We start from the raw sequence: 118,545 nt of genomic DNA, 5'->3' as shown, positions 1-118,545 counted from the left end.
GGCCATCACACAGTGCCTTTTGTGCTCCACCCTAGAAATGGCTGCATTCCCATGGCAAGGAAAGCGATCTCTTTGCAGTGTGTATCATTGGAAAAGCGCTTTGAAGGCCGAAAGGTGCCCTGTCAATTAGCCACGCAGTAAGCTGCCTCGCTGGATCATCAACGAAAAGTCTGTTAACAGTCTAGCAGGGAGATTGCTGGCCAGAGAAGAAAAAGACAGCTCAATTTGAAGAATCTTTATTCCACACTGAATGATAAAATAGCTCTTTTACACACATTTTCATTCTTGAAGACACATTGTTTACATTCGGCAAAGTTTAAAAGCAACAACATCAAAGTGCATCTACAGGTGAGAGTACAGACCAAAGTGCTAAAAACGAAGGTTGCCCGCTGTGCTGAGACAGTGGCCGGGCTAACGGAAAGATGAGATGTTCTCAGCTCTCTCCCAACCTTTCCCCTTTTCCACTGCACCCAGGCTTGCAGCTGGGGAAAGGAAATCCGGGTCCTACTGGACACGCGCTCTGAGTGGGATTCCCTTCTCACCCTCTTTGCAAGTGCCCGCCCTCTAACCCCATGGGCTCAAACTTCTACCTGCTGGAGAATACATTTTGGAGAACACAGATCCTCCTGCGGACCTAACCCTGTACTCTGTGCTCTGTTGGTTCTCCAAAATCTTTGACAGGAACGCAGACTGGATCAGACCCAAGGTCCATCTTCCCAGTACCCTAACTCCAACAGTGACCAGCACCAGATGCTTCAGAGACCCTGCGATAGGCCAATGTGGGGTGACCTGTCCACAGGGCTGTTTCTTCCTGAACCCCATTACTCAGAGGCTGGTTTAGACCCTGAAGCATTCTGCAGAGCATCAAAGGGAAGTCTCCCCTGGCCACAGTGGGAGAACCGCCTGCCATTCATCCCTTAAACTGTTGACTGCCAGTTCAGTTCATTTCCCCCTTCCCCTCCTCCCCAAACCATGTGCTTTCTTTTTTTAGTTTTTTTGGGATCAGTTTCAGGACACGAGGAAGGGACATTTGGTTTTCCGAACACTGGCACATCTCCACTAATGACGAGAAGATACATAAATTTATATAGTTAAAAAAATAGCTTCAAAGTTGAACTTCTACGTTTTGGGGGCACATGGACACACAAACTGTGTTTTCAATCATTTACAGTGCTTGGTATTTTTTTCCCACAGAAGCACTGTGAAGAATTAAGTGCTTTAGAGAAATGATTACATAATATATATATTTTTGGGGAGCATGCCTTCTGATTATCTCAAAGCCGGGAGAACCATTTGCTGAAAGAAATGCCAGCCTGTCTGAACATGGCTACACCATCCTCTCCTCTCCACTTGCCCAGCTGGACTTGGAGCCACCGCCTCCCATGCTGCCACTGGTTTCTGGATCAGAAAGTTCTGACCTATTGTTGTCCATGGGCTTTGATTTCCTCTGACCCATGGGTCTCAGCTTCTGTTAGAGGTGGTAAAAATGCATTAGACCCAAACCCCTTTCAACAGCCTCATCAGACAATAAACTGACAGGAGGCAACCTAGAGATGGGTCTCAACCAAAAACCCAGTATCGAACACATGCTGGCGCTAGGGAAGTTTGGATCTAGATTTGAACTTCCTGGATGTTAACATCACAATGGGCCATACCCAACTGCTCCCAAACCTTTGGGGAAGTCCAGCTCTAGGGCCTGTGCCCATCTCTGATCTGAGCCAACAGGCCAAGACATCCCAATCCCCAGCAGCTGGGTGGAGAGAACCAGCTCTGGAATGACTTGCAATGGGAACGGAATCAAAGGATTGTATGGCACACGCATGCGGGGGCAGGTCCCAAGTGACTAATGGTTGGCTTGGGGGATGGAAAAGCCCTCCTCCAAATGGTGCACCCAACCGCAGGCACCGGCAGCCCTTTCCCCACTGCGCCACCTCTCTATATTACCCAAGGGGCAGGGCTGCGGTTTGTACCTGTTCTGAAGGCCATTTCCCCGGCTGAGGGGCCAGCCCCACAGTCAGAACTCCCATGGGCACCATGAGAGACTCCAGTATGCCACGCCTTCAGGCTTCCCAGCTCGCTTGAAGCAAAGGCTCCTTTGATTCATGATGCCAGGAGCATTGCTCTGATTCTGGCCGAAGGCTGGCTGGGCTAGAGGGCAGACAGCTCCTGTTGTGCTCAGGCTTTCATTAAAGCCCTGGCCCCCACAGGCGCCGACCCATGGTGGGGACGGCTTCAACATGCTAAACCTCAGGAGAGCCCGGCTGCTCTAGCCTTCCGGGAACCTGCCTAGAGGAGCCAGAGCAGTTCGCAGGACTCTCAGCACGAACCCAGCTCTGAGTTCAGTGGGAGCTGCGGGGCTCAGACCTCTCAGGGTTTGGCCCATGTCAATTAGAGCCGGAGAAAGGCCTGATCCAGAGTTGGTGTACCGTGGACGTGGTGGAACGTAATTGACGGCCATGGGGCTGCTCGAGGGAACACCTGCCCTGGGTTTGGGCCCATCCCTCGCCACTAATGTGGAATATCTCCCAAACTCTATTCTCCAGTTCCCAGAGGGGCAGGCAGCTGTGTCAACACCCGTCCAGCATCATGGCCGAAACCATGCTGCCTTCTCACCACAGTCGCCTGGGCCAGGGCCCCTCCCTCATTCCTTCCCCCCCCACCCCCGAGCACACGGAGTTGGCTTTATTTCAGAAGCCGGCCTTGCTAGGACTCTCCCTCCCCGGTCCCCCACTAGCATTTCCACCCAAGGCTACATATGATTGTACGGCAGCAGCAGCAAGCCTAGGCCCCGATCCTGCCCCCTGGCATGGTTCTGAATTTGGCCCAGGAATCTTTACCCCCCTGCCTGGTGGACTCACAACTGGACTGGGCAGAGCACCAGATGGGGTCAGAAGCCTGCCCCTTTCTAACACTCCACGCAACCCACCCCACCGACTTCATGCAGTTTAAACCAGAACAGAATTTGTCCCACTCCCTTTAAGGCCACTCCCCCTCCACCATCCCACTCTCTAGCCAACCCTCTGGGAATTCCCTCTTTAGAGCGTTGCCTGGTGTGTACCAACCCACACAAGCCAGGACACACTGAGGGAAGGTGAGCACAGTACTGAGAGGTGACCATCTAGTGACCTGCCACTTTAGATGATCCCAGCATCATCCAAGGCAGTTCCAATAAGGGAACCAAAGTTTAGAGGCTTGGCCAACGCACGGGGGGAAAGCCTCCAAAGGAAACCTCCAAAGCAGAGGGCACTTGTCTGCTTTGGGTTTTGTCACATGCCTAGAATTCAGCCAGGTTAACTAAAGAGTTCACCCAGATTTCTTTTTCAATCGCTCAAGGGCTAGGGCTGGCCAGGGTCCGGCCGGCTAGGACAATTAATAGGCCTGCTGGACAATTAATAGGCCTGGTTTATAAGCCCAGCAACAACAGCAGAGCCTGCTCCAGCCCCAGTCCTGTCCTGGATTCAGACTCTTGCCTCCAACCCTTCTTTGACTACCCCTCCTGACTGCGCCTCTAGCTTATCCTTTGGCTTCTGACTCCTGGCTCTAACCCCTGGCTCAGCCTCAGGCCTTGCCCCGGCTGAGTTCAGTTCTAATCAGTAGGCCAGTCTCTTGTGCCAACCATTAGGCAAGACTGCCCACGACTCAGTCAGTGAGAGGGGTTCTGGTGCTCCGGGAGCCTGGGTTACGGTTTTGGGTGGAACCTGTCTGCAAGTAAGTGCATTCATAAGGACCTGGCCACCATGTCAGTTTGCGCAAACAGGACCTTCGGGAGCTGTGACGCGAGAAGAGGCCCCACAATCAGTGGCAAACCAAACCCACCACAAAGCTTTCACCAGAGCCTCCCCTCCGGCTTGGAAACCAGACTGATGTTCCTGCGAGCCGATCCAGCAGCAGGGGCTTGATTCTTCATCACTCAGGTCAAGGTGAGTCTTACCATTGTCTTCAATGGCAGCTGTATCAGGCCCTCGATTCCTGGAACTGGTCTGGCCACAAATAACTTATCTTGGTGCTTCAGCCCAAAGAAACCAGCTGCACGTTTGTTTTGAACCTCAAAATCAGTCTGGGTTTTGGCTGATGGTTCAGGCTGATTATGCTCATCTCTAAAATGCCCTGCAACTAGATAGGAGGGAACCTAACAGGAATGAATAAAGCTATGATTTGGTCACGGAGATCATGGACGTCACAGAACCCGTGACTTCCAGCGACCTCCGTGACTTCAACCCGTGATGGTTGGGAGCTGCAGGGTCCCCCGCTGCCCACGGGGGCAGGGAGCTGCTGGCAATGCCTCTGGCATTCCCCGGAGCTCCAAGCTGCCACAGGCGGCAGGGTACCCCGCAGCTCCCAGCCTCCGCAGGCAACCCCCACAGCTCCCTGCCGCCGCGGGCCCCTTGAGCTGCGGGCAGCGGGGGTACCCTACAGCTCCTGGCTTACATGGCAGGTGGGGGCACCCCACAGCTCCCGGTCCCCACGGACAGCGGGGACACCCCCGGTGCTGCAGGCAGCAGGGGTACCCCGCAGGCCCCAGCTGCTGCCTCAGGCAGATCCTAGCCCCTGCACAGCTTCCCCGCTGCAGGTGGTGTGGGGACCTGCCGATCCCTATTTTGTCACAGATATTTTTAGTAAAAGTCACGGACGGGTCACAGTGTCCGTAAATTTTTCCTTTTTACCCATGACCTGTCTCTGACTTTCACTAAAAATATGTGACAAAATCTTAGCCTTAGGAATGAATAATAAACAAAATACCCCCCAGGTCTTCAAGTGAATGGCGAATACCTGCATGACATAGAGAAACACAAGGAAATACAGCTACAAGATCTTTGGGACAGAGGCCATCGTTTTGCTATTTGTACAGCACCATGCACCATGAATCTGGTTCCATGACTAGGGCTCCAGCTCTCCCAATTTCATGGGCAGGCAGGTTAGAAGTTTAAGATAAAAAAAAAGTTTTTTATAAAACTGATCAAATCTGACACCAATAAACCATTTTATGATTTTTTTTTACCTAGTTAAATTGGGACATTAGTAGCATTAAAATAGTCGATTAAAAACCAGTTCTTGCCTCTATTACTGATGCCAACCAAGATCATTACAAGCGAGGAAGGTACATTTGCTTTTTACCTTTTGCCCTGTTTTTCACTCAGTTGAAAACCAGGTTGGTCTGTTTCAATCAGTTCCACTCACTGGTTCTCTCACCCCCAGGCACAGTGCTGCCGGCTTTGGGTTGCAAATGCCATGGAAGGGGGGCAGGGACGCTCACATCCCAACAAAAACCTGTTTGCAGTGGGATTTATAAAAATAATCCATGTCACACAAACATGGCTATTGATGGGAAAGTTTGGATCCAAATCAACCTGATATGGGGCCCTGGAGGAGGCTGGTTGGTTGTAGCTGCCGACTCACCCTGTCAGCAGGTGTTAGGACACTGCATAACGCTGCTGAACTTCTGCTGACTTATGGGAGCAGATGTGGCTCCTTAACATCAACCTAGAGCTGGTAATGGCTCTCTGGGCAGGGACGGTCTCCCCCCGTCCCAGGGTTTGTACCATGCCTACCGCAGTGGGGTCCTGGGCCACGTCCAGAACTCCTAGGCACTACGTGAATACAAATCATAAATAAAACAACAGCAGCAGGGAACAGGACCTGGGGAACTAAGATACGGTGGCCTGGCAGGGAATCCCTACGGAGAACATTAGGCTGAAGTTTATGTCGCGCTATTGTTTATGAGCTGACACACAACTCAAGCAGGGGGCAAGCATGGACACAGTGCAGAGTCCATGGGGTCTGCGGAGGAGAGAGCCAGGGCCCACACCATTTATTATGACTACAAAAGGTTCCCCCGGTCTCCTGCTGGTAATAGCTCACCTTAAGTGAAAAGAAAAGGAGTACTTGTGGCACCTTAGAGACTAACCAATTTATTTGAGCATGAGCTTTCGTGAGCTACAGCTCACTTCATCAGATGTTTACCGTGGAAACTGCAGCAGACTTTATATACACACAGAGAATATGAAACAATACCTCCTCCCACCCCACTGTCCTGCTGGTAATAGCTTATCTAAAATGATCAACAGGTGGGCCATTTCCAGCACAAATCCAGGTTTTCTCACCCTCCACCCCCCCACACAAATTCACTCTCCTGCTGGTGCTAGCCCATCCAAAGTGACAACTCTTTACATAATCAAGTCGGGCTATTTCCTGCATAGATCAAGGTTTTCTCACATCCCCCCCACCCCCATACACACACAAACTCACTCTCCTGCTGGTAATAGCTCATCTAAACTGACCACTCTCCAAGTTTAAATCCAAGTTAAACCAGAACATCTGGGGGGGGGGGGGGTAGGAAAAAACAAGAGGAAACAGGCTACCTTGCATAATGACTTAGCCACTCCCAGTCTCTATTTAAGCCTAAATTAATAGTATCCAATTTGCAGATGAATTCCAATTCAGCAGTTTCTCGCTGGAGTCTGGATTTGAAGTTTTTTTGTTTTAAGATAGCGACCTTCATGTCTGTGATTGCATGACCAGAGAGATTGAAGTGTTCTCCGACTGGTTTATGAATGTTATAATTCTTGACATCTGATTTGTGTCCATTTATTCTTTTACGTAGAGACTGTCCAGTTTGACCAATGTACATGGCAGAGGGGCATTGCTGGCACATGATGGCATATATCACATTGGTGGATGTGCAGGTGAACGAGCCTCTGATAGTGTGGCTGATGTTATTAGGCCCTGTGATGGTGTCCCCTGAATAGATATGTGGGCACAATTGGCAACGGGCTTTGTTGCAAGGATAAGTTCCTGGGTTAGTGGTTCTGTTGTGTGGTATGTGGTTGTTGGTGAGTATTTGCTTCAGGTTGCGGGGCTGTCTGTAGGCAAGGACTGGCCTGTCTCACAATGGCCACATAAACACCACCCTATATCGGAAACCTACTGACCGCTATTCCTACCTGCATGCCTCCAGCTTTCACCCTGACCCCACACCACACGATCCATCGTCTACAGCCAAGCTCTGCGATACAACCGCATTTGCTCCAACCCCTCAGACAGAGACAAACACCTACAAGATCTCTATCAAGCTTTCTTACAACTACAATACCCACCTGCAGAAGTAAAGAAACAGATTGATAGAGCCAGAAGAGTTCCCAGAAGTTACCTACTACAGGACAGGCCTAACAAAGAAAATAACAGAACGCCACTAGCGGTCACCTTCAGCCCCCAACTAAAACCCCTCCAACGCATTATTAAGGATCTACAACCTATCCTAAAGGATGACCCAACACTCTCACAAGTCTTGGGAGACAGGCCAGTCCTTGCCTACAGACAGCCCCGCAACCTGAAGCAAATACTCACCAACAACCACATACCACAGGCTTAAATAGAGACTGGGAGTGGCTAAGTCATTATGCAAGGTAGCCTGTTTCCTCTTGTTTTTTCCTACCCCCCCCCCCCCCCAGATGTTCTGGTTTAACTTGGATTTAAACTTGGAGAGTGGTCAGTTTAGATGAGCTATTACCAGCAGGAGAGTGAGTTTGTGTGTGTATGGGGGTGGGGGGGATGTGAGAAAACCTTGATCTATGCAGGAAATAGCCCAACTTGATTATGTAAAGAGTTGTCACTTTGGATGGGCTAGCTGATGAAGTGAGCTGTGGCTCACGAAAGCTCATGCTCAAATAAATTGGTTAGTCTCTAAGGTGCCACAAGTACTCCTTTTCTTTTCACCAGCAGGAGAGTGAATTTGTGTGGGGTGGTGGAGGGTGAGAAAACCTGGATTTGTGCTGGAAATGGCCCACCTGTTGATCATTTTAGATAAGCTATTACCAGCAGGACAGTGGGGTGGGAGGAGGTATTGTTTCATATTCTCTGTGTGTATATAAAGTCTGCTGCAATTTCCACGGTAAACATCTGATGAAGTGAGCTGTAGCTCACGAAAGCTCATGCTCAAATAAATTGGTTAGTCTCTAAGGTGCCACAAGTACTCCTTTTCTTTTTGCGAATACAGACTAACACGGCTGTTCCTCTGTCACCTTAAGTGATCACTCTCGTTACAGTGTGTATGGTAATACCCATTGTTTCATGTTCTCTATGTATATAAATCTCCCCACTGTATTTTCCACTGAATGCATCCGATGAAGTGAGCTGTAGCTCACGAAAGCTCATGCTCAAATAAATTGGTTAGTCTCTAAGGTGCCACAAGTCCTCCTTTTCTTTGTGCGAATACAGACCAACACGGCTGCTACTCTGAAACACACCATTTATATATCCCTTTAAATCCTCCCCTGCTGGAGTGGAAACCCAGCCCCAACAGGAGGGGATAGTGGAGGAGAACAGGATGTGAGACTGACTGCAACAGGGGGGCTTGCCCCTCGGAACTGGAGGGCATGGGGCCAGCCAAGCCTGATTACCCTGTGCTGCGCTAAGCCCCTGATGGAGGATTCCCCTACAAAGGGCAGCAGAAAGCTGCAGAAGGGGGATGCTCAGGGATCAGAGATGGCTAGGAGTGAGCAGGCTCTAGCAGAGTCCTGGCTGCTAGGACTGAGACTCCAGCCAGGTAGACTCCAGCCTGGGTGTGGCCAGCCAAAGCCAGAAATGCCCCTGGAAGGAGGGAAAGAAACCTTTGTTTTGTGTGGACTCATGGCTGGACTTTGTTTTGGGATTTTGAGTTCTATTTGGTGTTGGTATTTCTGACTACAAAAAACCTAGGTGTCATTATATTTGAGCAGTGGGGAAACTGAGGCAGGCTTCCAGTAGCACGACTGTCAGACATCAGGGGCGCTCTGGGGGCGGCTGGCTCTGTTATGCTGACTATAAATGCAAAGTGAAACAGACCGAACCTGCTTCATTGTTCAAACTGAATGAAACGCAAAAGGCAAACAGACAGAACAGACGGTGAAAAGCTCATGAGGTTTGCACGACTGCACTATTGCAGGGGTGGGGGGTGTCAGTAACACGGGCAGGGAATGGGTTAAGTATCGAGTTTTTAACTTTAACTGTGCCCCTTGATGCTGCATTTCCATCCAACAGCCTCCTTTGTCGCCAAAAGGGGGACACTGGGGGGACAGTGAGCAGCAAAATTCAGTATGTGATTAAACCTTTGCATTGACAACGTAGCCTATCCGGTTACAGCTTTATTTCCTTCTTGTTAAACATGCTGGACAAAAGGAGGATCTGATTGGCCAAAAGTGTGGGGCTGATTGACCAGGCATCATAACCACTCACGGCTGGGCGTGTCTCTCGGCAGGTACATTGCCAGAGTGAAAGGGAAAGGTCGGGCAGCAGGACCCCGGGGGTGGGGGAGCAGTTTCCAAGTGACAACCCACCTTCTCTCGTGCTCAGCGCAAGTGGATGGGCACTCCACAGCTTTTCACTGCTACCCTCTCTCGCTGGCATTCCCTGGACATGGATCTGGGCCCGCACAGCTTGGGAGCGATGGATTCAGGGCAAAATCACCACTTAAGAAAAGCAGCTGCTGGCATGCACAGCGTTAGCTGGTATAGTGAGCCCGCAGCCTCTCCAGTTCTCTGGTTTCATGCCACCAGTGGATACGCCAGTAGGCTCTGATGAATGCTACGGACTACAGGCCAAAACCTGTTGCCACTTCGGTGGGGTTACAGCTGCTCAAATCCTGTCTAAATTTAGCCCTCTGTACCTCAGGGCCAGGAGACAGCCCTCCTCAGCCAGCCAAGAGAACTCATCGGATTGTCATAACAGAGCCAAACATTTTGGAGTAAAAGAACCTTAAAAACGAAGGTTGGCTCATGTTGCCACCTCCTCTCCTTCTCCCACTCCACAGAGCTCATTCCCATTGGCCCCAAACAATATGGCTCTCAGGCTAAACCTAAACGTACAGTTTCATAATCACTAACCAACCAACCATAATTAAAAAGAGAATGCCGCTTAACTTTGGCAAATGGCCTTAAAAACAAAACAAACAAACAAACAAACAAAAACCACCACCAAACTTCATGCATAACCTCAGAAAAAAACAGCCACCATAGCCTGATCAATGGGGCGGAGGTGGGTCTGACATAGCTCTGGGGTGAACAGTAGCTATAAATTACTCTCTCTAAGACAAAAACAAGTCTTTAGATTTTTTTAGCAAGCAAGGACCAAGATCTATGGGAAGCCAAAACAAAAAAATGACAGAGCTAGTGGCCACAGTAAAGGTACCCCGGATATGAGAAATAGAAGAAAGTCACCCCAGAATCTTACAGGTCTACTGTCCATAAAGTGCTACTTTATATGTAAATACAGTGTATATGTCAATTGATACTCTATAGTCAGATCTCCCAGCTTTGGAAGGAAATTTCAAACTATCTTTGGATGGAAGAAAGGCAAATGCACCACCCGATACAGACGACATCTGCCAGGGATGGAAAGGGCTGCTCTTTTCCTAAGGGTCTCTATTTTGACTGGGTCTTCTGCTGCGCCCAGGGCTCCTGCATGTTCAAATGAAGAGCATAATGGGAGCTCGTCTGCAAGAGCTTCGTTAGGAGGAGGAGATGGAGAAAGAGACCGGCTGGCTCTGGTCACAGGCTACATGCTTTAACCAGATCAAATCCAGACTGTGGGGCTTGAGCCAAGCTCATTGGAGTCCCTGGGAGTCCTTCCTCTGACTCTGCTGGGCTTTGGATCAGGCCCATGGCTGGCACAGATGAAAGGTCCTGCCTATCCGATGGGTGTTTGCCAGCGCAACGTGAAGTGAGTTTGCTGAGCCTCGGCCAGCTCCCAGACGACATGTGGCCATCTCACACTGCAATCTGAGTGGAGGTCTTAGCAGAGAGACTATGCAAAGAGCTGACCCAAACCTTAGCCCCGAGGTGGGTCCCTCTGGCAGCAGGGTTGTGGCACATTGCCCCCTGGCACTTTGCCATGACTGCTGCCCACATGGTACCCAACGTGGGCCCAGGATTCCATACTGTGGGTCTGACAATCCAGCATTTAATTCTCTACCAAAAACCAAAATGAAAATAATAATAATAAAAAAATAAGTCCCACACTCAGCAAAATCTCCTCCGTCTCCCAGCAATGTCGTAATGTGTCGCAGGAAGACAGGATCCCAACAGAGCAATGCCTCACTCATTAAATTCGGGCCTGTGACCTCTGACTGCCATCCAGTGATCGCGCTTGGGAACACTCCTGCCCGGCACTTCTCCACAACAGTGGCTTGGAAGTGCCTAGAGTAACTGATCAAGCTGATCTCCAGCTCAGCGGCTGGGGTTGGAATAGATTTTAGGGCCAGATGGTGCCATTAGCTCCTCTGGTCTGACCTCCTGTATAACACAGACCAGAGGATTCCACCCAGTTACCCCTGTATTAGCCAGGCATAAGTTATTGGGCTCACCAACTCTCTTCCGGAAAGCCATCTACACTTGATTTGAAGACCTCAAGAGATCATAGAATCATAGAATCACAGAATATCAGGGTTGGAAGGGACCTCAGGAGGACATCTAGTCCAACCCCCTGCTCAAAAGCAGGACCAATCCCCAATTAAATCATCCCAGCCAGGGCTTTGTCAAGCCTGACCTTAAAAACTTCTAAGGAAGGAGATTCCACCACCTCCCTAGGCAACGCATTCCAGTGTTTCACCACCCTCCTAGTGAAAAAGTTTTTCCTAATATCCAACCTAAACCTCCCCCACTGCAACTTGAGACCATTACTCCTTGTCCTGTCCTCTTCTACCACTGAGAATAGTCTAGAACCATCCTCTCTGGAACCACCTCTCAGGTAGTTGAAAGCAGCTATCAAATCCCCCCTCATTCTTCTCTTCTGCAGACTAAATGACTAGATGAAGAATCCACTGCTTTCCTTGGCCATCTGTTCCAATGGCTGACCCCCCTCACTGTTAAAAACGTGTGCCTTGTTGCTAATTTGATTTGTCTGGTTTTATTTCCAGCCACTGTTCGTGTTATGCCTTTCTCGGCTAGACTGAAGAGCCCTTTAGCACATGATGTGTTTTTTGCTTTCATTCCCGCCCCCCTATTTGCAGGCTCTTGTACATTAAGGCTTCTGTGCAATGGAAGATTATTCCCCAAACTCCTTTACTCATCAAGGGAAAAAAATATCAATGCTTTTCTATTGTCTTACATAATTAGGGAGCCCTGCCGGTCTAACACCAGCCTTTGTACAATTCAAAGCCGTGCCTGAGTTTGATGTTACATAGCACTACACAAAGCAGAAGACACAGAGCTAGCGACTGGCAGCAGAACTGGGAACGTCAAGAAGCTGTTTAACCCCTTTGCAGAGCTGGTTGGTTTTGGGGGGGGGGGGGGGGGAGGCTTTTGAGGGAGGACTATGGTGGAGGTTGGGGGGGGTTTCTGGCAGTTAGTAGGGGGCAGCTCAAGGTTGTAACCTACTAATTGTAATGATAATTTGAAGCTATATAGCACTTTTCATCTGGAGATCTCAAAGCGTCATTATCCCCCCATTTATGAATGGGGAAACTGAGGTATAGTTTCTTGTATGGCAGTGAACTGTGGGCACTGAGGAAAGCTGAAGATAGGCAGATTGGCGAGTCTCATCAGCTGCTCCATATCAAATCGACAAGATCAGCAAGGAGGACGTTCATAGCTGAACCCAGCAACTGCCTCCATCAGCACTGGGTCAGGTTCGGAGGCTTTCTTGGTACAGCCATACTATTAGGAGGGAAGACCAATGAACTACGAAACCAAGAAAGGTTGCTACTTGGCTGGTGGCCACATGGAGGACCCCAAAAGCTTCAATGGCACAATAAGATTGCCAGCGATGGACACAGACTGAATATCCGCCCAGACCACCTTAAGGACCTAGCCAGAGATCGATCCAGATGGTGCTTGGATCTGCACAGGAATGACCTTCCTTTGGGATCCGCCTTGATGATGAAACTGAAGCTCAGAACAGGTCCGTGATTTGTCCAAGGTCCACAGCAGAGCAGGGGCCTAGAACCACTGCCACGGGATTCCCGGTCCTGCGTGCCCACCACGGGGCCACATTGCCTCCTCGAGCAAATCCCAGCCCCCCTGCGCTACCTGTACCTGGAGCCCTTCCTGGATCCCCGCACCGCACAGTGTGGAGACCCGAGGTTAGCACACAGCATGCGTCTTGCTGAAGAAAAGGTCTCTCCCTCTTTGGAGAATGTCGTGGCGGGTTTGCTTGCAGCCCTAGCAGGTCTCGGCCTCCCAGCTGTTGAGCTCTATAAACAGGCACGGATCAAAATAGGAGACGAAATCTCTGACCAAGTAGCTACGCATTTCGGTGCGATCCGTGGGGTGCTGACTGTTCTCTCTGCAGCCAGGCGCTGAGCCCGTGAGTATGAGTGAGCCACCTGCCTCAGCCTATTGTGCGGCTCTCCTGGGGACACTCCCCCAAGGCAGGAGGTGGGGTGCAGAGCCCAGGAGGGGAGGAATGATAGGGCTGAGTTCAGATGCTCACTCGAGCACCCGTTCCATTCTGGAATAGACCAGACTGCAGGAAGAGCAGCCGCACAGCCTGAATGGCCAATCCTTTCCATGAGAAATATGAAACAGACACAGAGCAGGGCCCAAACCGCCCCTGGGGCTCAGATAGGAGCTCCTCAAAAGTGCAGACGGTTTGGATTGGGTGTCCTTGTTCAGTCTAGACATGGGTGCTTGTGTTGGCCCACGCCAGAGTTCAGGTGTGTTTGCATGTGGCATTTTGGTCAGGCCCCGCTCCACACGAAAGCAACCCACAGGGTCCCTCGCACCACTGACACCTCATTAGGCACTGGCAGGCCCCCCAATTTCCAGAGCCGTCCGTTCCCACTGCAGCCAGACTCTGAACGCACCTGCACTCACTGGGACGCTCTCTCCATGGCCTCCTCACCTTCAGCAGGGATCTGAGATTTACCTTCTCTCCTGACTTGCCACCTCTCATGAACTGCCCCGGAAGGAACTGACCAGTTCATCCTCTTAAAGAAGGTGGAAACCTGACTGTTCCTCTAAGCCCATGGCAGATCTGACAACATGCAATAGCTGATCTTCTTGCTAATGAGATCTCAGAAGCTACATGTGTTTCCATGAGAGCATCCCGGGTTTCAGCGTTACTCTGAAAATCCAGCCTGCTTCCCCCAGAGAAAAGAGTGCATCTACCCCACCCATTAGCAAAAAGCTACCCGTTTCCCCCAGCTTTCCCCACAATAGCCCTCCTGTGGCTGGAGATTTACTGCTCAGTTTTTATTTAATCATCAAAGGGGTAGCCGTGTTAGTCTGTATGGAGACACACACTCCTCCAGGGTACGTGGGGAGGAGCGCTCTGGCAAGAATCCAGGAAGGAGAGAAACCTGCAGGCTTCCCGGTGCTGCCTTCAGTCCCCCCCATCCCCTGCAGTGTCTGGGGGGAAGGGAGAAGAGAGGAAGGGCACCTGCAAATCCCAGTTTCATTGTTACAGTTTAGGGCAAATTGACAAGGGTCTGTGTATTGTACAAGTCTGCCTGCCCCAGTCGTTTAGCGATTGGCCTTCTTGCTTCATTGCTCCCGTTCCTCAGCCTCCCTGTATTTCCCAGTCTCAAAGGGTGCTTTCAGCAGGTATGTTTTTTAGGGCTGGATTGCCAAAAAACAAAAAAAGAGTGTGTTTGTGTATATATGGGGGGAGGCGGGGAACCCTACCAAATTCACGGTCCACTTAGGTCAATTTCACTGTCATAGGATTGTAAACATCATAAAGGTCCCGATTTCAGTTCTTTAAATCTGACACGTCACGGTGTCGAACCTGTAGGGTTCCGACCCAAAAGGGAGCAGCGAGGATGGTGGTGGTGGGTTTGCAAAGTTCCTGTCCGGGGGCCCCGGTATTGCCACCCGTATTTCTGCGCTGCTGCTGGCAGCGGCACTGCCCTCAGGACCGGGCAGCCGGGGAGCGCCAGAAGGCAGCGCCCCTGCCAGCTGCAGCGCAGAAGTACGGGTGGCCTGGTGTGGTATTGGGCGGCTGCTGGCCCCAGCAGCCACCGCTCCCCAGCCACCCAGCTCTGAAGGCAGGGCAGAGGGAAGGGTGGCCATACCGCAACCCTCAAACAGCCTTGCAACACCCCGCTTCCCCCACCCCCGGCCACCTCCGTTTGGGTCAGGACCCCCAGTTTGAGAAATGCTGGTCTCCTCTGTGAAATAGTGGAGGGTAAAAGTACACAAAAGAAAGACCAGATTTCACGGTCCGTGATGCATTTGTCACACACACACACACTCGGAGTGTATGTGCCCTCATGTACTCGGTCCCACCTGGCGGTCTGAGCACTTTGCTACACAAGTTTGGCTAGGACTCAGACCCGCAGCGTTAGGCCATGTCTACACTAGCGAGCTGACGGTGGCAGGGCTGTACCGATGCAGCTGTGCCGTTCTCAGATGGCTCGTGCAGCTGCTCCTTCCCAACGGGAGAGAGCTCTCTCCTGGACATAATAAACCCACCTCCACGAGCGGCGGTAACTATGTCGGCGGGAGAAGCTCTCCCACTGACAGCCCTGGCTATACTGGTGCGTCTGTCAGTGTCACTTCTGTCGCTCAGCGGTGTTTGTGTCACACCCCTGAGCGACATGAGTTATACTGATAGAAGTGGTAGGTTAGACGTGACCTTAGCTATTAACCTCGCCTACCCACTGTCAGGGAGTTGCTTTAAATCAGTGGATTGCACTGTACTCCCCAACCTTCCATTGCTCAAGTTGCAGGTGTAGGGTGTGGAGGAGACTCAGTGCTGGGTGGAGCTCTTTTTAGCCAAGTCCGAGATGGCCAGTCTAGACAGCTGCACAGGCTTGGCTGACTCAGCACTGAGACACCTGCTCTTCACCTTGGGAACTGGATGTGAATTTCAAATTCCCAGAAGCCAGAGACTTGATCGTAAGAACGGCCATGCTGGGTCAGACCCAGGGCGGGTGCAACCACTAGGCGAACTAGGCGGTTGCCTAGGGCGCCAAGTGGTTGGGGGCGGCCAAAAGCACGCTCCGGGGAGGCGGTGGAGCGGAGGTGAGCTGGGGCAGAGGGGCGCGGGGAGGGCCGCCTGCAGCAAGTAACGGGGGATGGGGGGGGGAGTGGCACACAGGGGAACTGCTCCCCACCCCAGCTCACCCCTGCTCCACCTCCTCCCCTGAGCACCGCCCCACTCTGCTTCTCTCCCTCCCTTCCTTTGTCTGTTTTAAACCTGTTGCCTATTAATTTCATTTGGGGACCCCTAGTTTTTGTGTTGTGAGGCGTAAATAACACTTCCTTATTTACTTTCTCCACACCATTCATGATTTTATAGACCTCTGTCATATCCCCCCTTAGTCGTCTCTATTCTAAGATGAAAAGTCCCAGTCTTATTAACCTTTTTTCATATGGAAGCTGTTCCATACCTCTAATCACTTTTGTTGCCCTTCTCTGTACCTTTTCCAATTCCAATAGATCTTTTCTGAGATGGGGCGACCACATCTACAGGAACTGAAAACCACGCTCCTTGCAGGTTCCCCCTGCTTCTCCACCTTTCATCCCAACTCTGTCCTCTCCATTGAGGGAGCAGGGTGGACCACATGTTTAGGGAGAAAAACACAACAAGCTGGAGTAGCAGGAGACAACCGGTCTTGTATGTCTCCTGCCTTCCTGTAAGTGAAGCCTTGATGTAAGAAGCTGGGCCTTGCTATCTGTGAAATAGGCCCCACCCCTGTAAATAAGACCCCGCCCCTCATTACAAATAGTCCGTGAGGAACCGCAGGAATCCCAGACGAACACAAATCCTCCCTTGGAATATGCAGCCAGAAGGGACCCCCTGCAGCAGGATTGCTGACAGCTTAGGAATAATGTTGCACCACGTGGCTTGTGTCATGAGTGTCTGGACCTCCATTCCTGGCCCTGCAAAGCCAAAGAGGCAAGGAAGGTGCCTGCCCCACAATCAAGGGTTGTTGTTTAGCATCATAGACAGAGCAGGTCTCCCCTGCCCTCACTGGGCGTCTTTCCCACATTCCTCAGAGTCTGTGGCACCAGCCAGCAGGCTGGGGGCAAAGTGCCCCATCTTCTCCCATCACAGGAGGGGAGGATTTTGCAGCTGGGGCTTGGTACAGTGGCTGCTCTGGGAAATGATGGTGGGTGAAAAGCCCTGACTGACCATAAACAACTAGTAGCAGGAATCAAGAGCGTTCACACAAAGGGGTCTGGCTGGCCTGGAACCCAATCCAATAACTAGACCCCTGCGCACTGCAGGTGGCGAGGGCAGCGCCCAGTTATTCTTCCCTAGCGGCGTGTCTAACCCCGAGCGCCCAGAGTCGGTCTGGAGAGTCACAGCCCCCAACGCTCCTCTTCCCTTGTTGCTCAATCCAGCAACTATGTACCACTCTCCACCCCCCGCCACTCCCACACGTGGGCTTGTCTACCCAGGGAAGCTCGGGTGTGAATTCGGTCAGTTTGCATCAGCCCACAAGTTCTGGGTTGGACAGTGAAAGTTCCACTGTACACAAGTCAAGGGTTCCCTGGCCCTTTCAAGCTGCACACGTATCCTGTGGAGCAACGGGCCCGAGATCTGAACTTTCCCAGAAAAGTCCCTTCAGCCACAAGGGAATTTATAGTCAATGGGGCTTTGACCTGAGGAAAGACTGCAGGATAGAGGCTCAGACACGCAAGTGCAAGTTGATGGGGAAGTACACTTCCGGGACAAGAAATAGCCAACACTAAAGACATAGAGCTGATTCACTAGTGGCTGATAATCGCACCGTACACAGAACAGTTCCACATTACCCATCACTGTCTCAGCGTGCAGGAGTCTGCAAATCACTTCTGCACGGCAGGGGCACGGTAGCTGCCGCACGGACGTGTCATTACGCCTGCTTAGTGCCAGGAGGCACAACTGCCAAGGAACGGGACAGGCGAGGAGCCCCTTGACTGTCTCGCCATTGAGTCAGCAGAGGGGCGAGCAACAGGGTATTTGAAATGGGGAAAAACTAATCAGTGAATAGAAAAGGAGCACTTGTGGCACCTTAGAGACTAACCAATTTATTTGAGCATAAGCTTTTGTGAGCTACAGCTCACTTCATCGGATGCTCACGAAAACTTATGCTCAAATAAATTGGTTAGTCTCTAAGGTGCCACAAGTCCTCCTTTTCTTTTTGCGAATACAGACTAACACGGCTGTTACTCTGAAGCTAATCAGTGAATGTGACCATTGACTTTACCAACCCTGCCAGTGAAGACCAGGCACATCCCAGGACTTCTCTACACCCTATGTAGTTAGCATGCCCTTAAACACACGGATTGCCATGTTAGCCCACAACGCTGCTCTGTTTAGCCCAATACCCTGCTTCTGACATTGATTAAACCTACACTTAACACGTCCGAGGAGGCGGGGACTTCCCAGCCCTTGGCCTCCCCCAAACACCCCTGCCCGCTTGTGCAATACCACCCTAGGGCAGGGGGGAAGTGGATTTCTTACAGACCCCAGCAGGGGAGTCAGCTTATTTCCCAGCGTAGCCATTTGTTTGTGAAGATCCCCAGGGTGGAGCCATCCAAAGTGCTCAGCGCTGCAGAGTGCCTGGTGAAGGGCATGCCATGATGTGTTTAGCAAATGATCCTGCAAACCATGGGAAAAAGAGAGAGATGAAGAAAAATGCCTTCCCAGGCGAGGAAGTGACTACGGTTAAACCTGGAGTTGCTTTGCCCCTCTGAGAATCAGGCCACTGACGCAGCTGCCTAAGGCCGTGAGTAAAACTAAGTTTGTGTATAAGTCTTTGTGAGATCAGGGTCTAACTCTGGATTTAGTAGCCTAGACCTTAGGTATCCGATTTTTGGCCTAAATGTTCAGAGCCAAGGAACAACTTGTCAGTGCTGACGGGAAATTCTCTTGTTTTCCCTGCCCTTGCAAATTCAGTTCAGCAGGTCACATAAAACTGCAATGGGATCTCTTTGCAGGTTTGCGGCACTCAGCTTTGGGGTTCCAAACTAGGCCCCCGTCTAACAATGGAAAGGCAGAATCATGTCCTGCCATGTCCCATTCTCTGACTCTTTCTCTGCCTCTGCAGCAGTGAGTCCCTCAGGCTAACTACACAAGCCGTAAGAAAAAGTGGCCTCTCTTTGAAGTATTTGTCCCATGCAACTCAGCAGATGATCAGTAATGATCCTTAGCTACTGGCTAGAGTGCTTTTCAACTTCAAAGCACTGCAGACATTACTGTAACTGATCAGAAGTTATATAAACAGTGTGGCTTACATTTCATTTTCTATGCCCAAAAGACTGGTTCGTTTGGGGGTGCGTGCGTGTGCACATGTAGTTTTTGATTAAAGGATTTCCACAGAACACGAAGGCACAAGTCCGAAGAAGGACTTGAGCCCATGACCCGTTCGTTTTCTAGGTGGGGGAAGATGGCACAGCGAAGTAACAAATTCAAACTACAATGCACGGCCATGATTCACAAAAGCCAAGTGAGGGGTGGAAGGGATGTGTGTCACACACAGACGAACCACACGCCACTGCACCGGGATCCACAAGCAGAAAATACGATAAAAAAAAGCCTGACTTTTCAAAACCAGTAAATAACATTTTCAAAGAATTTTCGGCTCCCCTCCTCCCCCCACTCCATCCAAACCAGGAAAGAAATTTGCCACAGAACATACCTAACTCTCCCGATGTCAGATGGGCAGGCTTCCCATGTGCTGTTGGAAACAGCTTGAATAGTATTGGAGACAGAAAAATTGAGCTAGCAGCAGGAATCTTCAGTCTTCAGACGTGACTCTCAGACAGGATAGTCTTTAAGCATAGTGTATAAACATGCTGAGTATATAATTTTTCTTTCAAGTCTTCTTTGTTTTGTTTACAGAAATAAATACTTACTTTGCTTCTTTTAAGGTCATTCCCTAGTCTCTGCACAAGGTCAGAAGGTGACATCTCAGTTTACAGGACTTGTAGCCACTAGTCTGACTTGTGTTAAAAGGTAGCAAAATGTGGCTTTTCGGAGGCTGTGTTGTTCTCCTTTCCCCTGTATTGTAGCTTCTCTCGTTTTGCTGGTTGTGGCATCCTTTCCTCCCCTCTGCCTGTGGATTTGCTTAAAAGTCCTCGCTCATTTCCCCATATTCCTTCCCATGCAGAGAGGGCAGTGACAGAACTATAGACTTCAACAATATGGCCAATTGTTATTTTTCAAGAGGTCCAAGGTGACTACAAATCCTAGCATGCAAAGGTTCCAACTGGATGCCGCTAAGAGGCAGGATGGCACACTGCATGCTGGGACTGGTAATCTCCTCTTGTTGCCTCTCTGGCTCCATTTTATGCACATTAAGTGCAGCTCCCCTACTCCTGGAAAGCTACCATCAGCTTGCGAAGTTTGGGTGTCCCTGATCTAGAGTTGTGTGCTACAAAAGCAAACCCTAACTAACCCACCCTGCTTTCAGAGGAGACAAATTAAATCCAGCAGTGGGCTCGAGCCCCCTAACGGCTGGATCTGGATTTCAAACACCTTTAGTTAATGGGCGCTTCGACTGGGGAGTTCGGTTCAGCCCGTTATGAAGGGAGAGCCTGTTTGCAAAATTCAGAGCCGGATGTGGTTTTGGATTTCGAAAGCCTGCCCCTGAAGTGCAGGGGGTTTGTGTTGGAGTTACCAGGGGCAAGGTGGGTTGGATTAACTGCTAGATTCCTCCCTCCCCACACAATTTTCTTCAGATTTGGGAACTTCTGAGATTGGCGCTCTCATGGCACATCAGTGTGTAGGAGGCTGTCCTGGATCCCACCCACTGCAAGAGGGCCAGCTTGTCCTGCTGGCTCAGAAGGCCTCCGACCATCTCTTCATTCCTACGAAGGGGAACCAGAGAAGGTGCCACGCCTATTGGTCGCTTGACAAAGGGCGGATGGAGGAGGAAGGTGTTTGGAACCGCCACCGCCCCCCCGTCATCCTGAGAGAGACCCAACTTCGGCCAAGTCCCACACCGGGTGGCTGATGGCTTCTTGATCCCAGCAGCCCAGAGTGGACGATGAGCGCCACCTCCACCATCCCGGTCAGCTAGTTTCTCTGCCTCCGGAAGGCAGGACAGGGGAAGAGCACTGTGGGCACGGCATGGTGCTTTCACCACTGGCTAGCACACCGTCTCTCTGTGGGGCAAGGAAGCAGGCTTCTCGATCACGGCTCAAGCGTTGATTGCAGTTGGGGGGGGGGGGGGGGCTGTTGCATCACCCCGGTGATGGCAGCGCTCCTATAGGCATCACCCTGTGGCATGGAAACCTGCTGGCTGCTTCTCTCTGGAAGTGGAGGGTAAAGAGACATAGACCCTCAAGAAGCCATTTCCTTTGGAGGGAGCGAGTTCTCCTGTCTGGTAATAAGATCAACTTTTGCAAAAAGAACAGGTTTGGTACAAACAGTGCCCATGTGTAATGAATACATCAAGGGCTGCCATCGCTGATCAAGGCAGGGGCTTTGTCGCCGACAGAACTGTAGATCTTTGGAGATCGGAATTTCAGCCAATGGATCTTACTTAAAGCTGGTTGGGGAGAGAGGTGCCATGGCAGAAGTCTGTCTGTATTCCGAGCAGCAACGTTGACTCTTCTCCTAGGCGCTAGCCCATCTCTGTGCCAACAGCGGGCAATTTACCCCAGAACGAGCTGCCTTGCGGAAGATGGACGCCTCGCCCTGGGAACGAGCCAGGGAATGCTTGTGAGTGCTTGTGAGGACACGTGATTCCCCTGATGAGACGGTTTATTGCCTTTGCAGGAAGGGAATTTGGCTTCCTTACTGGGTGAAGAGGAGACGAGGCTGGACTGGTGTCCTTGGCGGAGGCGTTCGCTCCATGTCGCCGGCTAGCTTCCCAAGGCGCCCCAAGGGTCACGAGCAAGAGGAGCTTTGTACTTTGTGGCTGCGGTGGCTGTGCTGTTGTGGCCGCTGGCTTGAGGGAGGCACTTACCCACGTTGGGTAAATTGAAAGAAAAGAGTGTAAAATGTACAGTAATGCTGGGCCGTGGGTCGCCCGGCGGCACTGCCCCGCCCCCCTAAAATGGAGCTCGGATGGGAGTTGGGATTCAGTCGAGCCACACATCAAGAAAGGCTGTGCAGGGAGCTCCGACTTCCCCAGCGCTGTTTACCGGTCCCGACGGCGCGACCCTCAACGTAGGGCCGGCGCGGGGCCTGGCTCTACCTCAGTCTTAGACTCATCCACTCAGGTGGCAAGGAGGGGGAAGCTGTGCTTGGCTGGGTCACGTGCCACGTCACTGAGATCCCCAGCTCCCGCTAAACGAAAGCGAGGCTCAAAGAAAGAAATGTCCCCAACACAAAGCTCCTTGGCAACAGGGTGTCCGGCCTAGTTCCTCAGGCAGAAAGAGAGCAGCCGAGCCCTCTCTGGCAGGTCGAGAAGCTACCTTTGTAGCACCGTCACGTCCGCGATATGTTACATACCCTGCCCCACCGAGGGAACGGGTCACTTCCAGTCACCAAGGCCTGCACGAGTTGTGTGCGTTGGCTGGCTCTTCTGTGGCTCCGGGTTTCAAACAAAGGGCGGACGGTGGGTTTGGTTTCACTGTCTCTGTTGCTCAGGTGGACAGAGAAGGACACACGTCGTCGTTCCCTGCAGGGCTAACAGCCTCCTTCCACCTTAATGTGTAAAATCTTTGAGAAGCCGGGTCTTTTCCTCAGGGCCTGGAAGAGAAGGGCGGGGAGGGTTAAATGCATGGACAGCAGAGCGTATGCATGCATTTGGCTAATACTAACGCAGAGCCAATTAATTGTATGGTGCTGTTCACCTGTAGCTCTCAAAGCACTACAAAGGAAGGGGAAATTCAGAGCAGGGGTAACTCCACTCACACCAATGCAGCTGACACCAGCTCAGAATTTGGCCCCATGGACTTTACTATGTAAGAAATATATTTTCAAGGGAAAGAGAATTAACTTAGACCCAATTTTCCCTCTGCAGCATGAAGGAACCTCATCCTTCCCCCAACCTCTTCCATTGCACTGGGCTCCAGGCCCTGGGTGGCACTGATAAGGACTGGACCCAAGTTGTAGGATCTCCGTTGACTTCCCCAGAGGAATGTTCAGTGTGACCGTTTGGAATTGTTACTCTTTGGTATTTGCCTCTGCAGCTCATTAGCACTAGGATGTAAATATTCAGATTCCCCAAGGAGAAACAGAGAATGAAAAAAAGAACCTAGAGAGAAAAAGAGAAAAAGAAAACTCCCCCGAGAACACAGTGCGGGAGCCCACCTCTTTCACGGCAGGGTATGAATAATTCCCCTTGATTTACACAGCTGAACTAGACCCCTGCGGTACCAGAGCTGAAAGGCAAAACACCTGCACATCCAAATAAATCCTACCAGGGGAAGATCCTACCAAGCACTGGTGGCTTGCACAGGAGTGACCCTCAAGCCCTGCACTGCAATCAAATCATCTTCCCAAAGATCAGCCAGAGCCGGGGGCTGAAAGGTGGAAGGAAATCCTGGTTTGCCCTCCTCACCAGCCCTTGCGTTGGATCTCATCTCGGGGCAAGCACAAAGCCCGGGACGAAGCCCAGCCCAGCAGAACATTACCTGCCCCATACATGCAATAAGCCATGTGCACCCCCAAGAACTGGCCCACAGGGACTCGCTTCTATGTTCTGCACGCTCAGATCCACAAGCACAGCTCCCTTGCACAAACAAATGCAGAGGAAAGAATGGGGCCCGTCTATTACACATTTCTTAACCGTGTTGCTAATAAGGCCTTAGATCACTGCTGCTAAAATCACTCTGGAAGTAAACAGCGCTTCCCCTTATGCTCCTAAGGCAGAGCAAAGGGGGTGAAAATGCCTCCTGAGTATCACCCTGTGCAGGAGTCTGCCCAACTGGCATACAGCTGTCAGAAGGGCTCTCTGCTGGCCGTGTGCCCAGGCCCTGGTGTGCTGTGGCCAGCGAGTTGGGGCCATTCTGTGCTTTCCACTGCTGGGCGGGGGCCTTGGGAATTGGAGCAGCCCTCAGGCCTTGGTCAATGTCCTCAGTCTATTGACTTGGCGGAGCACAGGAATCTGTGCTCAGAGCCACCCAGGGACCAGCCTGGCTCCCTTTACCTGGAGTTTGTTCACCATCTCCTCAAACATCTTCCGGGCTTCGGGGCTGTTCGGCTCCTTGAAGTAGTCCACAATGCCCACCTGCACCACAATGGACTTAAGGTTCCTGCAGACACCTGGGGCAACAGAGAGACAGCCAGGGTGTGTGACGTGTGGGGAGCAGTGCCCGGGTGCCACACGGATCCCAGGGAGCAGGCTGTGATGGTCAGTATGGCCACAGGGACTTCTGGAGCACCGGCCCTATTCACAGTCAGTGGTACTCGTGCTCTGTCACAAGGGGGACCGAGTCTTTTAAGAAGGAATGGCCCAGCCCATCTGTGCCTCATTAATAGCCTCTGGATGGGGCCCGATAGGGGGCTGCTGGCTCTATAAAGAGCCAGAGAGGAATGGGAAGAAGCTGTGGCAGGGTGATGCCGCAGGCGAGTTGGGGACTTTTCAAGTCCAGGGAGGGCTGGGAGTGGCTTGGCAAAAGCAGGGAAGTTGAAGCAGGAAGGTTGGGATCCTCTCCCGAGAGAATCCCAGAGCAAAACACTCCAGGTGGGAAGGCTGGGGACGGGTTGAGGGGAGACGAGGCTCCCTTTCTGGGAGAAGCCCCAGCACTGAGTATTGTTGTGAATTATATATAAAGATATTAGACCCAGGAGGGGAATGTTTTAAAGATTCTGCACGGGTGGAGTTTATGTAAGAAGTTCTGGAGAGGGTAAACTGAGGCAGGGCACCTGCTGAGCAACTGTGGGCCATGAGGGGGTGGTCACGGTGTTACCTGCCTCAGGAGCGTTTGAAAACCCCACACTTGAGACAGAAAAGGCCCTCTATTGACCTGTCCTGTTCCCCTAGGTATTTATCCCAGGCCTGATCCTGCCCGTTAGAAGGTTTTCTCCTGTTGTCCACTCCAGTTTGTAATGACTCCAAAAATGGTGCACCCACCATGTCCCCAGCAGACTTTTATGCCTTTCATCGTTGGGAAGCGTTTCTGGATATTTCACCTACAATTTCATCCCAGGACGCCTGGCGAAACCGCCTCAACCATACTCCCCACCCTGCTGAGCTGGCCAAGGCTGGAAGTGATACACCCCACCTGCTTAACACTGCTGCGGATCTGTAGCAATGAAGATCTCCAGTCCTCATGCATGTGCAGAGGACCAGATTGTGACCTCCGTTACACCAGGGTAAATCTGGTGTCACTCCATGGACATCAGTAGAATGACTTCAGATTTCTACTGGTGTAAACGGAAGCAGAATCTGGCCCGCAGCCTAGGACACCAGCAAGGGGCTGCGACTGTCCACAGTGACTATTTAAACAGGATGTGTTGTGTTGTTTTGCCCGTTAGCTGCTCCGATGACAGTCCTGCAAGGGGGGCTGTGGTTGGGAGTTAAAACAAGGCTCCGCGGTGCCGGCAGTCGCTACTCACTGTTGAAGTGCAGCAGGGCTTTGGGGGTGACAGGCGTGGAGGTCAGCACCAGCATCTCCAGGCCCTTCAGGCCCTCCCGACACACCTCTGCCGCCACCTCCTGGTTAATTTCCGTGACGTGGTCAAGTTCCAGCACCTGCAGCCGCATGCAATTCCGGGCTGGCGAGATGAAGAACACAGGGTCAGCTGGGTCAGCGTTCCCGGGAGTCGCAGCACTCAGCGGGGAGAAGCAGCCTGGGGCGGGGTCTGGCCTGAAGCTGCCTGCACATTTTGTGGTTGGGAACACGAAGGATCTGATGGGAAGGGAGGCGGGGCCTGTGTGTTGGCACATGGGGACGAGAGGCGGGACTTGTGTGGAGAGGAGGCGGGACCTATGTAACACTCTCTCTTAAGACTCGGTCCACATGTCTGAGACTCGCCCCGCCCCCAAGCTAAATGCCGCGAGTGGAAATTTTGTGGTGCCCAGGGGAATATCAGAGAACTCCCCCAATATGGACACATCTCCCGACATACATATCAGCGTTCCCAGCACAGGGCCGCACCCAGCGGAACACGTCCTGCGCCCATATCCCGTTCTACCTCCACTTCGCAGCATGAGTGAGTCGATTTGCATTTACCTAAAGAAGCCAGTCCCTGAATTCCACAGCCCGCGCCACCAACACCCAGCGCTCTTAAATGCGGCCAGCATCGGCCGATCATCTGAAGGCAGCGGTTGCTGAAACGTGTCGGCTGCTGGCTGCAGAGGAAAGGGGAGGAAATAAGGAATTGATAAATTATCCCAGTTACTGTAATGTCACTGAAACACAGTCCTCCGGCACTGGGAAGAGAACTCATGACCTTCTGCTTCAAAATTCAGGCTGCTACCTTTAAAGCTAAGGAAGTAATACTGGTCACAGTCTGTAGCAATAGGTCTTATACCCTGTGTGTGTTTGTCACACTAGAAGGCAATACACGCTCACAGGGTCTGGTGTTCCTTCCAGCAGAGGTCCTGGGTACTTCAGTGACCCATTTCTAAAGGTCTTGTCCACCTGCCCAGCCACTGAAAGAAGTCATTTCCACATGTCTTGATCTGGGTGTGCCCAGCGGCGTATTAACGCCTAGGCTGACAAGGCCTAGGCCTAGGGCGGCAAATTTGCAGGGGCAGCAAATTTATAATAGCAGCCAGAGCCTGCTTCCCCTGGTGCCGGTTCGTCCCCTCCGCCCCCAGCCCCGCCCCAACTCCACCCCTTCCCCGCCCCCTCCCTGCCCCTATTGGTCCCGTTCCCCCAAATCCCCGCCCCAGCCCCGCCTCCTCTCCTGAGCGTGCTGTGTTTCCCCCCTTTCCCGCGTCCTTCGCGAAGCTGTTTCGTGCACAAGGACTGTCAGGGAGCAGGAAGAAGCAGGACCCGGCGGCGCGCTCAGGGGAGGAGGCAGAGTCGGAGCAGAGGTGAGCTGGGGGGGTGGGGGGACAATTATTTCTGGGCCTAGGGGTGGCAAAATCATTAATCTGCCACTGGGTGTGCCATAAGTCAGGTAGAGTTAGAGTACGTAATGGTATTGCCTAACATCTACTATGGCAAAAGAAAGGGAAGATTCTCAGCTGCACGGAAGAGAGGAGGTGAATAACCTGACCTAATTTCTACCTCCCCTGAACTGTGCTGTTATCTAAGTCATGCACCTATTAGCACTTCAAGATTTTTTTCTGTACTCTGCAGAGTGGGGAGACCTCCAGAATCTTAATGCCAGAAGATCACAGACTTTAAAAGTGAGAGAAATTACAGTCATCTATTAAACAGTGAGACTCAACACCCTTCTCTAAACACACGAGCCCATCGGGGCTGCTATTACATAAGCGGCGAAGAGCTCTGGCAGCGGTCTGATGTTCAGGATTGGCCGTGCCCTTCATCGCGGATGCATCAGGGTCCTTTGCAACATTTGCATCACTGTTAGATGCAGCTGCAGATTCCTAAGATGCTTTAGCCTTTATATCTAGAGACGGGGCTGAGCTCCCCATCCCAACATCCTCCGAGTTCGGGTCCGGGATTTTGGTTCAGCCCAGAGGGCCCAGCGACGACATTTGGATCTGGAACCCAACTTCTTCCAAGTCCAGGGGTAGAGTGGGGACGGGAAGAGGTGGGGGGTGGGGCCTTGGGGGAAGGGGTGGAGTGGGGGCGAGGCCTGGGGTTGAGCGGGCGTTGAGCGCTCCTGGGGAAAATTAGAAGCCGGCTTGGGGATCCACGGAAAATTTTAAATCAAAATGGGGGGTCCTCAGGTTGCTAACGTTTGAGAACCACCGAGCGGGTGATTCGGGGGCTCCTCTTACCAAGGGTGCAGTGGTGCCACCTGCAGTGAGATGATGTCCCTGCAGCCTGCTCCCAGTGCCCAGATGACTTCATGCCCCACAGGGTCTGTGCAACTCCTGGAACAAGACAGAGAGCCTGCTTTAACCCTCCCCAGCAGGGACGCAGCCCAAGAGGTTCTTTGAAATCCTACAGCGCCAAAGGGTGGAATTGCCTAACGTAGTGTCGGCTAATCTCCGTAGCCCTTGCATCAGGGAGGGGTTTGTGTCTAGAAATCCAGGCCTGGAGAACAGCAGAGGGTTATTATTAATGCTCCATATTCTTTCTGGAAAAAAACAACAACCATCACCTCTTATTCTTCAGGCCATTTGCAGGAACCAAGTTCTTATCTTTTAATGGGAGAAGATGGGGAGGGGAGGGGGGACCATCAGGGTGACCAAAGTAAGTTCCACCTTACATTTAGCCTGTGCACGTGTGATACCACCAGAAGGAAAGAAAAGGAATTTAGCCCTGGCTTGAGTATTTCAGAGACTGAGAGCCCACGTCGAGGCATTGAGCCAGGAGCCAGTAGGAGTTGGGCATCTCACTCCCGTTTGTCTCTCCCTCCGAGTCGTACTTCCAAGTCGTACTAACTGTCACAGGTCTAGCCAAGCGCCCCTTCGTGGCTGCTCACTCACCAGACTGCAGCCGCTGGATTATGTGTGTTTTAAGCCTCCAGGATCTGAACAGAGTCCAGTCAATGGCCCGGGCTTGGGGTCCCTAGGTGTACACTCTGTGTCCAGATCCTCTCTCCACCATCTGCTCCTGGGAGTTTAGACCTCTCTGTCCCCTTGCCCAGCCCCTAGAACCAGTGTTAACTTCTCAGACCCGCCCCCACCCAAGCTTAAACACCCCCTCAGCCAAAAGTCCAGGGGTGTGTGCCATGCAATGTGCAGGCACAAGATCCCCAAAACACTCTTGCTCTTTACTTAAGCTTGAGAAATATGGAGCGAATCCAGGTCACGGAGAACACAACACACGTCCTGCCTGCAGCGCCCCCTCTCTAGCTCACCCGTCCCTTGGGAGCCCATGGGGGACTGTCTCTATTCAGGAAGGCAGAGTTCCCCTGACTCATCAGGCTGCTCAGAAACTCCCCTCAGCTTGAGCTGGTGAAAATGGCCAGAGACGAAGACCCTGAATAGATCAGTTCCTTTCCAACTGCCTGCGTCTCTCTCTGAGACAGTCTTCCCCCTGCGACTCCTTTTACAATTGCCTGCTTTTGCCACCTTCACTTTGTCCTGCGTAGGGAGATTCCACTGCCCAACCCCCCCGCCTGCCGATCAACTTGCCTGAAATGGTCTCTCAACTCAGGCATCCTCTTTAGCATAACTGCTGTGTGCTCAGAGTACCGACAACTCTCCATTGTCAGCCCTGTACCACTGCCCACTGGCATTTCAGCCCAATATGGAGGTAAAAAGGCAACAGAGAAGATAATTAGCTCCCACATTCCAAACGAAGTTGGCAGTTTGGTAAAGATGCATAGAGAGTTCATAATCTCACACAGAATTAATAAATTATACAGAGTCCCCAAATCCCCATGCAATCCTTGGCTCTCTGAGCCTACCAGCAAGGGTGTTAATTAGCCCTAATGGGTTGGGTCTCTCTAGAGCGTACTCTAGGGTGACCACTCTCACGTTCCTGGAATACTGGACGTTCTGGCACTTGCGGGAACAGTGGGGACCTGCCCCTGCCTGCATGACCTGACCCCCGCCAGTGTGACCTCCTATGCAGCATGTGTGTGAGGTCATACCGGAGCAGATGAAGCAGTGTGCTATTCAAAACGGTGCCCTCCGGTCCAATACTGGTCAAAACTACGTCCGACAGGGGATAAACGTCTCTGAAAAAGGACTGTCCAGAGTGAAGCCGGACCATTAACCCAGACCAAATTCAAACCAGCAGCCTCCCATCGTGTTACCAACCCCCTGTGCCACCCAGTCCCACAGAGCAATGGAAACCCCTGAGGATCGAGTCCATCCTTCTAATTTTGAATGACCCAGTTCTAAACTTCAAGCGAACCTAAAAATAAGCCAATTGTGTTATCTTGAGCGCTCGTATGTCTCCCACAAAGCCGCCTGCTAAGATTCCCTTACGAGTTCGGCTCGTCCTTAATTAAAACATATGAGTCATGGTGACAGGTGAACACGCTGCCAAGCGCCTCAAGTGCACATGAATATTCGGGGCTGCTGGAGCCATTAAAAGTGAGGAAGGATGCAGCAGCAGATAAATTAAGCGACAGACCGTCATCTCGCATCCCACTCTCATTCATTTGTGGGCCCAGGCTCTGAATCAGGGTCTAACGCGTTTTGCACAATGGGAGCGGTGCCGGAAGAGGATCCAGAGGAAATGCAGCCAGCGCTGCCATCCCAGCGGGTTGGATGTAACATGTCTCCCTCGACAGCTGCATGTTAATGCTGGAAATACTTGTAAGCTTTTTGGAGCGAGAGCCGCCGCTTGCTACGTGTATGTGCAGCGCCGAGCACAATGGGGCCCCCATTTCAGTGGGGCCCTCTAGGTGCTACCCTAATACACAGAGATTATAATGGTACTAGAGGGCAATGGGGAGACTAGATAGCTCAGGGATTGGTAATGGGTTACACAGCCTTTCATTCCGAGCCCCAGGAGTTTGTATGTTGTGACCGAGGGGCAGCGTGGTTTGGTGGTGAGGCTGAAAACCCAGGTGTTCTTGGCTCTGGTTGCAGGTGGCAGTGAGATAGCGAATGGTAAGGGGGGATTACCCCACACAACACACATGGCCATCTCCACCACAGGCGGGTCTTCTCTTTCCTGATCCAGAGAGATGCCGTCACCTAGACCAGACGAGGAAGAAACAAGATGACATCACCATCTCCATGGCTACATCCTGAGCTGGGAACCCAAGGTTCCTGCTTCACGCGGTGTCAATTTCCTTTCTCATCTTACTCTTACTTTTTGTCCTCTCTTTGCCTTCTGTCTCATCAGAGCCCAGCTAAGCCAGCCGGGGAAGATCTAACCTCACAATAATTTGCTGCGACCAGCGTGGCAGACAAAAAGCTACCCCTAAGCAGCCGGGTCCTGGTGAAGAAAGCACCCTACAGACTGGGCAGACCAAAGGAAAGGAACCTGCCAGGCATATGCCAAAGCCAGAGTCCAGGACCGTGTGCTCTGTGCTGATCTTAGCCTGCCAGCAACGGAACTGCAACCCAGAGAAAGAAGCTGCCTTTTCCTCTCTTCCGTTTTCACATACATTTGACTTAAGAGGAGACAGCATCAGATGCCAGCAACAGAGCCTGAGAGCTGCAGCTCAGAACCAACTTCCTTTGCCCCCCAAACAGGGGAGCTGATGCCCTTCGAGCGATTGTCAAATTAGGAGGATTTTTCTCTTTAAAAGATTCTGCCCAAGTATCGGGAGAGGAAGGAAGGACAGGCCTGCAGGTCAGCCTGGCGCTCAGAACTCCTGCCTCTGTCCCGGACTTCCTGCGTGAACCTTGGGCAAATCACTTACTCTCTGTGTGGAACGTCAATACCCGACATCGCAGGGGTGTTGTGAAGAGAAATCCATTAACGGTTGTGGCGTGCTGTGGTACTGTATTAATGGGGCCATGTAAGTACCACACATAGAAAGAAGCAAGTTTATTACAATGGAAATTAACTGTTGAATGCTTTGACTGTCTTAAAATTCTCCCCTTATTTTCCTGTGGGTTCAATAGGTGTTTAAACTAATTCCTTGTTTCTTCGGAACAAGCCAACCCCAAGCCCTGGCCACTGGACCCCGAGCCCAATTCCTTTTAATGCTGGGGAAGAAAAAGGTAACACCAAAGGCCCTGGTTTTCCAGGGATGGTCTCTGATTTCAGTAAGAGCCGCAGATTTCTGATCATCAGGGCCATGTAGGGTCAATTTAGAAGCATCCTTAACTCACCCCCAATTGATCCTCCCCACACGCCCCATCCCCCAGCCAGGGTGGGAAGCAAAGAATGCAGCCTGCTTGTGAAGAGCAGTGAATAGCTCCTCTCAAAGGCAATCTCCTGGGCTGACTCCAACCTGCTTCAGTGTCGTTTATCGTGGTGGCCCCAACGCAGGGACAATCCCGCAGTGCCCCGGCAGGTAAATAGAGCCTCGCTCCCGACTGCTCCCCTGGTGACCCTGCCAAAGAGGAAGGCCTCTGCCAGCTTGCCCAGAAAGCTCCTGCTCGTAGTTTGTCACTTCTCCAGCCTTGCCCTCGGCGGGTAGAGCCAGGAACCAGCATTAATACGGGCTGTGCTGGGCCTTGTGCGGCCGTGCCAGGAGGGGAGAGCAGCAGAGGGGCTGGCTGGTGAGAGCACTGGGGGCTTCTCCCTGGGATCCTGACTGGGGCAGCGGTGACGGCTCATCTATCCTGTGTGTGCTGCCCCATGTCCCGCCAGCTCAGTGCAGCTTGTGCCTCGCCTTGGCCTCCTCCCCCCACAAGCCGCTCCACCCTTCCTCCCCTGCCCCATCCCCATGCAACCTCCTCCTCTAGATCCCGTGGCCGGGGCAGGGCACTGGGTGGGCTCCATGCCCTCGTATCAGAGCAGACTCCTCCCCATCTGTAAGAACGCCCCTTCCTGAGACTGGCCCGCCGGGCAGGTAGTGACATCTCCTGCGGCTAGAGCCTTGCCCTGCCCTTTGCAGGCTGATCCTCCCTGGCGAGGTTTGTGCCCGTCGAGAGGACAGGAGCCTGCAGCTGTTTTGTCAATTTGTCTGCTAAGCGCTAAGCGTCTTCACGAACAAGGTCAGCTCCCAGACTGCTGCGCTGGGCATCACAACATGGGGAATAGATGGCCAGCCCTCTGTGGAGAAAGAGGTGGTTAGGGACTATTTAGAAAAGCTGGACGTGCACAAGTCCATGGGGCCGGACGAGTTGCATCCAAGAGTGCTAAAGGAACTGGCGGCTGTGATTGCAGAGCCATTGGCCATTATCTTTGAAAACTCATGGCGAATGGGGGAAGTCCCGGATGACTGGAAAAAGGCTAATGTAGTGCCAATCTTTAAAAAAGGGAAGAAGGAGGATCCTGGGAACTACAGGCCAGTGAGCCTCACTTCAGTCCCCGGAAAAATCATGGAGCAGGTCCTCAAAGAATCAATCCTGAAGCACTTACATGAGAGGAAAGTGATCAGGAACAGTCAGCATGGATTCACCAAGGGAAGGTCATGCCTGACTAATCTAATCGCCTTCTATGATGAGATTACTGGTTCTGTGGATGAAGGGAAAGCAGTGGATGTATTGTATCTTGACTTTAGCAAAGCTTTTGACACGGTCTCCCACAGTATTCTTGTCAGCAAGTTAAAGAAGTATGGGCTGGATGAATGCACTATAAGGTGGGTAGAAAGTTGGCTAGATTGTCGGGCTCAACGGGTAGTGATCAATGGATCCAAGTCTAGTTGGCAGCCGGTGTCAAGTGGAGTGCCCCAGGGGTCGGTCCTGGGGCCGGTTTTGTTCAATATCTTCATAAATGATCTGGAGGATGGTGTGGATTGCACTCTCAGCAAATTTGCGGATGATACTAAACTGGGAGGAGTGGTAGATATGCTGGAGGGCAGGGATAGGATACAGAGGGACCTAGACAAATTGGAGGATTGGGCCAAAAGAAATCTGATGAGGTTCAATAAGGATAAGTGCAGGGTCCTGCACTTAGGACGGAAGAACCCAATGCACAGCTACAGACTAGGGACCAAATGGCTCGGCAGCAGTTCTGCGGAAAAGGACCTAGGGGTGACAGTGGACGAGAAGCTGGATATGAGTCAGCAGTGTGCCCTTGTTGCCAAGAAGGCCAATGGCATTTTGGGATGTATAAGTAGGGGCATAGCGAGCAGATCGAGGGACGTGATCGTCCCCCTCTATTCGACATTGGTGAGGCCTCATCTGGAGTACTGTGTCCAGTTTTGGGCCCCACGCTACAAGAAGGATGTGGATAAATTGGAGAGAGTCCAGCGAAGGGCAACAAAAATGATTAGGGGTCTGGAACACATGACTTATGAGGAGAGGCTGAGGGAACTGGGATTGTTTAGTCTGCAGAAGAGAAGAATGAGGGGGGATTTGATAGCTGCTTTCAACTACCTGAGAGGTGGTTCCAGAGAGGATGGTTCTAGACTATTCTCAGTGGTGGAAGAGGACAGAACAAGGAATAATGGTCTCAAGTTGCAGTGGGGGAGGTTTAGGTTGGATATTAGGAAAAACTTTTTCACTAGGAGGGTGGTGAAACACTGGAATGCGTTGCCTAGGGAGGTGGTGGAATCTCCTTCCTTAGAAGTTTTTAAGGTCAGGCTTGACAAAGCCCTGGCTGGGATGATTTAATTGGGGATTGGTCCTGCTTTGAGCAGGGTGTTGGACTAGATGACCTCCTGAGGTCCCTTCCAACCCTGATATTCTATGATTCTATGATTCTAAGCAACCGTATGGCACTAGGGAAGCCAACAACCTACATCGTCATCCTCTAGCTCCCCTGGGGCTGGCCCTGTAAGAAATACTGGTGCTACACAGACCCCCCAGGCAGCTGTGGGCGCTAACCTCACCATGCCCGTTGGTAGGATTTGGAGCGCCTCTGTCCCCGTCCGCTCTCTGCACACTGCCAGTGAACACACTGCACCCAGGAAGCGCGGGTCTATGTGAACACGTGCTATAGGACCACAGAGAGGTTGGGCTGGAAGGGACCTTGAGAAGTCGCTGCGGCAGGACAAGGTAAGCCTAGGCCATATCGCTGACAGGGGTTTGTTCTTAAAAAGCCTCCAGTGATGGGGAGTCCACAACCTCCCGCGGAAGCCTGTTCCAGAGCTGAACTCCCCTTAGAGTCAGGAAGTTTTCCCCTCATAGCCAACCTAAATCTCCCTGGCTGCAGATTAAGCCCATTGCATCTTGTCCTACCTTCAGTGGACATGGAGAACAACTGATCCCCATCCACACCACCGGCGCTCCCAGCCGCAGCAGGCCCTGCAAGGTCCTCTGTCAGCTCCGAGGCCAGGGGACTGGCTAGCGTAATGACAACAGACCCCGGTCGTCGTCGGCGGGATCAAACCTGGGACCTCTGAAGCTTAGTGTATGAGCCTCTACTCCATGAGCTCAAAGCCACACGGCTCTTAGCTAAGGCTGTAGCAGACTCATTAATCTCTCAATGGTCTAGGTGCCCCTAGAGGGGGAACAGAGCGACACACCAAACAGGCCTGGGTGACCCTGTGTCCACCCTCCCAGGGCTCTCCCTGGGTCAGGGACAATGCACGCATGGGTGGGGCTCTGCACACTGTGGATAAAGAGGCCAGGAAGCCTCGGTCTGTCGGTCGGGCACTAGACAGCATGCCCACAGCAGGAAGGACCTAGAATGCCATCCCTGTCTCTCAGACTGACCGGGCCCAGACATCTCCGATACTACCAAACCCTCAGCTCACAACCCCCCAGGAGAGTCTTTTCAGAGGCTCGTTGTCTGCTGCACCAGGAAGCATCTGGCACTTGAGAGAGGAACAAGGTTCGGAGGGCAACTAACAGATGGCCTGGCTTGGAGAGGTGGGGCTGCATAGGGGCGAGTGCCGGCTAATCCAGGGCACTAGAGCCTCCTGCCATTGACCAGCACAGGGCAGGGTAGTTTGCATCCCCAGATGTTTCGGGCTGGGTCTGTGTATCAGGGCCGGGGCCCAGTCCGACCCAGTCACCCAGGAGAAGGTCCCACAGACCGGCCCTTGTTCTGGGGATTCTGGAGGCCTCTGGGGTCCCGGTCGGATTCCACGTGGTGTGGGCTGGCTCAGCTGTTCCCAGCTCCTGGCTACCTCCACCCCCGTCTGCATAAGAGCAGCAGGACAGACACCAAGCAGGAGCCTGAGGACTAAGCCCCCAAGTCCCAAGCAACGGCCCTTCCCATGCACACGCTCTGAGCGGCAGGCAGCCCGCCTGCCTCCCTCCAGCGTGTGCCCCACGGCGAGGTCCAGTGGGCCCAGGACTCGTGCACGTACCGATAGGTGACGGCTTGAAGCGCCCGGCAGTAGCAGCTGGCCAGCCAGAGGGAGCGGTCCGTCAGGATGTTGGGGCAGTGGGAAATCCGCAGGATGAGCAAGTTACCGCCCGTGGCCTTCAGCAAGGACTCCAGCCCGGCTTCGAGGCAGCCCCTGAGGAGATGGAACCAGCGGGGAAGGGGGAGAGAGAGCTCAGCGGCGCTCACTGTTACCCCTGCTCTCAAAGCTGGGCTAGACCCGGAGTCCTGGGACGAGGCCCAGCGTGGGAAACGTAGACCTGGAAGCCCAAGGCCAGGCCAGAGAGCAGCTGCTGGGAGGAAAGGTGTAGCCCCTTTCCTTGGGATGTTTCACCCGGGACTGAGCAAAAGCCACAGGGAGCAGCCCTGCCCTGGCCGGGGGCATGGACGAGGGTCCAGATCCTCAAAGGTATTCTGGTGCTGAACTCCCAGGGATTTCAATGGAAATTAGCTGCCGAAGTACCTTTGAGGAGCCGGGCCTAGACAACATAGCTCGCTCCCACCTGTGAGTGCAGCCATGCTGTGACGAAGGCCACCTCCTCATCCTCAGCCTTGCTCGTCACGTTTGGTTCGGGTGGAGGGGGCCCAGGCCAGGCAACAGTACGTGGGTGCTCCCTCTCCCCCTCCCTTGCCCTGTCTGCCTGACCCAGACTCGCGGAATACCAAGGGCAGATCCAGACCCCATAGGAAGGGTCTCAAGCTCCCTGGATTAGTTTGGGTGACCGATTTGCTCCTTCTTCCTTCCCCTGCCTCATTGCAGGCTGTTTCTCCTCCATCCTCGCCTTTCCCGCTCCTCTTCTCCCATCCCAAGACGTCCTGGAAGCAGGACACTAACACCCTCACCCCAGCTGGAGACAAACACTGCCAAGGTCTCATTGACCTCCGCTACACGGATCTAAGACTGGCCTTTAAAGCACCTTCATCAAACCTGTCCCTCAGTCCTGCCTCCACCATCCCAGCCCGTCCCCGGCCAGCTCTGTGCCCTTCAAGTCCTGCTTTGTCCAGACAAATATTACAGCAAACATCCCGAGCTCCTGCCAGCGGGAGTTTCAGTCCTGCCCGGTGATGGAATATTAACGGGGGGGACCCTAGTATTTTTGATGAGTAGGGACTGTGTTTCTGATAGTGATAGCCAAAGCACTAAGGGAGGGGTTCTCAACCGCGGGTCGGGGCCACCCTGCCTGTTCTGTACCAGTCGGGGGTCCCATGGTGGTACTGGGATGGGAATGGGGGCTCTGGTATGGAAGAGGCTGAGATCCACCAGCACTAAGCAATCCCAAGGGACAGGAACCAAAGCACTGATAACCGGGCACTCTTCAGGGCAGGGGCCCTTGTAGCCAGGAAGCTATTAACGTTCTCCCAGTGGAGCGTTAAATGGAAAAGCCAGAGCTACAGAGATAGCAGAGACATGGTTATTAAAAGGTCAGCGGTGCCGCCCCGGGCTGGCAGACGAGATCCTTATGGAAACGGATGGATCGGCTTTGGAGGTGGAAAGGGAAGTGTCTCGCGGGGGCTCACCGGGTGCTTTTCATGTACTCCTCCTTGCTCTCCTTTTTCCCTCTCAGCCGCGGCTTGAGGTTCTGCAGCGTGAGGGAGTGCGTCTGGGTGCACCATTGTGACAGCATGCCCAGGAACTGCAGGGGGAAGCCAGACCCCCCCACCTCAGTTAGAAGGAGACACGCGCCGGGACAGGAGAACCTGCAACCAGGAGAGACAGCGGTGGCCTCTCCCCCTGCCCCAGGGTGGGGATGGTGGGACCAGAGCACCACACATGTGCCCTCATGCCCAGGGTATGTCTACGCTGCAAGCAAACACCAGGTCACCCGTGGGGCAGCCCAGCGTGCCGGTTGCAAGGCTAAAAATATCAGCGTAGACATTCCCGGTCGGGCTGGAGCCCGGGCTCTGACACCCGGCGAGGGGGGAGATTCAGCCTGAGCCAGAACGTCTACACTGCTGTTTTGAACCCCGCAGCCCGAGGTCAGTTGACCCAGGCTCTGAGACTCGGTGCCGTGGGTTTTTCTTTGCAGCGTGGACGTACCCATAGAGGGAGAGGCGCACATACACGCAGCTGCCATCACAGACCTCGGAGACAGGCCCAGAGGACAACACACACACACACGTACATCTACACGCCAACCCAAGGCTTTTTTTGGTAAAAGAAAACGTTTCAGCTACTGAAAAAACCTGGTTTTCATTTATCAAAAAATGTCCATCCCGATTTCAACAGAAAACCTGGGCTCGGAAACAAAGGGCGGGGCTACGTCAGCTTCTAAGAAATGGACCCCACGTTGCTGCCCTCTCTGAGGTTTTCATAGGCCCGGCTCTGCCCCGGGGCGTTCCCTGTGGGGCCTGGCTGGAGCCCCACAGCTGGCTGGCCCTTTACCTTCGACGACACCCTGGCGTTCTCCAGCAGCACCCGGGTCCACACGGCAGGGTGGCGCGCCACGAACTTCCAGTCCTTGCAGACCTCAGCAGCCTTCAGCAGGGTCTTGGTGTCGAGGTAGGTGAAGATGCAGAAGAGAGCAGCTCGCATCTTGAGGATCTCCGGGCTGATCACCTCGTTGGAGCGGGACGGGCTGCCTCTCTCGGGCCGGACAGCCTTCCCGCCGCCCCCCTCGGACCTGGCTGTGTGACACACACCATCAGCGGGGGCATTGTGCGGGGAGAGGGGGACAATGCTGGGGGTGGGAGTGGAATTTGTGGGTAAAGTTTTCCCACGCTTTTAGCAGCTCCTGGTGCCTCAGCGTGCATTCAAAATAATAACCCTTCACCCTCCTCTAGCACCTTCCCTCCGGGGATCCTGGAACATTTTATAAACAACAACAGATGCCCCGGGAGTTTGGTCTGTATTGTTATTCCCATTTGAACAAGGGGGAAACTGAGGCACAGAGCGGTGCAGTGACTTGCCGAAGGTCAAAGAGAACAACGGAACCCAGGAGTCCTGAATCCCAGTCTGTCCCCTCCCCACCATGAATGGAATCAAGGAGTCCTGAGTCCCAGCCCCACCCCCTTCCCAGGAATAGAACCCAGGAGTCCTGAACCTCAGCAACCTCCAACCTCCCCACAAATGGAACCAGGAGTCCTGAATCCCAGTCAGGTCCCCACTCCCCCAGGAAAGGAACCCAGGAGTCCTGAATCCCTGTTGGCCCTCTCCTGCCCAAGGAATGGAACCAGGAGGCCACCTCCGTCCCCCCATGAAAGCAGCAGGGTATGCCAGCTGGTCCCTGCACTGCCCCACCAATGGGCCTCAACCTCAGCCAGGCCCACCCTGGGTTGCTGCGGCAGCCAACCAGCGTGCCAGTGGGGGGCAAATGTGCAGGCGGTTCTTGCAGAGCAGACCCCTCCCCTCGCAACTCATCTCACTCAAGCCGCGAGCAAACTGGGCTGGGGTTCAGATCTGGGGTGCGGCCGTGAAATGCTCCCTCTCCTTTTAACGATGCCCCTGGCCCGTCCTCGTCCTCCCTGGCAGAGCAGGCCTGGCTAGTGTGGGTACTGCACCAAGCACATCTCCCACTGACGGGAGACCCCAGGCCATTTCATAGGCACAAGGGAGCAGAATAAAGGGCCAAATCCAGACCTGGTGGAATCAATTGCAACTCCAGTGGCCTAAATGGGATGGGAGTGACAACTGTTTACATGAGCTCTGAATCTGGCCTTGTGGCTCAGCAATAGCTCTGATGGCCTGGACCCCCCTCAATCGTTCCCAACACACTTTGGAGGTGCAAGAAAAAACATTCCTGATGCCCCGACTTGCAGTGTTTTAGATGCTCCATCGCCAGGGTGACCGAGTTCAACTCTCTGGCAGAATGGTGTTCAAAAAGCCAGGGCTCTGATTTACAATGCTAACACCTCACATTCACCGAGAGAGCCTCTCTCCTCTGGGAGAATCCTGCCCACGCTCTCTAGATCACTTCACTCAGCCCCGGCATGCAGCCAGCTCTGGGGCGGAACACAGCAGCTGCTTAGCAGCATGCCACTACAGTCAGGGACATCCAGTGTTAGGCAGGAGGTCAGACTAGATGATGGGGACGGACCGTTCTGGCCTGTGAAGATGTGAAGAAGAGCATTGTATCTTGCTGAAGCTGCAGGGGGAACTGAAGGAGGCAGAATGTAATTATGGGGATTTGCGTTGTTTTTATGGAAAGCACCATGGGACCTTTCACAACTACAAAGGGTTAGGAACATTGGCGTTGCTGGCCTGGATCCAGCCCAGGGTCCATCTAGATCACTATCTCCAACAGTCACCAGCTCCAGCTGCTTCAGAGGAAGGCGTAAGAACCCCACACAGCAGGTATGGGATAATTTGCCCCAAGAAAGGTCTTGTCCTGGTCTCTAATAGCCAGAGATTGGTTCAAGCCCTGAAGCAGGAGGTCTAATATCTCTTCCAGTGTTTTTATCGTTCGTTATGCAAGGTCTGGACATTCCCAATAGCCATATCCCTCTTTGCAACTTGCTAAATTCTCGACTCTCTATCAATCAATGGGGTGACCTCAGCCAGAGACCACGTGCAGCCCAATCTCCCTTCTCTAGGGCAGGGATCATATTATAGACTTTTATCCTGTCTTCTCCTATTCGTCTCCTTTCTCAGGTAACAGTCCCATATTTTTCCAGGCCCTTGATCACCCTTCTCTGACCCCCTCTACCCCCAATTCTGCAATATCGGGTGTGAGATGGGGTGCCCAGCCCTGCACCCAGTCTCCAGATGAGGCTGCCCCATTGATTTGGAGAAAGGCATTCGAATATTTTCCATGATATTCTCCACCCCACTCCTGCTTCATGCTATTGCCTTGGTTGTGATTTTTGGCTGCAGTGGCACGTTGAGGAGAGGTTTTCACTGAGCTGCCCACAATGGTGCCCAAGCCCCTTACAAGAGCGGGTACAGTCCATTGCGTAACTTAATGTGCATTACTTTGGAGCTCGGTTTTCCATCTCCCCCAGACGCCGGTACCTCCCCAACCTTCCCCAGGCTGGAAGTGCAGGGTTCAGCGGGAAGAGCGCCCCCTACTGAACTGCCACTGCCAGGGTTTCCTAGCCAAGTGTGGGTCAGGGTCGCCCCTATGTCCGGGCAGTGGGGTTCCCCTCACCACCGGGATGGAGACTCACCCGTCAGCTTGCAGCTGTTCAGGGGCCTTGCCAGGTTCGCCTCCGGTGGGATGCGGCGGTCTTGCTCCCACACCTCAGCCTCCGACTCGGTTGTCCTGGAGCCCACGTCCGAGATGTCCCCCTCCTCTCCCTCGGTGCTGTCACGGTAGGGCCGGCGGTGCCAGTTCTGGATGGCCTGCCTGCGGAGCCCCGAGCTGCGGGCCACCACGGGCCGCTCGAAGCCGCCGTCCACGCCCCGGCTCTGCCCGCTGTGGTAGGGGTGCCCGTCGGCATTCTCCTCCGGCTGGTACAGCTCGGCGCCGTCGCTCTCGTAGCAGCCTGAGCTCTGGGAGACGGCCTTCACCCGGCTGGAGGCCCTGCGGGGATACGCAGCCATGAGGCGGATGGTCTTTCCTACCTGGGAGGCAGCAGGGAACTGGATCCAGAGCAGAGCTCCAGGGACAGTGGGGTGGCCTCGCACCCTGTCATAAATATAAAGGGAAGGGGAACCACCTTTCTGTATACAGCGCTATAAAATCCCTCCTGGCCAGAGGCAAAACCCTTTCACCTGTAAAACGTTAAGAAGCTAAGGTAACCTCGCTGGCACCTGACCCAAAATGACCACTAAGAGACCCTGTCATAAATATAAAGGGAAGGGGAACCACCTTTCTGTATACAGCGCTATAAAATCCCTCCTGGCCAGAGGCAAAACCCTTTCACCTGTAAAACGTTAAGAAGCTAAGGTAACCTCGCTGGCACCTGACCCAAAATGACCACTAAGAGGACAAGATACTTTCAAATCTGGAGGCGGGGAAAAAGCCTTTTGACTGTCTGTGTGATACCTTTGCCGGGAACAGATCAAGGATGCAAGCCCTCCAACTCCTGTAAAGTTAGTAAGTAATCTAGCTAGAAAATGCATTAGGTTTTCTTTGTTTTGACTTGTAAATTCGCTGTGCTGGAGGAAATGTGTATTCCTGTTTTTGTGTCTTTTTGTAACTTAAAGTTTTGCCTAGAGGGATTCTCTAGGTTTTGAATCTGACTGCCTGTAAGATTATCTTCCATTCTGATCGTACAGAGTTGTTCTCTTTTCTTTTTTTGTTCTTCTAATAAAGTTCTGATTTTTAAGAATCTGACTGGGTTTTTTGGGTCGTAAAATTCCAAGGCTGGTTTGTGCTCATCTTGTTTATTCTCAAGCCTCCCCAGGAAAGGGGGCATAAGGGCTTGCGGGGATATTTTGGGGAAATAGGAACTCCAAGTGGTCTTTTCCCTGTTCTTTGTCTAAATCACTTGGTGGTGGCAGCGTACTGTTCAAGGACAAGGCAAAGTTTGTGCCTTGGGAAAGTTTCTAACCTAAGCTGGTAAAAATAAGCTTAGGGGGCCTTTCATGCGGCTCCCCAAATCTGTACCCCAGAGTTCAGAGTGGGGAAGGAACCCTGACACACCCCAAACCCAAAAGCCCTGCTTACAGAAGAGCCCCCTGTTTATTTCAGGCACATGGCGGGGCCTCTGTATCTCGATGGTGAAGACGTTGCTCGGGGATAGCTCATCTGGAGCAGGCAGGGCTAGCAGTCCCCGTCAGACGCTCCCAGCCAGCAACTTCCCTGAGTTTCTAGGACAGTTTGCCTAAAGCTGCCCGACATTCCCCCACCTGGCGCTGGGGAGCCCCCAGGCCTACGAGGCAGCCGGCCCTTTGCAGCAGGTGGTGAGGGGGCCAGCCGATTAGCTGTAGAGAAGTCAGGCTCGGGGCCAGCCTCGGAGGCACGAACCTGGTTTAACTGGGACTTCATTGAAACAGAGGTTGTGCTGCATTTGGTTCCTCTAGTCCCCTGCCCCTGCCTCACAGGGCATGTCTACACTGTGATCCCGGGGTGTGAGTGCAGCCCAGCTTTCATCTCCCCAGCCGGGGTCCTGGAGCAGGGAAGCCGTGGCAGCCCGTGCTTCAGCATGGGCCACCTGGATCCCTGGGTAGCTCCTGGTGAGGCTCGCCCATGCGGAAGGCTGCTGCCAGGAGCCGAGCTAGCTGGGCTCCATTGACACAAACGGCAGTCACAGTGCAGACAGACCCAGAGAGGGCGGCGGTGGGGTCTAGACAGCACTTCCCAGAAATGAGCCATTCGCAAAACAGGCAATGAGGGGAAAGGGGGCACCTGGCCAGTCCATACTGTGCGGCTCCAGGGAATTTGAGGGGGGAACCCAGAGGCTGGGATAAAGGGCTAAACTCCCCTCAACGCCGCCATGCTTACAGTGGCCAAACTTAAAGAGCTAGTGAGCCAAACGCATCTCTGGGGTGACGCCACTAAATCAAGGGAGTTATGTTAGGGATGAATCTACCTCCATATGGCAAAAAGAGGCACGCCAGCTATTTGAATGTCCAGTAGCTTCCTGGATACGGACAACTCCCGGTTAACAACAACATTTCCCAGTGACTTTAATGTTAATGGGATTCGGATATCAGCGTGCTGCTTACGAGCGGCACTGTGTGGACGAAAGGCCCCAACTGCAGGCAGGTTTGCAAGGCTGCAGCCGGCGAAAGAAGTGCTAGGATGTACCTCGCTTGCCTGCAACCCGCAAACGTGCCTGCGGCCGGTGCTCCGCATGTCCTGGAGCTTCCTCAGGGGCTGCAGCCCCGCAAACCTGCCTGCGCACAGAACCACACAGGAGTTAAGGGGCTGCGAGCTGGGAGGGGAGGCTGTGGGCAAGGCAGTAGTGGGGAAGGGGACTGCTGCCGCCTGGGTGCCAGAGCTGCATGGTATCTCTCCCTGCACTCTGCGGGATGTGCCCTGCCAGGAGGCTGCGCCCAGGGAAGGAAGTGCTGGGATGTGCTGATCCATGTCCCCCAGAGAGGGGCTACCAGGCAGCTCTGTGGGGCCCCTAGCTCCCCTGCTTCCTCTAGAAAGCCTGGGCATCTGGGCTGCAGCCCCTGTTGCTGCCCTGCCTGGATGCAGGTTGGCAGGGTGGCAGCCAGGGAGGGCACAGCCCAGCACTTCCTTCCCTGGTGGCAGCCTCGCAAACTTGCCTTCACTCACTGGCAGCTGTCAGATAATGGCAACTTTCTGCTGGTAACCGAGGGGTTGGTAATGAATGGAATCCACTGCATTTAAAAAGATCTGACCAGACGGTCAGTCCTAGAGCAAGAACCAGTGAACTGAGTGTCCTGTTCTCTCTCTCATTCCCGACACCTGAAACAATGGGAACCACCTCTCCTGCTGGTACCTGGGGTCACCTACTGAAAGCCCAGATCCCAGAGACCAGACCCAGCTGAGGTGTGTGCAGAAAAGTCTGCTCTTCCAGCTACACCATCACATTAAACCTTTCAGAGACACCACCCTGATTCAGATGCAACTTCAGCCTCACGTCTGGGTCAAATGCACCTTAACTGCTTGGAAACACGCTATCAAAAGAGGCCGGATGTCAAAACCTCCCTGTCCTGTTCTAGTAAAGATTTCTGACAGCCCAGTCTTACACCTTGGTGCCTCCCACAAGATCACAGGGCGAGAGGAGAAGAATCAACCCACCCACCTATCCCAGTTCCTTCAGATTTCCGACTTCAAAGCATTTGTACAACTCAGCATGGCAAACAGCTTGAGATCAGTTATACAGACATGTCCAGCTGTGACATTCCCACCCACCCGCCAATGGACTGGGCAGACCTGCAGCCATCCAGGTCCAAGCTTGAAAGAAAAGGAAGGGCAGATCAAAAGGGAAAAACCGCCATCCTCCATGCTACTCCGACTGGCTGTGAACCCGGGAAGGCTCCGCACATACAAGGAAGCTGGGAAGCAGAATTTCAGGCTGTCGCAGAAGACAGTTTCTGGGTGGGCATTCGCCAGCCGCCGGCAGAGAATTCCCCTGGAAAGGAACCACAGGCTTCTTCCAAGCCCTAGTGACCACCAGCAAAACACACTCAGCCAGCCCCACCATCTGCTGCAGAGGATGTGAGCCAGAAGGTGCCCATGCCACGTGGGTGCACTTTCATGGGCGTCGTGGGCACTGATCCGGCTCAGCCTGTTTCCTGCTGGGAGAAGCTCCCCCATGGCTGCAAGAGAGATGGGAAAAGGATACTGGGCGAAAGCCAAGGCCAAGGCGTATGGAGACTGCTTACCCGGTGCTCGAGGACGATCTCTGATTGGACTCCGCGTAGGAGCTGTGGGCAGCTGCCCCGGGGCCGGCGTGCCTGTCTCTCTGGGGCAAAAGGAAGGAAGAAAAGGAGACCAGACACTGAAAGCCTTTCCAACTCATTCAACTCGGGAAAAGCCTCCCCCAGGGGATACCCTGACTGACTGCGTGTGGACATACCATGCGCTGAGAGATGACACTGGTGTAATGATGCCAGCATCAGCAGATCACCAGGGTGCAGTGTAGCATCTCCAGCAAAATAGCTCCTTGGCCAGCTGAGCCATGTGGGCAAGCAGGGTGGGTTCCAGCCCAGGCACAACTCCCAACACACCTTGGAGTCTGCTCCCCCGTCCAAAGATGCAGGATGAGACCAGCAAAACCTCCCATTTATACAGCGCCTTGCACTTGACAGGCTGGGCGTGACTTGCCCTTGAAATGGGGCCACTTCTGGGGTGGAATGTGCACGGCATTTTGCACTACCCAGAAAGGAGGTACTGACGAGTAAATTGGCCAAATAAAAATCCACACGTGTTTTTTTCTCAACGTCGAAGATGGTTCCCTCGGTTGGAAATTGGGGGCGGAGCCTGGGGCGAACAGCCCGGCTCTAGCAAGAGCACTAGGGGAACTTTAATCATAGATTCGGCGGGATGGAAGGGACCTCAAGAGGCCAGCTAGTCCACTGCGCCAGGCTCCTCAAGTAGCGGGGGGGACAGGGGCTCAGCACTGAATCAGTGGCCTCTCGGGAGCCACCCCCACCACCCGCCCGCAGAAACAGAACGTTTTCCAGGGCGGTCTCCCATCCAACCATTGCTCCCACTCAATGTTGCTTAGCTTGCGATGCAAGCAGCCCTTACTACACAATAGCACAGATGAGAGAGAGAAGGCTGGCAAATGCGCCCATGGAGGAAGGTGGCTTCCCAGAGGGCCTGGCAAGCAATAGACGTAATTGGCATGACGCGAAGAGGAGATACCGGTCTGCTGGCGCCCTTGGAGCCGGGCACGCTGCACCTTCCCAGGCTGCCGTTGGGGGTGGTGCTGCAGCTTATGATCTGGAGCTGCTTCTCCGCCCGGTCGGCCCGGTCCAGGAGCTCCTCGATGAACTGCTGCAGCCGCACCTTGGCGTTGGCCTCGCGGGCCGCCGTCTCCTTGAGGAACTGGTCTATCTGGACGACCTCCCTGGCGCAGGGGAGACAGTGAGAGGCAGAGGTGAAAACGCCGTAAGGCCGCCCTTCCCCCGGCGGATCCCGCCGCCCTCTGCCACATGGCAGCTTGCAAAGCTCTGGGAGCCAGGGGAGTATCACCAGCCCTGTTTGAACAACCAGGAAACTGAGGCACAAATGTTAGTGGTCTGATTTCCAGAGATGCCAAGCCCCTGCTGCCTCCCACCCTCGATCAGCCTCATCCCATCTCCCATAACCCCATCCCAACCCTGTTCCTTGGCCGACCCCACAATATAACCCTGCCCAGGATCCCACCCCACCCAATCTCCTCCCACCCTGATCCCCTTCAAGCTTCGCCCCACATGCTCTTGCACCTGTTCCAGTTCCCTGGGGTCTGGCTGGGAGAGGAGGGGGAAAGGGAAGGGGATAGTATATTGAGGTACATTTCCAAGGGATTTAAGCTGTACATCCCCAGTGCAGGAGTCACCCAGCTCTCTGGATTCTTCGGGCCTGAGGCTTTGAGGTACAGAGAAGTCAGGGCTCCTGCTGGCATTGGCAGGAGTCACAGGTGCTCAGTGCTTGAGTCTAAACGAACCAGCCAATCTCTTTGTCTGTGTGTCATGAGAATCCTCTCCCTCTGTGCTCAGCAGCAGTCGATCGTCCAGCCAGGGATGACGAGAGGCACCCAAGAGAGACCGCGTTAAGTGGGGACGAGCTGACCTGGCGTTGTCTCTCCTGAAATATATCCCTGTTCGCTCTCCACTCACCCGTTTAACATGACACCTTAATGGGGCTAATTCCACCGGCTGCCGTTCATCCTCCCACAGACTGGCCTTGCCAGGCCCATGGCACCAGGAATATACTGGCCAGCTTCACCTTCTGTGCCAGTTTCAGACAGGCAGGGAACATGGGGTGCACGTGAACCCCTGCATCTTAACCTGGAGCCAGCTCTGCCCTGCCAGTGACCTTAACCATCCCTCTGCAGGGTTTATCACCTATGGAAGAGCTGCCGTCACGCTATTTACCTTCTGACGGATTTAGGCGGAATATTTCAACCCCTGCTTTAGGGAAGGGAAGACCAAGGCACAAAGTGGTGAAATTACTTGCCCAGCAAGTCTCGGTTGGACGCAGGAATCCTGGTGCCTTGTCCTGTGTTGTAGCCATTAGCTCACCCAGGAGGTCTGCAATGGAGGTGGAGGTGGGACCCAGAGCTCCTGGCAGACTGGATTTCTTGGGCGGGGTCATCTCGGCTCACTGAGATGCGTGGTGGGATTTATCGCACAGTGAATGTGCACAGCCGTTAGTTCTTCCTGCACCGAGGACTCTAGACGTACCGAGGAGACCCGTTATCTGCACCTCGCTTCCCCACAAGCCCTTCTTGTCGCGAAAGGGGCTCCTGTCCCCAGCTCACTTCATGCACCTCCAAAGCTCCCTGGCATATTTACCCCCTGGCCTCCTCTCCCCAACGGCACCTGGAGAACCGACGCTTCCCTGCAGCCTCTGAGTTAAAGCCCAGAGGCCACAGGGCTCTGGCGTTGGCAGCATTCAGCATTTTACTAGGCAAATGAGCTGCGTTGCTCCCCGTCAGCCTCCCTCCTCTCTGGGCAGCTGATTGAAGCTAGAGGACTGTCTGTGCTCACTTCCCAACCCCAGCCCCCCCATGCCCTCTCACCCGCTGCTGGCCTGAGAAAGGGGGCAGAGCAGAGACCAGGCTAGCTGGGAATGCCAAAGAGATCCAATGACAGGTTTCAGAGTAGCAGCCGTGTTAGTCTGAATTCGCAAAAAGAAAAGGAGGACTTGTGGCACCTTAGAGACTAACCAATTTATTTGAGCATAAGCTCTCGTGAGCTACAGCTCACTTCATCGGATCCAACTATTTCTAGCACAGAATGTGTCTCACGCCGCTCTGGGCAGAGCCAGGGACAGCCGAGTGGAACTGAGAGGGGATGGGAGCTCTCAGAGTTAAAGGGGGGCGGGGTTGCTGAATTTGGGAGATGTCCTGTCCTCCCTGCTCAGTTCCCAGGCCTGGAGGCTGAGGGCCATTTGCTAGGCCACAATGGACAGCTGCAGAGCAAACAGCTCCCACAAGCAATGCGGATGGGCCTCACCTCCCAGCAGGGACCATTCGGACAGATGAGAGCTCACTCTCCATGGCCAATGTACCCCTTAGCCTCTCTGCTTTGATTCCCCACAAGGGGCCCATTGCCACAGGACCAGTTGTGTCAGGGAATTTTGCAATATGGACTGAAGTCCACCAAATTTTTTCCACCTAATGACCTCCCACTGAGTGCATCTCCATGGGCAGATGGCAATTCTGGCTCGGAGGAACCTGCCGTAAGACCTCCGTGACGAACCGATCGCTGGACTTCCATCGAGCGCAGAAAGCGCTTCTCCCACCGCTGAACCAGCGGCCAAGTCTGGGGTGGAACGCAGCAGCTGTTCGGCAGCACTGAGGAGAAGAGTAGCACCTTCTCCAGCCGAAACTGCTGGGGAATCCAGATTGGAATTTGAGCAGGCTACGAGGGCAAACCCTCCCCCTGGGAAAAGGGGTGGTGTGGGCACCTGACGTGAGGGCAGCACCGCGCCCCCCTGTCCCTGAGCTGAGGGCGCCGGTTCAGCAGACTCAGAGGGGATCACCAAGTGAATCACCAAGACCTGCGCTCTTGCGTTTCTTCCTTGCAGGTCTCCCGTCCATGCACTGACCAGTCAGAGGGAGGGCGGTTGTACCCCACCCTGCCTTCACCTTTCCCCTGTGAACACAGCCAGGAGACTTCTCCAGCCAGATCGGCTGTGTTGGGAGGGGCTGAGTTGGGGGACATTCAGCATCAGATCGGTCCCTTCTGTCAACCAGCGGCACTTGGCTGGAACAGAGGGCTCGGAAAACGAGACCTGCTACTTCTCACTCATAGACTATCAGGGTTGGAAGGGACCTCAGGAGGTCATCTAGTCCAACCCCCTGCTCAAAGCAGGAGCACTCCCCCAATTTTTGCCCCAGATCCCTAAATGGCCCCCTCAAGGATTGAACTCATAACCCTGGGTTTAGCAGGCCAATGCTCAAACCGCTGAGCTATCATCTCATTATGAAGCAGCTCTGGTTGCTGAGCCCTGGATTCTGCTCCGTTTAATAGCAGAGCAACAGGAATCACAAGGGTCACTTCACACCTCGCCGATGGGGCCAGGGCAATGGGGAAGGCTGTGCACAGATGCTGCCTAATTGCCCCCTATGGGCCTGATCCTGCCCCCCTGCACTTTGGACCCTGGCTAGCTGTGTCCCTCACTCGCCAATACACAGAATCGGGGGCTTGGATCGTCTGGGGCTCCGTCACTCCGGCAGCACGATGCCGTCACTGAGGTCACAAGCCTGCGGGAGCCAAGCCCGTCTCCGACACCCACTGCGCCAGCCCTGGCCGGAAATTCTGGCTCCAGGTAGAGGGTGAAAAGAGCAGCTGGAGCAGAGAACTCTGGAGATGCCAGGTTATGAAAATGCTACAGTCAAAATCCCCTGTTGCATCCACACCCACCCTCCCACCCACACACCCAGCATGATCTCCCGCAGCAACAGCCTCCCCGCACACGACAGCGGCCACTGGAGTCACGACTGGGCCTTGGGGTGATTCCTGGAAAAACACCGCAGCGTCGTTTTCACATCAGGGCTCGGAAGGGTCAGAAGGTTCGTGAAAAGCTACAGGGCATTTCCAGGCTCGGTCTCTGGGTCAAATCCAGCCTGGATCAGCAGTGCCGGCCATCGCGGGTGGACTCTGAATTGAATCAGTCTCAGTCCGGTTCCGAGGGGACCTGCTTCCCTCACCTGTGGAGGCAGAGCCAGGCCCTCTACCCCAGAGTGGGGCCAGCCTGGAATATCAGAGTTGGAAGGGACCTCAGGAGGTCACCTAGTCCAACCCCCTGCTCAAAGCAGGACCAATCCCCAACTAAATCATCCCAGCCAGGGCTTTGTCAAGCTGGGCCTTAAAAACTTCTAAGGAAGGAGATTCCACCACCTGCAAATGCCCCTCTAAATTAACTAAGCACAGATGGGAACTGAGCACTGGGATATGTTCTCATAGCCCCCCACAGCCTCCCCGTGCCCTTTAGTATCCACCTCACCTCCCTTTGGGGCTCGTTCCTTTTAGCTGCGCCTCCGAATCTTCCGTGCCACGCAGCAGCCCTGCTGCAAAGGGAGTGGAGAGGCTCAGCGCCAGCCTGACGGGGTCTCTCCGAGCCAGATGCCGGGCTGGGGGTGTCTGGCTCAAGGCAGGGTGCGCCTGGCAAAATGCGGGTACTGGGGCAGAGGTTCTCTCTTAGTTCCGTGCTTGTCCGGTGCCTAGCTCCGTGGGGTCCTGCTCCGCGGCCGGGGCTCCTACGCGCTAAGGTCATGGATCGTTACAGGGTTTGGTGGCTCAGTGTTGAGTGGCCACATGGTGACGCCTGCCCCAGGACATCAGCCAGGAAGAGGCCTCCACCCGCGGAGGGCAGCTCTCTCTCTGCCAGCAGCAAAATGCTCCCGGAGCCAGGCTGTGCTGAAATGCGATCGCTAGGTCTATCCACAGCACCCACTGCTATCGCGGCTCAGGGCTTGAGCCACAGCCCATCCAAATCAGCTGGAGTTGCTCCCTCACCCCCGTCGCATCCAAACGAAAGCTTCACCTCCGTCAGCCCCCCACCCCCACCCCGGCCCTGCAGGCAGCAGCCTCCTGCTGTGACGCAAAGAGCCACGCCGTGATGTAAACAGCACCCTGCCCCGACGTGCATCTCGTCACACAGCCAAGCACAAGTGCATTGTGACGCATGCCGCAACCCATCAGTGCGTCGCACCACGAATAGCTTCCTGCCACAACTGTGCCTCCTGGCCTGACGGACGTGCTCCAGAGGACGTCCCCCGGGAGGGAGACTGGGGATCAGCCTTGGCGTTTGAAAGGAAATTTACAGTCAAATCCCAAAGCCCGGAAACAGACCAGCTTCATCTCAGGGTCTGGCTTAGTATCCAACACAATTACCTCTGTGTGCATAGATCACGGTAAAATATCCACCTGCCTTCCCAGCGCTGCACTGCAGAATCCTGGGAAAACTCGCCTGTGATGGGAGCTTTATGTAACAGGAAATGCACCGGCAGAAACACAGCACGTAAAGGCTCTCGCATCCCCTTTAGCAAAACAGGTTTTTGTCCCCCTCCGAATAAATACCTTCCTGGAGTCGTCACGCTAGACTAGCCAAGGGACCCTGGAGAGGAGCCTGCAGCTCAGACTGGAGCTAGATTCATAGATACGAAGGTCAGAAGGGACCATTATGATCAGCTAGTCAGACCTCCTGCGTGACGCAGGCCACAGAATCTCATCCACCCACTCCTGCGAAAAACCTCTCACCTAGATTGGATGCATTGGAGTGACGATACACAGGTGAGTAACCCCCCTGGACTTAATGGGACTCCTTAGATGTGCGTTTGCAGGATCAGGGCCAAGCAGTGAGGGCTTGCCACACGCTCCAAGATTATTAGTGGTGTTATTTATCATTTATTCTGCAATAGCAGCTAGGAGCCCCAGTAATGGGGTCCTGGTTCATTGTGCCAGGTGCTGTACATTTATATTGCTATTAGGCAGGTGTATTGCGGTAGTGCCTAGGAGCCCCACACCAGGACCCTATGGGGTGAGTGCTGTACAAACACAGACCAAAAAGATGGTCTCTGTCCCCAAAAACTTACAGTCTAAGGATAAGGCCAGAGTCCCACGGGTTTGTATTTGGAGGTTGATGGGGTGAAATAGGGGAGAAACAAAGGGGATGGGAGGAAGAGGGAGCAGGGCTGTCATAATTATAGGTGATTATTAATTCGTATTATTTTTCTTCCCACCTAATCAAAGAACAGGGCCCCTTTCTGCGAGGTGCGGTACAAATGTCAGAGAAAGAGGCTCCCTGCCCCAAAGAGCCTGCAGAGTCTCCGAAAAAGAACTAGGCAAAGAACCAATGAACTCTTCAAGTGGGAATGGATTGAAGATCGGAGGTTAAAAATGCACTCACAGTGCACCCGCAGTGTAAGTGGGGAAAAAAAGGGTGGGGGAGGGAAGGGCTGGCAAGCACAGAGCAGCTGGCAGAGAAAATAGCAAAATAGGTTAAGTCTAGCCAAAGGGGTTAATGGGAGAACCCAGAGCCAGTGATAAATGAGGAGGAGGTTGAAATGAATGACTTGAAACCGGCTAAGATGTCGAGCCCTTTTTCCAAATGCGTCATTCCCCCCCAAAAAGTAGGAGCAATTGGGAAGAATATTAATATTAATCAGGTCAGGAAATATTTGGAAAATGGGCCCATACAGTAACTTCTGGCCCAGCTGCCATGCGTCTTGGGGAACTAGTGGAGGAGTTCACTGCACTGCTGACAATTACTGGGGGGAAGGGACCAGAGGACGGGAAAATCAAAGGTAGCGTTGATATTCAAACAGTGGAAGAAGAGAGACCTTGATGATTACTGCCGCATCTGTCTACGTTTATCCTTAGTGAAGCGATTGAACAAATAACCATAGTAAAAACAGATCCCGAGTACACAGGATAAACAGACTGGCGAGCCATAAGCAGCATTGAGAGGTTACAAGGAATAAATCAAGCCCAACAACCTTGATTGGCTTTTTTTTATAGGATTACAAATTTATCGGAGGATGGGAATGCAGCCGATGTAACGTACTGGGATTTTAGTCAAACATTTTATCCCTTGGCTTGTGAAATCTTACTTGAAAAATTAATTTAAGCTGGCAGGGATCTGAACACTGTTGCACGGATGGAAATTTGGCTGGAAGGCCATAAACAAAGGGTAATGATATATGGCAATGTAGCAGATTAAGGGCGGGATGTGAGAATAGGGTACAGTAGTGGCTGACATCCCATTTTATTTGACATCTCCATTAATGATGTGGAAGAGAGAGTAGATGTCACATTAGTTAAATCCACAGATGATCCTAAATGAGAGGCATTGTGACATCCGTAAGGACAAAGAACTAACACAAAAGGACCTACCAGGTTAGGTCCTCAGCTCGTGTAAATCAGTGTAGCTCCTCTGAAGTCAATGAAGTTACTTTGATTTTCACCAGCTGAGATCTGGCCCCTGGAGAAGCTGGAGACGTGAACAGGAAATACAAGGGAATAGATCTGGGGGGGGGGAAATAATCCAAAGGACAGATCTTTGTTAGGAGGGTGAGATCTGGAAAGCAACTATGCTGAAGCAGCCCTCAGGTGGGAAGGGGAAAGCAGAACAGACCTGAGTTTATGATGCAGTACAGCAACAAATGGTGGACCCCTTGGCTCTATGCACAGAGACATCTCATTTCAGCACAGGGATGTCATTACAGCTAGTTGGAAATGTTTTGCCAGCATTTGTATTTCAATGAAAACTGCCTTTCGGAAGAAATGGACATAGCGCAAGACAATGTCTAGCATTGGCAATGTTTTTTCAGGTTTTCACGGCAAACGTTTCAGATTCCGACAACTGAAAAGCAAAAGCAAATCAGGTTTGGCTTTATGTGTTTTCCGTTTTCCTCTGAAACGTCCACTGTTTTTCCATCACAATTTCGGTGCCACCAAATATGTTTCAGAAGAACGTAGCACTGGAAGAGGTCTCCTGGGCCATGAAGTCCAGTCCATGTTTTCCCAGGCAACCCTGTCATATCATCCCGTTTAGAAACTTACCAAGCACCGTCTTAACTCTCAATAGGTTCCCCCCACTGCCTGCTCCTATTGGGAGTCTGTTCCAGACCACCCTCCTCTGATGGCTAGAAACACTTTTCTAATTGCCAGCCTTCATCTACTCATGGCCAATTAATTCCCATTTGTTCTTGTGCCACCATTCTCCTTTAGCTGAAATACCTCTTCTCCCTCCCTGGTATGTATCACTCTGTATTTCATTTTCTTCTACATTGTTCACAAGAAATAAAACATATTTCCCAACTAGCTCTAGAGGGAATACTTCTTGGCTGCAGGGGGCCGCTGTGACCACTTCTGGAATATTGTATTGCATGGTGGGCATCATGATGCCCAAACCGGGGGGGGGGTTCAGAGAAGTGCAACAGAAACCATCAAGAGGCTGGAAGGACTGACTAAAGGGAAGAGATGAAACAGATCTAGTGTGGCTAAGCAATGATTCCGGGCAGGGGACTAGATAGCCCAGGACCTGCAAGACTCGAAACACCCAGAAGGGGAAGAAGATAGGGTGGTGCGAGGGCTATGACTGGGGTTATGGGAGGAAAACAGGAAGGCTTCAGTCAAGGAAGTCCTGCTTGTCAGGGAGATGGATCGAGCTGTGAAATAGCCTCAAAAGAGCGGAAGCCACATTGCTTGGGACATTTTAAAACTAAAGTGGACTGAACACTAGACAAGCTCCTCTAGTGGACCAACCCTGCATTGGCTGTGAGGTACGGGTTGGACGAGCTCTTTGGTCCTTTGCATCTCTAATGTCCGAGCATCAGAGCCTTAGCTGGTTTAAACGGGCATAAAAAGAGGACTGGACATTTATATGGCTAACAAAGTATCCACAGTTATAATAGTTAATGCTAACAGTCTGGAAGGGGTACGAAGGCATTAAGTTTGGCTTTACCCATCGAGATCCAGAAGGTCTAGTATGACAAGTCCTACATTCTTCTATGGCACCGCTTATTGAGGAGCTGGCCTGTATTTCTGTGACAATGACACACACACACACACACCCTGAGAGTGGAAACATACACACACACAGAATCACACATGAGCACAGAGACATGTGCACTGCTGCGGACACATGAGACCACACGGAAGCACATTAGTGTGTGCAAGGGAGCACACGCATGCCTCCCCCTGCAGAGAAGATGGGGCAGAGACTCACTGTTGTTTGCGGGTCAGCTCCTGCTCCTTCTGCACCAGGTCCTGCTTGAGGGAAGCCAGCATCTCCACGCTGACGTCCACCTGGCGGGAGAGCTCCGTCGCCCGGTCCTCCAGCTCCTGCTTCTCCCGGCTCAGCCTCACGCTCTCCTGCTTGGCCTTCTCCAGCTCCGAGCTCTTCCGGTCCAGTTCCACCTGCAGCCGGCCCACCTGCGAGGCGATCTTCTGCTCCACCTCTTCCGTCAGCTTCTCCAGCCGCTTGTCCACCTCCAGCTTCTCGAAGGCCCGGATCTTCAGGCGGGTCAGGCCTTCCTCATAGGCGGCGTCCACCGCGGCAGCAGCGGGAGGGGTGGTGGCCGAGCTCATGGCCTTGCGGGTGAAGATCTCAGTCAGCGGGATCTCGATCTCATGCACGTAGCGGGACGCAGAGGAAGAGGTGGGCTCCAGCTCGTCGGCCGAGATGAGGTCGCAGGCAAAGCGCTGCTCCTTGCCCTGGAAGGAGGTGCTCTCGAAGATCTCCCGGCGGGCAGCCGGGGTCAGCAGGGTGGCGTCGGACGCCAAGGGGAAGACAGTGGCATCGCAGATGCTGTTGGTCTTGGAGAGGACATAGAGGGTCTCATAGGTGTGGTTGTACTCCAGGTGGGCCCGCAGTGAGGAGAGGCTCCGGAAACGCTTGTGTTCCCCGCAGCGCGGACAGCGGTAGGGCAGGTCCAGAGAGGCCATCCCTCAGCCAGAGCCGCTCCGCCTGCCGCACGCCCCTCCGCAGGAAGCAAGCAAGGCCCCTGTCATGGTGCAGGCCAGGGGGCGGCGGGGGCACAGGGAGGGGTGCTGGCGTTGGGGGGAAGAGGGCACTGTGGGGCGGGGCGCTGGCTCCACAAGGGCATTTCCGGTTAAGGGCCGAGAGGCAGACTTGGTAAGCGGGTGGCACCCCAGCCCGGTGAGCCTGAGGGAGGTCCGTGCACCATCGGGCGATGCCGGCGCCGGGCACTGAAAGAGAAAAACAATGCCAGCAGTTCATGGGCAGTGCTTTCCTCTTCCCTTCCCCCAATCACTCCCCCCACAACCCCTCTCCTTCACCCCCACAGCTACCACTTCTTGTTCCTCTCCCTTCCTCCGGGACACCTTAGCTCTCCCGTTCCCACCAGTCCTCTCTCTCCCCAAACACCTGTCCTTCCTATTCCCCTGCCTCGGGATCTCTCTCCTTCCCCAGCTCCTCTCCTGGGTGGCTTTGCCCGCAGTGTGTAAAGAGACAGCCCTCTCTCCCCCAGGCTGGAGGTTTTAAAGCCCCACTCTGTCTGAGCATGTTTGCCTGAGACAGTTTCCTAGAAGATCTGCTCTAGTCAAACCGGGAATTGTTCTCTGGCCCCCAGGAGGTCAGACTAGCTGACTGCAATAGCCCCTTCTGCCCTTGAGTTCAGCCAGCCAAACGTTCGCTCCCCGCCCGTGGGCATCAAACCCCTCCCTTGCGCCCGCCCCATCGGGTGGCTGCGGTGCCACTTACAGAAGGCAAAGACAGCAGGTTCAGGTGTAGTTGCTAGAACCCGTGAGGCCAACATCCTGCTCCCAAGCACGAGACTCAGAAGAGGAACATGGTGGAGAAGAGAAGGGGGGAGGGACAGCTCAGTGGTTTGAGCATTGGCCTGCTAAACCCAGGGTTGTGAGTTCAATCCTTGAGGGGGCCATTTAGGGATCTGGGCCAAAAATTGGGGATTGGTCCTGCTTTGAGCAGGGGGTTGGACTAGATGACCTCCTGAGGTCCCTTCCAACCCTGATATTCTGTGATTCTGAGAAAGATGGAAAGCCTTTGATAACAGTGCCCTGGGGAGAGGGGGGGCGCTGTCTCAGGGTGGGCTCTGGCTCCACCAGATTCAACGCCAAGGATGACTTTGACCGAAGGTGATCCAGAGACGACCACCAGGCACCAACAAATCAAAATCTCTGGAGATCTGCAATGGAGGACCCAAGAGAAGGGCTTTGGTGGTTCATAAAGTAAATCTCTGTCCCTCACCACAAAACCTGCACACAAGGTGCTACAGCTGATGTGGGTCAAGATTGAGACATATTGATAGAGTAGGTTGTGTGGGGAGCATAGGGGCTGGAATGGCAGCGGGCTGAGAGTCAGGAGTAAGGGACATCGGAAGAGCTGTGGGGGGGACCCAGGAGGGGCTGCAGATCAGGAGGAAGGGGCATTGGCAGAGTTTTGGGTGGGGAGCCCAGGGCTGGGATAGCAAGGGGTTGCGGGTTTGGACTGAGGGGCATTGGCAGAGCTGTGTGTGAGAAATACACCATTTCCTAAGGATAATGAGGCAACTGTTACCACCCCCGCTGAGGATCTGTAAGGAAAGCATTATTTACCAAACTAAATGCTTCTTCCCTTTCCGATGAGGGATGAAAGGAAGGGAATTTAATCAAGTGTGAAATTGACATCTGCCTTGGGCAAATACACCAGGCCCCCCCTTGATCCTTGTTAACTAACGCTAGGGAAGCCTCAGTGTAGATAGCTATCCGAAACCGGTCAGAACTGATCACGTGCCGGCGCTGGAAATGCATTCGTTATTCAGCTTGGCTTCTCCTGCATGGCTTCTTATTCTGGGCACCGGAGGGATTTTCTTTGTGACATCAGCCTTGAAATTAAGGATGGGAATGACCTATTGGATCACTAGTCCATCCCCTTCAGCAGGACCGTCCCCTGCAAGTCTGCTCTATGCTACCTTCTCGTGTGGAACTTCACCCAGTCCAGCTGCAAGCATCCCAAACAAATGGGACTTCCACCACTGCCACGGGAGGACTATTCCACTGCCTCATAGACATCAGAGCCAGGCTGTCCAGCTTCCTGCTCTCCAGCTGAAATTTCCCTGTGCTTGATTTCCCCCGCAACTGCCTGTCTCCCTTTCCCCTTCCATTGGGTGCACACAAGCCATAGTCCTTCTTTTGAGTCATCTGATCCTTTAGCTAAGTGCAAGATAAAAAAATACCCAACACCCATGGTGAACATTGACCATTTATTCCCGCTGTTTGCTTGTCTGCCTCAGCCCATCCTGGCATCAGCCTCTGGCCCCAGTTGACAAGGCAAACGCTGGCTCGTAGTAGTTGTTACATTTGCCTCTTTAGAAATGGGGGACCCTTGGTTACTTATTTAGCCCATGCTATTCCCGTACTGTAGTCTTCTCCTCCAGTGGCTAACGCCCTGACACACAAAGAGGCTGTATTCATGCACATGGGCATTGTATTATAATGAGGAAGACTCTAATATGTTGGAATGAATGGTAGCACACCTGAAAAGTCCTGGAGTGATAGCCCTGGAGACCAGAATCCTCCATTTCTGGTACAACATGGGCAGTGACAATGCCAACTCCCTGTGCACACACACAGCCCCTCACCCTGACGTGGTGGGAACACCTCTAAGAGTCTGGAGAACTTGGTCTCCATGGGTCTTTGAGTCCTCTGCTGAGAGGGCCAGTGCCACACCCCAGTTTGACGTGAGCACCTGTCCCCTCTTTGGCTCTACAGAACGATACCTGCCAGGACATTGATTGTGGTACAGCCACAAACAAACCACGCAAACACATGGTAGGCATTATCCTCCTTGTTCATCTGAAACCAAGCAGGACCTGCCCTGGATCTCAGTGCCCGTCTGAGGGAAACCGTGCAAACAGAGGAACCTGACCTGACTGCCAAAGCTCGTTGGTGGTGGACACTGGGGAGCTGTTCCTCCGGCAAGGAGGGGACCCAAAAGCTGCTGCATGATCCCAGAGCCTGCCTGAGCTCTGGACACCGCTGTCCTCTTTAGAAATCCTACAAAATGGCTGAGCCTGGCCCAGGCCCTCTTGGTCTTGCCCACCTTAGATGCTGCTAGCCATAATAACTCCAATGGGGCTATTCGTGCCCCAGACTATACGGGGAATTCCCATTACGCTCCATGAGAGGGATGTGTGTGGAACAAAAAGGCCAGAGCCTGGCCCCTCGTGAACTAACACCTGCTCCCTGGGCAGGTCTAAATCAGTGCCCTGGGGTGGGGTCAGAGGTCACTATAGTGCTGGAGGGGCCATCTTATTGGATGAGAAGTAAAACTGAGAGCCTGACCCCTCGTGCTCATTAGATATCCTGCAGCACCTAGGAACAATAAGAATGATCAGACAAGGGCTTCGTCTGGTTCGGTATCCTGCCATTATGGCTAGATGCTTCAGAGGAAGGAGACAAAATATCCGTAACAGAATAACCTGACCAGATGAGAGGTTTCTTCCTAGTCCCCAGACAGTTGTGGCTTATGCCCTGAGGAATGAGGGTATGGCCGGGCAGCCGTTAGAATTTGGCTGCCTACGTAATCCTCCCTGCAGTTCTAACTGGATGCTATTCTTCCCTCCCTCCCCCCATCCCCCATCTTTATATAGTGTATACTGGTTCTCTGGGCTGTTAAACAGCTGTCATGTTCTGCCTCAGAGGAAGCTGCATTTTGGTGATGAATTAAATTCTTCTTCTCTCTCTCTCTCTCTGTGTATATTGCCTATGTTCTGCAGGCAGTCAGTAAGGACAAGGATGGTCTAGTGATCAGAATGCTAGCCTGGCAGTTGGAGACCAGTATTCCTTTTCCTGCTCTGCCACAGACTTTCTGGGTGACCTTGGGCAAGTCACTGAAGGTAAAATTTTCAAAAGGGGTTCAGTCCCATTTTTAAATGTGACAAGCACGTAAGGCCCAGTTTCATCGATTCCAAGGCCAGAAGGGACCACTGTGATCATCTAGTCTGACCTCCTGTATAACACAGGCCAGAGAACTGCCCCACAATGATTCCTAGAGGGTATCTTTTAGGGAAAAGATCCAATCTTGATTTTAAAATGGTCAGTGATAGAGAATCCACCCCGACTGTTGGCAAGTTGCTCCAATGGTTAATTACTCTCACTATTAAAAATTTACACCTTATTTCCAGTCTGAAATTGTTTAGTTTCAACTTTTAGCCACTGGATTGTGTTAGACCTTTCTCTGCTAGATTGAAGAGCCCCTTATCAAATATTACTTTCCCATGGAGATACATATAGACTGTCATCAAGTAACCCCTTGACCTTCTCTTTGTTAAGCTAAATAAATTGAGCTCCTTGAGTGTCTCACTTGAAGGCAGGTTTTCTAATCCTCTAATCATTCTTGTGGCTCTTCTCTGACCCCTCTCCAATGTATCAGCATCCTTCTTGAATTGTGGGCGCCAGAACTGGATTTAGCATTCCAGAAGCACTTGTACTAGAGCCAAGTACTGAGGTAGAATAACTTCTCTACTTCTAGTCAAGAGCCCCCTGTTTATGTATCCCTGATCACATAAACTCTTTTGGCCACAACGTCACACTGGGAACTCGTGTTCGGCTGATTGTCCGCTATGACCCCCAAATCTTTTTCACAGGCATTGTTTCCCAGGGTAGGCTCCCCCATCCTGTAAGTATGGGCCACATTCTTTGCTCCTAGATGTATACATTAACATTTGGCCATATCAAAACACACATTGTTTGCTTGCACCCAGATTACCATGTGATGCAGGGCACCCTGTATCAGTCACTTGCCCTCTTCATTATTTCCCACTTCCCCTATTTTTGTGTCATCTGCAAACTTTATCAGTGATGATTTTATGTTTTCTCCTAGGTCCTTGAAAAAGAAACATTAAATAGCAAAGGGCCAAGAACCAATCCCTGCAGGACCCCACTGGAAACTCACTTGCTCCATGACAATTCCATTTACAATGACATTTTGAGACCCATCAGTTAGCCAGTTTTTAATCCATTTCATGTGTGCCATGGTCCTTTTATATTGTTCTAGTTTTTTGAAACCAGATGTCAAGAGGTACCAGCTCCCACTGGGAATTAGCTGCCTAAATACCTCTGAGGATCTGGGCCTGAGGAACTTAAGTGCAGGGACTTTAAATGAAACTTAGACCCTAGTGAAAATTTCACCTTGAGCCCCTCTGTGCTTCAGTCCCCCATCTGTACAATGGAGTTAATAGGCCTGCCCTGCCTTGGGGAGATACATACGCTAATGATACTAGGGATACTATGATGATACCTTAGATGATCATAATGATCTGTTCTGGCCTTCAAATCCATGAACCTTACAAAGTTTGGGAGATGAGCTATCCAGACAGGGGGATATCAGGTTATCAACAGCCGGGTTCAGTGCATAGGGCCCATGATTGGATGTCAGGACTTCTGGGTTCTATTCCCAGTTCTACCGCTGGGTGGACCTCGGGTAAGTCACTACCCATCTCTGTGCCTCGGTTGCCCCATATGCAGAACATGCATCCCTTTGGAAAGTGCTCTGAGCGCTACTGATGAAGCCCGCCACGTAGGTGATGGGGATGGCGAGGACTCATACATTTCCTTCAGGATGGTTTTGAACACAGATTTTCCATAGGGGTCTTTCAGCCCTGCTCAGACGCATCCACCTGAAGGACAAAGCACAAGCCGGCCATTTCCTATACACTCCCCACACCACCTTCAGCCCCAGAAAACAGCCAGAGACTGTACCAGCAGTGTCTGCGGGGAGGCTTGTTATTAGAGGTGAGGGCTGAAACTCACAGAAGCAGGTTGATTTGCCTGCAGGGCTGGGGAAGCGTTAAACCATTCTGACAAGCAGAAAACAATGTGCGTGGGCACGATGTGGAAATCTCAGGGGGCAACGGGTAGGCCCTGACAGGGAGCCAGCACAAACAGAGGGCTGCCCTCACTGTGCATCTAACATACAATTCACGTCTCTCCTCTCCGCGCGCTTCATCGTCCACCCACTGGGCTGGAGGGAATCTGGGAGTCAGGGGGTGCACAAAGGCCTGAAAGGACCATTTTGATCAACTAGCCTGACCATCTGCATAACGCAGGCCTGAGAACCTCCCCCAGAGATTCCTGTCTGAGCTATAATCACCATCGTTTCTGCTGCTAGGGCGGTCCCCAGGACCTCTGCCGCCACAAGCAAGAGCCAGACCCCTAGGCCAGGCATTAAAAGAAGCCCTAAACTCACACACAGTCGGGGGTATAGTGACATACACAACAGATGTTCTGAGGAGCTTGCTGAGGACAGGACTCAAATTCTCAGGCCTTGGGTATTGTTTAGGTTCAAGGACTGGAGCACATTGCCCTGAGGTACCAAGCGGCTCTAGTGAGGTATCCACTGAAGGCATTGGGGCCGCCTGCCATTGAAGGTTGCCCAATCTACGTTGGCCTACTGAGAAGCACCTGTCTCATCATGCAACCCCACTGGAATCCAAGACATTTCCCTGTGGTCTCATTCCAGGTTGAACTCTTTCGCGGGGCAGAACGGACTCAATCCCCACTCCCACTGGAGTCAGTGGCAAAACTCCCATTGACTAAAATGGAAGCAGGATCAGGCTGCAGACTAGGGTTCCATGCCAGAAGGAACAGTTCTCCTCAGGCCGGTTTTGCATTAGACCATGGTTCCTTCATTTTTTTAGCCGGCCTCCTGCCGCAGCCAATATCTGATGCTTCAGAAGAAGGCGATTTTCTCCTCGTCCGACTACAACGTTTGCCTGTGGGAACTCATCCCTGTGCAGAGGGCCAACGCACCAGTCCATTCACAGAGCTGGGCAGGACATGATTTGCTCATCTGACAAAATTCTTTGAGATATTCCAGGATATTGAAACATTTTTCCCACCTTGAATTGGGACAACAAGTAAAAAAATCTCAAAATTTTTTGCGAACCAACAAAAACTTGGATTCGGGCTCAATGGCAGAGGTGCTGACTTTTGTTTTTGCCGGTGGGTGATTCTCTCCACCTCCCCCCTGCCGTTTGAGTGGTGGGCGGGGCCTTAGGAGGAAGAGGCAGAGCAGGGGCAGGGCCTCAGGGCAGAGTGTGGGCAGAGCGGGAGGTGCTGTCACAGTCCAGGCGCCGGGCCCACAAAAGATTAATCTGGCCCTGCAGGTGCTGAGCACCCTCTTCTTTTTCCAGGGGGTTCTTGAGCCCCGGAGCACCCACTGAGTCAGCTCCTATGGTCAATGCAAATGTTTCATTTTGATTTTAACCTTTTTTATTTTTAAAACCTTTTTCTCAGTCTAAATTCACTAACATCTCAAAATAAAAAGCAAGTTTGACTCAAAACCCCCAAAGCTTTTTTGTTTCAAAAACGCTAAAGCAGGGGCGTGTTTCAACGCTTTTGAAACTTTCCCCCCCTCCCTATATCTTTGTGAGTCGGGAGATTCGTTAAAGGTGACCCTGTTTCACGGAGAGTTTTGGTTTTGATGAATTGACATTTTTGGCACAATACGGTTCGTCAAAAAAAATTCCCAGTCTGCTCTCTCGCATAGGTGCCAACTTTCTTCTTTCCAGGTGGGTACTCCACCACGAGGCCCTGCCTCTTCCCCCAAGGCCCCACCCTTGCCCCACCTCTTCCTGCCCTCACTCCGCCCCCTCTCCCCAGCGGCTCCCACCCGCTGGCAAACAGCTGATTGGAGGGTGGCTGGTGGGTGCAGAGCACTCACTATTTTTTGGGGTTTGCTCCAGCCCCGGAGCAAGCACGGAGTCAGTGCCTATGCTCCCTCGGCCCCACTTTGAACTCAAGTGGGTTGGAGGAGGTGAAGAGTCTTGGTCTGGCATTCTCTGGCCTATCCTAGGCAGGAGTTCAGACTAGAGGATCACAAAGGTTTCTTCTGGCCTTTGTGCATCCTTTGTTGCGAGGCATGAGTTTCACATTCTACCCACTTGTACAATGCTGTATTTGGGGGAGGGATTCCTTCTTGACCCCTGCTATGACCATCAGAGGCTTGACACAGGCTGATTACACCCACCAATGTTGCTGTTGACACTGAGCCCACCTGGAAGATCTCACACCTTCAAGAAGCAATCAGCCTCTGTGACGTTATTGACTTGAACTGGGACCGTATAGAACATTGTTGCAACCAAGGTCCTGTAGTGGCACCAAATCTTGTATAAAGGGGGTCAAATAAGGTGTCTAAGATGAGGTTATGGTTTGCTGGTTCGGATTATGCTGTCTGTTTGCATGTATCATTTTTGTATTTAAAGATATAAGTATTGGCTCTATACTGTCTGTATTCCAAACTTTATGCTATGCTTCTGGGTGACATCCCAGCCAAGTTGGTGTCAGCTCTGCTTAGCCTGCTTGATGGCCCATTAAGGACCATCAGCTGTACAAGTGACCCATTGAGAGAGAGGCCTCGTGACTCAGCAAGGCATGCAGGGACCTGCCTATGGACAGAACGCTGAGGTTTTTCCAGGCCATGGGATGGGCAGCTTGTCCTTGGGACAAAGAAAGAGAGACCACACGGCAAGAGAGTATAAAAGCTGCTGCAGCTCCTCCATCTTCTCTTCAACCCTGCTTCTTACCTCTGGAGGGACTTCGCTACACTGAAGCATTGAACCAAGGACCGAATGATCCATCCCAGCTGGGGATGTTCTCCAGAGACTTCATCTGAACCTGCTGTTTATTCCATCGCTGCTACAAGCCTGAACCAAGAACTCTGCCATTACGGTATGTCATTGGTTCAATTTAACCAATTCTAGCTCTCATCTGTATCTTTTTCCTTTTATGAATATACCTTTAGATTTTAGATTCTAAAGGATTGGCAACTGCGTGATTTGTGGGTAAGATCTGATTTATATATTGACCTGGGTCTGGGGCTTGGTCCTTTGGGATCGAGGGAACCTTTTTTCTTTTGCTGGGGTATTGGTTTTCATAACCATCTGTCCCCATAACGAGTGGCCCTGGTGGTGATACTGGGAAACTGGAGTGTCTAAGGGAATTGCTTGTGTGACTTGCAATTAGCCAGTGGGGTAAAACCAAAGTCTTCTCTGTTTGGCTGGTTTGGTTTGCCTTGGTGGGCACAGAAAGCCCAGCCTTGGGCAGTAACTGCCCTGCTTTAAGCAATTTGTCCTGAATTGGCACTCTCAGTTGGGTCCCGCCAGAACCAGCCTCGTTACAGCCTCTTGTGGCGAAGAATTATCCATCAATGTATATTTCCAGAGCCCCTTTCTTCTAAAAGAAAAAAAAAAAAGCCAAAGCACTTTGCAAACTGACCAGAAATCACTCTGCCCTCCAAGGAAATGAAGCCTCATCTGGGGTGGAGCACAACCTGTCGTACATAAGGGTTTAGGACAGGGAGTGAAGGAGAAATGGCCAGATTCTCTGCTGCAGCGAAGGTGTGCTTAGCACTGCAGAGAGGGGAGTTGTCAGGGAGTTGGCTACAGATTCTCTATCCAGCCCCAGGCTGGAGCAACAGGGGTACAAGAGGTTCATGTACACTATAAAAGGAAGCAAGGCAGAGCGCTAGTTTGTTTCTGTGTCCATATAACATTGCTGAATTACGTGCTACTCAGTTTGGCTGGCACAGGCCCAATTAGGGAAATCTATCTCATTGCGACCTCTCTCGGGGAAGCTACGATATTCGATTGCTCTGACAGCTGATTAGTAGGGATGGTGACTCTGCCTAATGGGGATGCCTTTGGGTGATTTTCTGGTACTAAGATCCACATGGGTCTCTCTTTTGTGCTTGTTCTTCCCTAACAGAAGATTTCAGACCCTACACAGTGGTCACACAATCTGGGAGTGGATGACCTACCACCCCTCTGCCTAAGCTATTTCCTTCAATACTATTCTGCAGCAGGGAGTTCCAGAGGTTAATCATAGTGGTGTGACAGAGATTCCTAGAGTTAAGGTTGCACAAGCATTTCCATCTTAACCTTTGGGATTCCTTATGACCAGGTGTTACACATGCCCAGGACTAAATTTTGGAAAATTTTACCTTTCAAGCTGAAATTCTTGGCGTATTTTTGACCAGCTGTAATGCTGTCAAACCTCCAGGGCAGGGTACAAGATAAGAAATTTTGGCAGGAAATCACCATCCCTGTGAACTGGCTAAGCATCCTGGTGAATGCTGGGTTTGATTGGACCAATTTATGGCCAGTGTGTTTTCTAGACAGAGTCTGCGCACTAGGCCCATAAAACGTGATACTAAGTAAAGCTTTTGTGAGCATACTCACCTGCTCAGGAAGTGCAAATATTGTGAGATTAGGAGCAGGGCAGCTGGTAAGGATTACAAGGAGAGGGGCTCCCTACTACAGAGCTTGCTGGATGTGAAAGATGGTGTCCAGCCAGAGAGCATGAAATCGCAGACTGTGGAGTTGGTTTTGGTTTTTGTTGTTGTAAACCTAGGTGTACGGAAAAGAGCCTGAAACATAAACCCTTGTATCACAGGCTTGAGGCCTGAACTAAAGTAGCGGTCAAAGCTTTGCTGACATAAAGCAGAGTCAGGTTGTGAGCAAGAGGCAGGCCCTGCTCACAGAATCTGGCAAGAGCAAGGGCTGATTTTGCAGAAATACACATTCCTAAGAAGTGCTTGGCACAGAACATTCATGCAAACAAATCCCAGAAAGGTGGTACCAGAACACCTGGAAACCAACACATTCCCCAAAGAGAACAGGAACACAGTGGCCTATCTTAAAGATAAGGTCAGGATGACAGCCTGATGGATGGAGATGTTTTGATCAAACCAACATGAACAAGATAATGGGTGGTGGTTAGCAACGTTAGAGGGTGGCACCTAGCCATGTCAGAGGGGTGATACGTAACTTGTTTGCATCGATGTATAAAGAGATATCTCAGAGGGAGTGTCTTTGCCTGGCCTAGGGGGGAACAGAAAGTCCCGCCATTCACTGAGCTGGTCCATTGTTAGGAGCATACATGTAGTAGTGGTCCGGCAGAATCTGCAAGTTACTAGCATCGTGCTTAATTGGTAATAAACCTGGCCATTTGCCTTCATCCCTTAATGGATCTTGTGGTCATTGGACAGTTCAATAGAGGTCTGCTGTGCTAACTACCTGCACAGAGCTGGGACAGCACACAGCGAGAACACACACGCAGCCAAACGTCTGACTACACTAGGAAATCCATGAAAAAACTCCATTAAGAGAATGCTAAGGCTGCATGGGTGAGCAGTCAAAGTCAGGAAAAGCCAAGGTGAAAGTTGCAGGCTCCCCCTTATTGTGGCCCCTCTTATTTTAGGGGTTTTCTCAGGTGCCCATCATCCTGGAATCTAAGTCTGTGGGGGGCGTGTTGAATGAAGGGATTGAACCCATCTCTATGCCAGCCATGACTCTTGGGTGATGTGATGGTCAAAACCAACAGATCGTCCCCACCTGTGAAAATACCTGAGGGTTGGGAGCTTCAGTGGCACCCAAATCATTCCAGGGAGGATGAGGGGGGGGGGGGAGGTGGATTTGCCCCCCTTGGAATAGGCACGGGTTCTCCTCCCCCAGAAGCCACCGATCCCCCACAATCCACATGGCTCCTGGGGGGATCTGCCAGATACCAGTGGCCAGCTCCTAGGACACGCAGTCAACATCACTGTTGGGATAAGTCAACCACCGGCCCCCTGCCTATGACAAAAGGGGCTGTGAACCCACCCAGGAGGGCTTTTGTTGAGTGTTGTGGGCCTGTGTATGGGAAGGCAGAACACACAAAACTGAGGCCTGGTCTATACTTAAATGTAGGTGCTCAGGGGGGTGAACAATCCACACCCTTGAGTTCTGCAGCTCTTCAACCTAGACATGTGTAGATGCTTCCATCTACCTAGCTACTCTCTGGTGGCAAGGGGGAGCTCCTATATTGATGGAAAACCATGCCCATCACAGTTGGGTGTGTCTACACCATGGGGTGATGTCCTAGCTATGCTGCTACAGTCCCTGTACGATAGGCCTGGCCCGAGAGAGACTCAGCGGCAGGAAGAAAGCCAAGTAGCAATATGTATGCATGGTGTGATCCTGGGGGAACCCAGAGGAAGGTTCTAGGTCTGGTGCTGGCTAACGAGGCTTGGGGCAATCAGCAAAGAAGCTGTCCCCTGGGTTTTTCTGGGTCCTCCTGCATTTGGAGGAGCAGGACTTCGGACATTCCTTGTAAAAACCAAGGCTGCATCAGAGAAAATACTAGCCTCCATCCATTTCTACTTCCAGCCACAACAACCTACTAGACTTTACATTTTTGGTTAGCTGCTCAGCTCAGGAAGGGTAACCCTCTCATCAGCTGTAGTATCTAGAGACCCCAGCTGAGATCAGGGCCCCTTTGTGCTACAGGCACAGAGTAAGAGACGGTCCCTGTCCCGAGGGCTTCACAACCTAAACAGATAAGACTGGAAAAAGGTGGGAGAAAGAAAGCATTATGATCCCCATTTTACAGATGGGGAACTGAGGCACAAAGATTCAATGAACTGGCCAAGATCACAGCAGGGTTTTGGAGAACTAGAGGGCATTCAGAGAGGGGTGACAAGAAGAATCAAGAGCTTGGGGAAACCCTCTTGTGAGGAGAGATCGAAAACACTGGGATTTGTTACTTTGAGACAAATAAGATGGAGACATGAGAAGAGCCTATACAATAATAGTCCAGCGAAGGGAGATCCGGAGCTTCTGTTCTCCCTGTCTCGCAAGAACAAGGGAACAGTCAAATACAATACAATAAAAAGTGGTCACATTCAAAACCGATCAAACACAATGTGTAATTAGACTGCGGAACTCATTGCCACAAGGTGTAACTAAGGTCAGGAACTTAACCAGGTTCACAAAGGGACGGGACATTTATATGGATAACAACTCTGGATATGCTTGTTATAATTAACACTAACCATTTTGGAAGGGATATTAGACCTCATGCTTCCGGATTTAAGCCAATCTCTAGCTATTAGAGATCAGGGCGAGGCCTTATGTGGGGAGCAGATTATCCCACATCTGCCACTGTGGGTTTCTTACACCTTCCTCTGAGGCATCCGGTGCTGGCCCCTATCAGAGCCAGGATAGTGGACTAGACGGACTTGGGCTCTGATCAAGTCAGGACATTCATCTGGCAAAGCCAGGATTTGGACCCAGACCTTCTGTGTCCCAGGCTGGTGCCTTAACCACAGATCTGTCCTTCCTACTCAGAGCCTAATGAATATCCTCCAGAGACACCCACTGTACAGCACCTAACGTAAACCCAACCAACAATTAGGGAACGTCTCCAATATTAGAAACAAAACACAGGCAGACAAACAAGCCACAGACAACAGCAAAGGGACAGGCCTAGACTATCCCCCGATCCAAATTCCCCATAGACTTCAGAGTGCCCCAGATCCACACCCACATTTTGTGGCTTGAGCAACTCTCAACTTAACACCATTAAGCAGGGAAAAAACTCCCCCTCCGAACACCCAGCCTGGTGATCTGTATTGTATGGTTCATAATAAAGAAAAAAATTACAAGGAACCAGTTTTTCATCCTAACCCATTTTGGAGCCTTTATAGGGCTGGCTCAGTTGTTTATTATAGACAATAATATGCTGGAGCTAGACCCAAACAGCAGCTAAGAACAATCCATTCCCTTCCTCAGCCCTCCCCTACGTAAACTAACCCCTAGGCCCACCTCATCACAGATGGGGTAGCACTCACACATAACAGCTCCCGCGGCAGAGCTGGGCGCTCCCTTCCCACCTTACATGGAGTCACAAGAGATTTGCTTCCTCAGTGCAGCATCTGTCGCCTAGAGGCACTGGGCCAGACTCGCCACCCGGTGTGTGAAGGACAACCTCAGCAGGCAGAACCCAGACTGCTGGGCGGTTGGAGATCCAGAGCCAGGGATATAGGACCCCCAGGGACTGTGGTACCCAGGGAAGATGGCTGGAAGTCAGTGGTATCTCTCCTGTGGTAAAGCCTTGCTCAGGTACAGCTGCCTCTGTACAGCTCAGGTACAAGCTGTACCCACAGGGACAAAGGATGGCAAGACGATTCCCCCGGAGACTCATGCAAGTCTTGAGCTTGCTGCCCAGTTCCGCTGCGATCCTTGCCCCAGCACCCAGGGTGAGTAACCGGGTGCAATGCTCGAATCGCCACAGTGGCTGTAGAGCAAGAGCTTAGCCCCAGCCTGGCCTTCCTCCAATGTGACACCCCCCCGCCCCCCCGGCTTCCGGTTCCAGGGTATGCAGAGCCCAAGGAAGGGATGCCAGTGGCCAGCCTCCACTTCCCCGGCCCATGGTCAGTGGAACCTCATTAGCTCCATGGTGCATGCGAGGGTGGAGAGGGTTTTACCACCTCAAAGGCACTCAGGACACATTGTGAATGAAGGTTTGTGCTTGATCCCTCCGTATCCTGGGATGTCCCCTCCGTACTCCTGACCAGGATTTTGAGACAACCAAAGCCTCAGACAATCCACCCCAGATGTTACCCAGAGGCCAGGGTTTCAGGAGTTTAGCCAGGGCAACTTATCCAGTTGAAGATTCCTTAGATCAGGGGCAGTCAATAGACGGACCGCCGGCCAAATCAGAACCACCAGATGCTTCTGAACGGACCCCAAAATCTTTTTTATTTCCTTATTATTATCAGCATTATTGGTATTATTTTTTAATTATTTTCTCTGGAGTCTGGACCTTGACATACCTTGACCAAGGAATTTGGACCTTGACAAAAAAGAATTAGATGTATTTCTCAAGAGCCTGCAAAGTCCCTCCCAGACTGCTGACAACCCACTATTGCTAAGAAAATCCCTGAGGCTCTGGAAAAACACCCGGCTCCATGTTTATTCCCCCCTGGTGACTCCAGATCAAATGTACTCCTTTTCTAAGCCAGAAAAAGATCCTTCTAACTGCTGGTGCCAGCACCAGCCAGCACACCAAGGCCCTGCAAATCCCACCGAGCCCTCTCCACGGCCCACACCAGTGCCGGCAAGGAAGATTTTGCAACTGGAAATGGGCCAGCCGTTGTGCTGGGGATGCACAAGCCAGAACAGAATCCAGCTTCAGGAGCTTTGTGTGAGCAGGGCTGACCAGAGTGACAAAGTTGCCTGTGTCAGTCCAGTGAGCAGGTACGAGTGGAAGGTGCAGAAGGGGCCATGTCTTTCCAAACATGCTAGCGCTTCCACCTGGGCTTTGCCCCCAGTTCACAACTTCCAGCCGGCCAGGGAGCGAGGGGTGAGATGAAAACACCCAAGGCACCAAATTCCATTCTGGATGTACACAGACTCTAAGCCCATGGCTCCCATTCATCAGCCTTCACTGCTTTCTCCTGCCTTCCTCTGCCCTGCACTTGTTTAACCAAGGGACGCCCTGGGGATTCTAGCTTGTTAAATCGCCATAAGAACCTTTCACCGAAAAGCCGCTCTGCTGATGTGAGCTGCTCTCTCTCGCAACCCCCCATTTCATTAAAGCAATTGTTCAAGAACTCTATTAATCTCAGTCTCATCTTATTTACGGGCTCTCTCTCCTATGTTGCGGACACGTCTGTCTCCCAAACAGTTGCCCATGGTGATGGATAGATACAAGACCGGCTGCTTCCAAGCATAAGTTTCCATGTGACAACCTGAGTTTCATCATTAATTTCGGGGGAAATGTACCTCAGTCCAAATTCTGGGGATACTGCTCTAAGTGATTTTACTTTGGCTCGACGAATGCTTTGGGAAAATGGGATCAGCTCTCCCATAGAAGTCATGAGGCTTGGGAGATCCATTTTTAGCGAAAACCATCCAGGGAAGGAAATAGCCCTATAATTTATGCTGGAAGAATTTATAGCATGCCCCCTGATATTTGGAATTGTCCAAATTGGACACTTACATTCTGGTCCTTCACCAGCTTGATTTCATATTTTGGGGGAGTTACGCAAATCAGCTATTCTGCATGGTAATATACACCTCTACCCTGATATAACACTGTCCTCGGGAGCCAAAAAAATCTTACCGTGTCATAGGTGAAACCACGTTATAGCGAACTTGCTTTGATCCACCGGAGCGCGCAGACTCCCCTCCCAGCGCTGCTTTACCACGTTATATCTGAATTCGTGTTATATCGGGCCGCGTTATATCGGGGTAGAGGTGTATTACTGTCACATGAGTTCCTGCTTGCTACAGTCTGCTGGTGTGACTCCATGACACAGAATACACGGCCTATAACTTTATTTTAATACAGTCTTTCCTACTTCCGGATGCTCTTTGGCTTTAACAACCGTTACAGAATTCAGCATGAGGCTATGGATATTTTATGGCCCAGTTTGTAATCTCCATCAGCACCAATGAAGTCTTTATTGGTTTATGCTGGTGTAACTGGGAGCAGAATCTGGCTCGTTTCCTGTATCTCGAGAGACAACAAGATGCAAGTGCTATCCTCCTATGGGTGCAATGCACAGATACTCATCAGAAACGGAGATGTACATCTTGACCATAAAAACTGTCTCTTCATAACATGAATAATGCTCCGGATTTAATATAATCATGACGGGAGTCATTCCTGCCATTAACAGCATGGAAAATGCATTACCCTGTATGCATGCAGACTGACAGTCCCAGCTCACTACCCCAGGGATAAACTGGTCTGAAAACGAAATTAACACCCATATTATTCTATCAGTTACACCTGAGTTTCACCACCGATTCGGCCTTAAAATCGGCTATGTTTTTAAATGAACCACCAGTGAAGCAGAGAATCACGCAAACCATCCATCTAGAAATGACTACCTGGTTATTAATTATTATTATTATTTTTACAGGCAGAAGGGGGTGGAGGGGAAGGAAGAAAAGACCTTGGCTCATACATCCAGCATGCGATTGCTGCTGGTTACCCCGGCCCCTGTTTACCTCCATTTCTTCCCACCTTCTGGAGGCTCTTGCAAAAATCATGGTTCATTCCACCCCAGGGTAAAAATCACCCTAATGTCAGCACACAGGCAGGGTGTGTGTGCGCGCTGATCTAATCTGAAAATTAAATCCTCGCTCCTCAATCCGGTCTCCCTCTGGTGCATTTCTCCCGCACATGAAACGTGCCCATTTCCCACCCCCGCCGCCAAGACATTTTAAACCAGCTCCGGATCGGGGCGCCCCTTACCTGCTCGAGGGGGCGGGGGAGTGCAGAGCGGGCCCCCCCCCCCGAATTCTCCCCGGGGAGCCGGGCTCGCGAGGCCAATGCCCGGGACGCTGCTCAATCCATACCTGGCCCCGGCTCCCCCAGAGAGGGCAGCAGCCGCCGGAGCCGAGAGAGGGTGGGACGGGGACCCGCCAGCGAGGGGACCGCTGGCCAGCGCGGTCCCCAGCCTTTGTCGGTCGGCGGGCGATGGAAGCCAGGCAGCATCCGAGGGGCTGCGGGGCCGGGCACACACCCACCCCCGGGAGGAGGAGGAGAGGAGGAGGAGGAGGAGGAGGAGGCGGGTGATTAATTCAGCAGCGCCCAGCGCGCTGCAGAGAAGCCTCCATTTCCAAGCCAGCAGCAGCCGCGGCAGCGTCGGGGCCGGGGAGACCCGGGGCCGGGGCAGCAGGAGCTCCGCGGTTGCCCCCGCATCCCAGCGGCCCCTCCGCGGGACCGGGCAGCCAGAGCCGGCCTCTCTGCCGCGTGTGCGGCTCTCCCCCGCCCCGCGGCCGGCCTCTGCCGTGCTCTGCCCCCGCCTGCTGCAGCGCGGTGTGTCCCCCCCCCCCGGATCATCCTCCTCCCCCCTGCAGGGCCGCCCTCCCTGCCTCCCTCCGCCTTGAGATCCACGCTAGGGAGCGTCGGCAAACTCGCCAGGCCATGCTCGGGGAAGGTGAAATCCCGCCCCCCCTTTGCGAGGTCCCTGGCGGGGCGGGCTGGGTGCAGGGCGGGATCCCCTGCAGCTCGGAACAGCCCCTGCCCGGTTCTTTTGTACTCGGCTCAGCTGCCAGACGTCCTGCTTTAAATGTCTTGTTGCTCATTTATTTGCCGTGCGTCCCACTCGCTTGCCCAGGTGCCTGATGAAGCGACGCCTGGCCTCAGTGAAAGGCTGGGCGGTTAGGTCACAAGGGCGGTGTCAATAATGCAACTCCTCGCCTCTCCCAGCTCCGGGAACCGCTGCCCGGGGAAGGAAGGTGCCAGGGAAGAGTTAAGTGGCATTGTTGCACTGCAAAGGATAAGGTGTGTGCGGGGGCCCTCTGTTGGATGGAGGGTGGGAATGTGTGTCATAGGGCCCATATTGCTCGACCTTACTGGAGATTCTCCGGTGTATAGGAAATTATGGTGGTCATCTGCTGCAAGTCACACCGTAGCCAGGGCTCAGATCCTCCTGTACACAAGCACAGGAACCCTGGGACTTGAGCTAAGGAGAATCTTCCTTACTCTTAATCGTGTAGAGGCCTATGGGACACGGTTCTGGTTCCCTCCAGTAGACGGCAGCGAGACAAACACAGGTCACTACAGTGATACTATTTAACGCTTATATTGCCCTTCCCTCTCCCAAGCACTTCACAGACATTCATTTATTTTTGGTGCTTTTGATCCACAAAAGGGTTTTGCCACCACGAGGTCATTCACCCTCACCCACCCTGCAAAAGGCGATCAGCGTTATACACTCCTTTGGGCAAGTACCAGGTCTTTTCTATTTCAGTGTAAAGCATGGAGTACACCTACGATACAGTATAAATACATAATGAGGACAACAATGGTCATTTATAATTTCCACAGTGCACAGGAGACCTGGGACCTCATCCTGATTCTGCCACTGTGACCTTGGGCAAGTCACTTCTTCTCTCTCTGCTTTGGTGTCCCCGTCCCGCCTATGTCTATTCAGACTGTCAACTCTGTGGGACTAGGTCTGTCTCTGACCGTGTCAGTCCAGCACCGGGCGTCCTGATCTCAGCTAGGGCTCCCAGATGCTGCTGTAATGCAAACAATCAACACCACAAACCCACAGGGGGAGCGTGGCTTGAGCAGCCTGCATAGGGTGATCACAATTCCATAGGGAATTGAGGCCACAGACAGCTGCTCCACTCCCACCGGGGGGCGTCCTACATCAAGTCTGCTCTTTATTTTCAGAGGCCTCTTCTCGAGCAGAAGCTCACTTGGGATGTAATTGACATGGGGGTTTATATAGCGGGGGGACCGTCAACCCCTTTACACAAGCCGTGCCTGCCATCTAAGTGGCGTGTAACTTCCCCACCGGGGCCATCTGCTTTTCTCTGGCTCTGCATCTCCCAGGTCTGCCGCCTCCATCGTTAAACCGCTTGCTCCTCTTGATGGCCTCAAGACCTTTGGGAGGCTCTTCTCTTTTCCTGGGATTTAGCCAATAAGCAAACCCCGGTCTGTTCCCCATGTGCCTGGCAGCCAGACAACCGGGGGCTGCTCCCGATGCATGAAGATCTTCAGAAAGAAATGACAAAAAAGCCCATTTGAATGGGGGAACCCCCCCCCCACCTCTCTTTCTCTTTCCCTTTGCAAGAGCGTCAGACCAAATCACTGCCCAGCCTCAGGGTTCCCAACAGAAGCAGTGGCCAAGCTCCCATTGGCTTCAACATCTTCCCGCGGCCCTGACTGATGGCTTCATGCAGTACATCGCCGCCTTGTGGATAGCTTTTGCAGTGAGGCCAAAGACAGAACCAGCAGCCAGCCCTGGAGAGAGAACTGCACAGAACCCCCCTGCGGGTCAAGGTGGTGGCAGGGTGCACTGTGGGAAGCTTGCACAGCCAGGGCATCATAAGGTTGCACAGCCAGGGCATCTGCATCCTAAGGTGCAAAGCAGGGGTGGTGGTGGTGGGGGGTCTACGTGGGCCCTGGCCCAACCACTTTTTGGGCAGGCCAAACCTGTGTGGTCCTGTGAACCCACACACTGGGGTGTGTGTGTGTGGCCTCTCTGCCTCCCCTTTGCCCCAACTTTAAATAGCATCCAGCAGCCCCTGCTGCCAACACATCCGCAAAGGCGCATGGTCCTGGAGTCCCGTCCAAAGGATGCCCGGCCAGTCTTGTTCCCCCTTAAATCAAAGCACAATCTCAGTCCCACCCACAGCAGCACAAACCACTAGTGGCCCAGCTATGTCCGACTCTGCAATCGGGGTCTACAGTCTTTCTACTCCAGTGACAGATTTCTTCCCTCCTGATCCCCGGAGGGATGAAGCAGCATTGATCTCCTTGTTAGTCTGTCACCACCAGTTCGGGATGGTGCAACATGCCAGTAATGGGCATGTGTGAAGCACAGACACCTCTCCAAATCCCCTAAGGGACATCAGCCCCAATCCTATAGCCTTTGCTAAGGCATTAGAGTGCAGCCTAATGTAGGGCTAGGAGACAGGGCCTGTTATCATGAGCCCACCTCATGATGGTGGCCAAGCCAGTACTGTCTGCTGGGCCAGGATCCCAGGCAGGAGATGGGCACCAAGCCAGGCATCAGGAGCAAGGTGGGGCGACAGTCTAGCTCTGTAGCAGTAGCAAGCCAGAGCCTACACCGTCACTCAAACAATTCTCCAGGGCCAACGTCCTGGTTTAAATAATTGGTGTGGACCAATCAGGCAGGTGCAGGTGTCTGTCACTCTGGCCTTTTCAGGCGGTACTTCCTGCAGTGTCTAACCCTCCAGGAATCGGTGGGTGATGCTTTACCTAACTGCCCAGTGGTAATGAAGAGATGTCATTTTCCTAGGATCTCACCTCCCCCCTTGTTCTAGCCTTGCAGATGTTTACAGTTCTCTTCTCTGTGCCTACTTGAAAGCAGGGCAATAATTATCTTACATCTCTATAGTGCCTTCTATCACACAAGGCACTATCCCAAAATGCTTTGCTGTGGGGATGGATCAAGTTGTCCCAGTGCAGCCGCTTCTGGGGTGGTTATTCAGAGCCAGAAGCACTGCACAAGAAGTAGATTTTTTAGGAGGGTCTGTGAAGGAGAACTCCTCCATTTGAAACAGTAGGAGGGAGTTTTTAGTGAAACGGACAGCAATTTGGGAATTTGGCCATGACACCGAGTTTTATAGCCCTGGCCCCTCTAAAAAGTGCCAGGAGATATTTTAATGAAAACCAAGGCTCTGGTCAGTTGTGATTGTTAAAAGACCTCTGGTGAGTTTTGCAACATTTCCAGCCTGATAATGGCATTCCACCTGCAAAAAGTCCCACCCTGGTCTTAGTTTGGAGAACTTATAATTCACTACCCCTCTGTCACAGGGTGGCACTGGCCCTTTAGGAGGGAGCAAGGTCCAGTGTAAATGTGACTGATCAGTACCAATCAATTAGGTTTAACAGAGGGCACCTGGTCCACAGTTGGGAGGAAGACTTGGTAAATCAGAGTTGGCTAGCCCCCCTCAGGGAGATGTGCCAGAGGCTGGAGAGAGTTCCTAGGAGAAGGCTGGAGAAGGGTTTGCTGGCTGACCTCCAAGCTGGAGAGCCAAGGCTGAAGGTGGCAGAGCAGTGTGGCAGAGAGTGGTCTGCTGATGGCTAAGCTGGAGAGGGCTCAGCTGCTGACTTCTCCATGCTGGAGACCTGCTCCCAGAAGAACAGTGGGAGGGCCTGGGGAAGCGAGAGATGCTCCCCCGGTGAGGCTGATCCCCCAGCAGGGAGGCTGTGGGGGTTCCTGCTGGGAAGCGTAGGGTGGCACTCCAGCTGGAAGGGCTGGGGGGTGGCTGTCTTGCCAGGAGGGGACTGAGGAAGTGCCCAGAAGACACCAGAGCATGGTATGTGCCACGTTGACTGTCTAGCTAGCCCAGGACTTCAAGGACTACATGTGCTAGATGGGCTGTGGCTTGGAACTTCTGTTATGGACTATTTGGGCCATATTGCAATACATCAGCCCCAAGGACGGGTAGGGCTGAGACAAGAAAGCTTGAGTAGAGTAATTGGGGACTCCGAAGGAAGGAAACCGAGGCAGACATACTAGTCATGCTGCAGCCTGCTGCACGAGGGTACCTCAGGCAGGGTTGCCTTGCTACCAACGCCTCAAACTCAAAATTGTGCCACCGTTAAGTAGCTGCCGCATCCCACCCCAGAAGTGGGTGCATTTCAGCAGTGGGTGAGGCGTTCCCTGCACGGGCAATGACCCAGAGCCAAATTCTACCTTCAGTTACACCTGGCCAACCCCAATGACAAGAGCTATAGAAATAGAAGGGGCGACTGGCAATGATCATGATGTCACAATGCAGCATTGCAGTGTGAAGATTCTGGTCCATGGACAGACAAAGAGAGGAAGGCAGCATTCTTGGCACGGAGGGGGCAGCTAATGGGGGACAGAGGACTCTTGGATGGGAGAGGGGCATGCAATGCCCTGAGCCCCTGTGCGATACGGAGACACGTCACGTGCTGTACGACTGGTTGGTGGTTTTGCAGAGCTTTTCGGGTTTGGCATCAATAATGGATGTGTTTCCTGAGGGGTATTAATAAGGGCTCATGCATCATGCATGACAGACTTCGCAGGGAAAGAGGGATGATTGTTTACTGCTATGAAAGAGGCCGGCGGCCTGTATCCTGCCAGGGTGGTGGTGTTATTAACAGCGCAGCCATACCTGTCTCACCTGTGGCTGGGATCTTGTCACCTCACCTATGCTAAGCACTAATGGGCCCAATCAGCACCGGAATGGGAGACCGGGAAAGAAAGACACCTTGCAGGTGAGACATTAAAACTAAGGTCCTGACCACGGGTGCCATGGATCTCTCTGCAAGAGCAGAGGGGTTCACTGGGGTCCTGGCTGAATTCCGTTCCACCCCCTCCATTCCCTCAGCTGGTTGAACGGGATGCAGGAAATCTTCACTCCTGGGTTTAACTCGTGTCTGGAGGGTGACCAGCATATAGGAGGGGAAACTGAGGCAGCTTCCTGAGGCTTGTCAAGGGAAGGGGGTTGGTTCTCTTCTGTTCTGGATTTTATTCTCCCCTTGGTATCTGAGCATGGTGGATGGAGGGCCTTTGGCAGCTGGGCTGGGGCTTTGTCAGGCATGTCTCAGTGTCTGGAGAGGGGACGGGATGAGCCCATGGTCCTGAGGATAGGAGAAGAATTGTGTTTCCTAGAAGACAAACACACACTAAAGGGCAAAGAACCAAACAGCAGAGAGAAACCACAGCTTTCATCTCTGGCGCTGACTTTCACTTGCAACCTCCCTGCTGGAAAAACAGGCCCGGCACACGATTTTATCAGCCACTCCGAGCCCTGGCAAACTTGTGCCAGTGTCGGGCTGTTCAGGGCATTGTTTTTAGCTGCTTCTCTGGTCAGGTGTTGTCAAATAGACAGTCTTGGCCAGCTAAGCCAAACTCTTAAACAGAAGGCCGAAGAGAGAGAGGAAAGGAAAAGGACACATGGGGTCTCGGGGCGGGATGCGAGTGACAGTCTCACATCCCAGGTGATTGGGATTTAGCCCATAAGGCTGGTGATGTCAGCTGGGTCCCACTCTTGGCCCAGTCTGGTCAGGACATCACTCAGGATCAGGATGTCAAAGGCCCATGGTAAATCCCAGCCATGATGGTAAAGCCTGGGGCAGCGTTGTTGGCAGACAGCTTCTCCTCTTCTTGATTTCTTCCCCCCCCCCCCCCCCCTCAAAGGCCTTTTCTTTCAAGGAATCCAAAAGGGAGCGATGGGCAGAACAGCCCATCCCCTCATTATTTTGTGCAAATCAATTAGGGTTCATTTCTGATATCAGGTTTGGTCTGTTGATTTCCATTCCCCCACGTCTTGTGTTTACCAGGCGTGATCTTAACCCAGCCTTTGAGTTCTACCAGGAGGCCTCTTTGTTTGGACCCCCTTCTGACAACAAATATTACTACATGACCCCGATCACATTCAGATGACTTGGCTTTAGGATGTAAAGGCCAATGCTCTCCCCTGGCAGCTATCTCCTTGGTGGGAGGGGCGCGGGGGGCAGGAATATTTTCCTTGCCAAAAACCAAAGTCGTTCTGCCAGTGGCAAGAATGCCGTGACCCGGGCATGACAGCCGCCGCAAGCCGCTCTCTTGCCTGGATTGTGGCATTCTTGCATGGGAAGAACAGCTTTTTTGCAGTCCCCTTCAGGCTCCCTTTGGAAAGGACTGTGGACCCCCAGCACCTCTGGGCCCTGCTGTGTGTGGCAGAGGGGAGGATTTCACTCTTCCGGGCTGCTGAGCCAGGGAGAATGGGAAGCACTGCCATCTCTCCACCAGGCTCCCTTCTAGACACGGCCTTGGGGGCTTCCACCGTTCCCTTTGCTTGCACAGACGAAACGTCCATTGGACACGCTGTAATATACCCGCATTGCACAAGAGGGCCAGGAAGAGACTGACCTTTTAGTCCTTAGCTGGAGTGCCACGCCAAGGCCACCCCCCTGATTACTGACCCCTGTCATGTGACTGGGTATAGCCACAGACTCCAGAGGTTACTGCCACAATCCCCAGAAGTGGATGCTCCAGATTTATCTCCTCTACGGGGATCTCCAGCACCGGGATTGGCACATGGCTGCGGTTCCTGTTTTGTGTGTGGCCAGAAGAACGCAGTCTCCAGGGCTGTCAGGGGCACTGCAGTCGGTTTTTAAAACAGTCAAACAGATGGGATCCATTTTTCTCTGTCCTTCCTTGACTGAGTTACTAGCACATCCCCCACATTCCCCCTAGCCCAGGGGTTCCCAAATTTCAACAACCTATGAACCCCTTTCACTAATATGTCAAGTCTTGCGAACCCCCTCCTAAAAATGACTATTTCCAGGGATTTTCTCCTTTACCTGAGTATAAATTATAAAAGCAGTGATCTTGGAAATATAAAATTTGTTTTTATGACATGCTTATTACACACTATTTATTATTCATTATTATTTATCATGACAGTATTTTTATTACATTATGAAAACGGCAACACTCTTCCAAGGTCTCACTTTCGTAGCTTGTATCACTTTGAATAATCTTGTTATAAGACAAGGCTCCTATGTTTAACCAAGGAGTATCACATGTGGAACAGCATGAAGGGAGTTAAGAAGCCAACTCAAAGAGTTCCTCGTACACAAGCATTCAGGTCTTGAGCAGTCAAGGCAAACGATGCACGTTACAACAAAGCTTAAACTTGTTCTTCATCATAATTTTAAAAACAATACTAGCTGTCTATTTAATTTTAAAAACAGCAAAAAATACCCACCTCCCTTTGCAGTTCTTCTAAGGAGCCTTGAAGTTTAAATCTCCTCAGTGTGATAGATATGCTTGCTTTGATCTGCTTAGCTCTTGGAAGTCCAGGGGCTCTGGGCTGCCAGCCCCGTGCTGCCCTGGGTCCCCAGGGACAGATCTGTCTTCCATTAGGGAATATTTTCCCAAAACCCCCCTGTAACATTTTGCAAACCCCAGTTTAGGAACTACTGCCCTAGACCATCCGTACAATGCGTAGGCCTTGAAAAGGCAATCGCAAAGGGAAGGCCAGCGGCTTGGGGTGAAAATGTTTACATGGATGCAAATAACTTAGTTGTGGCTGAGGGAGAAACTCGTGTGTGTGAAGAGGGTGACGATCCAACTGGCTTAGCCGAACTTCAAACCCGCTAGAAAATCATGAGTGTCCAAGCTGGACTCAGATTTCAACCTAATTTGCTTTGCACGTTGTAATGATTTGGGAAATGGGTCTGTACAAAATGACCATGTCTGGTGATGAAAATTGCTGTATCAGGGAATGGCTCTACGTGGTTATGGAATCCACCAATTGCTGACATGGGCTGAAGCATGTACCTAACAGTGAGGGACAATGGAGAGTCATTCGTGTTAATGACTGCGCTTTAGACCAAACAACAGGTATGCTCAGGAGGTTGGCTGGAGCTCAAGAAGCTACTTCCTTCAGCTTGTCTGCAGGGAGACGGTGAAGTCAAGAGTGGAAAAACGGCAGTAGCAGAACAAAGGAACTAGGTGCTGGTAGAGGGAACATATATGATGTTCACTGATGAAGTGAGCTGTAGCTCACGAAAGCTCATGCTCAAATAAATTGGTTAGTCTCTAAGGTGCCACAAGTACTCCTTTTCTTTTTGCAAATACAGACTAACACGGCTGTTCCTCTGAAACCAGAATATACCAGATAACCCTAGCAATCCTTCTCCAGGTGCCACTTCCCATCCCAGAAAATTCCCCACCTGCAAGGTAGGTGATGATACAGAGGCCTTCTTAGAAAATTTCGAAAGGGCCTGTCTTGGGTACAGCATCTCTACAAACCAGTATGTGGTGGAGCTGAGGCCCCAGCTCAGTGGACCCTTAACAGAGGTGGCGGCTGAAATGCCTAAGGAACGCATGAACACTTATGAACTTGTTTTTTAAAAAAAAAGCCAGAATCAGAAGGGGGCTAACACTCCAGCATGCCCGTCGGTGGTTCAGAGCCCTAAAGTGGAAACCGGGCATGGCATTTTCCCCAACACGCCTACCACATTGTAAATATTTGGGATGCCTGAATATCAGGAGCAAGCGTTAAATCTCTGGAAGATCTGTCTTTCCTAATGCAAATGGAGCAGTTCTTAGAGGGTGTTCCTGAGGAAATAGAAAGGTATATCCTAGATGGGAAGCCCCAAACTGTAATCGAGGTACGGGAGATTGGAACCAAATGGGTGGAGGTGGCAGAAAAGAAAAAAACTGGTAGCAGTTGAAGTGGATATCAGAAGGGGCAACCCGAGACAACACCCTACCACCGGGGGCAGCCCAAGGCCCCACCTACATCCCAAGGAAAACCCCAAACACCTTATCGTCCCACCACACTTGTCTCCGGCAACCCACCTCGCCCCAGTGACCAGTCAGCTGGGCGATGTTTTAAATGTAATGAGCTGGGGCATGTGAAGGCCAGCTGCCCCAAGAACCCCAACAGACTGCAGTTCATTCTCATTGGGTCTGGAACACATAAACTTATGATGAGAGGCTGAGGGAACTGGGATTGTTTAGTCTGCAGAAGAGAAGAATGAGGGGGGATTTGATAGCTGCTTTCAACTACCTGAGAGGTGGTTCCAGAGAGGATGGTTCTAGACTATTCTCAGTGGTAGAAGAGGACAGGACAAGGAGTAATGGTCTCAAGTTGCAGTGGGGGAGGTTTAGGTTGGATATTAGGAAAACCTTTTTCACTAGGAGGTTGGTGAAACACTGGAATGCGTTACCTAGGGAGGTGGTAGAATCTCCTTCCTTAGAAGTTTTTAAGGTCAGGCTTGACAAAGCCCTGGCTGGGATGATTTAATTGGGGATTGGTCCTGCTTTTGAGCAGGGGGTTGGACTAGATGACCTCCTGAGGTCCCTTCCAACCCTGATATTCTATGATTCATTACACCAGAGTCACACCAAAGGTCCTCAGGACCAGATGACTTCCAGGTACCCTCAGAGCGAAGGGAAACTGAGTGTGGGCGGGAAGAAGGTTATTGCGTTGAGGGACACTGGAGCACAAATGTCGGCTATCCACCAATCCTTAGTGGACCCCAACTTAATCAACCCAGAGGTCCAAGTGATGATTCAACCCTTCAAGTCAAACCCTTTTGACTTGCCTACAGCCGAGTTGCCGGTCCAGTACAAGGGCTGGTCAGGAATGTAGACTTTTGCGTCTATGATGATTATCCCATTCCCAGGCTGCTGGGGGAAGACTTGGCCAACCATGTGAAGCTAGCCAAGTGGGTGGGAATGGTCACCCGCAGCCAGGCTAAGCGAGCTGTCACACCTAGCTCTGTTCCTGAGCCTTCAACAAGGGCCCTGTCTGTGTTACCAGAGACCCAGACTTGAGGGGGTGGAACCGGACCCCATTCCAACGTCTGCGACAGCGGTAGTGGATCCAGTCGCAGAGACCCAGCCAGAGCCAGTCCCAAAACCGGAATGGCGGAGCCACCAGCACCAGAACCATTGCCAGTGCTGAGTCCAGCGCTTACAACCCCATCTACCGCTCCAACTCCAGAGGGCCCCACCGAGCCTGCACTGGCAGCCGCCGCAGATAATCCTACACAAGAGGCTCAGCCAGAGCCTGAAACACCCCATAGTGCACCCACGGAGAGCGGTTCACAGTCAACGGAACCAGCCCCATCACCTGCATCGCTTCCAGGGGGACCAAGCCCAGGTCCACCATCCAGTGAGGAACTGATGTCTCCAGCATCAAGGGAACAGTTCCAGGCCAAGCAGGAAGCAGATGAAAGCCTCCAGGGAGCTTGGACAGTGGCACGGAGCAACCCACCGCCTCTCAGTTCTTCTAACCCATCCTGGTTTGTTGTAGAAAAAAGGACTTTTATACAAGGAAACTCTTTCTGGTGACACCTGGAAGACTGGCATCCTCAGAGACAGTTGGTAGTTCCAATTAAGTACCGGGTAAAGCTCTTGAGCTTAGTCCATGATCATCCTAGTGGCCATGCTGGGGTGAACCAGACCAAAGACCGTTTGGGGAGGTCCTTCCCCTGGGAGGGAATGGGCAAGGATGTTTCTATCTATATCCAGTCTTGTGAGGTGTGCCGAAGAGTGGGAAAACCCCAAGACCAGGTCACAGCCCCTCTCCAGCCACTCCCCATAATTGAGGTTCCATTTCAGCAAGTAGCTGTGGATATTCTGGGTGCTTTCCCGAAAAAGACACCCAGAGAAAAGCAGTCCATACTGACTTTCATGGATTTTGCCATGTTCCGAGAAGGATAGACTTGGGAGAACTCGATTTTGATTGGTTGATCATTTTGACTGATAATATTCATGTTTGTTTTTAAGCATTTTTTTTCTATTTTAATTTTCACAGTTGCAGGAAATTATGGGAGGAGGGATTCATAGTGTGGGGAGGCCAGGCAGTCATCATTTAACGACTGTAGATGTTGAGATTAAAAAAGTTAACCCAAAATATGCAAAGTGACTAGCCTTAAATCAAAGTCTAAGTTCTCAAGCACCATGTTTCTGACTTTCCCTCTCTGTACCTTTTGATTATTATCAGTGGAAATATTTTTTGCCTCCGTTTGCGTGTGTATGGTGAAATCGACATTGACCAATAAAAATCCTTCCGAGCCTACGTATGTAACACCCTGGCTTTGTGTGTATGATGCCTTCTAATGGCTCTTACAGCATCTATTGCCATTGGCTAAGAGAAGTTTCCTTTAGTGCTAGTAGTTTGTGGGGGTTGGAGTTGAAAGAACAGGGTTCTAGACCCGCCTCCACAGATGCATGGCACTGGGATCCAAAAGCTCCTCAGTTCTAGCCCAGGCTCTGTTACCTGTGTGGCTGTGGATCCCGTGCCTCAATTTCCCCCCCCCCCCGATGCTCTGGTTTAACTTGGATTTAAACTTGGAGAGTGGTCAGTTTAGATGAGCTATTACCAGCAGGAGAGTGAGTTTGTGTGTGTATGGGGGTGGGGGGGATGTGAGAAAACCTGGATCTATGCAGGAAATAGCCCGACTTGATTATGTAAAGAGTTGTCACTTTGGATGGGCTAGCACCAGCAGGAGAGTGAATTTGTGTGGGGGGGTGGAGGGTGAGAAAACCTGGATTTGTGCTGGAAATGGCCCACCTGTTGATCACTTTAGATAAGCTATTACCAGCAGGACAGTGGGGTGGGAGGAGGTATTGTTTCATATTCTCTGTGTATATATAAAGTCTGCTGCAGTTTCCACGGTATGCATCTGATGAAGTGAGCTGTAGCTCACGAAAGCTCATGCTCAAATAAATTGGTTAGTCTCTAAGGTGCCACAAGTCCTCCTTTTCAATTTCCCCCCGATAATACTTGCACGTATCACAGGGTGTCATTAGTATTAATTAGTTATTTGCAAAGCGAAAGCCCTGTATGAGGGTTAAGGGTTATTAACCATGCAGTCTGACCTTACTGCTAAAGTCTTGGCAGCCTTTAGCTTCTACATGCTCCTCTTTCTCCCCATTAGCTGAAATCCAAAGGTCAGTTCATAATCTAAAAGCCGCTTCCTAACATAAAAATTTCCTACTGCAATCAAAATTGTATCTGGTTCTATCCTCCTCCCCTCACACTTTGTATGTCACTTGCCATCTTGGTTATTGGTAGAACTTCCTATTAGTAAGGTTGCCTGACATTGGCTGTTATAAGACCCCGTTTTCAGTTGCTTATAAGTTTGCCAAACTTTAACTGTTTGGGCTGAAATCTTCCATGCTGGGTGTCTGCCTCAGGCTGAACTTTGTTGGAAAACTTCCCCCCCAAATGGGAATGGCAATAAGCCATTTCTGAGAAGGAGGCTACAGAAAATATGGCTTGCCCATGTTAACTCTGGTGAACTTTCCTTTGAACAGATCTAGCGAGCTCATTCAGTGAGCACTGTTTGTCCTGTGTGCTGAATGAGGCAGAGGTCCAGGAGTGGGGCTGGGGAGTCTGTGATCATGTAATTAAAGACCGCATCATTATGTATATGCACAAGGGGGCCTAATTAAAATTGTGACCTTAATTCTGGCTTTTCCTTACTTTTGGGTGTTTGACTTGGCCACTTTAATGTTCTTTTAACGTCGTTTTGTGTGTGTGTAATAAATTGTACAACACCCAGCCCAAAGGGGTCCTAGATCCAAGCTTCAGGGCATTACAGAAGTATCACTATTAAATAAGAGATGCAAAGTGATTGTTTTAATAAGCATGAAAGAATGATGATGTGATCCATCTACTTGGATGCTATATGTAGCAGGTATAAACCATTGGCACCTGGTCAGTCTCATTAGCTACACTGGCATGGGGACAGCTCTTGGGATCATGATTAATTCACAGAATGATATAAGCCCCGAAAGCAGCGCAGCTGAGTTAAGGCTGTAGATGCAATGGATGTCTCCTGCCACTTAGTGTACACAAATATCCTTAGCGGGGTGTGAAATCCCAGCTGAGGGTACCAGCCAGGCAGTAACTGACTTATCACTCACGGCTTGGAGGGACGGACCCTGGACATGTTGTAGGAGAGTGAATGGGCTAAACTGGGAAACTATATTTTGCTTCTTTAAATTCCCCAGCATTTTCAGCTGGATACAACACTCTTCTCCGTTTCCTGTCCGAAACCATTGTTCGGGACCGCTGTAGAGTACTTACCAGCTGCTACCTTTCACCCCAGAACAGGCTGAGTTCCTGCCCTGAGTGGAGACATCACTCCCAAGCTCAGTCACCTCCTCTGGCTCCCCGTACAACTCAGGATTCAGCTCAGAATTGCTCTCCTTTGTTTTTTGTAACTCCCTGAATTCATTTACTCCATTTTTATCTCCTGGCACTTGTCCCTGACTGCCCCCCTCCCTGCTCTCTCTCTTTTTCTGCCCTGGGCTCCTTCTCCCATTACACATTCTCATGGGTTTTGGTACAAGAGCCTTTTCTTCAGCTCTTGGTTCCTGGGACACTCTCTCTATATCTCTCTTGTTGAGCTTCCATCTCATTTGAAAGTAGCTCTTTTCTCCGACAGCTCTTCATTTGTTTCCACTAGAAAGCATGACTGGGCTGGGGAAAGAGTTTGCAATGAAAAAGGTTCATCAACACTGCATTGTATAGAAGAGAAACAGATTCTGGAGGCACGGTCATGAGTCCATAGTTAAGCTTACATTGGAAGTTCTAATTTAAGCCCCTTTAACTTCCCATTTGAAGCCTTGATCCTCAAACCACACACCGGTGGAAGACAACTTGGGTGAAAGAGATCATGAAACGATAGTTTTCATGATTCCTAAGGAAAGGAAGAGGTGAGAGCATCAGAATAAAGACAATTAACAAACGCACATTTGATTGGTTAGGTTCCATGAGACGAAAATCTAAGGAGGAAAAATGAGTTCAGGAGAGTTGGCAGTTTCTTGAAGGCAAAACTATCTCAATGGGAAGAATAGAAAGAGGCCAGCAGTGCTGCATCAGCGGCTCTTTGATGATGTGAAAATCAAAAAGGAATCCTACAAGCAGTGGAAATATGGACAAATTGCTAAGGTTGAGTGCAAAAGCATAGCACAAGTATGTAGGGACAAAATCAGAAAGGCTAAGTCACACAATGAGTTACACCAAGTAAGAGCCATAAAAGGCAATAAGAAGAGGTTCTTTAAATACATGAGGAGCAAAAGAAAGACAAAGGAAAGTGCTGGCCCTCTACTCAGCAGGGGAGAACTAATAATGGATGGCATCCAGAAGGCTGAGGTGTTTCATGCCCATTTTGTAGTCTTCACTGAAAAGGTTAATTGTGACCAGATGCATAGCACAATTAATACTAACAACAAGGGGGAAGGAATGCAAGCCACAATAGGGAAAATACAGGCTAAAGATTATTTAAATAAAGTTAGGTGTATGAAGTTCATCAGGGCCCGATGAAAATCATCTTAGGGTACTTAAGGAACAAGCTGAAACAACCTTGGAACCATTCGCAATTTCCTTTGAGAACTCCTGGAGGACAGGTGAGATCCCAGAGGACTGGCGAAGTGCAAACATACTCCCTGTCTTTAAAAAGGGGAACAAAGAGGACCTGGGGAATTACAGATCACACAGCCTAACTTTGATATGTGGAAAGATACTGGAACAAATTATTAAACTATCCATTTGTAAGCACCTAGAGCAGGGGTGGGGCAAACTTTTTGCCACATCTGGGTATGGAAATTGTACGGCGGGCCATGAATGCTCACAGAATTGGGGTTGGTGTGCAGGAGGGGGTGAGGGCTCTGGCTGAGGGTGCAGGCTCTGGGGTGGAGCCAGAAATGAGGAGTTTAGGGTTCAGGAGGGGGCTCTGGGCTGGAGCAAGGATTAGGGGTGTGTGGGGGGGGGTGAGGGTGCGGGCTCAGGAGATGAGGGGTTTGGGGTGTAGGAGGGTGCTCCAGGCTGGGCCCCAGGGGTTCAGAGTGTGGGAGGGGGCTCTGGACTGGGGCAGGGGACTGGGGCGCCAGAGAGGCTCAGGGGTGCAGGCTCTGGGTGCCCGGAAGCAGCAGCATGTTCCCCCTCTGGCTCCTACGTGGAGGTGTGGCCAGGCACAGGAGATAACTGCCCCACTTTACTTGGCCCGGGTGTGGTCTCAGCTGGAGTACTGTCTGATCTGGGGCATTGCACTTTAAGAAAGATGTGGACAAATTGGAGAGAGTCCAGAGAAGAGCAACATAAATGAGCAAAGGTTTAGAAAACCTGACCTATAAGGAAAGGTTAAAAATGGGCATGTTTAGTCTTGAGAAGAGAAGATTAGGGGGGCCTGAGAACAGCCTTTAAATATATTCAGGGCTGTTACAAAGAGGATCACTATCTCTTGTTCTCCATGTCCATCAAGGGTAGGACAAGAAGAAATCGGCTGAGTTTGCAGCAGGGGAGACTTTGGTTAGATATTACGAAAATCTTTAACTACAAGGCTAGTTAAGCACTGGAATAGGTTATCAAGGAGGTTGTGGAGTCCCCAAAACTGGAGGTGTTTAAGAACAGAGATTGCAAGATCAGGGCCTGACTTTGGATCTGAGCATGGGATTTATTAGAAGGTTCTGGTGCGTAATGTAGGGCCGGGGAAGGATTTTTCCAGCATATTTCATAACTCTAGGATGCTTGGCTTTCACATGGTGCATCAGAAATTAGCAGTTTAATGAGGCACTGGAGCATACCTTTTCATTTTTTATTCCTGGCATGTGATTTTTTTCAGTGCACCATTCCCTTTTAATTACCCTAACTGGCCCATGTGCCGCTTTGTCCACCCACTTGATCTTCAGGTGCTCTGTCAAGCTACTGAGTTAAAAAGAAACAAAAATAAAAATAACCATGGTTATTAAATGGATCCCTATCAATGGAACTAATGTGTAAAGATATGAAACCAGCATTTAAATATATGCTTCCAAGTTAGCCAACAATTAAAGATATAGACACACAAGTCAACTGGTATTTAAAGGTAATTAAAAATCATTAATGTATATTTAACGTTGCTAAGTAACATTCCAAACCATTATTCATCCATCGGACTGGGGGGAAAGAATCATTTGAATGTCATGGAATTAAACAGTTATAATTAAGTTAGCAATTTTACCAACAATCTTAACACATTTCATGTACATATTGCAAAATAATGGGATAAGAGAACAAAGGTAAAAAGTGCTTAATTCTGCCCCTGCTTAAAAAAAAGGGGTCTAATTTTTTCATAATTTGGTTTTCCGCTGTTTAAAATGAATTGCTATTGTGATTGTTGGTGTTTAATCTAAAAAAACCGAAAAGTACAAACAGGCGAATGGCTTCCCATTTGTTTGCATTGCAGAATACCTCACACATCACAAGATCGTTAATGGAATTATGCAATTTTACAACTCGTCAAAGCAATTGCTGTTTTTATAAAAACAACGAGGAGTCCGGTGGCACTTTAAAGACTAACAGATTTATTTGGGCATAAGCTTTCATGGGTAAAAACCCCACTTCTTCAGATTGTTTTTGTGGATACAGACTAACACGGCTACCCCTCTGATACTTCGCTGTTAAGACCCTCTTGTGCTTCGCATGGTACATTTTGTAAATTTCCTTTATTTTGTTTGTCTAGAGACTTACTGCAAAGTTCTGTCCAATATCTTTGTGAAGATAAATGTGAGCCCAATATTACCACAACTTTATGCATGTGGATAAAGCGAGTGCCTAGATTTTTTATCAGGGTTGGATCCTAAATATATTGCGTGAAATCCTAGCAAACTGAAATCAGTGGGAATTGTGCTGTAGGGTTGCATGGGGCCAGGATTTTACCTATTACATACAAATGTGTTCAGGTGTGTTTGTTCATTTGGCTGCTTTTAAAGGGCACCTGCAAAGGAAATAAACTGGGATGGCATTGTGTCCTGTCTCCACTGAGAGCAGGATTGGGTGCATAGTTTATTTCAGGGGAATTGTGATTTTGATCCTCCTTTTACACAACGGATTTTTACAGCAGAATTTCCATGTATGGCTCAAGGAGCATTGATGGCTTATATGTTACTAAGCAGCATTTGAATAATTCTGGGATTAGAGAGTGTTTACAGTAAAGAATGATGTTGAAGGGATTAATACCACATCACTACTGGTCTTCTGCTACCTGTGTGTCGTTTCAATCACTCATTTTTATGGCTGGTGTTTTGTCATGCATGGAGGGTCTGGGTGGGTGACTGCTTTTCTTAAACATGCACAAAGATTGGTCTTTCTTTGGTTGTGGCGGCTTCCCATCAGCTAGAACGACAGACATAGGACATTTGACATAGACTATTCCTAACGGATCAATACTCGGGTGACTTCTTAACAGAACAGCCTGCAGAGGGAGCTCTATGCAGACAGCAAGTTCAGAGTCACATGGCCTCTGCATTGTGGATCCAACCACCAGATGACTAAGCAGATCGCTCTCCCCTTCTGAGGATTGGCAGGAGTTCAGCAGTATCTAACCTAAATCTCTCTTGCTGCAGATTAAGCCCATTGCTTCTTGTTTTAATTCCAGTGGACACAGAGAACAATTGATCACTGTGATGCAGGCTTCCATGGAAGTTCCTCAGGGCAGGGTCATTAGAGGTTCTTGCTCTGCATAACCTCCTAGTGCCAGTGATTTCAGCCTATCTGGAGCAAACCATAGAACTAGAAGGGACCTCAAGAGGTCATCTAGTCCAGTCCCCTGCACTCAAGGCAGGAATAAGTATTATCTAGATCATCCGTGACAGGTGTTTGTCCAACCTGCTCTTAAAAATCTCCAATAATGGAGATTCCACAACCTCCCTAGACAATTTATTCCAGTGCTTAACTACCCTGACAGTTCAGAAGTTTTTCCTAATGTCCAACCTAAACAGCCCTTGCTGCAATTTAAGCCCATTGCTTCTTGTCCTATCCTCAGAGGTTAAGAAGAACAATTCTTCTCCCTCCTCCTTGTAACAACCTTTTATGTACTTGAAAACGGTTATCATGTCCCCTCTCAGTCTTCTCTTCTCCAGACTAAACAAACTCAGTTTTTTCAATCTTCCCTCATAGGTCACGTTTTCTAGACCTTTAATCATTTTTGTTGCTCTTCTCTGGACTTTCTCCAACTTGTCCACATCTTTCCTGAAATGTGGCTCCCAGAACTGGACACAATACTCCAGCTGAGGCCTAATCAGAGCGGAAGAATTACTTCTCGTGTCTTACTTACAACACTCCTGCTAATACATCCCAGGATGATGTTTGCTTTTTTTGAACAGCGTTACACTGTTGACTCATATTTAGCTTGTGATCCACCATGACCCCCAGATCCCTTTCCGCAGTACTCTTTACTAGGCAGTCATTTCCCATTTTGTACATGTGCAACTGATTGTTCCTTCCTAAGAGGAGGACTTTGCATTTGTCCTTATTGAATTTCATCCTGTTTACTTCAGACTATTTCTCCAGTTTGTCCAGATCATTTTGAATTTTAATATTATCCTCCAAAGCACTTGCAACACCTCCAACTTGGTATTGTCCGCAAACTTTATAAGTGTATTCTGTATGCCATTATCTAAATCATTGATGAAGATATTGAACAGAGCCGGACCCAGAACTCATCCCTGCGGGTCCCCACTCATTATGCCCTTCCAGCATGACTGTGAATGAAGATTTCTAGTATGCTTCTATACCGCCAGTGGGCCCTTTACTGCCAGCATTCCACTCCTGGGTGTGCCACGCATGGAGGGCAAAAACACCTGCAGGGATTGCCTCCTGTAATAACCCCTACCACAGGGAGCTGCTCCCCACCACGCACAGGGTCATGTCGCTCTTTGTCCCTGCACTGAGAATGGTTCTGGGAGAGGTGAGACCAACTACGTGTCCCCTCGTCAGCACCGTCCAGTTACCACCGCATCCGGGGCGGCCCTGAATTTGTGACCCTGCTGTGGCGGCCTCTCTGTGGCCGCAGTTGGGATGTTGTTGTTGTTGTTTGTATTATTGCAGTCCATAGGAGCCTCAGTCATGGACTAGGAAAAACACTGTTTGCAAACGAATAACACCTGGCAACTTCCCTGCCGCCCCAGTGTTGCCAAGTTTTGCAACTTTTATCACAAGTCTTGTGTAATTCGGTGTCTTTCTTGAAGTCCCAGCTCCTGGAGTCATGTGATTTACATCAGAATCTTGGCTTTCCTTCAATGGAAGAAGAAGAAGAAGAAAAGGTAGTTCCTAGCCTTCTTGGTGATAGCGAATGTGAAATTGTGACACTCTCCCTCACCCTTCCAGCTCAAAAACCCAGAGGCGAATAACCCACAAAGACCTCCAAATTTATTTATTTTTTTTAAATCTCATGCAATACTGCAGCTTCCCCCCCACCACCACCACCACAAGGCAGGCAGGTAATAATGTAATGAGCCTCATATTATAGATGGGGAAAACAAGTTACTGAGGAGCTCAGTTAAGGTCAGACAGAGGATTGGAGCTCCTGGCTTCCAGGCCTCTAGACTTCATCTCTTCCAAGGAGCAAGCTGCTGGGAACTCTTCTGTATCACCAGCCACAAGTGTTCAAAACTCAGGAGCCAGGGCCCAGAAAATCATGAGATTTTAAAAATAATCAATGTAGGGTCTGTTTGGTGACCATCTGGGGCCTTTAGGGCTCCTGCTCTCCAGCCTTTCCCTGCAAACAGGAGGGTTAGAAATGTCGTTGTTTTTTTTTGTTTTTTTTTTAATAAAACAAAAGCTGAGTGTCTCACACAGTCATGTGATTCCAGGAGCTGGGGCTTTATGGAAAACATAAAATAGTATGTGACTCTGTAGTGTTGGCCTCACTGGTTCCTGAGGGCTGACTCCTGAACAGGAACCCTGTGATCCTGTCTTTCTCCTGCCGCAGCAAGGAGGAGTCTGTCTCTTTACCACTGGAATTTGATGGGTTCCTAAAAGGGCTCATTGAGTAGATAGTGCTATGAACGCTCCTCCCTCTCTGCACAGCCCCTTCTGGGTGCCCACCCTTGGGTGTCATCTCTCCTCCTTTCAGCCTGTGAGATCCTGATTTCTCTTGCTAGGCTGGGGTGGATGGTACAGCACGGCCTGCAGATTGCTCTCATGCTCGGCCAGGCAGTAGCTGCTCGCAGCCAAACTGAGGGGCCTCCTGTGGGAATGATGCACCAAGGAAAAAAAATAAGACCGGGGAAAAAGATTTGAGCCAAGGAGAGATCAGAGCAGTGGCAAGTCTCCTGAAGCATGGGCTAGATGATCATAATGGTCCTTTCTGGCCTTAACAATCGATGACTCTTCTCCTTCACCCACGTTTGGGGGCTGATAGCCAGAGGGTTACTCCTTCCCTAAGCCCATGTAAGGCATGGGTAGAGGGCTGGCTTTGGAAGATCTCATCCAGTCTTGGGCTAGGATTAGCCCCTACCTCTGCACCTGGCATGACTAGCATTGTATGTGGTGGAGGAGCTGGGAAGGACAGGGGGTTATATGTTCTAACCGTTGAGTTGCCACCAGTCCAGTTGGCACAGGCCAGTCCTGCATCCTCCCAGCGCAGCTTGTGGGCCAATGCTGTAACAGTTGTAGGCCCGGCTCATCAGCACGCCATTGTGACGTGTCACATGCCATGGGGATGCTGGAGCCCCAGCACTTGGTTTCTCAATGCAGCATTTGATGTTTGCCATGGAGCGGTGACGTGACGTCTGTGTGCTGTTCGTTCCTCAATTGTCCCACCTGAGTTGTGAGGCAGTGACAACATGCCCTGAAGGGAGTGACATTTCGCAATGTAGCACCATGCTGCATCGTGACGTGATCGCACGGCATCATGACTCAGTGACGTTAATATCCCTGCATGCTAACTTCCCTGAAGCCAAAGGCAGCTGCGTTGGGACACCTTTCCTAACCATGAGCCCCACCCAGCTGCCCGGTTCTCACTCCCTGTAGGGAGACAGAGCTGTAAAGGCAAAGGAAAATAAGCGATGGGTTCTGAACAGCATAAGGTCAACTGGAGACAGCTCTGTCAGTCCTTCTATTGCTACTCTGCTTCTGAGCAGAGCAGCTACAATGATCAAGCCAAGGAGAAAGAGGACAAGGCTAGGCTTTAACCCATCCGTGGTCCTGCATTTCCACTTAAGAACCACAGGGATGGGGGACTAGAATCAGGGATGATGGAGCGGCAGCAGCTTTGAGATGGGTTAGACCTACCCCTTTAACCATCAACCCCTGCCGTCTGTCTCTAACACAGACAAGCTGATGTACTGGGCAGGTCTGGCTGCGCCTGGCTGAAGAAATGCTCTCCTTGCATGTCAGATGAATGGGGAAGGTGAGGAGTGGGGGGCAGGCATCTGGGCTGGAGGAGCATGAAGATACTGGATATTTGTACTGCTTGGGCTGGTTTGCCTGGCTTTACATAAGAACGGCTATGCTGGATCAGACCAATGATCCATCTAGCCCAGTATCCTGTCTTCTGACAGTGGCCAAAGCCAGATGCTTCAGAGGGAATGAACAGAACAGGGCAGTTTTTAGTGATCCATTCCCTGTTGTCCACTCCCAGCATCTGGCAGTCAGAGATTTAGGGACACCCAGAGCATGGGATTGCATCCCTGACTATCTTGGCTAATAGCCATTGACCTATTCTCCGTGAACTTATCAAATTCTTTTTTGAACCCAGTTATACTTTTGGCCTTCACAACATCCCCTGGCAAAGAGTTCCACAGGTTGACTGTGCGCTGTGTGAAGAAACACTTCCTTATGCTTGTTTTAAACCTGCTGTCAACAATTTCATTGGGTGACCCCGGCTCGTTGTGTTGTAAAGGGGTCAATAACACTTCCTTATTCACTTTCTTGAGTCTTGCAATCTATTGTCCTCCGGGCCAGATGTGCCCACGTCTGTGTGAGGAGAAGAGAGTGAGAGGGAGGATTTTTTTTCCCTAAAATGCCACACGTTGGTTCAACTGTGACCAACTGGCTCTCCACGATTTACACCCCTCCCCCCCGTAGCCCGCAATGGAGTGAAAGCAGCTTGGATTGGGCATCTTTGGGGCCTGCTATTGGAAACATCAAACTCAGGAACATTCCACTTCAGGGAAGCTTTGGTGGGCATGGTAGTGGGTCCATTTCACTGCTCTGGGAGCCAGTTAGAGAGGACCAGTGGAAGGGTTTAAAGTTCTTGTGGCCACTGAGAGCACTTACTTGCTCTCTCCAAGGACTCTCATTGGCTGCTAGAATTACTGGGCTAGTGGGTCATCTAATCAATTTTGGCTCTTTCTAGGATCACAGGTCTGGCCAAACTGGATCAGACCCAGAGTCTGTCTAGTTCAGAATCTGGCCTGTGGCCGGAATCTAATGCTTCATGGGGAGGCCCAAGAAACTTTGTAGCAGACAATTACGGAATGCCCTGTCCTTAGAGGAACAATGAAAAGTCATAGAAGACGGCATGATGTGGTGGTTAGAAATTGAGTCACCAGATGTAGGCTCTCTCTAGCTCTGCCACTGATGTTGTGACCTTGGGCAAGTCCCTTAACTTCGCCACCTCAGTTTGCCCAAATGCATGTGATCAAAGCTCCCCCTTTTGGGATCCTTGCATGGAAGGTGCACTGAGCCTGCTTTAAGCTGATCATTTAAGCCAGGACCAAGCTGGCAGAATTTCCCTGCTTTCCTGAGTGTGAGTCTCTTCCCGAAGTTATTTTTATGCCTGCGGTTTGCGTGAATGTGTGCGGCACACAATGAGCCGCGTTCGGTTGTTATGGGAACTATGGCTCTAAGAATGTAAAAAGAAAACAAGCAGGGCACATGGGGGGTGAGGGAGATCTTGTAGTTAACAGCTTTCATCACATCCGATGAAGTGAGCTGCAGCTCACGAAAGCTCATGCTCAAAGAAACTGGTTAGCCTCTCAGGTGCCACAAGTCCTCCTGTTCTTTCTGCGGATACAGACTAACACGGCTGCTGCTCTGAAAGCAGCTTTAATAATAATACTTAGCACAGCAGCTGGGAATCACAAAGCACTTTCCCAGGCCGGGCCAGGGTCATTTCACAGAGTGGGAAAATCTAACACTTGGACTGACTCACCCAGGAAGCCAAGGGCAGGGCCAGGCGCCGAAGCCAACTCATCTGACTCTCAGCCCCAACCGACCACACTTCAGGCTTCAGCCAGCCGCCTTTGGCATCAGGAAAGAATTTATTCCTCCCGATGCACAATTGGTCACATGGATTTTGGAGGGTTTTTTCCCTTCCTGTAAAGCATCAGGGACTGGCCCTGGCTGGAAATGGGGCCTGGAGAGGTGGGTGTGAGATGGTACAGAGCAGGGATCGGCAACCTTTCAGAAGTGGTGTGCCAAGTCTTCATTTACTCACTTTAATTTAAGGTTTCGCGTGCCAGTCATACATTTTAACGTTTTTTAGAAGGTCTCTCTCTATAAGTCGAAATATTATATAACTAAACTATTGTCGCACGTAAACAAGGTAAACACACCTTGTTTAGCCCTGAAGGCAAGACCACAGGGGAAGGGAAGGGTGACTAGCCTTGTTTCACTCAGGCACACCAACACTAGCAGGGCATCGAATCCAGATCTACAGCAACCTAGCCTAGAGCTTTCCCATCCATCTGTGGCCTGTCAAGAGCCCAGGGCACTCTTTGCAAGTGTAACAGCATTGACCCAGGTATCCTGACCAACGAAATTCTGCCTGACTCAGTCCCCCATTGATGTTCAATCACAGATATTTTCCTTCATTTCTCCCTCTGACAAAAACGTGGTGTGTAGGGTATCTGGGTGTCCAGAGAGCTCCTCCATGGTTGAGCTGGGCCCTGTGTCTCTCTGGGATCCTGCTGGGTGAAGGGAGCTGTACAAATGCAATGCAGTATTAACTATAACCCTGGCCTTTGCATATACGGGCAGAGCACTCAGAGAAATCACAGGCATATTTCCTGGGAGGGGAATGACAAGGATCAGAAGCTGATGTTAGATAACCCTGGGCTGGATGTGCCTATGACTCATGGTATGTCCACACTACAAAATTGTATCAACCTAAGTCACATCGATGTACAGCCACCTCTGTAACTAAATCGCTTGTGCATGTCCACACTACGCTCCTTGTCTCAGTGGTGCACCAGGAGTGCATGCACCAATTTCGCTGCCACGGTGAGGCATTGGGGGTTGGCTTTCGAAAGGCAGCAACAGTTGATGTAAGCAACTCCATGTCTACCCAAACTCACCCAATGGCACGGGGCTACAATGCTGCATGTAACATGCCTGCTTTTGTGAAAAGTGCTAGGTGATCTGTAATGGCCACAAGTGGCCTCTGCATAAGTGTGCCCATTTTACAGGTAGCCCAAAGCCTGCCTGGAGACTTGGAGCATTGTTCCTGCAAGGATAATCCCTAAACACTGCCAAGAATGGATTTAACAATTTGTTTTATTTCAACAAGCTTCTTGTAAGGAGGGCTCCCAGGATGAGTCCGAAAGCCCTGAGCTTGGAGATCTGCATGTGTAGAGACGGCAGCAGACAGAAAACAAATGTAATGGCACAGGGATATTCTTAATACTAGAAAACCCTTGAGTCAGGGACTTTGTCACTAGTTCTCTTTGTTGGGCCAGGTTTGAGGTAATCACCTTAAATCGGTCCATTAGGGATGGACAGTTCCATCTCTGCAGGGAGCTGATGGGAAATGGGGCTCCATGCGGCCCACGCAATGCTCCATCCCTACCCAGCACCCCGCTCTCCTGGGGCTGTACAATCGCACCAGTTCTGCTGCCTAGGAGGAGGGGCTGAATGCGACCCCTTGTGCACTGAGCCAGCCTGACAACAGCAGGACCCGTTGTGTGATGTCGACACCTGGCTCTGGGCTAAGACATGGTTTATGGAAGAAAAATGACTTAGGGGGGCTAGGCCCTTAGCCTGAGTTTGATTCCCTGTGGGACCTATGGGGCAAGTCTGTGCCTCAGTTTCCCAGCCGTACAGTGTAGATCAGAGCCCTGCCGTCCTAGGAAGATGCTCAACTACAGTGGTAACAGGTGCTATATAAATAGCAAAAGAGCCACCAGCGGCTCCTTACAGGGGCTGAATTAAAGCAGCCAGCCTGGAGGGGAAAGCCCTGTATCACCATGCCAGTGCCCCGGGTGGGACTGACCCATTGGCTTTGGAAAAATGAAAGCCTTTGGTGCCAGGGTAGATTGCCAGGTTCCACCCCCGCTGTGAAGGTCTAGGGACAAAGGCGGCCAGTTCACACCAACAGGCAGGAGCTCACTGAGGACTTTGCAGTAGGCCTGGGCAGGGCAAGTGTTCACATGTCCTTCCTCTCTTGGGGTGATTTAAATCAATAGCTGATCATCCTGGGGCTGTGAGAATCAGGCAGCAATGTGTTTAGTCAACTTCGTTCCAAATTACGTAAGTTCCTGATGTTTCTCACCAGCCCCTCCCATCTTATTTGCTCTGGTTCCTCCTTAGCAACAAGAGGAGCTGAGCCAGGCGGATCCTAGCTAATGCTGGGGCCGCACAAGCTGTGTTATCCGTGTGTGTGTGGGGGGGTGGAGGCGGGATGGTGGTGGTTCTAAACAGAAACCACCCCCAGTGGGCTTGCTGCAGTGAAGTGGTCAGTGGTCATGCCACCCCCATCAGTCTCAGCCGGGGCCACACCTGCTCGCTAGCTCATGGCTGTCTAAAAGCCTAAAGGGGAATTAGCACTCTTCAGGCTCTGCCCCCGCCCCCACAGGTGGGGCAGAGCAACAAGCAGTCTATGAGGGCTGGGTACTCTGGGTGGGGCCAAGCCACCAGCAGACTATGGATGGGGCCGGGCAGCAAACAGTCTAGGGAGCTCCGGCCCTCAGGCAGGGTGGAGCGACAGCAATCTACAGGGCTCTGTCCCCTCTGGCAGGGTAGAGCTACAAGCAGCCTAAGGCACTGAGGCAGACAGAGGACAAATGCAGGCCTCTTGGCCTAAGGCGGCAGGCAGCCACCCTAGGGGTGGGGTGGGCACAGGGAGGAGGGAGACCCAGGCCCACTGGGTCCCAGCCCAGGGCTGTGACAGTGGAGGAGAGCTCCCCCACTGGGTCAGCTGGGAATCACACCACAACACACTGGCCAGTGTTCTGGCCACACAGCTGAACTATCATCTGGTGTCTGTGGGCTACTTCCTATGACCCTGCTTCAGCGTACCTCAGCTCATGGGCATCTTCTATCTCCTGGGGGTACAAGGCCTGCAGCAGTCCCAGTAGCTCCTCTGTGCTCCCATCGACTGGTTGACCCTGCAGTCCTTCTGGGTCCTCGGTGCTGCAGGGCTTGTCCTCAGGCGTGGGACTCAGCAATAGCCAGGGCACGTCTGTCTCCTTCACCACGTCCCCTCCAGTTGAGCTGCAGGGCCCACCTTTTACACTTCCTCTCCCGCCCCTCTGCTTTCAGTGGGGCAGACACATGGGTGGCCCAGCTCCACCCACCAGGGGGTGGATAGGGTTTCCTCCCAGTCAGTCTCAGACCTGCAGCAACAAGTCTGTTATCTGGAGGACTTGGCAAAGTTCTGGGCTCCTTTGGGGGCATGATCCAAAGCCCACTGAACTCTTTGGGAAGATACTCAGGGACTCCACTGGGCTTTGGCCCCAACTCTGGCAGGGAGCTGATGCACACCCATTGTGGCCATCAAAAGCAGACCTTTAATGATGCAATGTTGCCCACAGCTTACTATTGCTGAGTGATCCTGGTACATACCTGCCCTTTGCATTCAGTACTGGCTGACTGCTGGCTCATTTCATATTCCCTTCTAGGCAATCCTAATGGGACCACCACAAGTCTCCTTGTAAAACCACCATTTTGTTTAGAGTTGCTTCAGGTACAGGAGACAGCATGGGAAACAGTTCTCTTCCTGACTCTGCCACTGATGGGATGTGACCATGGGCAAGTTCTTAACTCCTCCGGGGTAGATTCTGCTAGCGCCTTCAGCATGCTGATTAGTACTTGACTCCTCACTGATTTCAATGGGCCAGTTTGCAGAGTTAGGTTACCGTTAGCAGAACGACAGGTTTCAGAGGAACAGCCGTGTTAGTCTGTATTCGCAAAAAGAAAAGGAGGACTTGTGGCACCTTAGAGACTAACCAATTTATTTGAGCATGAGCTTTCGTGAGCTACAGCTCACTTCATCAGATGTATCTGATGAAGTGAGCTGTAGCTCACGAAAGCTCATGCTCAAATAAATTGGTTAGTCTCTAAGGTGCCACAAGTCCTCCTTTTCTGTTAGCAGAACCGGTCCCTCTGGGATTCGGTTCCCATCTCTGTAGAATATTGAGCTTTATTGACATGCAACATTATAGGGATTAAAAAGAAAAAAAATGCAGGAAGGATTTCTAGAGAAGAACAAACTTTAATTGCAAAAATAAACACAGCTTTGTAATATTCCTGATAGGTTCAGTTTGTTTTACAAAGAGGAAAATATTTACATGGGGGGGGAGTGACGACCCCCCCCCCCAAAGCCATAATTATGTACAAAATATTATAAACCAGAGTTGGTCAAATAATAACACCTGTCTTCAGTTATTCACGCGTCAGTCGGTCATGTTGATCGCATCCATTTTGGTTTTTTCCAACAGTCATTCCTGGTGCAGTTTCGACATTAGACCCTGTCTTACGATGGCTTGTTCAGGGAGTTCGTTTAAAGTGCTTGGCAAGCTAAATCGGATTCAGTTTATTAAAAAGGCAGCCCTGACAAATGCAGCTTGTTCTTCGCCTCAAGCGTGGGCGGGATTTCTTGATGCACGTTTCTCTCTCTCTTTGAAACCGAAGTCGAAGCCGCAGTTTGCAAGCGTCCCTTGGCCCCGCGCCGCTCCCCAGCTAGCTGGAGCTGTCCGCGCCGCGTGGTGCTGAAACAGCGCGTCTGCCGGTAGCGCGGATTATTCCTCCTTCACCCCCGAGACCCCTCGGCTTGCTCCGGCAGGGACTGTTTACATAGGATTGTGCATGGCCCCTGGGGCCCATCGTGACAGGGGTGGTGCCTTTCACTTATGTACATCCAAAGCGCCTTCTCTCCCGGCCAGAAGGACTCGCCAGAGGAAGCGATCCCTGCCCACCACCAATTGTCACGATCTTTGCCACTGGCTCCCGGGAGCCATGTGGAGGTGGACTCTCCAGCCCGATCCCTTCAGCCAGGGGCGGCCGGGCTCACCCCAGAAAACGACATCAACCAGGGCTCCCCGTTGGGCTTTAGAGTGTCCCGAATGACAGCCCCACCGCATAGAAGCCGAGGCCTTTGAGCTTCTCCTCGGTCCTTGCTTTCTGCTTCAGGTGGACCTTGCTGTGTCTCTTCTTCTCGTCGCTCCTGGCAAACCGGCGGCCACAGATGTCACAGGAGAAGGGCTTCTCCCCGGTGTGCGTCCGGATGTGGGTGGTGAGGTGGTCGCTGCGGCTGAAGTTCCGCAGGCAGATGCGGCACTGGAAAGGCTTGTGGCCGGTGTGGATCCGGAGGTGCCGGTTGAGCTCGTCCGACCTGGCGAAGCTCCTGATGCAGGTCTCCACGGGGCAGGCGAAGGATTTCTCGTGGGGCTTGGGGCAGAAGCATTTGGAGGAGCATTTGTTCTTGCGGGTTCTCTTCTTTGGCTCGGGTAGGATGTTGGGGTTGGTGGAGATTAAAGCGTTGGCTGAGGAGGTGGAAGGATGGGCCAGGAAGTCTGCGGTGGGGACTGACGGGGCATGGTGGGGGTGGAGGAGCTCGGTTGGATTCATTAAGCTTGGAACGGCCTCAGGTTGAGCCAAGGAGGATTCGAACTCGTGCATTAACTGCGGTGGGAGGTTGTGGATCTTTGCCTCCCCGAAGTCGCCGGGGATTTGCCCCTGGCTGCCGAGATTCTGGAAACTTTCGGGCTCGCAACCGGAACCTAAGTTGTTGCTGAAGGGGGCTTCAGACAGGCTGTTGAGCTCTGCCCGGCAGCTGACGGACAAGGCGTTTTCGATTTTGGAGCCGAGGGGGTGGAACATGGCCTGGCTACTTTCCGGGGGCTGGAAGGACTCAGAGGACGGGTAGCCATCTGGCAAGTAGTTCTGAGGTTGAGCGAGTGGCTCCCATGGGGAGCAGGAAACCTTAAACTTGTCCAGGGATGGAGCCATGGGGAGAATCTTAATGTCCTGCTTGTTTTCCAACAGTTTTGCCTCAAAGAGACACTGCGAGGAGCTTCCTAAACTCGGGGAGGTTTGGACTTGGGGCGCATTCTCCAGGGTGGGGAAGCCGGGGTAGCCCTGCTCAGCGAAGGGGGGCTGGACAGAGATATTCAGTTCCGGCTGGCAGCTGGAGTAAAGGTCCAAGTGGTTCTGAATGGCTTCTGGGACCGAGTAAAGAGAGTCCAGTTGTCTTTGGTGGCCTTCGGAGCCAGGGAAAGGAGAAAGGCCCAGGATGCCCGACATCAAGTTGAAGAGGGATTCCTGGTCGTGGGGCTGCTCCGGCATGGCCTTGATGAAAAAGCTGCCCGTGTAGCCGAGCGAGGGGACTGGCTGGCCGCCGAGGAAGAAGTAATCTGCAGCCTCACCGTTTATTGTGGACCCCATGAAGTCACCTGGGAATTAAAAGCAGGGAGGAAAGACGGTTATAGACCCCGCTTGGCTCGGGGGCGGGGGGTACAGAACGGGCTGCCTAAATAGCGACGCCAGAGCGGGACCTGCAGAAACTCACCGCTCAGCTACGGAGCACCCCGGGGTTATGTAACACCTCTCTGCCCCGCACGCGCGGCTTTTCTTCTAAAGACGAGGTGCCCCGGGACAGCGACTTGCCCCCAGCCCGATTCCCACCCTCCCAGGCCTGGGTCAGCTTTGGATCCACGACCAAGGGCCACCTTCTCTCCGCGAAGAGCCCTAGTCCTCTTTCAAAGCCAGAGGCTCCTTTGCAGGCTTGGAAGCCGGACCCCTCCCTTTCCCCCGGCTCCTGCTTGGCTACAGGTTGAAGGCATCAGCCTGTGGGTGGGGGTCTCTCTTACCTCCGGGGAAATCGGCCGCCGCCTCTGGCTGCTGCCCCGCCAGAAGTTGCTGCTCCTGCGGGCCCGAGCCCGGCTGCTCTCCGGCTTTCAGCTCGCAGCTCTCCTGGTACTTGCAGTAGAGCGGGTCCTGGCAGGAGAAATCCATCACGCCCAACATCTCCGGCGAGCCCAGGCTCGGGGGCGGACGGGAAAGTCCCCGACGCGGCAGCCCCTCTGCCCCGCTCCCCAGCGCTGCTCCAGCCCCTGCGGCGCCCGTCCCAGGCCAGTGCCCGGCGGCCTCGGGGCATGGGCGCTCCGCCTGCTGCGCCGGGCTCGGCGGGTCCTCCCGGCTGCCAGCGCCGCGGCCGCTTTTATACCTGCAGCGGGGCTGGCTCGGCTCTTCCGCCGCGCCGCGCCGCTTCCTTTTCTGGAGTCCCCGGCCAGGCGGGCGGTGACGTAAATGCCCATAGATGGACTCAGGATGTAGGCTAGGGAGCCCCAATAAGGAAATCTCTCCCTGTGACGTGTTGCCATCCCTTCTCCCCCCCCCCCCCCTTCCCTTTCCCTTTCCCCAATAACAATAACACCCAGCAGCAGCCGGGGCGCTGCGGGTCAGGGAGAGCCAGCCGCCCCAAAGGCTGCCAATTCTGCTCAGCTGATCGGGGCTTGCCGCCCCAGGAGGGGAAAGGGGAGAGCCCAAGAGGCTGGAGGCAGCTTGCCAGCCTCCCCCCGGCCCCTGGAGGACGGGCACGTGAGTGGCAGGGGGGCACCGGGCGAATTCTTCCCCCAGCTGGAACAGCTGGAGCTGGGTTTCCTGATGGAGGCGCCTCTTAAGGCTGCTGTGGCGGGGAGGGGGGGATCCCAGCTTGGCTTTCAGCTTATTCAGCTGGAGAGAGAGGGAAATGTAGGCCAGGCAGCTATAGATGTGAATCATGGCTCAGCCCAGTGGGTGTATTTATGTATGGAGATAACCGAAGTGAGGTATTTGTATATTTATACCCACACAGTTAGAGCTTTCATACAATCATAGAACATCAGGGTTGGAAGGGACCTCAGGAGGTCATCTAGTCCAGCCCCCTGCTCAAAGCAGGACCAATCCCCAACTAAATCATAGTCACACCTCCCATGGCATCTTTCAGTCACACGAAGTGCACATGGAACTAACCACCTATTTCCTGCACACACTGTCCGTGCATTCACAAACACGCGTGTTCCCAGCGGTACACGCACACAAAGGGGGTGCCATGCTTAGGGTTTGATGCTCAACACCCACTGAGTAAAGGGCTCAGCGCCTCTCAGGCTCAGGCCCTGAGGGAATAGACTTTCCACTGTATAATTATGCAATTCCTTAAACGCTTTGACTTTCCTCCCAATGTGGGGAGCTGTTATTCCAGATTTACATCACCCCAGGCTCCCATTCACCTTATGCTATTTTCCCCCTGCCATGTGTATGTATTTTGTTGCTCTTGTTTCTTCTAGAAGCATGAAAGACGTTGGGTTTGTTATTCCCTGCCCCCATTTCTGAGGGGGATTTTTACATTTAACTAAGCCTCTGCAGGCATTCTGCATTTGCTTTGCAGAGGGATTGTGCCTGTTGTATAGTCATTTGATTAACAGCTAACAAGCAGATACCCAATGAACAAAAACATCTCAATCATTTCCCCTTACTGGCTTTCATTCCCCAGCACAGCAAAGAGTACATTGCTTCCCCCCTGCCTGGTTTGAAGTATGTGTGTATTTGGGTCAGGGAGCATTTGGATCCAGATGCACAATCAGAATATACAATGGAAGAAGGATAGTTTAAAATAGAATCACTGGGTCTAGGTCAGAGGTTCTCAAACTGGGGGTCGTGAGGTTATTACATGGGGGGTCACGAGCTGTCAGCCTCCACCCCAAACCCCGCCTTGCCTCCAGCATTTATAATGGTGTTAAATATATTTACAAGTGTTTTTAATTTATAAGGGGGGTTGCACTCAGAGGCTTGCGATGCGAGGGGTCACCAGTACAAGTCTGAGAACCACAGTGACTCAAAGAGCCTGATGGCATTTCCATCACCTCTGGCTTCCTCTCAGCCACAGAGGAGGCCAGGCTCAGCAGCATTGCTGTTTATCTGGGGTACTTGTAGGGCCCTCCTTACTGTAGTAGCTGAGCTGTTCACAATCCGTAATGTATTTAACCTCATAACACAGAGAAATGCTTTAGCTCCATTTTACAGATGGGGAAGTAGAGTAACTAGTCCAAGGTCATACAGCCAAGAGCAGAGCAGGGACTTGGACTAAGGGCTAACACAGCTTGGGCAGATGTCCTATGCCTAACCACTGAGCTATCAGTCCTCTCTTCAGAGCACTGTCTCCTCTAACCCTGAAGAGTTTTCCACCTGAAGAGAAAGAAGAAGACAGGGTGTGGCGTTTAATTCCACCAGTGGCATTAGATTATTAAAGGAGCCCATACAGTAATAATAATAATTAATTAATACTTAGCACTTATTTTCCTCTTGATCCTGCAAATCCTTGTGCATGCAGCAGGTTGTGCAAGGTTATTGCACTCCAGTGGAAGTCTAAACAATAGGAACAGCTTGGTACAAATAAGGTGAAATATTAGGTTTAAATCCCTGGCATTGATCTTTAGCATATGACAGGCTCCCTGCCTGCTGTCTCCTTCACTCACCAGGTGTGAGATAGGATTCTGCCTGGAGCTAGGCAGCCAGTAACGCCGAGGTCCCTTTTGCATTTCCTATCCTGCTCATATACCTTGCATTGCTCTGCATCTGCCCAGCACAGGATCACATCCAGCCTCTCTGAGATGTTGTGTGCAGGATCCAACCCTAAGATCCAACCTCTTCCCTGCTCACACCCATCACAGCTTTTGTGTGACAGCAGGGTTCTGTGCAGGGCTGAGATTCTCTCACCAAGCTCTGGTGTTTTACTGTGCCACTTCCCAGGCAGATGTGCCAGATACCCGGGGCAGTGCAGTGCGGGCATTCGGCCACACTCGCCACATACTGAGCGGGTTAAAAAAAAGCCAGTGGAATTTTTTAAGCAACCAAATTTTAAAAGAAGAAGATAAGAACGGCCCTAGTGGGTCAGACCAAAGGTCTATCTAGCCCAGTACCCTGTCTTCCGACAGCGGCCAATGCCAGGTGCCTCAAAATGATAATGCATAATGATTTATCTTTATAGAGCATAATAACAATAATAATAATCCTGAGATTTTCATCAGTGGATCTCAGATCACTTGAAAAAAGAAGTGCATATTGTTATCCCCATTTTATAAATGAGGAAACTGAGGCATGGAGTGGTGAGGTGAATACACCCGACAAGCCAATGTGAGAGCAAGTTTTCTGGGAGAGGAAGTCCCTACCTGTGCTTGATGTCTGCAGCATGTGCCATAACCAGCATTTCAGATTGAGCCATATCTAGTGCAATGAACTGATGTTATCTGCAGGGTGAAGTAGTGTTGAAATAAATTAAATTAATTAACCAAATGAAATTAATAGGTAGCAGGTTTTAAACAAACACAAGATAGAATTTTTTCACTCAACGCACTCCTTGCCAGAGGGTATTGTGAAGGCCAGTACTATAACGGGGTTCAAAAGGGAGCTAGATAGATTCATGGAAGATAGATCTATCAATGGCTATGAGCCAGGATGGGCAGGGATGATGTCCCTAGCCTCTATTTGCCAGAAGCTGGGATTGAGTGACAGGGTATGGATCACTTGATGATAGCCTGTCTGTTCATTCCCTTTGGGGCACCTGGCATTGGCCACTGTCAGAAGACAGGATACTGGGCTAGATGGACCTTTGGTCTGACCCAGTCTGGCCATTCTTATGTTCTTATGTTGTAGAATGGTAGTGCTGGGTGATTGGAAACCAAGGCTCCTATGTACTATTCCTGGCTCTTCCAGTGACTCACAGTGTTACCCTTGGGCAAGTACTTTTAAATGTGTCTGATTGCACTTACTCACTTTGCAGGGAGGTTGGTAATGTTCATATTTGTAAAGCACATCGAGCTCTTTGGCTGAAAGCTGCTATAAAAGTGCAAAGAAGTGTGACGTTCGAGTGGTCATTCAGCAGGCACTTGGGCCTAATTCTGGATCAATTCTCCAGCCTGGTGTTAGAGGGCAAGGTGCTGGAGGAGGTAACATATTTTAAATGAGATGTAACAGGAAAGTCCCAACCACTTGTGGCCATTTATATTCACACATGTAAGGCAGTTAGCTGCAGAGGCATGGCCAATATTCTGCATTCTTAATTGTGCCCACTGCATTTACAGCTGGGCATGGCATTCTTCATCACTTCCTCTACTAAACTGCTGCTTAGTGTTGCATCACGCTGTTATACAGCTGCCATTTTCCACCCTAGAGGTGGTGAGTTCAGTGATTTCTTCTTGCTCTGTAAAAGCTACATAATCATAGAATCATAGAATAATCAGGGTTGGAAGAGACCTCAGGAGGTCATCTAGTCCAACCCCCTGCTCAAAGCAGGACCAACCCCAAATAAATCATCCCAGCCAGGGCTTTGTCAAGCCAGGCCTTAAAAACCTCTAAGGATAGAGATTCCACCACTTCTCTAGGTAACCCATTCCAGTACTTCACTACCCTCCTAGTGAAATAGTTTTTCCTAATATCCAACCTAGACCTCCCCCACTGCAACTTGAGACCATTGCTCCTTGTTCTGTCATCTGCCACCACTGAGAACAGCCGAGCTCCATCCTCTTTGGAACTCCCCTTTCAGGTAGTTGAAGGCTGCTATCAAATCCCCCCTCACTCTTCTCTTCTGCAGACTAAACAATCCCAGTTCCCTCAGCTTCTGCTCGTAAGTCATGTGCCCCAGCCCCCTAATCATTTTCGTTGCCCTCCACTGGACTCTCTCCAATTTGTCCACATCCTTTCTGTAGTGGGGGGCCCAAAACTGGACGCAGTACTCCAGATGAGGCCTCACCAGTGCCGAATAGAGGGTAACAATCACATCCCTTGATCTGCTGGCAATGTTCCTACTAATGCAGCCCAATATGCCGTTGGCCTTCTTGGCAACAAGGGCACGCTGCTGTTTCATATCCAGCTTCTCGTCCACTGTAATCCCCAGGTCCTTTTCTGCAGAACTGCCGCTTAGCCAGTTGGTCCCCAGCCTGTAGCCGTGTATGGGATTCTTCTATCCTAAGTGCAGGACTCTGCACTTGTTCTTGTTGAACTTCATCAGAGTTCTTTTGTCTAGGTCACTCTGGATCCTAACCCTGCAATCCAGCATATCTACCTCTCCCCCCATCTTAGTGTCATCCGTGAACTTGCTGAGGGTGCAATCCATCCCGTCATCCAGATCATTAATAAAGATGTTGAACAAAACTGGCCCCAGGACCGACCCCTGGGGCACTCTGCTTGATACCGGCTGCCAACAAGACATCAAGCTGTTGATCACTACCCATTGAGCCCAACAATCTAGCCAGCTTTCTATCCACCTTACAGTCCATTCATCCAAGCCATACTTCTTTAAGTTGCTGGCAAGAATACGGTGGGAGATGGTAACAAAAGCTTTGCTAAAGTCAACGTATATCACGTCCACCACTTTCCCCATATCCATAAAGCCAGTTATCTCATCACAGAAGGCAATCAGGTTGGTCAGGCATGACTTGCCCTTGGTGAATCCATGTTGACTGTTCCTGATCACCTTCCTCTCCTCCAAGTGCTTCAAAATGATTCCTGGAGGACCTGCTCCATGATTTTTCCGGGGACGGAGGTGAGGCTGACTGATCTGTAGTTCCCTGGGCTCTCCTCCTTCCCTTTTTTAAAGATGGGCACTATATTTGCCTTTTTCTAATTGTCTGGGACCTTCCCTGATCGCCACGAATTTTCAGAGATAATGGCCAATGATTCTGCAATCACATCAGCCAACTCCCTCAGCACCCTCGGATGCAGTGCATCCGGCCCCAAGGACTTGTGTATGTCCAGCTTTTCTAAATAGTCCTTAACCTGTTCTTTCGCCACTGAGGGCTGGTCACCTCCTCCCCATACTGTGCTGCCCAGTGCAGCAGTCTGGGAGCTGACCTTGTCTGTGAAGACCAAGGCAAAAAAAAAGCATTGAATACTTCAGCTTTTCCCACAACATCTGTCACTAGGTTGCCTCCCCCATTCAATAAGGGTCCCGCACTTTCCCTGACCACCTTCTTGTTGCAAACATACCTGTAGAAACCCTTCTTGTTACCCTTCACATCTCTTGCTAGCTGCAACTCCACTTGTGCTTTGGCCTTCCTGATTACACCCTTGCAAGCTCGAGCAATATTTTTATACTCCTCCTGAGTCATTTGTCCAAGTTTCCACTTCTTGTAAGCTTCCTTTTTGTGTTTAAGCTCACTGAAGATTTCACTGTTAAGCCAAGCTGGTTGCCTGCCATATTTGCTATTCTTTCTGCACATCAGGATGGTTTGTTCCTGCGCCTTGAATAAGGCTTCTTTAAAATACAGCCAGCTTTCCTGGACTCCTTTCCCCGCCATATTAGCCTCCCAGGGGATTCTGCCCATCAGATCCCATTAGGAGTCAAAGTCGGCTTCTCTGAAGTCCAAGGTCCCTATTCTGCTGCTCTCCCTTCTTCCTTTTGTCAGGATCCTGAACTCGACCATCTCATGGTCACTGCTGCCCAGGTTGCCACCCACTTCTACTTCCCCTACCAATTCTTCCCTGTTTGTGAGTAGCAGGTCAAGAGGAGCCTGGCCCCTAGTTTCCTCCAGCACTTGCAGAAGGAAGTTGTCCCCAAAAACTTCCTGGATTGTCTGTGCACTGCTGTATTGCTCTCCCAGCAGATGTCAGGGTGATTGAAGTCCCCCATGAGAACCAGGGCCTGTGATCTGGAAACTTCTGTTAGTTGTCTGAAGAAAGCCTCGTCTACCTCATTCTCCTGGTCCGGTAATCTATAGCAGACGCCCACCACGATATCGCCCTTGTTGCTCTCGCCTCTAAACTTAACCCAAAGACTCTCAGCAGGCTTTTCTCCAGTTTCATATGGAGCTCTGAGCAATCATACCACTCCCTTACATACAGTGCAACTCCTTTTCTCCCCGGCCTGTCCTTCCTGAACAGCTTATACCATCCATGATAGTGCTCCAGTCATGTGAGTTACCCCACCAAGTCTCTGTTATTCCAGTCACATCATAGTTCCTGGACTGTGCCAGGACTTCCAGTTCTTCCTGCTTGCTTCCCAGGCTTCTTGCTTTCATGTACAGGAACCTAAGATAACTAGCCGTTTGCCCTACTTTCTCAGGATGAATCGGGGGCCTTCCCTGTTGCACCCTCCTCCTTGTGTTTCCTCCCGGTATCCCACTTCCCCACTTACCTCCGGGCTTAGGTCTCCATCACCCAGCGAACCTAGTTTGAAGCCCTCCTCACTAGGTTAGCAAGCCTGCCTGTGAAGATGCTCTTCCCTCTCTAGGTGGAGCCCGTCTCTGCCTAGCAATCCTTCTTCCTGGAACAACATCCCACGGTCGAAGAATCCAAAGCCCTCTCTCCGACACCACCTACGCAGCCACACATTGACTTCCACAATTCGGTGGTCCCTACTTGGGCCTTTTCCTTCAACAGGGAGGATGGACGAGAAGACCACTTGCGCCTCAAACTCCTTTATCCTTCTTCCCAGAGCCACGCAGTCTGCAGTGACCTGCTCAAGGTCATTCTTGGCAGTATCATTGGTGGAGAAGCAGGAAGGGGTAGCAGTCTGAGAGCTTGATCAGTTTCTGCAGACGCTCTGTCACATCCTGAATTCTAGCTCCAGGCAAGCAGCACGCTTCTTCAGTTTCCCAGTGTGGGTGACAGATGGATGACTCCGTCCCCCTGAGGAGGGAGTCTCCGACCACCATCGCCCATCTCCTCCTCCTAGGAGTGGTGGTCGTGGAACCCCCATCCCTAGGACAATGCATCCCATGCCTTCCGGTCAATGGGGTCTCCTTCCGATCCCTTCCCTCAGATGGCTCCTCCAAATCATTCTCCACAGTAGTACCTGTGCAGAGAGCCTGAAAATGGTTTCTAACCTTTATCTGTATAATGTATGTAGATCTTTCAGGATGGAGGAGGCTAAAGAAATTAAGGGCTAAACCTTGCGCATTCTAAAACCCAGCTGTGATAAGGGAAATTTGGTGGCTTACCTCTAAAACCGAAGTCCTCCAACTTTCTCAGCCTGTGGAGTATTGCATAGATTGTATCCTCACACAGAATCTCCTCCCTGAGCATTCATCGCATCTCCTTTATCGTGTTTTCTCTCTATTCGTTGATGGTCTTGTGGACCAATAGCATGGACTCCCTGGGTGTCAGTAGACCATGTTTTGAGATCCACTGTTCTAGGAGGAAACTGAGTAGTTTAACCTTAAGACATTCAAGAGCGTAGTGACTATCTGGTTTACCCACTTTGTTGTTGTTGGGGCATTTGAGGAAGTACATCACATGTTGTGATAAGGATGTGTAGGATCCACAGATCTTGAAAGGTGTATTGTGACGGGTATTTATCATCGTATCAAGGTTCTCGATTTGCCAAATATTCCAAGAAAATTCGCTTCAGATTGACTTGAAACAAATTTCTTTTTCTGTGTGTGTGTTTTTTTTTTTTGAACTGCCAGTGAGATGAAAGATCGGTTATTTGCACAGCTCTATTCCAAAAGTCAGTTGGAACATTTCAAATGTTTTCAATGGGTTTTGGATTCAGACCACTGAGACAACCCATATTCTCATGCAAACGAAGAGCCTGGAGTCTGAACAACTGCTTTCCTTTCTCACTCTATTTTCCTGTTTTAAAAATGTCAGGGATCCAGTCATGGAGCAGAAACAATAACACGTAACTGAGGCTATGTCCACACTTAAAACATTACAGTGGCCCAGCTGTGCCTCTGTTGCACTCCAGTGTAGACACTCAGCGAAGGGAGGAGTTCTCCTGTTGCTGTAGATAATCCACCTCCCCGAGAGGCAGTAGCTAAATTGACGGAATAATTCTTTCACAGACCTAGCACTGTCTACATGGGGCCGGGGGTTAGTTTGGCTTAACTACATCTCAGGGGCGTAGATTTTTCACACCCGCGAGAGAGGTAGCTATGCTGCTGTAACTTTTCAGTGTAGCCCAGCCCTTAGGTAGGCCTTGACTGCGTAGAAAATTTTACCAGACATACAGGTATAGTTACACAGGTGTAGTCATACCATGTGGACCATTTCCTAAGCAACCTAAATTATAGCAAGGCCCTCTTATGCCAGAAGACTATACCAGTGAAGGGTAGCCATGTTAGTCTGTAGCCACAAAAACAACGAGGAGTCTGGTGGCACCTTAAAGACTAACAGATTTATTTTGGTATAAGCTTTCGTGGGTAAAAAACCCACTTCTTCAGATGCATTGAGTGAAAATTACAGATACAGGCATAAATATATATTGGCACATGAAGAGAAGGGAGTTACCTCACAAGTGGAGACAAACTTTCCCATGTAGACAAAGTCCTAGGTGATGATATGCGGTGAATCTGCCACTTTCAAACCCACTTGCAGGGTCTCCATAGTGCTATTCATTTCACAGCTTTAGAATAGAGATTAGTTTAGTGGCTGAATGAGTCACCCAGATAAGGGGGTCTGTGCTTGTTTCAGTTTAGAAATCGTGACCCTTCCTTCTCCTAGGGACTCAGCACAGATTAACGTAATGATCTCCCAGCCTGGCTAGAAATCTCTGTCATAGGCTTCTGCCGGAGAGCAAAGGGAGAGGGAGGGAGGGAGCAGCCTTCAGCAGACTGGAATCCTGGAAGAGGCTTGCTAAAAGAGACAACCAGAGCCACCTGATGCAGGGAAGGAGCCTCAAGCTGCTGGTTCCTTATAAGAGAGCTGAAGTGGGTCCAGGGGGGTGGGGAAGGGGCTGGTTCCGAGAAGCTGTAAGGGAGTCAGCTTGAGGGGAGGCACCTGCAAGCTGCCAAGAGAGGGTCTGTGGAGGGACCTTTTTCAGCTTCCCCCAGGGTCTGAGATATGAGCCAGGCCCTGGGACTGATTTTTGGGAACTCTGAGTGATGGAAGTTCCTTCTTTGGAACTTTGTAAATGAAGACAAGCAGATGCCAAGAAGGGCTGTGGTTGAAGGAGAAAGGTTGTGGGGTTTGTGTAAGGAGCCCCGAAGAACGGGAAAACAGGGGTGGGGTGCTGCAAAGGCCCCCCATGCCATGTGGGGGTGCTTGGGTGATAGCCACCCCATTACAGTTGCCCCTGCATTACCAGGAGCATGGACAAAGGATGGGTTCTGGTTCCTGTGGGTCACATGGTGTTAGCCATTTGTAGCAACCTGTGCGAGGTAGTGGGAAGAAAACGTGGACAGGAAGTTTCCTGTTGATCACAGCCAAGCTCTGCTGTAGCTCAGTGGTGCAGGTTCTCGCCAAGGGCACTTGGCTTACTAATGCCTGGGGTATCCTTCCAAGGGCCAAACAGGTCCTAAAAATAAGAGAGAAACTTGTACTCAGGGCTGGATTCTGCCCCCTGTGAGCCCACGCAACCCTAGAGACGCCCAGGATTTTGTCTTGGGTTTTTTGTACTCTCCTGGCCTGTCCTTAGAACACTGCAGGTATCTCTGTCTGTCACCTTTAAAGTCCAAATATGGAAATATATCTACATGAAGAGACAGGCTGGAAAACCCTCAGTAAAGCTCTAGGCATTTCTAATGTGCCAGGCCCTGATCCTGAAAACAGATGCACTAGTGAGCACCTGGGATTTCATAGATTCTGATGCCGGAAACAACCTTTGTGATCATTTAGTCTGACCTCCTATATAACACAGGCCAGAGAAATTCCCCAAAGGGACTTCCCCTGGATGCAGGTGTTCTCACTAGTGCACGTGGGCTTGACTGAGACTCAGACTACACGCTGCACTGCAGAGTAAGGACCACCCTCTTATATCCCCAAGTGGGCGACCCCGCCCTTGAATCCAGGAATCAGGCAGGTGACTCACCCACTTAGGCGATGACTATCTTGCACACTGCTGGCGGTGGTGCCTAGGGTATGTGTAGCTACATGTGGCGAAAACCAGGCTGTGACCACCACACCACCGTGTGCAGCCGCGCGTGGCAGTGAAAGGCTCTGGCTGGGAGAGGCAGTGTGGAAAGGCACTGGTAGCACCCTGCAGTGGGGAGAAGCAGCGGCCCCGTGGAGTTGCCGGAGCCTTTCCCCACTGCTTCCCCCCTGCCTTTCCCACCGCTTCCCCCCCGCCAGAGCCTTTCCACACTGCTTCCCCCCTGCCAGAGCCTTTCCCCACCGCTTCCCCCCCGCCAGAGCCTTTCCCCACTGCTTCCCCCCTGCCAGAGCCTTTCCACACTGCTTCCCCCCCGCCAGAGCCTTTCCACACTGCTTCCCCCCCTGCCAGAGCCTTTCCACACTGCTTCCTCCCTGCCAGAGCCTTTCCCCACTGCTGGAGTCTTTCCCTGTGGCAGGGAAAGGCTCTGTTGGCAGGACACTGCACTCCTAACAGCAGTGTTGCAATGCAGGCACGGCTTGGGGGCATAGAGAGCCTTTTAGGGTACATCCCCTAAAGGTTCAGGCGTGTCTTCACTCACCGAAGCCATGCATCAGTATTTACGCCGCAATTTATGCCCGTGGGCGGTGCAGTGTATGTACGCTACATGCCGCCGTAAGAAGTGTGCAGTGTAGACATACCCTGAGTCCCTCTCTGGAGCAGACCTGGGTACTGGGTTCCCCTATTTGCTGGCCAGAGTAGCTGAACCTGTGGTGGTGGGAAGTAATTTACTGATGTTCTAGGCTAGTAGTAAATTACGGCACTCCAGGAACAAGCAGGGAGCAGAGACAGACTTGTGAGTTCAAACGGCATCCCTGAAATCCCTGCCTCCTGGTCCTACCCTTGGGTTTACACACCACCCCTTGCTTGGGCCTGTGCCCAGTGTCACAATCTAGCCCTCTGTGTGCAGTACTAGGAGCCAAGACTGTTGCAATCCCGAATCAGTAACCACGCAGCTGTCATCTGGAATTGGCTCGCAAGATCTCAGGCCCTAGGAGGTTTCCTATTTCCTCCATAAAACACAATCAAGGCATCCTTGTGGCACCTTAGAGACTAACACATTTATTTGGGCATAAGCTTTCGTGGGCTAAAACCCACTTCATCAGATGCATGCAGTGGAAAATACAGTAGGCAGGTATAAATACACAGCACATAGTAAGCCATGCTGTAGTAAGTGTTCACTTGGTCCACCTACTTTCTGGACACTTGCCAAACTGCCCAGCTGTTCGAGTTGCATTGCCAGCAACCTGCCGAAGTGGCTGGAGAAGGGCAGCCCCTGGGAGATGGGGGATTCCCACAAGCCGGGAGAATGCTAGTTAATGCAGCTTATCTTCTCCATTGAAAGAAAGCATTGCATGAGTTCTGCTCATTGCTTCTTGGGTCTGGGCAACAACTTAAGTGAGACTCAGCTGAGGGGATTTGTCGCTCTGTCTCTCTCTCTCTGTGGAGATGCTGAAGTGACTCCCATTGCTGGACTATCTGAGCACCCCACGAACATTTCTGCCTATACCCTCATGCTCTTAGAGGAAAGGTGGGTTTGGGATTAAGGCCCTAGCCTGGGACTCAGGTGGTCTGGGTTCAGCTTTTCTGTCTTGGTGATCAAAACCTTCCCGCAAGGTGATGGGAAATGCTTCAGAAAGGACTCCCTGCCGGTCGTGTGAAAATCTTCCAGGAGCCCCTCTCACATGCAAGACAGTGGCTACATCTGCTCTGATCTCCCAGGCCTAAATAGTCAAGAAGACACTTCTGTGATTCAAACTCACTTTTAATTGGGGGAAACACTAGCTACAGTAGGGAATGCAGTTCTTGATCGTCTTGTTTCTTCTGGAAATTTTGCTTCATTGTCTCAGAACGACAGCTTCCGTCCTTGATTTTTCTTCTTGGGGGTCATGTTTACTGCACAGGGCAGTCACTGGAATGTCAGGTCAGTTGGGACATGTCCATAAATGTCTCAATAGGCAGCACTGGGAATGCTACAGGAAGAAGTGAGTGTGGACAGTAGACACCTGAAGGTCTGATCATCATCCCACTTTGCATTTACACAGCACTTTTCATCCAAAGATCTCAAAGCACTTTGCAAAGGTAGGACATACAAACATAATTACATGCCCAAGGGCCCACCGAGTCATGAACAGAGCCAAGCTCCCTTACTCTCAGCCTCTGTCTCCTTAATCACAGTCATTTGCAGCAGGCAAACAGCGTACATTGCAAGAGGCAGTAAAGGAGGTTTGTTTGCAGATGTGCAGCTATTCTGCATGTGTATGCAGCTAGATAGGCTCCTGTCTGGCAATCTGCATGTGAACTGGGGATTGGCATGCACACATCTGTTAGTGCATATCTAGCTGGCTCACTGAGTGCCAATGTGCAGAAATCATAGACATGTAGGGCTTGAAGGACCCTCTAAGAGGTCCTCTAACCCAGCCCCCAGAGCTGAGGCAGGCCCCAAGTAAACCTAGACCACCTCTGACTGGTGTTTGTTTAGCCTGTTCTTAACTTCCAATGATGGGGGTTCCACAACCTCCTTTGGAGTTTAACTACCCTGAGAGTTAGAAAGTTTTCCCTAATATCCAATGTGCACCTCGCTGCCGATTAAGCCCATTACTTCTTAACTTGTATTCAGTGGACAAAGTGAGAGGTTGATCACCATCCCCCTTATAACAGTCCTTAACATATTTGAAGACTTGTCAGGTCCCCCCGTCGACCTTCTCTTTGCAAGACTAAATGTGCACCTTTTTTTAACCTTTCCTCAGAGGTGAGGTTGTCTAAAACTTTTATCGTGTTTGTTGCTCTCCTCAGGACATGAACAAATTGGAGAGAGTCCATCTTAAAAGATAGCACCCAAAACTTGACACAGTACTCCAGCTGGGGCCTCACCAATGCCAAGCAAGGCATAACACTATGAATAATGATTTTGGTCAATGGAGAACCGGTGGGGTTTGAATGCTGTTTTAAAAGGGCTAGTCAATGAGATGGAGGAGGCCGGAAGAATTTACTTGAGAACTGGTGCTGCAGCAGATGCTTCATAGGCCTTTGAAAACACATTCTGTTCAGATCCAAGCTGCTTTTGTGGCTAGACGGGGTAGAAAACAAACCCAGATCCAGTCTGCAAGGGCTTTTCCTCGGAGGCCAGTGCTTGGTGTGAGCTAGGAACGGAGAACTCCCCAGGCTGAGGATCTACTCAAATGAAGGAGCCCATTGTGATAGGACATAGGAAGGAATGTGGTCTCTAAGGTACACTGATCCCAGACTGCTGAGGTCATGACCTGGCCAATCCAGCTAGTTCACCTGGAACTGAATTGGTGGCTGATGAAGAGCCCTGAGTACAGAAGTTACCTTATACAGCATAAGTATAATGATACGCTTTATTTTAGCAGGGCTAGGGGTTAACTCCTGGGATCCTGTGAACACTGAGAATTGAGCTGGGAAGACATTAAGACTCCTTTTCCGCCTTGACTAGATTACTGTTATTTTAACTCTATTGGTCTCCACCAGCAAACACAGAAGAAATGTATGTATAGGGTTGAATATGAGTAACTGGCAAATCTAAAAGGACACAAGCCAGAAAGAATAAAAGAAATAATCACAAGGATAGGCGTAGTCGGTCCATGATTTAGTTGGTGTTGGTCCTGCTTTGAGCAGGGGATTGGACTAGATGACCCCCTGAGGTATCTACCAACCCTAATCCTCTATGATTCTACATTGGCTCCAGTTGTTCCTCTCCTGCACAACTCAGAAAGGGGGGATGGGGAACTGCTCCTCTTCTCCAAATGCCCACACCTGTGGGGTCCCCCATACTATCCCTGCCTCTGTACATTTCTCCATAGGACCCCTGGGAGAGATAGTGAGACCCAGGTCAGGGGGCACAGCCCAGGCTAACGAGTTACTATGGACTCAGCCAGCACTAACCAAACACACCTGCCAGGCTTCCTCTGCCTGGAGGAAGGAAGTCTAGAAAGGAAAAGTCCCCACGGAGGAGTGGGTGGTAACGAGGGTGAGGCTGCTCTACCTGGGAGACAGCAGGCTACAGGGAGAGATCAGCAAAGAGGAACATTGTTGCAGCCCCCCAGGCCCCGAGACTTTATGGACCAGGTACAGAGTGGGGGTTACCAACAGGAGGAGACCTCAAGACACACCCTAATCCTGATCAAGGACACTAAAGCCTGCCGATAAGCAGGGCCCCAACAGGGTCAAGAGACTGCTGAAGAGACTGACCATCTTTGTCTTTTTTTTTTTCCTTGACTCTGATTTTCTGTCTCCCAGGAAGGGGAAAGAATCTTTTCTTTTTTTCCTGTTGTTTGGAGAATCCTTTGTGTGCCACAAGCAGGGGAAGGATCTGCAAGCAGCCCAAATCATGGTCTGGTGGGGACACAAGACAGTCCCCACCCACTGCAACCCTGCAAGGGCTTATCAACAGGG

General features: G+C 51.4%; 2 protein-coding genes across 4 annotated transcripts; both read right to left on the bottom strand.

The window, feature by feature from the left end:
• Positions 1-220: 220 nt before the first annotated feature.
• FBXO41 (F-box protein 41) lies at positions 221-73,175 on the bottom strand. Of its 3 annotated transcripts, none has more exons than XM_048846411.2 (15): positions 72,640-73,175; positions 54,818-55,800; positions 45,797-46,001; positions 44,812-44,891; positions 40,731-41,077; positions 38,011-38,252; positions 37,146-37,261; positions 35,611-35,763; positions 27,662-27,757; positions 25,977-26,095; positions 25,360-25,518; positions 23,948-24,063; positions 19,544-22,545; positions 18,371-18,504; positions 221-1,468 (listed from the first exon to the last, which is right to left on the bottom strand). In XM_048846411.2, the coding sequence occupies exons 2-13, from the start codon at positions 55,534-55,536 to the stop codon at positions 22,483-22,485; spliced, it is 2,415 nt and encodes an 804-aa protein (XP_048702368.1). In that variant the 5' UTR covers positions 55,537-55,800; positions 72,640-73,175; the 3' UTR covers positions 221-1,468; positions 18,371-18,504; positions 19,544-22,482. The 3 variants fall into 3 exon arrangements, with proteins under 3 accessions (XP_048702368.1, XP_048702366.1, XP_048702367.1); XM_048846409.2 differs by having other exon boundaries at positions 40,731-41,086; positions 72,640-73,174; XM_048846410.2 differs by lacking the exon at positions 18,371-18,504 and having other exon boundaries at positions 40,731-41,086; positions 72,640-73,174.
• A 27,362-nt stretch (positions 73,176-100,537) lies between these two features.
• EGR4 (early growth response 4) lies at positions 100,538-103,440 on the bottom strand. The gene is given in 4 exon segments (XM_048846408.2): positions 100,538-102,736; positions 103,154-103,339; positions 103,342-103,404; positions 103,407-103,440. Coding segments are annotated over 4 exon segments (1,626 nt in total). The 3' UTR covers positions 100,538-101,393.
• Between the last annotated feature and the right edge of the window lie 15,105 nt (positions 103,441-118,545).

Source organism: Caretta caretta, chromosome 4, assembly GCF_965140235.1.
Source record: "Caretta caretta isolate rCarCar2 chromosome 4, rCarCar1.hap1, whole genome shotgun sequence".
NCBI classification, from domain to species: Eukaryota; Metazoa; Chordata; order Testudines; family Cheloniidae; genus Caretta; species Caretta caretta.
The sequence above is the reverse complement of the archived record's forward strand: the minus strand, read 5'-3'. Positions and strand labels throughout refer to the sequence as shown.

What these genes read in the sequence shown, in the direction of transcription:
- FBXO41 (XM_048846409.2), bottom strand. Translation starts at nt 55,536, where the DNA reads ATGGCCTCTCTGGACCTGCCCTACCGCTGTCCGCGCTGCGGGGAACAC. An exon ending in GAGTACATGAAAAGCACCCG is followed by an intron (nt 35,764 to 37,145) that starts GTGAGCCCCCGC and finishes CCATCTCCTCAG; the next exon opens with GGGCTGCCTCGAAGCCGGGC. An exon ending in AGATGGTGAACAAACTCCAG is followed by an intron (nt 22,546 to 23,947) that starts GTAAAGGGAGCC and finishes CTTCTCTTCCAG; the next exon opens with GCCCTGAGGAAAAGACCCGG.